Source organism: Cyprinus carpio, chromosome B8 (assembly GCF_018340385.1).
Source record: "Cyprinus carpio isolate SPL01 chromosome B8, ASM1834038v1, whole genome shotgun sequence".
Classification (NCBI taxonomy): domain Eukaryota; kingdom Metazoa; phylum Chordata; class Actinopteri; order Cypriniformes; family Cyprinidae; genus Cyprinus; species Cyprinus carpio.
The window spans coordinates 27,030,936-27,175,114 of NC_056604.1; the positions used below are offsets into that span (position 1 = coordinate 27,030,936).

The 144,179-nt window shown below is 36.4% G+C and overlaps 6 protein-coding genes across 14 annotated transcripts; 4 read left to right on the top strand and 2 right to left on the bottom strand.

Moving 5' to 3' along the window:
• Positions 1-940: 940 nt before the first annotated feature.
• On the top strand, positions 941-2,263 carry LOC122138190 (transcription factor HES-2-like). The gene is given in 5 exon segments (XM_042729138.1): positions 941-1,258; positions 1,367-1,462; positions 1,571-1,658; positions 1,767-1,880; positions 1,883-2,263. Coding segments are annotated over 5 exon segments (591 nt in total). The 5' UTR covers positions 941-1,165; the 3' UTR covers positions 2,083-2,263.
• Positions 2,264-13,938: 11,675 nt separating this feature from the next.
• hes2.2 (hes family bHLH transcription factor 2, tandem duplicate 2) lies at positions 13,939-15,915 on the top strand. The gene is made up of 3 exons (XM_042730341.1): positions 13,939-14,189; positions 14,291-14,378; positions 14,483-15,915. The coding sequence occupies exons 1-3, from the start codon at positions 14,007-14,009 to the stop codon at positions 14,800-14,802; spliced, it is 591 nt and encodes a 196-aa protein (XP_042586275.1). The 5' UTR covers positions 13,939-14,006; the 3' UTR covers positions 14,803-15,915.
• A 190-nt stretch (positions 15,916-16,105) lies between these two features.
• On the top strand, positions 16,106-67,259 carry LOC109090561 (cytosolic acyl coenzyme A thioester hydrolase). 6 transcript variants are annotated; one of them, XM_042730337.1, is made up of 10 exons: positions 16,106-16,356; positions 20,989-21,106; positions 21,708-21,864; positions 31,611-31,702; positions 32,382-32,496; positions 32,919-32,933; positions 33,127-33,213; positions 49,439-49,555; positions 57,027-57,211; positions 66,879-67,259. In XM_042730337.1, the coding sequence occupies exons 1-10, from the start codon at positions 16,310-16,312 to the stop codon at positions 66,975-66,977; spliced, it is 1,032 nt and encodes a 343-aa protein (XP_042586271.1). In that variant the 5' UTR covers positions 16,106-16,309; the 3' UTR covers positions 66,978-67,259. The 6 variants fall into 6 exon arrangements, with proteins under 6 accessions (XP_042586271.1, XP_042586272.1, XP_042586270.1 ...); XM_042730334.1 differs by lacking the exon at positions 16,106-16,356 and adding an exon at positions 16,960-17,126; XM_042730339.1 differs by lacking the exon at positions 16,106-16,356 and adding an exon at positions 19,376-19,521.
• Positions 67,260-72,803: 5,544 nt separating this feature from the next.
• LOC109094700 (probable G-protein coupled receptor 153) lies at positions 72,804-108,401 on the top strand. 4 transcript variants are annotated; one of them, XM_042730346.1, is made up of 7 exons: positions 72,804-73,135; positions 87,873-88,454; positions 95,093-95,525; positions 99,588-99,777; positions 101,948-102,132; positions 105,545-105,564; positions 105,818-106,478. In XM_042730346.1, exons 2-7 carry the CDS (start codon positions 88,102-88,104, stop codon positions 106,098-106,100), a joined length of 1,464 nt encoding a protein of 487 aa, XP_042586280.1. In that variant the 5' UTR covers positions 72,804-73,135; positions 87,873-88,101; the 3' UTR covers positions 106,101-106,478. The 4 variants fall into 4 exon arrangements, with proteins under 4 accessions (XP_042586280.1, XP_042586277.1, XP_042586278.1 ...); XM_042730343.1 differs by lacking the exon at positions 101,948-102,132 and adding an exon at positions 101,451-101,480 and having other exon boundaries at positions 72,805-73,135; positions 105,818-108,401; XM_042730344.1 differs by lacking the exon at positions 101,948-102,132 and having other exon boundaries at positions 72,805-73,135; positions 105,818-108,401.
• A 10,804-nt stretch (positions 108,402-119,205) lies between these two features.
• On the bottom strand, positions 119,206-120,743 carry LOC109094736 (transcription factor HES-5-like). Its single transcript, XM_019108445.2, has 4 exons — positions 120,588-120,743; positions 120,356-120,451; positions 120,184-120,265; positions 119,206-120,080 (listed from the first exon to the last, which is right to left on the bottom strand). The coding sequence occupies exons 1-4, from the start codon at positions 120,639-120,641 to the stop codon at positions 119,617-119,619; spliced, it is 696 nt and encodes a 231-aa protein (XP_018963990.1). The 5' UTR covers positions 120,642-120,743; the 3' UTR covers positions 119,206-119,616.
• Positions 120,744-134,879: 14,136 nt separating this feature from the next.
• On the bottom strand, positions 134,880-139,046 carry LOC109094526 (taste receptor type 1 member 1-like). Its single transcript, XM_042729139.1, has 6 exons — positions 138,865-139,046; positions 138,455-138,749; positions 137,607-138,350; positions 137,271-137,483; positions 137,067-137,187; positions 134,880-136,194 (listed from the first exon to the last, which is right to left on the bottom strand). The coding sequence occupies exons 1-6, from the start codon at positions 139,044-139,046 to the stop codon at positions 135,260-135,262; spliced, it is 2,490 nt and encodes an 829-aa protein (XP_042585073.1). The 3' UTR covers positions 134,880-135,259.
• Between the last annotated feature and the right edge of the window lie 5,133 nt (positions 139,047-144,179).

The window sequence follows — 144,179 nt, forward strand, 5'->3', positions numbered from 1 at the left end:
ATGGCTCAGACACAGACGCCAGTAGTTTGGAAAGGCACGCTATAAACGAAAGCAACGTGATAGGATGATAATATAGCAAACAGGTTACTGAAGAGTTTGCAGTCTTGACTTGAGGGGGTTGGGATTCAAATTAGTGGCGCGCTTTGGTGTGATTGGAAGAACAGACATCCATCTGTTACATTGTAACGGCGCGTGTCAGACGCGTGAGATCAGCGCTGATTTGAAACAAGGTGTTTCATAGAACCACAGGACAACTAAATGTCTGGTCACTGGAAAATACAAATAGAAAAGAAAAAAAAGTAAGAAATCTTTAGGGATAGAAACATGCAAAAGAGGTTTAATCTCCTTTCTATATAAATAAAACCTTATTTCTAAATCTATACAATTTATTTTAATCTAACCTTATCCTTTATATATTGTGGATTTGATTTTTAAATTGTGTTGTATTCCAAACCTTCATACTCTTAGTTAAAATGAACTAAAATACAGTCTACATAATTTTTCAAGGTATGGTTTTGCTATATTTTGGAGTAATAAGAACGTAGGCTATATATCGAACATGCTCCGAATGTATAGCGTGGCTTCGTTAATTATCGCGCGGTCATCATGCTCTGTATTATTTATTAGATGTCCAATATATGGCGGTTTTCCTTGTAAAATAAAATATCTTGAAGCACAAATTGTATAAGAAAAAGACAAGTTAAAGTAACCCATGACTTTAAATGCATTGTAGCATATGCATTAATGTCCTAGCAATAAACATTAAACCAAAAGGCGAAATGGAAAATGAACTTGCATTTTGTAAATGATCGTGCTTTAACTTCCACATTTTATTGTGTAGGCCTATATATTTTGTAAGACACATGTTGAGGTTTACGAGAAAATAAAAATAATCATCAGTCACATGCGCATACCAGTGGTTTTGGATGATGCTGACATCAATCAACAGATGGTAACTTCATTGGAACTTCACCACTGATGAGACAGATCAGATCAGATTTTCTCCCTTTGGCATCCCCCTCTGCGTCCGACCGAAGACACAATAGAATAGAAGCCCTGCCTCCACGCCAAAGGGCCCTATAAAAAACCCCTCTCACACACCCTGACCACAAAACTCTCTGCTCCTCTCTCAAGAGCACACCTAGAGACACCACCCGATCAAATCATGACTCCAAACATTATTATCGAAGCTCATTCCCACTCATTGGGTTCTCGAATGACTGTGGCTCAGAGAAAAGAGGCACATGAATTGAGAAAGGTGAGGACGATTTTGGGTTCATTTAAACACCCCTGGACCATTTTAACGGTTGTGCTTGTGGTATCTATAAACTCACACTCACATTAACCCATTTCTGTCTTTTTCCAGACTCTCAAGCCATTGATGGAAAAAAGAAGGCGGGCTCGCATTAACGAGAGCCTCAATCACTTAAAAACACTTATACTCCCTTTGGTCGGCAAAGACGTAAGTATCTTTGGTACTTGCATGGTCATACAGTACTTACATTCAAATAAAGCCTATTTCAGTGTCTGAACAATACCCTAATGTGTCCAATCACTTTAATTTTTTTAGGCTTCACGCTATTCAAAGCTGGAGAAAGCTGACATTCTAGAAATGACTGTGCGGTTCCTCAGAGATCTGCCTTCCACATCAGTTAAAGGTGAGTGATTTATTTATTTATTTATTTTACCATTTTCAGAGTCTAGTTGGCAACTGTATTTATTTTAACTGGTCCAAATTTATTTACTATTTTTCTGTCTCCCCAAAGGTCAAACAGGCAGCTATAAAGAAGGATATAAAGCCTGCTTGCAGCGCATCTCTGCGATTCTGCCGCAGTCTAACCTCGAAACAGAAACCCGTCAGCGCGTTAACGAGTTCATCCAGACTCGATGGTGTCTGCGACGTCCTCTTGCCAGAACTGCTGTGCTAAGAACTCCAGAATGATTTCACAAATGCACCAGAGACTTGTGAGCTTGAGGAACAGCAACTCTGCAACGGAGAACCACTCCATCAGTACCGCATCAGCTCCCAGTCAACCTCAGCCTGTGCCACAAGCAGCTGTGGACATGTGGAGACCCTGGTGACCAAACACGCAACAGAAGCCTTCGGGGAAATTGTTTATAATTAACTCTGCATAATATTTATTTGTCATAGTTGTTTTATAGTTGAAATGTTAAGCCTGTGATGGAGATTATATGTAAGGAATTTAAGGAAATGTCGCGGCTTTGTAAATGAAAGAAAGCCAGCGAGCACAGATCATGCTGTCTACATATGCAATCCTCGCTGGGGGTTTAAATACTATGGGTTGTAATCAACAAATTTGTAAACCCCAAGGGTTAAAATGTATTTCTGAGGTTTGCACAATTTACTTGATTTTATTTGGTCTGTGCAAAGAAATCGTAAACACTGTGTGTTAATTATTAATGCCAAAATGAATGTCCCTGAAGGAAGCATATTCACAAAATATTATTGTGAATCATCTGAAGAATAAAACCTTTTTGCTTTGAAATTCTTGAAATCTTGCTTGTTTGTTTATTTATTGGAAATGGTTTTTAAAATTTCTCACTGGAGGAATAAAGCAGCTGGAAGTTGTAGAAGTAATAAAATAAAATAAAAATATGACAAACAAAAAAGAACACCTGAATATAAAAGTATTTCCTTAAATAGGCACACACAAAAAAAACTGGGAAACAACAGCAACACTTTTCCATTTAGCATATGTTATTATAAGAGGTCTTCTAGTCTGAGAGACTATAGAAATGATCTTCACCTCAGCATCCCTTATACAGCTCCCAGCGCTCAGGTTTTTGCGCATGAAACAAGGGTCGCCAAATACACAACTTTAGTGATAAGTCTGTTTTATGAAACATTAAGTGGAATCGTAGTTTTTTTTTATAGAAGGAAGGTTAGCATCTCTTAACGGTCTAGGTCATCTTATTGACAGAGGCACGCGCAAAGCTCTCTAAGCTTGGTGTTTTGCGCGGGAAATAAGGGTCGCCAAAATATCGCTTGTTTATCTTCAAGTCTGTTTCATGAAAGCGGAATAGAAGCTATTTCTTTCAAATGAATCGCTATGTTGCCTATGTTTGACAAAACACATTTATAAATGTTTGACCATAAATCGCTGATCGGATCCGCTGAAAATCGTTTTTTTTTTTTTTAAATAAATAAAATAATTGTGTGCAGCCGCAGCAAAATCCATAGTTAACATTGTTCAATAAGACATAAGGTTCAGTAATCTATTTATAATGTTTATAACCATTGCTCTTTTGTTGATTGCTTCCATTGTCCTCATTTGTAAGTCGCTTTGGATAAAAACGTCTGCTAAATAACTGAATGTAGATGTAATGTAATTAATGTGTTTAACAATTCTTTGTGAAAACCACCCAACGCTGGTTATACAAAATTGGTTTGACTGTTTTAGATCGTTTTAGCTGGTCTCCCAAACCAACAAACCAGTTACAAGACCAATCTGGATGGCCAGCAAGCATCAGCAAACTTGTAGACTTGTTGATGCTCCCCCAAGCAGGGTGTTGGTGTTTTCTTTTATGTAAGTCTATGTGTTTTTTTCAGGTCTTTTGTTGTCCACATGGGAAAAATCTAACCATATCTAAAAGAAAGAAAGAAAACAAAATAGTCACGATGTACTTCTCCTCAATATTAAGCTGTATAATTTCAGCCATGTCTGTAATCCTACCAGCCCAAATGGTGTGGAACAAGGCAGTTTAATTCATAGTGTCAGGGGTTTGTTCAAATCATTAAATAATGACGAAGACCCTATCCACCAATTGTCACAGTTATGCACATCCGAGAATCAGTACTCACTTTCGTACTACTCAGACTCACTTTGTGTTCTAACAAGACCTCCAGCATATTGATTGCATGACTGTAATTAGAGCTTGGCCAAGCATCATAATTACTGTTGATTATACTTAGGGATTTGAATAACTGCCTAACTATTAAGCATATGGTGTATAACTCAACCCACTCTGCTCCCAATGCACAGGCGAGACTGATATCACAAATCATGCAGCTTGTTGAGGAGAGTTGTATTATTACTTTGGTCAGTGGTCTGGCTGATTTAGTAAAGTTTAATTAAGACTTAAGACTGATTCGTTTCACCTGCTGGACAATCAAATTGAGCAACCAATATTCCATAAATTTCCACAGCTTGGAGGGACCCAAGCCATATCTAAAGACCAGAAATTATAAGAGAAGTGGCCTCTCTTTGGCTTCACCTAACATCCACCCAGAACACCCAAATAATATAGCATAACACTAGCACCCCTGAAACTGCAAAACAAACACACTAAAACATATCAACATCTTAACAATCACACAGCAACACCCTGGTAACCATCAAAAAGACACTATCCAGTGACACTGCAGCATGCAGTACGTACATTTATATATATATATATATATATATATATATATATATATATATATATATATATATATATATATATATATATATATATAAAAGGTAAAAAAACTGATGAAAAAAAAAATCTTGTATTATTATGTTATACAACACATTACTTCAAATTGCTTATGGTTACTATAAGCTTCCGACAAATCACAGCTTCTATAAGTGAAACCGGTTAAGAAATTTTTTTCATGATAGTTAAAAAATAAAAAAAAAACAATGCAAAAAGAGATTCATGTCAGAATCTGTCCATAGTATTTCCATAGATTGTCTATGTTAAATATGTTAAAAAGGAAATAAAGACCTAGCTGTTTAGGGGATTTTATTGTTGCATATAGGTTTTGGTGAGTAGCTGATGATCCTCTTGAAGGCGGGGGTTCGGTTTGCTTATTGAAATGCTTGGGTGGAGTGAAGCTAAGAAAATAGAGAACAATGTGTTCAGATATTAGACAATTTTGGTAAGGGAGTTCTTGTCCCACACAGCATCATGGTAAAGCTAGGAGGGAGGTTGATTTTAATGCAAACTACCTGTACATCTCACAACCACCCAATACATGAACAGTTTGTATACTTCTGTATGAAATGCATGTCTGTAGAAGAAGAGTAAGCAACTGTGGTATTTTTTGTTTTTCAGAGTTAATATAATGAAACTTGAATTGATGTCAAATACAATGCTTACAAGTGACTACTGAAAACTTTACTTTGACTTACTGAAAAGAGAACACCCAGTGACCGTACAGTGAATGTAAAACACCACAATAACCATTGTCTTTTTTTTCAACTGCTTACACACAAAATCTTTACTTGTCACATAATTTATGAAAGCTGACAGTCAAACACCAGAAGCACACACCAAATCTGCAAAACCATACACTAATTCTCAGCCTTTGATTAAGTTTTCAGTTTCATAAAACACTTTTTTTTGCAAAACACAACACACAATTATCTATGTAACACACAAAAATCTAACTGGAATTAATATTATGGCAAAGAGGTGTTTGCAAATGTTTGCTTTTTAGATGTGTTTGTGATCTTTTGAATGCAGTGCTTCATTTAGCAAGAGATGTGAGGCATTTTGTATTTTATGTGTGCAATTCTTGGATTTGTGTGTAAAGTTTTTTTTTTTTTTTTTTTAAAAAGAGGCAAAGCTTCGAAAAACTGTGTATAAGCGGTTGAAAGAAAAAAAACTGTAATACATATGTCATAATATTATGACAATGAAACCACTGGTTCACACAGTTTCCAGGGTTTCTTTATACAGAAAAGTACAACAGGTACAGGTCCTTCTAAAAAAATTAGCATATTGTGAAAAAGTTCATTATTTTCCATAATGTAATGATAAAAATTTAACTTTCATATATTTTAGATTCATTGCACACCAACTGAAATATTTCAGGTCTTTTATTGTTTTAATACTGATGATTTTGGCATACAGCTCATGAAAACCCAAAATTCCTATCTCAAAAAATTAGCATATCATGAAAAGGTTCTCTAAAGGAGCTATTAACCTAATCATCTGAATCAACTAATTAACTCTAAACACCTGCAAAAGATTCCTGAGGCTTTTAAAAAACTCCCAGCCTGGTTCATTACTCAAAACCGCAATCATGGGTAAGACTGCCGACCTGACTGCTGTCCAGAAGGCCATCATTGACACCCTCAAGCGAGAGGGTAAGACACAGAAAGAAATTTCTGAACGAATAGGCTGTTCCCAGAGTGCTGTATCAAGGCACCTCAGTGGGAAGTCTGTGGGAAGGAAAAAGTGTGGCACAAAAAACGCTGCACAACGAGAAGAGGTGACCGGACCCTGAGGAAGATTGTGGAGAAGGACCGATTCCAGACCTTGGGGGACCTGCGGAAGGAGTGGACTGAGTCTGGAGAAGAAACATCCAGAGCCACCGTGCACAGGCGTGTGCTTTTGAACCAGAAACAGCGGCAGAAGCGCCTGACCTGGGCTACAGAGAAGCAGCACTGGACTGTTGCTCAGTGGTCCAAAGTACTTTTTTTCGGATGAAAGCAAATTTTGTATGTCATTCAGAAATCAAGGTGCCAGAGTCTGGAGGAAGACTGGGGAGAAGGAAATGCCAAAATGCCTGAAGTCCGGTGTCAAGTACCCACAGTCAGTGATGGTCTGGGGTACCATGTCAGCTGCTGGTGTTGGTCCACTGTGTTTTAACAAGGGCAGGGTCAATGCAGCTAGCTATCAGGAGATTTTGGAGCACTTCATGCTTCCATCTGCTGAAAAGCTTTATGGAGATGAAGATTTCGTTTTTCAGCACGACCTGGCACCTGCTCACAGTGCCAAAACCACTGGTAAATGGTTTACTGACCATGGTATTACTGTGCTCAATTGGCCTGCCAACTCTCCTGACCTGAACCCCATAGAGAATCTGTGGGATATTGTGAAGAGGAAGTTGAGAGACGCAAGACCCAACACTCTGGATGAGCTTAAGGCCGCTATCGAAGCATCCTGGGCCTTCATAACACCTCAGCCGTGCCACAGGCTGATTGCCTCCATGCCACGCCGCATTGAAGCAGTCATTTCTGCAAAAGGAATCCCGACCAAGTATTGAGTGCATAACTGAACATAATTATTTGAAGGTTGACTTTTTTTGTATTAAAAAACACTTTTCTTTTATTGGTCGGATGAAATATGCTAATTTTTTGAGATAGGAATTTTGGGTTTTCATGAGCTGTATGCCAAAATCATCAGTATTAAAACAATAAAAGACCTGAAATATTTCAGTTGGTGTGCAATGAATCTAAAATATATGAAAGTTTAATTTTATCATTACATTATGGAAAATAATGAACTTTTATCACAATATGCTAATTTTTTGAGAAGTACCTGTATATACAAGTGTTTTATTTGTGTAGAAAAGTACAACCTTTCATCAAAAATGATTCAAACTAATATGCAAGAGTATGTTAAGAGTTAACAGGGTTAAGACTGTAAAAAAGAATAAAAGCAGTAATTAATAATTTAGACAGATAATTCATCATCCCTTTATACATGAAGAAGTAACTGCATGATATGATGAACTAAATAAAGAAATACTAAATGTCATGACACTTTTGAAAATGAATATTCTGTCTCTTGGCAAATTGAGATGGTACCAAGAAGCAATTTCAGGCTTAGAAAAACAGAAACAAATCTTCAACATATGGCCAGCCCTTTCAAAAACATATACAAGCCATCTGGCATGCAGCGTGAGGGAATATAGAGATGCAAACAACATTCAACTCTGCCTTTTCATAGATTGGACTCCTTTTGGTTTCAATTTTACTATTTGAATGAATTCGGAAGAACTGGTGCTATATTTATTTCAAAATCTCACAACTCACTGTTATGAGAAACACATATTCAAAACAATTTATATCGGAAACTGTTTGGCATACACAGCATCAACAAGATGACAAAGGCTGAGTATGTTCACCATTTCATGCTCAGGCTGTAACCCATTATGACTCCTGATCATTTTTGGGCAGAAACGTGGACAAAGAAGCTAAATCCAAGCAAAAACTTGCTACTGTCAGATTAAAGATGCAGAACTCACTGTTGAAATATGGGTGAATTTATCTTCAGATTCAAATTATGGTATGATAAAACAGTCAAACTTTATTTTAAGGTCCAATTCTCTCTATTAAAAACCATTAACTACAACTTTTGCCTCAATAAAAACCCAAATTTCTGCTTATTAATAGTTAGTGAGGTAGTTGTTAAGTTTAGGTATTGGGTAAGATTAGGGATGTAGAATTTGGTCATGTAGAATAAATGCTTTAATACTAATAAACAGCCAAAATGTTAATAATAGACACTACCAGTTAAAGCTTTAAATGACATAAATAAAATTCTATAATATAAGTATGGGAAAATGTATTCTACATGTATGTGTTGTGAGGATTGAGAAGGGTTTGGATCCATGTGCAGCTTTATTATAGAGTAGTCAGACAATAGTCAAGTCAAGTCAAGTCACCTTTATTTATATAGCACTTTTTAACAATACAGATTGTGTCAAAGCAACTGTACAGCATTAATTAGGAAAACAGTGCAAAATGACAATAGTAAACACTAATTTGTCAGTTAAAGGCAGTTCATCATTGAATTCAGTGATGTCATCATCCAGCTCAGTTCAGTTTAAATAGTATGTGTGCAATCAAGTCGACAAAATCGCTGGATATTAAGTGTCCCCAAGTAAGCAAGCAACAGCGGCAAGGAACCAAAACTCCATCGGTGACAGAATGGAGAAAAAATCTTGGGAGAAAGCAGGCTCAGTCGGGGGGCCAGTTCTCCTCTGACCAGACGAAACCAGCAGTTCAATTCCAGACTGCAGCTAAGTCAGATTGTGGAGAGGACTCAACTGGTTCCTGTGGTTTTGCCTAGTTGTCCTGGTCTCCGCTGACATTCAGATCTGTCAAGGTCATCTCTAGGTGCTGATCTACCATTTGGGCTGGATGCGTACTGGATCCGGGTGACTGCAGTGACCATCTGATCTGGATACAGATTGGATCACGTGGCTATGGTGACTTTAGAATAAGAAAGAAACAGACTAATATTAGCATAGATGCCATTCTTCTAATGATGTAGCAAGTACATCAGGTGTTATGGGAAGTGTTCCTGGTTCTGGTTTACCTAATTAATGCAGCCTAAAAATCATTTAATGGATTTTAATATTAGAAGTGTGTTTTGTGTTAGCCAGTTTAAAGAGATGGGTCTTTAATCTAGATTTAAACTGCAAGAGTGTGTCTGCCTCCCGAACAATGTTAGGTAGGTTATTCCAGAGTTTTGGCACTAAATAGGAAAAGGATCTGCTGCCCGCAGTTGACTTTGATATTCTAGGTATTATCAAATTGCCAGAGTTTTGAGAACGCAGTGGACGTAGAGGACTATAATGTAACAAGAGCTCGTTCAAATACTGAGGTGCTAAACCATTCAGGGCTTTATAAGTAATAAGCAAGATTTTAAAATCTATACGATGTTTAGTAGGTAGCCAGTGCAGTGTTGAAAGAACCGGGCTAAAAGAAAGCTATAAGAAATACATCTAAAGCAGTGAAAATCCACATTTCCACCATCAGGGCAATAATTAATAAGTTCCAATATATGAAAGCTGTTTAAAAATCTTCCTGGAAGAGGACGTGTGTCTATATTGCCCTAATGCATGGTAAGGAGGAGTGTTTGAGTGGCTAAAGACTCTCCAAGGATCTCACAGATGGGTTCGGTATAAACAGGGATAAAAAAAAAAAAGTACCCCATGTCCACAGTTAAATATACTGCCCATCTTTAATGCTGTGGGCCTGTTTTTCTGCTTGAGGTCCTGGACATCTTGTTAAAATGCATGGCATTAAACATTAAAAAAAATAAAAAATCTAAACCCGGCTGTCTCTGCTAGAAATCATATAATGGGTTGGATCTTCCATCAGGACAATGATCCAAAACAAACATTAATATCAACACAAAAATGGGTCACTGAGCAAAAAATGAAGCTTCTGTCATGGCCGTCCCAGTCCTCTCACCTGAACCCTAGAAAATGAGTAGGGCGAACTAAAGAGAAGAAGCACCAACATGGAGCTGTGAATTTGAAGGATCTGGAGTGATTCTGGATGAAGGAATGGTCTCTTATCTCTTGTCAGGTGTTCTCCAAACTCATCAAGCATTAAAGTGACGTGACATACAGCCAAGTATGGTGACCCATACTCAGAATTTGTGCTCTGTGTTTAACCCATCCAAAGTGCACACACACAGCAGTGAACACACACACACCGTGAACACACACCCGGAGCAGTGGGCAGTTATTTATGCTGCGGTGCCCAGGGAGCAGTTGGGGGTTTGGTGCCTTGCTCAAGGGCACCTCAGTCGTGGTACTGAAGGTGGAGAGCACTGTACATTCACTCCCCCACCTACAATTCATGCCGGCCCGAGACTCAAACTTGCAACCCTTGGATTGCAAGTCCAACACTCTAACCATTAGGCAATGTGAACGAGAGAAAAAACATTTATTATGAGATTTCCTCCCCACTTTCTGTTGTTTTACTTCAATGATATGTTAGAATTTTGTGAATTTTTTTAATGAAAGATCAAAAGGATAAACAATGCAGATTTATTTGCTCATATTTACCAAGGGTGCCAATATTAGTGGAGGGCACTGTACATTAAGTATAATATAACCTACTATACGACATAAAGTCTTTCACTTATATAAACGCCTTCTTAAGATTCTCATTACTATGCTCTTTACTTATAGTATGGGGAACAAAAGGGGGAGCATCAGCTCAGCTGTTTGGTTAGCCACATTCTTCACAATGTCTTATTTTGTGTTCACCAGTACAAAGAAATTCATACAAGTTTGGAACAACTTGAGGGTGAGTAAATGATAACAGATTTTTCATTTTTGGGTGAACCATCCTTTAAATGGCATTTTAGTATTGTTATGATATATAATTATAATATATTCTTGAGATCTTTGCTGTTTTGTTATAGTGACCCAGTCAACTTCTGTCATTTAGTTTTGCTATTTGCAAATAATATTTAAATGTACATGTAACTCAAGGTTACACTTTTTATGTTTTGCAGCTGACATGGTGTCACCTTACTTTGAGTGGGAAACATTTCTGTCAAAAGGAGGAGAAAAGACAAAGTTAACTGCCCCACACTATTATCTGCATTTGGCATGGATTTTCAGTTTTTAGGAGAAAGCATTCAGTCACACAAAAAGAAGCTGTTGATCATCCAATAATAAGGTAAAACAAGAAATAAGTTAAATGGAGCATCATACCATGATGCTTTAGTAAGGTAAACAACAGAAATATAGCAAACATTTTTTCCAATATGATGCATGACCGTATAGTTGATATATCTGTAAAGTTTTTTTTATTTTATTTTTTATTTATTTATTTATTTATTTATTTTTTTACAATTTTTGTGGTAGCCAAAATAACACAGGCAGACAATAGGGGGACCTGAGAGGTGATAACGAGAATGTCTATGGGACTATTTTTCCTTAAGCATGGGGGGAAAAACAGTTTCTCAAACAAGCATTCATGCTGTATTTTGTTTTTCTTATTGTAGTGGAAAGGATGTGATTGGGTAATAAAAGGCAGATGCTGCATATCAGATTTCATGTGCTTCCTGATAATTATGGAAGGCATCTACTAGGCCTAACAAAGGTAAAGATATTTTTTTATTATTAAAAAAAAAAAAAAAAAAAAAAAGCAGATGTAAAAGTACAGCACATGTAAAGCAAGATACTTCTTTTAAATAGAAACATATCTGAAATATATATATATATATATATATATATATATATATATATATATATATATATATATATATATATATATATATATATATATATATACTGTCTCATTGGCTTCTTTTAATGCGACAATTTATATAATCTGCTTGTTTATGCTATGTAGTACTGTATTTAGTAGAGCACAACCACAGACCACAAACATAATTTACGATATAAAATCAGCAGTCAGTGTTAATGGAATAAGACCAGTGAGCAATTATCCATATGTGCCAGACAGTCTGATACACAAAGACCAAATAATATATAAGTGAGAATAAAGTCTTAAAATGCTAAATGTCGTTAACCGTCATTAGTTACCTCCCCCACTCCAATTCAAAGGGTTTTCGAGCAGGGATTTGTGCATCTAGCTATGGGCTCATCTTACTCGAATTTGCTCCTTGAAACTACCTTGTTCCCACGTACCGGAATGAGTTTAGACAAAAGGTCTCTGTGTGAGTGTATGCTAGATGAAGGCACAGATGGGGCACCCACGCTAAAATTCAAAAAGGAACAAAAAGAGTTGTAACTGAACGCATCTTAAATGAAACATTGGCTGACACGCTCCCTGAATAAAGGACCCATGGGGAAACGGGACGCGTGCAGGGCACGTACTGATTATCAAAACGCCATCGCACTCTGACGCTCCCTTGTGTTCAGTTTATCATTCGCGCAAAGCGCATAAAACAATAGAGAACATAAACTACAAAAAGCATACACAACGGAAACTGCATTTTAATAGTTTCGAAAAAGTATACATTTTAAATATGTTGACATGTTTTTCATTCCCAGTCTTTGGTTTATTTTGCACACGTTCTGCATTAATTTACATAATATTGCTACATCTGTTATAAATTCTGCTGCAAGACGCGTCTCAAACAACAGGATATTAATGGTGCTTTTATATTCACCAAAGATGTTCAATAATATATGGAAGCGACAGTGACACGTCTGCGCGTAAAATAACTGAAAACCTTTTGTCTGACTATTTGTAATTCAAAACCATTGACGTGGCGCATGCAGATGGGTCAATGACGCCCAAAAAATGCTTTTAAGAAACAACGAAAGACTAGGAACTTAAGGAAAGATGAGGGGCACAAGTTACAGCATCATTAAAAGGGGGTTGGTATAGAGGCCATCTGGAGACCTCTCCATGACGCGTGCTGGACGCGTGGATCCCATGGGGCTCCGAGGACCCCTAGCTGAAAATATTTGACAACCTATCAATGCTCAAACGTCCTTTTGTGTTTTCATGCAGTTATACAAAAGTTCAACACAAAGTAGAACATACAACAGACATGCGTACGCGAACGTAGATGTTTCTTTTTTTTTTTTTTTTTTTTTTGCATAGTTCGCGTCCCATGATGCCATCATGTAAAGCAAACAAATTCATGTGGATTATATGTGTATACCAAACGCTATACATCCAAAAAGTGTTTGTTGAATGCAGTGCTCACATATTGTTTTGCATGGCAGCTTGTCGGTCTGCTGGGGGACGCGTGCACTCCACCCCTCCCCATAAACGCCCGTGGTACAGGTGTAAAACCCACGTCATCATAAGGGGAAAAAACTATTGTTTATCACAATTTACAGACAGATGTTACGTTAAAACGGCGTGGCTTGGGAATCTGTCAGTTTAATTTTAAATTATAAATGCTTATCCCGCCCTAAACTGGATCCCAATGCCGTGTCCTTAATGCGTCACAAGCATCCCTCTTCTTTTCATTAACATGCTTTCTTCTCCAGCATTTATTTGAAAGAATAATAGAAAAGTATTGACGTTATGGTATAACATTAAATAATAGATGCAAATTGTTCCAACACAGTTTTTTTTTCTTCTTGTATTCTGTGTTAAGTGGTGAAAAGTACATGTGGAGAATGGCTATTAAGTATGCATTAATATATGTTAAGTTTGGCCAAATTATAAATATAATACATATATAAATAAACTACAGTAGGCTAGTGTAAAAATCATTTAATTGATAAACTATAGTAGTGCATAAAATGACTGTCAAAATGTATCTAACCATCAGGGAGGAAGGAAAGAGCAAAATAAATATGCATATATCGGATATAAACCAATATATGCTGGTTTATAAAAAACTGATTTACAGAGGAGTATAATTTATACACGCTACAGACGCGTCCTTTTGTTCTTCAGTCTAAAGTTATTTGAGCAGAGGAGTTGTCTGAGGCGTGGGGGCGTTTCCATGACGCGCCGGAGAGGAATATAAACCCTGCGCGGAACCTCAGTCCTTCACAGACGACCTCTACTCACAGCAAGCGCAACATGACTCCTAACGCCACTGATGTATCTGCTCTGACTTATGCGCCCCGCACCGTGGCCATGAGAAAAGAAGCAAACGAACTGAGAAGAACTTTAAAACCCTTACTGGAAAAGAAACGACGAGCGCGCATCAACGAGAGCCTCAACCGATTAAAAGCGCTCATTCTCCCTCTCACAGGCAAAGATGTAAGTTCTTTTCATAGAATAAACACGCTTTTTTGGATAGTCTGTATGAAGTGCTCGTGCGTTTTACGTTTGTTCTTAACATTGCCTGTTTTTCATTTCAGAATTGCCGTTACTCTAAACTGGAGAAAGCTGATATTTTGGAGATGACCGTCACATTCCTGACTGATATTCAATCCATTCCGTCTAAAGGTACGTTTTCTTCGGACACCTTTTCCATTTAATCTCATATTATGGTCGTCTGATGTAAAATAGCTTCAAAGCAAACTAAGTTGTATATATACTTCTGTTTACAGATAGCGCCGATAGCTTTAAAGAGGGGTACACAGCTTGCCTCCAGCGCGTTTCAGCGCGCCTACCGCAAACCGGCCTCGACACAGAGACCCGCCATCGCGTCAACGAGTTCATACAGCATTCAGCGATGCCCAAGACCCCATCCTGCCAGAACTGCTGTGCACAGAGCTCCAAAATGATGACACAAATCCAACAAAAACTCCTGAATTTGAAATCTAGCAGCTCAAGAATCGTAACCCCGGAAAAAAGCAACGCTGCGATTCCCAGTCGACCTCAGCCTGTGGCGCTGATCACCGATGCCACAGTATGGAGGCCTTGGTAGACCAACCGTAAAATTGACTGTTGTTATAATCTTTTAATGCAAGCCTTTTAGAATTGTAGCTATATATTTACAAACTACATAGTCTCTTGCAATTTTTTACATTTGATGAATAGATGTCATCAAATCGCATGTGAGTATTGTATACTTGGTTTTCCAGTCCAGTGTAAAGTAATGGAACAGACCCGTTCAAATCGTTTAGTTTTCATAAAGATCCTGCGCGTAACCTGTACATAACGTGGTTAGATTTATGCCCTACTGCGGGTTAAATCGTCGGTGGCTCTTGAAAACGCCTAAGTAAAACCCAAAGGGTTGATAATTGTAAGATATTTGCACTTCATACTTTAGTATCCTGGGTTGGTGCAGATGGTTAAATGTAAGCACTCTGTGTTGTTGTTCACTGAAATCTCTATTTTAGGAGAGGTGCTGTTTATTTCCCTGTTTATACATTTATGTGTTGTGCTACATTTTTGTTGATACTCTTATGTGTTATGCTACTTTTTATAATAAAAGTTGTAGGCTACCCAGCTGGTTTCCTTGCATTATTCTCTCTGAACAAATTAAAATAACAGAGCTAGTGCACATATACACAATGGAGAAACGCGGACTTGCTATCAAACATAACAATGACATGGATTTGGGCGCGCAAATGAATACAGATGTGTGGTGGTGGCGTGGTGATGCTCTATAGGCGTATAATCACAAGGCTTGTAGGTGAATATACCCTTAAGAAAATGAACCATGGTTTTATTGTAGTAAAAGTGTGGTAACCATGTTTTTTGGCGTATTGATTACCATTTGTATAACCACAATTTAACCACAAATACCATGCTTAAACAATGGTTAGTGCAGCAAAACCATGGTTAAGTTGTGGTTGCAATGGTATAATTGCAGTAACCTATACATTGAATGCAGCGTCAGGCAGGGGACAAAGCGTCTGCACAATAAATAAATGCAAACATAATCACTGACAGCGTCCTCTATTCATGTTAAAGGTGAACGCTTGCAGGAAAACCTGGTCTCTGCTGCCACCTTTCGGTGGTTTAGTTACAGCGTGAATTGAACAAGTGAAGTGTGTAGATAATTTGTAACCCATTTCAGCGATTGATTAACATGTTGGTAAATCTAACGAATAAAGTTTACAAAGTAGAAACGGCTTTTGGTCTTGTTTTATTATTATTATTTTTAATAAAGCGTTTCTTTGTTTTATAGAAAAGCAGTGAAGGGTCAGTTTATGACTATCGCCATGTGTGTATCCTCCTTCTGTTAATAAACGGAAGTGAACTATCTACACAGCTTATATGAAACGATAACCGATTCACGCCGGTACTTTTTCTTCAGTGCTCAACAGCAGAATCGGTGTAGGATTTTCACCACGTCTTTTACCACAGTTCTGGAAATAGTCTAGCCAATCGATTTACCCTCCAAACCTGCAGCTCCGCCTGACTCAGTCCATTTCATTACGACACGCGGATTCGAGGTTAAAGACGAGCCGCGACGCAAGATCACGATGTCTATTTCTAATGCACAAGCGACACCTTCCATCCAGATATGCAGGTAAGTCTCTCTTATGTACGTTAGCGCTAACCTTTTTAACGTCTCAATGAATGGATCTCAGTTTACACCCGGTATGATGCGGCCCTATAATCCGAAGCCTGCTCCACAAATAGAATAAGATCCTTTCCGGACAAAACTAATACGTTTCACAAAGAACGAAATGCATGGAGATGTTACTTTTGGTCATTTAAAATGACTTGAAATGAGGTTGGGATGCTGGTGCATTTTTGTTTTACACCCGGTCACATCGCATGTCGTATGTGATGACCTCAACAGTGATGCTGATGCAGAGCACTGACAGGAACGCAAGGTTATACAGTAGGTCGTCAGGACTTAAATAGCGTATATTAGATTCGGTTATGATAGTTTAGAGAAGCGGATCCTGTAGCTAATAACGGGGTGAATAAAAAATATAAAATAAAACCGAAATGGCTGTCGTGTATGATATTTTCTTAGCATGAGTTTTTGCGCTCATTTGTTAATCGCTTTGTTTCAGGATTAAACGTTGGTTAAAACAGGCTGGCTAGCGCAAACTGCTCTTGTTTCTCGTTGCTCAAGCGACTGCCCTCTTGTGCTTGTAAGTGGCAAAACCCGCATTGGCGCACGAGAAAATTTCGTTAGACTTTTGTCTGTTTGTTCTCTGTGTGTTTGCGAAATCTGCAGATCTAACTTCCATGTTACTAGCTAATAATGGCGCTGAGACAGAACCAGCTCCTCCTCCATCTGTGGAAACAAAACTGTGTGGCCGGAGCGCGGAATGCTACATCGGGGTGTGTGAAACTGTCTGATGCTAAACAGTCGTTTAATTGCGAAACTGGTACCTGATTTACAAATGAAAATCCGCTATGGTAATATCTACAACATAACTTGAGCTGCTGCTAATACCAAGCGGCTGTGATTGGTCCATCCTGATCAGCGCTGAGAAAATAAACAGGTTTCACGTGACAACACTAACTTTGTGCTTCAGCATGGGTATGGGCATTAACAATAACGAGGAGTTTTTTATTTTTTTTTTTTTTGTGGTTTTTGTGTTATAGAGATTTTTAGTATAGGATTTTTTTTTTATTTTTTAAAAAAGTGTGCTTTTTTAACGTTTCATGACACCACCACATCCAGCTCTAATAGCTGTCTGTTTGCATTCTTGTAAACTGACAGGCGTCAGCTCTCTTAAATCACTAAATCTACCACAACACTTTTTCCATATGCTTATGTGTTGAAAGAAAGTCTTTCGACTCAAGAGTATTTATTTATTTATTTATTGCATTAGCATTCTTGGATGTTGAATGTAATGGCTCCATCTCAACAAGTTTTGACCCCTCACTATAAGCAAGAGTAAATAGTTCTTGCCTTGTCTCAATGGCAAGAACATGCCTCACAAAAAAAGTTTTTTTTTTTTTTATGTAATAAGCTTAGATTCAGCCATATGAGAACATTTCTGTTTTTTTTTCCTGACTTGTACAAAGAAATGAATATTTCAATATACTGGTGCATTAACACATTTTACTGCATTTTCATCTGACCAGGACATTGAGACATGCTGATTTGGCATGAATGTTCTTATAAAGCCTTCAGATTATTTATTTATTTATTTTTTAATTATGTTCGTAAAGAAAACACATTTTCAACAATAAACACATATTATTATAGGTTTACATAATAAAACTTCATCATCGTGTGTGGCATTTATTTTAATGTTTTATATGGTTCAGTATTGCATTTTCCCTCATTATACTCAACATCAAATGTAGCCAGAGCATAGTCAATGTAACACACACATTATATTCACATGCTATTGTTGCGCAGATACCAAATTTACTCAGAGGTAACTAAATTTGCTGGGTTACTCGGCAGGCAGGGTGAATCATTTACGGGGTGAGATCCATTTTCTTGGTGCTTAACAAATTGAGTCACTTTGTTACCTTCTTGTTGCAAACAGGGCAATATGCTACATTATTTTATTGAGACTGGCATTTTGTTTCTAAGAGCGGTTAGATGTATCCGTCATCCTCATATTCTCAGGTAGGATTGTTGTTGTTGTGTTTTTTGTTTTATTTTTTTTTTGGTTTGTTTTTTATTTTATTTGTTATTGATGAAATTGTTTGTAATTACTTCTAATATTGTATATACTGTATCCCTCTTTAGCTATTTTGGTTAACTAAAGCAAAAACTGAATACAAACCACTTTTTGATGCAATGTGTTGAATGTAGTTAACAGTACGTCACAGAGACACAACATCAATAATAACTCAATCTTTGATGCCTTGGTACTTTTTAAACTTTTCATTACGTTCATACAAGTAAGAATTTCTCAATATTCAAAAGTGCAATGTCCTAGCCACCATCTTTACTGCCATTGAAATGTATTAAAATGAAAAAGGGAAGGTAGAGAGAGATCTTGTTTTTCCTGTTAATGATAAACGGCTGATAATGATAAACGGTTTGTTGCAATCAGACAACAGAAATCTGACAGTTATCTTTCTCACTCTTGTGGTAACTTTGAAAATTAAAAACCTGTATATTGGACGTTATGATGTTGATTTTCAAATAAATACAATAAATATAAGCACAGCTCAGCTGTTTATCGCTTGACTGATTGGAAGTGATCTTTAAATCAAAGTGGGTCTTTTGTGCTCCATGTCTGTTCTGTTTTTGAGTGAATAAAGAATATATTGGGACAGCCTACATCTAACCCCAAAATTAAAACTTAATGTTACTTTACCTAAAGAAATTGAAGCCAGATTGTGTATTTCTCCTTCCTTTGAACTGTGACTTTATTTTCAAGACCGTTAGTTACAAAATTGTAACTATTTTATGAAAGCTGAACACATTTGAGTAACAGGTTTTAGACTTTTAGTTCTGTTCATTATAGTGTGTGTTCTAGAGCCTTACGTACTCAGGGCAAAACTGTGAATCATGTCATTGCTAGCTCTGTGAGTCGACTGAAGGACTGCGAAATTTGAATGAAAGTGGGTGGAGTCTGGGTCAGTGAAACACTCACACTAGTGGTGAAGAGGATGATGTCATAAGTGATGCGTGTGCAGTGATGGAGGAAATGAATGAAAGACTGTCACTGTCGCGTATGCACTCACTGTTGAGTTGGGAACTTCTCAAGTCTCTGTCGTCTAACTTTTAAGGAATCATGGCGTCTCCTTTTGAGCTCAGCAGGTAGAGTTGTCTAACAAACAAATGTCATCGTACTCTTTTAGACGGACTCTTAATTTCATACTTTTCATTCATAGACACACATCCTCATATTGTTCCAAACTTTTAGATTTGTGTGTTTGTAACATTGTGTTTGACATTGATTTGTATGTTTAAGAAAATAATTCAGTGAATTAGCCTAGTAGTTTGTTGTTTCATGGTGTGGTTTTTCAGAGAAGTTTGTTATGACTTGGCTGTTCAGAATTTCTCACAAAAAAACTGGTTGTGTATGTAATCATGTCTGATAACTAATGTTGTGTCATCATGTCTATTTGTTGTTGTTTTCAATTATGATAACATTAGACAAAAAAGGTAAGTGATACAAACAGCAAAAAATTCCAGTACTGTTAAATTAAGTATCAGCACTCTGGAAATGCTGTTTAAGGATATAAACTAATAAAAATAAAATTACTGGCTAAAGTAATTCTTATGGTCAACTGACATTATATGGATCTTGTGTCAGTGTGACCTATGTATATGAAATTAACGAGATAGTATAGTTTGGTCCCACTTTATATTAGATGGCCTTAATGACTATGTGTACTTACATTAAAAAAATATATTGTGTTCATATTGTATAGAAAAACATGGTAATGCTTTATTTTACACTTATTATTATAATTATTTATTTTACACACTTTTTACCCATTTAATACTGTAAAGCTGATTTGACACAATCTGCATTGTAAAAAGTGCTATATAAATAATGGTGACTTGACTATTTAGGGTGTCTTTGTTACACATGACATGTACTTACTATTATAATAACAATAAATTAAAAGTAAAAAGTATACGTAACCTTAAGCCAAACACTAATCCTAACCCTAACCAAGTATTAAGTGCATGTAGTTAATTAATATTGCTCAGTAGTTAAAAGTGCTATTACATTGTAACAAAGACACCTTTAACTAAAGTGTAACCCAAAACACATTTGCTGCTATTGAGGTGGGATACGGGTGGTTAGGAACAGGTTTGGTGGTATGGATCGGTTTAAGGGGGGGTTAAGGTGTAAGGGATGGGTCAACAGTGTAATTACAAATGCAATTACAGAAATTAATTACAGATGTAAACATGCAAGTATTTTTTTATCATTTTAAAGAAGTACAATGTAAAAACATTTATGTACACAATAAGTGCATTGTATCAATTTAAATGTGCGTACATAGTAGTTAAGGCCACCTAATATAAAGTGGGACCTATATAGTTTAATATCATTGTCAGATTTTTTTGTATGATTTGTGAGCACTTGATTTGTTAGTCATTTAACATAGGTGAGAAAGATAAGTTAAAAACGTATACCTAGGGATTTAAAAGATATAAAATTGTGGTCTTTATGGCCAATATAGAATATGGTTATAAATACACTATATCATGCATCCTTATAAAACTGGTGATTATATGCAAAGTTTTTTTTTTTCTTTAATATTTCAGGATCATGCGTCCTGATGATGCCAATATTGTTGGCAATGTTCATGGTGGGACTATCCTGAAGATGATTGAGGAAGCGGGATGCATCATTGGCACTCGCCATTGCAATAGTCAAACTGGGGTGAGTTTTAGTCTTACGGTCTGGAAGCCAAAGCTTTTAACACTGGAACCACCAAGGTTTTTTTTTATATGTAAAGTGTGTTGTGTTTTTTCTTGAACAGATGAACATGATAAAGATGTAACTGAACATTCTGATTGATTTGATAAGTGATAGATGAAACTCACCTAACCTCTCAAACACCGAACTGTTATATTTTACTGCTAAATCTGAAGGAAAAAAATTTACATGGGCATTTTTAAGACCATTTTCATTTGCTTTTTTTTTTTTTTACACAGATTCTCATTACATTCATTCAAAACAATATCTTTCTCATTACTGTAATGTGAAAAAAAAATATTTAAATCGTACAGTATTTATGTCACAGTAGTATAAAAATACTTAAACCTTTAAAATATTGTGTATATTTTGTCTTTGACGCTGATTCATGCCTTCTGCTTAAAAATGTCCATTGTCCTGTGTAGCCAGTAGAGGGCTCTGCAAAATCATAAATGTAGCACAATGTACACACAGTACAAATATATATACAGCTATTGAGCTGTAGTATCCTGGTATACTAGTAATGCATAAAGTGCAATTAAATACAATTTATTTTGGTAAATAGGACCGCTGTGTAGCTGCTCTGGCCCGGGTGGAGCGCACAGACTTCCTGCACCCAATGTTCATCGGTGAAGTAGCCCACGTCAGTGCTGAGATTACCTACACCTCCAAAAACTCAGTGGAGGTGCAGGTCAATGTTCTCTCAGAGAACATAGTCACAGGTCAGTGAACGGTCATAAAGGATTGTTTAATGGAATAGTTTATCCAAAAAAGCTTTGTTTTCATGTTCATGCTGCAGTTTTCCATACAAGGAAAGCCTATAGTGAAGGAGGGAATAAAGAGCCTCAAACAATCAAAAAGTATCATTACAGTAGTCCATATAATAAATGCACTGTATTTCAAGTCTTTAGAAGTCATGTTAGCAATTAAGTAACAACACAAAGTTGTTGTCCATTAAAAATATTCATCTCAGCCACAGCTCTCATGCCTCATTCTCAGTTTTTGCATAATCCAAATTGGCGAGCCATGAGATGTGTGAGGACCAATGGCAGTCAGTGTGATTTACATAAAACCTGACATGATGCATCTCACCTCTACTCATTCAATCATTAAGAAAAGTGTAAACACTGTTGCCCTGAAGCCTTATGAAAATATCGTTCTTGTTGTTTGTTTTGTACATAATAATAAATATGTAATCCACAATTACTGTGTTACATAAATCACAATAGATTCAATTATAAAAAAAAGAACATGAGTTTCTAAATGTAAAACTTAAAAAAACATACTGACACAAAATGCAAGGACTTTTGTTTATAGTGGTAACTAAATACAATAACTTCTTCATGAATTGTACATGAACTGAATTCATCAAAAGATTGCATCAGACATCAGACTGCATGAATAATTGAGATTCCACTGAAGCTGATTAATACAGGTGTAGATGGATGTCATTGTGTACGTTCATTTTTCTGTGTTAAAGGTCGGCGTTTATTTTTCAGGAGTTCTGTGTCAAAGTTCACTGTGGTTCGCTGCCAAATGCATGAATGGCAACATCTTGTGGCCTCTTACATTATCAAAGTAAAATGAGCTTCAATTACTGTTTCGCGTTGACTTCAGAAGTAAAAATGTATCATTTAATTTAAAAACTGGCCAAACACCCTACTGCATAATTGTCCTGTTTAATACTGTAAAGCTAATTTGAAGCAATCTGCATTGTGTAAAGCGCTATATAAATAAAAGTGACTACACTGAAAACATTAGGCGCTTTGCCATATTCATATGAGTTAGGCAGTTTATCAGCACCTATAATTATTTTAAAAGCTGATGCTGCATTATCCCTCTGTCTCTGATGTCACCTCAAAATGGAGCTATAGCTCAATAAAACTAATCTGAATATAATGTGATTCTAACTTTAGACTCATATGGTGTTTTATCCTAAAAAACAGACATGATCTCCTTGAGATTTGATTATTTCAGGGATTGTGTGGCAAAGACAAAAAAGCAATACAAGAGAGGAAGCTAAAACAAAAGCACTATCCCCAAGGCACATGTTGTTACCACAGCAACAGGGCTGTCATGTGGTAAAAAGTGATCCAGCTCGGCGTGGGCGAAGTATCCAGTCAGTAGTAGTGAAGGAAGTGACTGCGGAAGTCGTTACAAAGAAAGACACCTCTGGACTCGCTCCGCTTCGGAGAGGCCACATTTAAAAGCTTGTAATGAATCAAATACCAGTAAAAGAACATTTGTGGGTCATACTTCACTCCAAAATCAAAAGAAAGAAATAATATAACATTAAAACATTTCAGTGAATCTTAATTACAAAAAAAAAAAAAAAAACAGGTTTCCCAATACTTTGACAATACTTGTTTTATTTTAATTTATTTATCATCAGCTTACTACATAAAAAAACAAACAAACAAAAAAAAAAAAAAAAACCCTGCAACCCTTTAATGATTAATTAAGCTAATTCTCATTACCATAATGATATTTTATTATTTTAAATAGTATCAGATTTTTTATACTTTAATACATCTTTTTTTTTTTTTCAAATTATATTTAAAGGTATTGCAACAATTATTAAACAGATTTTAGTAATGTACTTTTTTTCAGTTTTCAAAGCTTTACAGAAAATCATGATATTAATGTTTATAATTTTTCAATATCTTCACACCTTGTTGTATTTAGCATATTAGAACCGGACAATAGTAAATTTTTTATTTATTTATTTATTTTTTTTCATTTTGCGACAATACATGCAATCAAGCAGATGAGATATGCTATATAATATTGGTAACACTTTACAATTAGGTTGCATTTGTTAAGTTTATTTAATGCACTAACAAACATTAACTAACAATGTGCAATATATGTGTTACAGTATTTATTAATCTTTGTTTACGTTAGTTAATAAAACTACAGCTGTTAATTTTTAGTCTGTGTATTTCAGGTCCATAAAATAACATTAAAATACAACTTTAGATGTTAATAATGTTTTAGTAAATGTTGGAATCAACATTAACTAAGATAAATAAATGCTTTAGAAGTATTTTTCATTGTTAGTTTATGTTAACTACTGTATTTAACTAATGTTAACAAATAGAAACTTATTGTAAAGTGTTACCTTATTTATTGCCCTGTATATGAGTAAATAATTTTCTCACTTTATATAGGAATCTGTGTGATAATAGAGTTTACATTTATGCAAGGATATAACCAGTCGTACATTCAAGATTTGCTATATGGTATATTGTCTTAAATGTGAGTATACTGTATACGCAGGTAAAGTATAATGTATTATATATATATGTATATATATATATATATATACATATATATATAACACACACACACACTATAACACACACACACAACTTTTAATATATAACTGGGCGATAACATAGGTTGCATTTTTTGATGATATAACAATCAAACAGTTGAGATTTGCTATATAGTACACATCATTTAATCTAAGTATGCTGTATGTATCCAGGCAAGGTTGAATATAATAGTAACACATCACTGAATGTGCAGAACACCTTAATTTATTATACATTTCCACATTGTAATACATTATATATTTTAATAAATTATTGTAATGACAGTTATAATACATTGTATTACTAACCTAGTAAAGATTACATCTTTATAGTGTATTATAACATATTAAAATGTGTCTTAGGGCCTTATACTAGTACAAAGTATAACTTTGGTATCTGTGGAAGAACTGATTATTATTTGCATTATAAATGGATTATATTGCATTAAGGCCTATACACAAGGCTTAAAGGGATACTGTTAGAGTCACTCTTAAACAACTGTTACATTAAAGCTTTTTTAAAATTATTCCTTGACAAGCAAAACCTTTTTTCCATAATTCATTCTTTGTAAGCATCAGTCCACGTGATCAGGGTTTCATTCCGCCACACAGCACATTAACCGGTCCTTGTGCTGTTTTAAGGCAGCTCTGTCGAGAGGTCTCAGGCTGTCTCAGCGCTGCCCCTTTAAAGGCTCGTGCTGAGCCGCGGGGAACCACGCGGAATGGGGGCAGACTTTATGTGCTTCTGTCATGTTAACTTAACGTCACGGGTCACCAACACAGGCAGCAGTTGCAGCGCGATACCTGCATAGGAAAGCAGTCTACTCTGCAAACGCAGTGTCTTCCTCCAGAGTTTAAACAGAACATGGAGCAAAACCTTTGCTGTGCCAAAAAAGCCAAACCTACATGTATAAACAAACAAAAACATATGCAAGTACATTGCTTGTCAAGAAATAAATGCAACCATGCATCCAAGAATGCAAATGAAGCATGGCCTGGAAATCACTCTATTAAGATGCCCTCATTCATACACACTTTGGGCTATTATTGGCTGGCTCCATTAAACTAGTTAATAATAAGTGCATAATAGCAACAGTAACTATTCCCATAGCAGATTAGTTAGCTGTCAGGGTAATATCCTGGTCTCTTTTTCCGAAATATACTTTTTACCCCCCGTATACAGTATGATACATAGTCTTCAGCTTTACGTAGCATCAACATACAGCAAATAAGCAGGGTTCTGGAAAAAAAAAAAAAAAAACTTTTGATAAAGCTTTGTTTCCTGGTCTGACACACATTTAAAGGATGCATTTGTGGTGGTTTATATACATGTGTGAACTCAGGCTAGGCCATCACATGACTCTTCTCTTGGGTTATACACACACACACACAGACAGTCGAGGCCAATCTTGTCAGCCTGCTCTCGCTCGCACTCCTCAGGGGTCTCCTACCTCTGAATGCAGGGGCCGTGATGACTGCATCGGCAGGGCTGCCATCTACACACACACACATTATACAGATGCAAATTCACATTAGAATGAATGCATTTTCTGTCATTCTAGCACTCTTTCTATTAAACTCACTTACCTAGCTGTCTAAATGAGGATGTACATTAGACTTGATATGTTTTCAGACACCTTATTACGTTATTTGCAACAGCAATTTAATAAATTTTATTCGTGCATAAATACAATATCGTATTTACATACAATTTAATGACAATCAAGGACTTTACATATGCTTTAGTACGTTAGTCGACATGAAAATAAGTGAACTTCTTTAAAGCATGTCAAAAGATTATCAAAATATAATTTAAAATGTACTTTAAAGTAAAACTTTACTGAAGTGTGTCATTAAAGTGTTGTGTTGGAAATGCGCAATGGTATTTTATCATCAGCACTTGTGGCAATACAGAAATTCACTTTCAAAAATATTATATCTGGACAGCCCTTCAAAGTTTGGGATCAGTAACATTGTTTATGTTTTTTAATGGAGACTTTTATGCTCTTCAAGGTTGTATTTATTTGATTAAAAATACAGAAAAAAAATACAGAGAAAATTTTATTGCAATTTTTAAAAATTGGTTTCCTATTTTAATATACTTCAAATATAGTTTATTTCTGTGATGCAGCACTGAATTTTCATCAGGCAGTACCCCAGTCTTCATTGTCACATGAACCTTCAGAAATCATTCTAATATGCTGATTTATTTTTATTTTTATTTTTTAATTTAATTTTATTTTTGGAAACAGTGATACTTTTTAGAAATCTTTTCTAACAATATACAGTAAGTCACCTTTTACTATCTTTTTATCTATGTCTTTACTATATTTTTATCCATTTAACACATACTTGCTGAATAAAAGTATAATTTCTTTAAAAAAAAAAAATTAAAGAAAAAATTACTGACCTCAAACATTTGAATAGTACTGTAGATTGTAACACAACATTTCTATTTTGAATAAACACTGTTCTTTTGAACTTTTTTATTCATCAAAGAAAGTAAAAAAGTATCACAGGTTCCAAAATATATTAAGCAGCACTTTCCAACACTGATAATAAATCATCATATTAGAATGATTTCTGAAGGATCATGTGACACTGAAGACTGGAGTAATGATGCTGAAAATTTTTAATTTGCATTACAGGAATAAATTATATTTTAAAGTATATTCAAATAGAAAACTGTTATTTTAAATTGCAAAAATATTTCACAGTTATTTTCTCTCTTTTTTTGATCAAATAGATACAGCATTAATGAGCACAAGAATCTTCTTTATAAATCATTGAAATCTTACTGACCCTATAAAGTTTATACCTCATTTTATCAAATGTACAGTTCACATAAACCACTGTCCTGTTTACTTCATGTAGTTTAAAATCCATATTAAACATGAGACAAGTTCATAGGGTGAGTGAGGGTTGGCAGAGCCTTTAAAGGCAAGTCCATCTCTAAACAAAGTGTGCAGCACACCTGCAATCACTCATGTTTCTGTACACAGCTGTACTGCACAACATCGTTCCTCCTCGTATCTGACCAGTGGGTTCATACCGAAAGCAGTAATTAAAGTGTTGGCTGGCAGTAATGGAAAATCTGAGTTTGTAATCAAGCGCAATCTACTCTGGTAGACGTACGTCACTGAAAAAACATTTAGATTATTTGCTCCAGACTCTGATATAGTAGTTAACATCTAAAGTTAGCACAGGATTAAAGTGTCTGTGTATTTACAATGAAAATAGACATTTTAATCATTATATGAAAGATCCTTAGCAGTGTACCAAATCAACATATAAAACCACCATGATTCAAAAACTTGTTAGCAACAGAGATGTTTGTTGCTAAGAGACACATTTGTCAGATATATATAGGATCAGAGTGTGACTAGTTCCGTCTACAAAAACTGAAAATGTGCAGTAGTTTCTTTAAAAAGCTATACCTTAAAACTCACCCTTGTTGGTGTAACCTAATCACTGTTGGGTAATGTTAGGTTATATTATATACACTACCAGTCAAAGGTTTACACAGCTGTTTTGAACATAGGCCTTGATAATAATCAGAAATGCGTCATGAGCAGCAAATCAACATATTAGAATGATTTCTGAAGATCATGTGACACTCAAGACTGAAGTAATGATGCTGAATATTCAGCTTTGATCACAGGAATAAATTGCATTTTACAATATATTCAAACATAAAACAGTTATTTTGATCCGTAAAAATATTTAACAATATTGCTGTTTTTCTTGTAATTTGGATAAAATAAATGCAGCCTTTGTGCGCAGAAGATATTCTTTTAAAAACATAAAAAAAATTGTACTGCTCTATTATATTATATTATATTATATTATATTATATTATATTATATTATATTATATTATATTATATTATATTATATTATATTATATTATATTATATTATATTATATTATATTATATTATTCTCTGCTCTGTCATACACTAGACCTAGATTTTACCCTCTACTAAGCAGTTGAAACTCATGAGGGGAAAAATTTAAAATCCTTTTACAATTAAAGTTTTAGATTCTATATTGTATATTAGATACATTTTCATAGATACTAGATTAATTTTCATCTACTTCAAAGCATTTCTGAGTGTAAAGCTGTTGAATGGCTGATAGTAAGTCTGCATTTTACTGTAAGACAATATTATTCAAAACTGAAAATGATATATATGATATCTTTGCGTGTCCAATGAGGAGTTTTTTTTTTTTTTGCCCATGAGTCTTTGCTAGTGGAAAACATGTAAATATCCTGCTGTGTAGAACCATTAGACAAGCTGCTGTGGAAACCAATTAGAGAAGCCATTCTCTCGCCATGGTAGCGGCAGAATCCCTGCATGGTTGTCATAGCAACCAGCTTGTCTGGATGGCTTCAACAGAGTGTAAAATGCAAATGCTTTTCCCAAACGCAGTCTGTCAGAATTAATCCTCCTCTTTCTGCTGAATTGGTACAGTTCAGTCTTGAATTATTTGTTATGTGTTCATAAAATGTAGGAGAAACAGCTCTCATTTGTTGGGCATATTAATCTTTGTATTGCAGCCTTGTAACAAATGTCAAAATTGGGTATCAAAATAGGCAGTGTCTGCGGCACCATAACACTAACTGTCTAAGATTATACAGTGTTTTGTAGCGTAGGCATTACAGAGAATTCAACATTATTACTATCATTTGGAAAATTTTAAGCTTGTTAAACATCAGGATTTCCTGTGTTTAAAGGAGACATATTATGTCCTTTTTTACAATATGTATGTACAGTCTCAGGTGTCCCCAGAATGTGTCTGTGAAACGTTAGCTCAAAATACCCCACAGATAATTTATTATATCATTTTGAAAATGCCTATTTTGAGTGGAAGTAGAAACGCACTGTTTTCGTGCATGTCTCTTTAAATGCAAATGAGCTGCTGCTCCCTGCTCCCTTTTCCAGAATAGGGCAGTGCCTTTACAGCTCATGCATCAGATACTCTGCTAAAAAAAACATCTGTTTGGTTTTAATTACCATGTCTATCTTGCTTAAATTATGCGTTTTAAACCATATGAATTTAAACTTCTAATAAAGGGTTTTCTGAGCTCACACAGAAACAGCTGTCACACAGCATGTGAATAAGCTCTCTTTTGTGTCTTATTGCGCTTAAACTGTCAAATACACACAAGTTTATGTTAAAACATGCTTACAGGGCCGCGTTATCCTGTTAGTTGTAAGGAGGCTATGGAATAACCTTCCTTTATCTGTAAAAAAGCTTAAAATTTTGTCTATGAGTTTAAAACTAAATTGAAATCTTATTTTCTTACTTTGGCTTTTTAAACTTTGCATGTTAAATAAACTTTTGAATTTACTGATGTTATTCTTTTTACTGTTTTTTTTTTTATTTTATTTGTACATCACAATGGTCAACTGCTGTTGTGTTTATCAGTGTTAAATAATAAATGAGTAAAGTTGCTATTTTTGTTTTCTTTTCGCACAAAATTTTTTCACATAGCTCAACTGATGTCACATGGACTGTTTTACCAAAGTCCTTACTATGTTTCTGGGCCTGGCAACATTTCGGTTACACTGCTGTCTATGTAGGGTCAGAAAGCTCTAGGAGTTTAGCAAAAATATCTTAATTTGTGTTCTGAAATGAACGAAGGTCTTACGGGTTTAGAACGGCATGAGGGTGAGTAATTAATGACAGAATTTTAATTTTTGGGGGAACTATTCCTTTAAGGGGCAGTAATATTATAATAAGATCCCCTTACCACATCACAGTGGGAGCGAAATCTGAGCGGCTCATTTTTTCACAAGCTTGCAGAGAAAGGCTTACCAAAAAATTTACTGGGTTGTTCTTTTTCAAATTTTTGGGGTTGGTAGATGCACTGGGGACAAAATAACCAATTCTCACTATTAACTTTTAATTACAACTTTTGCCTCAATAAACTCCTAATTTGCTGCTTATTAATAGTTAGTAATGTAGCTATTAAGTTTAGGTATTGGTAGCACTAAATGATCTTAAATGGTCACGCAGAGTAAGCCATTATTATGAGCTTTATAAGAACTAGCCAATATGCTAGTGATATCCATGCTAATAAGCACCTAGTTCATAGTGAGAACTGGTCCTTAAAATAGTCTTACCAAATATTTTAACACTCTATGTGTGTGCAAACACTATGAAATGATTTAAAAATCCTCATCTTGTTTATGATTGGAAAAGTCAAGTGATCAAGATGAGTAGGAGCCTCTTCTTCCAGCTCTTCTACTTAATGTAAAAAGTCACCATAAATCTATCATAATGCATAGAGAACATTCTGTTCTCCTGTAATTTAATCTGTTATTATGTTTCAAGTGTGTGAGGATTATGTGAGGGAAATTAAATCTTCACGTCTCGCAAGAAATTCGATTTTAGAACACAGGATTTCCTTTTTTGGTGTGTCATTATCACACAAATTGATAGTTTCATTAATTCAAGCTTTGTCGTTCTCTTGTGACAGCCTTAATTGTGTACTTATCCGCTCAAACACATGGTTTTCCTCTCTGAAATTTCTCTTGTGTCTAATAAACACAGCCTACCCAAAATAGCCTCACTTGCTCTTCAGAGAGCAAACCATCTTCACTATGAGATGCGATGAGAAGTCTCCATGACAACACCTGAAACTTAGCGGCAACGCATCACTTCCCTTAGAGTTCGTCAGAAGATATGGTCTTTTCCCATGATTGGAAATATTGAACAAATTCATTAATTAATCAATAAACTCATGTTTAGTGGCACCTGAGATATGAAGATGGATACGATCTGGTGTTAATATCATTATAACCTTTTATAATTGAAGTCTTGTTCTAGTGGATGCGTGATAACATAAATGTGGCCTTGAACTGGGTCTCAAAAATGTAAAGTGTTTGTTCAGGTATAAAAGCCTGGATTTTTTTCAGTAAGTTTTTGTGGCTGTATATTTTTTATGACCCTTTTGAAAAATTCTCAGCTGCTCCTGTGCTTTTTGAGTACCTTGGATGTAACACACGTTACAATTATTCAGGCAGTTACTTTAGTTTTTTTGTACTTTTTAAACCTTTCATTACTCTTTATGTATTCAATGCACTGCATTTGAAAAGATTCACATTCTTTCTGATTATGCTGATATTAGTTATGCATTTTTGTAGGTGCCAAAAAATTGACCAACAAGGCAACACTATGGTATGTCCCACTGTCCCTTCAAAACGTGGCCAAAATCATTGAAGTTCCTCCTATTGAGGTAAGAGTCTGTACGTCAGTGAACACATTGTCTTTTCTCTAAAGATTGACATTTGAACATGCAGTTTGTATCAGTTCAAATTTCAATATCTATTTGTTTTTTATTACTGTCACTATATTTCATCTCCCCAATGATTTTTCAAGGTGCATAATGCACCTTAGCTTCATTTCCATTACTTACATTTTACCAGAACCTCTTTATAGACAAGTACTCTGGTAGTTTACTTCAAAAAGTACATTCATCTGTGGTCTTAACTTAAGTGACATGATTTTTCAAATGTCAAGAGGTGCGTCCCAATTCGTGTTTACTTATGGACTATTCTATGCTGTTTTGTAGTAGTATGATTAGTGTGTATTAGAAAATTCCAAAAAGAAATGCCCAGATGATGCACTTAAATGTTGGAGACCTCATGCAATCAACTGTTGCAGCTTTAATTACGACGTGGAGGGGGAGGGGCTCTTAGACTTTGATGATGAATGACAAAATAACTCATTTATAATTCATACACTACACGATTTAGTACATTGTGCCTGAGTACACAGTGTATAGTGCATCATTTGGGAAACAGCTTGTGTATTGCCAAATTATTTTGGTAAGATTTTCCAACATTTCTCAATCTTTTTTCTTTTTACAAACAAGTTGCTTGTTGTTTACCAGAGTGTGTTTTTGTCCATTGCAGTATTCCAGCCCAGAACAAGAGGAAGCTGGTAAAAAGAGATATGAGGCTCAGAAATTAGAGCGAATAGAGACCAAAGAGAGGAATGGTGAGATCATCATGTCCATCTCTCTTCCAGGTAACACTTCCTCCTTTGTGTCCTTAAAACATGCTTATCAATATAAAGCAGATGTAAAACACCTTGCAAAAAGTACATACATGGCAATACCATGGTGCAGTAATAGTATCAGATGGTAATACAGTGGTTCTCTGAAACCATAGTGCTGAATGATGAACATACACATTTACCATCATCTTTAAATGTACTGAGAAGTAAAATGTACCAGAAATAATGTACTGTAAAGTATAACATAGTCTTTGTCCAAAAGCATAGTATTACCATAGTACGTCCAGCAAACATCATAGTCCCTTGGCCATTTATAATATTTCTGTTAGTGATTGCTCTGCTTGTTGGACATTTTATCTTTCACCAGTAAGAGTTTTATGAATGGAGTCTCACCTTGATTTAATTTTATGTTATTTTGCTTTGATGCTGCACAGATAGACAAACAAAAGGTATGTATATAAGTTCATTGTCAAATATTAGAACATGAAAAATAAATTGTCTTTTGTGCGTAACATGGGGAAAATGTGTCTTTTTTGCTCAGATAAGTTTTGATTTTTGCTTTTATTTGCAGATCTTAAAATTTCATTATATGTATAAGTGCGTTTTTATTATGTTTTTCTCTCTTTTCTTTTTCTTTCTTAGAGCCCTACACTGTTGCATTTAGCCAGTCGAGTCTGATCCACCTCGTCGGCCCATCTGACTGCACTCTGTATGGCTTTGTACATGGAGGTAATAATTTGGACTTTTTTATGATTATTACATTAGATTAATACTATTCACACAGTCTGATTCACATTTAGCTCACTTTCATCAGAAATCAGCTGCTTTTTGACAATGTTATCATTGCCTGGAGCACACTAATCTGTCTTAGACATCCAACCAGTTAAACACATGTGTGGTCACAAAACAATGAACTCACTCTCTGAGAGAACTTCTTAATGCTGAGTCATATAAAAGAGTCGGTTAAAAAGCACAAAACGTCATTAGCGACCCATCACTAACGCTCAGTAAGACTGTTCTCGGTCATACACAGTGAAAATATATCTGCTCTAAAAGTATTCTTAGCCTCTAACTCAGTCACTGGCGAGTGAAAGCAATTTATTAGCTAATGGCTTGTGGACAGACTTTATTTAGTTGCCCTGCGCAGAATTTAGTTCTGTTAACTTGCGATGTAGAGGGTTGGCTGTAGCTACAGTACCACAGCCCCATTTATACATGCATGACAAGTAGTCGACTCACTGACCTGAATGAGTTACATAAACACAAGAACATCAGCAGCACAGTCCGTGTAGAAACCGAAACAGGGAACGTTTGACACATACAACTGAATCTAAACCTTAATTTTTCGATCTGGAACTAAGTAAAATCTAAGTAAAAATCAGTGTTTGTTTTTATTGAGGTTCTAAAACTGGTCTGTCATTTACACACACACATAATCATTTACAATCCATTAATCACATGTATGTAAGAAGGAAGAGAGGCTAAAAGTCAAATGAGTAGTGGTGCATCAGTAATGTGAGATAGGGGAATGAGAAATGGGAGGACTCTGACGTCAGTAAAAGAGAGAACCATTTCATATCTTGTCAGTTATTCATATAATCACTTGCATGAATGTTGTTTTTCCGTAGAGCTGCATTCAAGCCAAAGCATGTCTGGTGATCACTCAAATTCATGTTACATTTCCATTTGACGTTTACACAGTAATGGAACACATTTACACTATTTACAAGCAACCAATACCATTGCATCTTTATAGTTACAGAATTTATTTGTACAGTGTCACATACAATCTCATTTTTATTTTGCTATCTAATGCAGCAAAATTCATATTGTGTGCTTTAACCAAACTGAGTGCTCACAAAAAAAAAACTACATCAATCACAGATCAGTAAATTCAAGTTTATTTGATTCAGATGTGATTGAAAGTAATTGGTTGAAGTGTTTACTTTGTAATTAGTCTGTTTCTGCCAGTTTGACTCGTTGAAGTTGATTTGTGGACTGACTGTGAGCAGAAAGGCATTATTGCATTGTCAGGATGAGCAGCCAGTTTTAGTGCTACAAAGACTATTGACTGTGGCCTGTATCTAGCAGTTCCCCCTCAAATTCATGCTTGAAGAGTTTAATGAGAACACAATGATCTCCAGGGAGGCAAAAGAGACACTTTCTTCCTCTGAAACTTCATTTGCTGGTGTAGCTTGTTGGACAGTGTTATTTTAGATGTGTTTTACTATTTTTCCCGTATTTCATAATACTTGTTTTATTTTATCACTGTTTGATTTTCTCATCTAACTGACTCTTGCATCCTTGGAGAAAACACCTTTGCTAGTGACATGAACATCATACAGACCAGTATAAAACTAGCCATCACATCCTAGCATCTGCACAGCAATGCACCAGCAACCACTCGAGAACACGTTATAATAGCAACTGTACAACACCCATCTACAACTCCTTTTTTATTGAATTGAGGCCAAAAAACACAAAGGGCTCTATCCATCATATATGCCCTTTGATTGACTTCAAAGCTTTTTTTTCAAGTTTTTTCTTTTAAGTTTTTGTGCAAAAAGTCATAAAAAAAGCTTTCTTTTAAGAAACTTATGCAAAGAATCATCATGAGTAATAATCAGTTGACTTAGAAATTCCAGTTCATTCAGTTCTTTCAAGTTCATATATTGATCACCCATCACTGTGGCATTAATCCACCTTCTTTTCCATTGTAGTTAACAATCCTCTATTGCTCTATAGCACTTAATATAATTCACATCGTTCCAAAGCTTCTTCAATAAGCAGGAAAATAACAGGTGCAAACTTCTTAAAATATAAGAAAAAAAAGTCTAATTATGCTAAAAAAACAAATGATGTCATTATTCAGCTCAAGTCAGTTCAGAGTTGATTTAGTTGAGTTTAGTATCTATTTAAAATTAATCAATTATGAAACAAGCTCAATTCAGCTATAAGCAGATCTACAGAAGGCAATGATGTATGTAATGTTGTAACTATATGCATGAACACAATAAGTATATTGCATTATAATTTTAATGTAAGTTCATAGTAGTTATAGACACCTAATATAAAGCAGGACCTACATAGAGGACAAAAAAATGGTTTAAATACACTTAATTTTCAGTAATTATTGGCAAAAATATGAGCCCTAATGCTTTCTCCAGTAAAAAAAAAATACATAAATAAATAAATAAAATAAATAAACGTTGTTTCATCTGAATCAGGAGAGAAATATGCACAGATCAAGCTCTGTGAAAACAGTACAAAACATTTCTAAACAATGAATGGCCTGAGAGTGAGTACATTTTCAGAAAATTTCTTCTGGACAGATTTTTAAAAAGTGCCATTACCTACAACAGAAGCTTAAAACAATGAGAAGTAGCTATTTGGTCATTGTTATTTTCTTACAGCTAATAATATATGAACAAGACATAGATGAAACTGAAAATGGAAGTTGTTTCAGAAGTGAAGCAAGAAAGTTAAATTACATTACGTGTTTTTTCTTCTTGATTCACCAGTGCATGTTCTAAGTAATGTGCACTGGTGAATCAGACATAATAGGGTTGTAAATGAAATAGAAAAAAAAAATTAATAAAAAAAAAGTTCATTGATTTGATGTTGACGTCAAAGGCAAAAAAAAACAAAAAAACATTAGATCTACCACTAGTCTTCTTCCTCTTCTGTACTAGGCTTGTAGCATCTTAAACCTCGACACATCCTCAAAGTGGCTGTGTCTGTGTGTGTGTGTGTGTGTGTGTGTGTGTGTGTGTGTGTGTGTGTGTGTGTGTGTGTGTGTGTGTGTGTGTGTGTGTGTGTGTGTGTGTGTGTGCAAGTTTGTGCACCAGTAAAAACATCAGGGATAATGAATGGCTCAATTACACTAACTTATTATTCTGCTAACAAGGAACGTTCATGATAGAAAACAGTGAAAAGCCTCCTGGCTGAGCTGGATCCATCAACAGCAAATGTTTATTCTTATCGTCTCCCGCACTCATCTTTCCCCCACTGTTTCTGGCTAATGATGTTCTTGAGGATGGAATGATGGCGGCTGAAATTGATCTAATTCATTTGCCCTTGCTGAATACAGAAGATTGGTTCAAGACAAATTGAGCCATACTGAGGTAATTCTGTTAATGGTTAGTTGAAAAAGACAGGAGAGGTGACTCCAGGGGTCGCAGTTTAATTTTTATGTAAGATGATAAAGTGAGATAATAAAGTGATTTGAGTCATAAAGTGAGAGTTGAATGAAGGTCAGGGAATAAGCAAGTGAAACCTGTCTCGGTGTGTAAATGTGTTTAAATGTTCTTTGCATGTTAACAGTGCTATTAAAATGATTATGATTTAGTGTCGGATGGGCTTTTGTGTCACTCAACACACTTAGCTAGTCTTCTTAAAGGAGACGCATGTAGTTTTTCAGTGTTAAGATACTTAAAGGAATACTCCACCCCAAAATGATAATTTTGTCCCTATTTACTCACCCTCATGCCAGTATATGACTTTCTTTCTTCAGATGAACATGTATGAAGATTTATAGAAAAATAATTAATTAATATAATGCAAATGTAAATGAACCCCAACGCTGATGTTTCAAAAAACAAAGCAAACACACAACATTAATCCATGTTGCATCAATTGACAAATCAATTACAATGTTTTTAGAAAAATGCTAATATTTTAAGTTTTTTAAGCTATAAACCATAATTTTCAAAGAATATTTTATTTTATCTTTTTCCAGTGTCTGTTTCACTTCAGGAGGTATGACTGATAAAATGTCTAATACTTAAACTTGTACAATAATGAGAATAGAGGGCTGCAGTGATGACCTTTTTTTTTTTTGGTAGGTCAAAACCTGTAAATGAGGCAGCATTTTAGTACTTCTAATTCATTTTTACAGTGTGAAGAGAAAATATGCTGAAGTATCAATTTACAGTGCAAAATTATGGTACAACAATAGGATTAATTTTCTGCTTTTCTTTTCTTTACTGTATGTAAAACTGCAGTAAAAAATATAATTAAAGATGGGGGGGGGGTATTCTGCTCTCCCTGCTCCTATACATGCTAGGCTGCGTGGATGGGCAGGGAGTGTTTGCCCTGAACAGAACCATTCCCATAACCTAAAATATATGCTAATCATAAGTTATATTGACGATAGTGGTCCTGACAGAGCTACTTTTAAGTGAACTTAAAACAATCTTCACATAAACTATAAATTGTGTATGCATAAATTTAATATTGATACATCTTTATTCAACAAAGTTTAACAAAAGTTCATCAGCGAGCAAAGCAGTGAATGCATTCTCTCCTTTGTTTTTTTAATTTTTTTATTTACATTAATGACAGACTGCAGCAGGTTTTACTTTAAAAGTAGCGCTGTCTCTTTAAAATTTGATGGTCATGATGCAGATCTGACACACATCACTTTTTCTCCCAACTCTACTGTTATCTAGGTTTTTTTTCAACTCATTTAAGACAGTTTTTGAGGTCACTTGCCAAAAATGTGCATTTTGACATAATTTTGTGTGTTTTGTGTAAGTTTGCGTCTTATCGTGCTTGATAGTGTGTACATATAGTCTACTGTAACGCTACAAAGGATGCCAGGAAAAGGTGGATGCTGCATTAAGTGTGTTAAATATTTAGTCACACTTAATTTTATAGTCCAATTTTTGCTATTAATAAACCATTAACTATGACTTTTGCCTCAGTAAACTCCTAATTTGCTGCTTATTAATAGTTAGTAAGGTAGTTATTAAGTTTCGGTATTGGATATTGGGATTAGGGATGTAGAATATGGTCATGGAGAATATGTGCTTTATAAGCACTAATAAACAGCCAATATGTTAATAATAGGCATGCTAATAAGCAACTATTTAATAGTGAAAATTGGTCTAAAGTGTTACCAAATATTTGTAATGTGTTAAACTGCAAATAATAATAATAATAATACAAAAAAAAAAAAATCACACAGTTAACACTTTAATTGTGGCAGCCAAAAAAAAAATATATTACTCACGCATATACTGTTGATACATATAGGTCAGAATTTTGTTGGTTTAGGTGCTTTTTTTTTTTTAGATTGAAAGACAGTTCAATCAGTCCTATGAGCAGTGCAAGAAAAAATAAAATAACACATTTCCCCCCAAGCTCTATATCACAGCTGTGTCTGTATGCAAGGACGTTTGGCTTACACACATCCACGCACACTCATCCTCTGCCTTCACCGTCTGTTTCCACGTCTGCTTTTCCCCATTGCGCATGATGAAAGCTGACCGAAGCTACTGAATATCCTGAATGGATTTCTAAAGGATCAGAGCCAGGCTGTTTATCAGAGGGAAGAGGGAGGTCCTTGGGTTTGTGCCTGACCCTTGGCAACCTCTGTTTCATGACACAAAGCAATATGACAGCTGTGATTTCCCTCTTTGATATGGAACTGTCCTTTCCCCTCCATCTCATTTGCTTCTTAATAGTATTTATCTCATTCATAACTTGTCTGGCATTCAAATTAATCATTTTACTTTGGTCCAAGATGCATTTTTCCCCTTTCCTGTGCTGTTAAAAGAACAGTTCATTTAGAAATAAAAAGTCAATTATCTAATCTTCATGTTGCTCCAAACCTGTATGCTGTTATATTTAAAAAAAAAAAAGAGGGGTAGGGTTGATAACACTTTAGTATAGGGACCAGTTCTCACTATTAACTAGTTGCTGATTAGCATGCCTATTATTAACATATGGACTGTGTATTAGTACATTTAAAGCACATATTCTGCACTTATTCTACATCCCTAATCCTACCCAATAACTCAGGCCCGGTGTCAAGGTGGGGCTTGGGGGGCTTAGTCCCCCCATGACGTTCTGAGTCCCCCTGGAATGATCTGAAGGGCACACCCCTCCACACCCAGAATATGATTTCAAATGTGGGAAGCAATCTAAATGGATGCTATTTAAACGATTCGCTACAGGAGGCCTTTATACACCCCCTGGAACTTCTCATTTGCTGTTTATTAGTAATTAGTAAGGTATTTGTTAAAGTATTGGGTAGGATTAGGGATGTAGAATATGGTCATCCAGAATAAGTACTAATAAACAGCCAATATGTTAATAATAGGCATGCCAATAAGCAACAAGTTAATAGTGAGAATTGGTCCCTATACTAAAATGTTATCCCAAAGAAAAATTGTTTAGTTAAACAGAAAAGAGTGGATGTTGCTTTAAACTAAACTTTTGAATTAAAAGGTAAGACAGTGGGATGTGCTTGGGTTCCTGCGAGTGAAATGTGGGGGCTGAGAGAAGATTTTAAAAATTCAGAGCTCATATGACTGCTATGTGACAGGTTGCTATGAATAGCTGATGAATAGCTGTCTTGTGTAGGCATTGCGTGTGGGATCATGTTTTCTCATCTTTTAAAGGTTTGGTAGAATCTGAATCTGTCATCCTACATGGCCACAGTGCACAGATCAGAGTCTTCAGCGCTTTACAGTCACATGTTACATGTAGAGGGGTTGCCTGACAAAAAAAAAGGTTTGGGGATGCCTAGTCTAAATGATGGAAAGATTGAAAATTTTATTTAGTGTATTTATAGACTTTATTCTATTTAAAGCACAATTAAAGTGAAATTGGAAAGAACTCATGAAGCATAGCTTAACATTAAATAAATATTTTTACCAGTCTAAATGTTGGTTATTAGTAACTCAAACCCCTTTATCCTCTCTACTTAACCGTCAGTCATGCGCATCCACCATGTTCGTAGTTTTTTTTAACACATTTGATTCATGTTTGTAGTTCTCAACCGAATCATTTGTCAAAGTGCAATGGATTGTGGGTAATATTAGCCATTAGAGTGTGCACAGATCCACACTTCAAAAATCGACCTGAAATAGTAGACCATCCGGGGACTTTTGGCATAGTCTTTTCAACATATTATGCTTTGGGACACACTTATTCTAATCTCACATACTATTTAGGATGAACATTGGGATGCAGGGAATAACTTTATATGCGGTGTACTTTATTTAAAACTTTGCAGGATGTTTTAATTCACTTAGAGCTGTGCTACTCACTGCATAAAAGGTCATTTTCAAAAATCCATAATCCTTTATTAAATGTTTTTCACCTTTTAAAAAAAAAAGGTATAAAGCGAGATGAAGACTTAACATTAGTTCATAAGCCAGATCTTTTGATCCTCGAAAATGCCATAAGAGTTGAAGTTGTGGTCTAGTGGCAGTTTAGGATCTGAGTTCACATGGGAGACCATATGAGATGGATTGGGGCCTGAGCGATGTGTCTTTTGGGAGAGTGTGTATTTGGGGACGAGAGAGTATGTGTGTTAATGGACGGAGATGGAGTGTGTGCATTTGAGGAGAGGAGGCATCGATAAAACTAACTGATGGGTGCATGAATGCATCTGGATTTCCTCCAGCCGAGCTCCAGCAGGAATGATTATAGAGTGCAGACAGGTTACATCCATAACAGATCAAGTGTGAGAGTGTTTATATCTGTGTGTGTTACTCAGAAAGAAAGGCTGTGTGCCAATATTGCACTGTTGTATCTGTAGTAAGGCAGTGGGAGTTTTGTGCGAGTAAACCCAGCTGAGTCTTTACCAGATATTAAACTACTAAATATGTTAAAGGGATATTCTGGGTTAAGTACAGCTGTGGACAGCAACCATTGTATGAATGGAAAATGCCTGAACAGTGATGCGCTTATGCTTAGTGAACAAGAATGCAGCGGTGCAAATTATTGTTTAAAATACAAAAAGTGTTTGCAAGACCACAAACATTAAAAGACTGATGCAAATAGATTACTAAAAAATATTTTTTTGCAGTCATCCACCCAGTCAACTTTACAACTCAAAAAACAACATATGCTTCACATCATAAGCTTAACCCTTTGGTCTTCTATTGTATGTATATTACTGTGCATGGTTTGAGGTTGGTTTAGATGTTCATGCATTTAGCATTGATTTGTGGAACAAACACACATAGTTCAGACATCATTTGTTCACCCTCATGTCATTCCAATCCCAATTCTCTAATGTTTTTGTGGGACACAAAAGGAAAAACTTCAAAGAATGTTTTCACTGCTCTTTTCCCATGCCAATTTATAGTCTGTCAAACTCAAACTCAAACAAAGGGCAAAAAAGGGGCATTTTTCACCAGACCTTTATGGTGTTATATCTTTTTGTATCTTGACAGAAGTGGTTATAATGAACACTGTATGCAAAGAGGTGAGTCTGTGAAGATGCATAAAAAAATTCTGCCTTTGTGTTTAATAGAAGAAAAATCAGAGCATATGGGTTTGAAATGACAAAGTAATAGACTAATAGGTCAACTAATGAATCTTTGTGTCCAGGTAACACTTTATTTGATAGTCTCCTTTAGACATTCTGTTGACTAAAAGTAAATTTGCAACTACATGTCAACTAGCAGTCATTAGTATTATTAGACTGTCTGTTTAATATCTGTTAACACTTTATTTTGATGATCCTCCAATAGACATTATGACTATAAGTAACTTTGCAAGACGTTATCTTATTCAGCAGCACTTTCCATTTGTTAACATTTGTTAACTACATTAGTTAACATTAACAATGAAAAATACTTCCTGAAGTGTTTATTAATCTTACTTAATGTTGATTCCAATAATTATAATCAAAAGTTGGGTAACACTTTATTATAGGGACTAATTCTTACTATAAATAAGTTGATTATTAGCATGTATTAATAACATTTTGGCTGTTTATTAGTACTTATAAAGCACATATTCTGCATGACTATATTCTACATCCCTAATCCCAATACCCAATACCTAAACTTAACAACTACCCTACTAACTATTAATAAGCAGAAATCTAGTACAAACCCGATTCCAAAAAAGTTGGGACACTGTACAAATTGTGAATAAAAACAGAATGCAGTGATGTGGAAGTTTCAAATTTCAATATTTTATTCAGAATACAACATAGATGATATATCACGTTTAAACTGAGAAAATGTATCATTTAAGGGAAAATTTTGTTTTTTTAAATTTCATGTCATCAACGCATCTCAAAAAAAGTTGGAACAAGGCCATGTTTACCACTGTGTGGCATCCCCTCTTCTTTTTATAACAGTCTGCAAACGTCTGTGGACTGAGGAGACAAGTTGCTCAAGTTTAGGAATAGGAATGTTGTCCCATTCTTGTCTAATACAGGCTTCTAGTTGCTCAACTGTCTTAGGTCTTCTTTGTTGCATCTTCCTGTTTATGATGCACCAAATGTTTTCTATGGGTGAAAGATCTGGACTGCAGGCTGGCCATTTCAGTACCCGGATCCTTCTTCTATGCAGCCATGATGTTGTAATTGATGCAGTATGTGGTCTGGCATTGTCATGTTGGAAAATGGAAAAAGTTCTTCCCTGAAAGAGACGACGTCTGGATGGGAGCATATGTTGTTCTGGAACTTGGATATACCTTTCAGCATTGATGGTGCCTTTCCAGATGTGTAAGCTGCCCATGCCACACGCACTCATGCAACCCCATACCATCAGAGATGCAGGCTTCTGAACTGAGCGCTGATAACAACTTGGGTTGTCCTTGTCCTCTTTAGACCGGATGACATGGTGTCCCAGTTTTCCAAAAAGAACCTTAAATTTTGATTCGTCTGACCACAGAACAGTTTTCCACTTTGCCACAGTCCATTTTAAATGAGCCTTGGCCCAGAGAAAACGCCTGTGCTTCTGGATCATGTTTAGATATGGCTTCTTTTTTGACCTATAGAGTTTTTAGCTGTCAACGGCGAATGGCACGGTGGATTGTGTTCACCGACAATGTTTTCTGGAAGTATTCCTGAGCCCATGTTGTGATTTCAATTACAGTAGCATTCCTGTATGTGATGCAGTGCCATCTAAGGGCCCGAAGATCAAGGGCATCCAGTATGGTTTTCCGGCCTTGACCCTTAAGCCCAGAGATTGTTCCAGATTCTCTGAATCTTTGGATGATAATATGCACTGTAGATGATGATAACTTCAAACTCTTTGCAATTTTTCTCTGAGAAACTCCTTTCTGATATTGCTCCACTATTTTTCGCCGCAGCATTGGGGGAATTGGTGATCCTCTGCCCATCTTGACTTCAGAGAGACACTGCCACTCTGAGAGGCTCTTTTTATACTCAATCATGTTGCCAAGTGACCTAATAAGTTGCAAATTGGTCCTCCAGCTGTTCCTTATATGTACATTTAACTTTTCCGGCCTCTTATTGCTAACTGTCCCAACTTTTTTGGAATGTGTAGCTCTCATGAAATCCAAAATGAGCCAATATTTGGCATGACATTTCAAAATGTCTCACATTGTAAAATTGTTACCGCTTATTCCACTAATCTTAATCAAACAGTCTACTAATGCTGTACTAAGACTCTAGTGAGTCAGCTGACATGTAAATGAAATGGTCAATCAAAATAAAGTGTGACCGTCTCCCATTTAAAGGAGTCATTTTTTGCTGGGTATTACAGGAGGTATTCAACATCCACAAGTGAATCACTATGACTCATGAAGGATTTAAATTAAGTAAAGCTGTTGATGCAAGCTGCTGTGCTAACTAGCATCTGGAAATAATCACAGGGTACAAATATACAGGAAATATTTTTCTCTTTTAAGCATGTGCGAAGATATCCCACAAACTGTTTCTATGGTAACACGTCATTGCAAAGCCATTTTTTTTTTTGTTTATTTATTTATTTATTTTTATTTTACCATTATGATTAAAAGAAGAAGAGAGACTGTGCTATACTTTGAAATAAAGAGATAGTTGATTTTGCTGTTGGTACAGTTGTTTTTGTAAGTAGACCTAAAATTGTTTGAAATGTAGTGGAGAGAAAGACAAAAGCAGAGCATCTTGAGTACTAAACTGATGAGGGATATTTCATCATCTATCATGGTGGCTCTAGGCTCAGCCTGTTCAGAGAAAAATTTTGGGTAATCGTCACAAGAAATCTAATCATTGAAGCACTCGCTAGCAGCAAAGGCTCCGCTGGGATTGGCTTTCTAATTGCCGTTTTTCCATTGAGCGCACAGTTCTCCTTCTCAGATCTGGAGCCCAAGAAACTTACATTATTCTTTGACTGCACAGTTAAAGCACCCTTAGGTTTGCTTGCCATTATGGTCATTTGCATACAGGCAAATATTCAGTTTTGCCAGCATATTTCTGACTGAAAATAGTGCAGAGTTGCAAACCATTGTCAAGTTTCTTTCTTTGTTTTAAAAAAAGGCAGCAAACTACATAATTATGTGTAGTTAGGATATCAAATTAAAAAGACACATTGTCTCTTAAAAAGAAGGAAAAAAGGTTAATTGTTAGTTGTTAATTGTAAAGGTTTTTAGCCAGGCAATATTAATTGACATATGTTAGTAATTTAGCAGATTGTAAACCATGGGCCAGATTTACTATCAGCTTGCGCCTACTGTCAGGATTTACAAAAGACAGTTATTTTTGCGACTCACCTTATTGAATATGCATTTGTAGGAGTTTCCCTTTGGATAGATAAATTTGTGGGAGGAGAGTATTCAAATGAATCACGCAACGTGATTTACTAAGATTTGCGCTCGTCAATTCACTGGTATTTGTGGCATTATTTAACGCCCAAAAAAGCATGTCTTAAAGCAGGCAGTAGATTGCGCTGGTCATTATGGAAATGAGATGTTGTGTCTGTGTTCTTTAGTGTGTGCATTGTCAGTAAATCACCCGCAGAATTTTCCCCTCCCATCGGTGCTTTTATGGAATTGCGCTCTAACGCTAATTTGCCCTGTTAAGTAAAACTGTTCCTATTTAATTACTGATAATATTAATAAATGGCAGTGTTCTCTTTATTTATTAGCATGCAGTAGATGTGTGTTGTGTTGGCACTTATTGTCCAATGTAAAATCTGGATCCTGTTGCGAAACCGGTGGTTCAGAAATTCTGAATTACTCAATTTCAGTCTGAAGACTGACATACTAAGACATTTGCCGTATTATTGACTGTGCCACCAGGCTTAGATGCATTTTTCTATGCAAATCAGCCGATAGAAATCATTCTGACTGACAATTATGGAGGCATATAAATAACTCCAGGAAAAAAGAAAAGCAGGTTTCAAATGTCGCTTCCATAATTCAACTGCAGTGGCGAAAACTCTCTGCCCATCATGAGAGTGAGTCAGCTTGACTTTCATTTCACCTTACCAAAGGCAGATGGAGACGAATAGAGAGAGCTTCCATGAATTTAAATAACTGTAATGCACAGTCGCACTGTTCTTAATACAGAGTTATTATCCTTATGACACAGAAAAAAAAAATGAAATGAAATGCTTGTATTTATGATTATTCCTGGATTTTTTTTCCCCTTGTTTTTTGCTTTTCTTGCATTTATTTTTGCCTGATGTACTAGACTGTACGAAAACAACAGAATCGAGCAAAGCTAATTGTTGAAAGAAAAAAAACCCACTTATGACACAAGTTCATTCTTTGCCCTGCAGTTATTATCCTATTCAATCGTTAGCGTTCATGTTCACTCATAAGCCATGTATCATGGTTTTGCACTATCAAATGTCTCTGTGCGCGGCACAGAAAGTGCATCTTAATACCAGGCCCTAAGGTGATTTGAGCCAACCTGCATATATTGTGGAGTGGATGCTGATAGCTCAGAATGTTTTGCCAGTGGGCTGACATCCCCAGCAGGCTTTTTAACTAGCTTAGCAAGACCAGGTTCACTACAAAGACCATGCTTGTTCACTAGAAAGTTTTGGTGGTCAAGAGCAGGGATCTCCAACCCTGCTCCTGGAGAGCTACCATCCAGCAGACTTCAGTTCCAACCCTGCTCCAACACACCTGTCTGTAATTATCAAGTAGCCCTGAACACCTTGATTAGCTGGTTCAGGTGTGTTTGATTGGGGTTGGACCTGAAATCTGCAGGACAGTAGCTCTCCAGGAGCAGGGTTGGAGACCCCTGGTCAAGAGCATATACTGTACCAGTAAACCATCTAGACCAGTTTGAACCAGTGAATGATCATACAGTGGACCACACACCTGTTAAAACTGAACCTTTTTAAGATGAAAATGAATTATACTTGGATAAACTGTTTACATCTGATAAAAGTTGCAATTTTAATAGGGGTGTTGTAGACGTTTTATATCCACTATAGATTTGTGTCAGATGAAAAGAACATACATGAATACTTTGTAACTCAGGGTGGACAAGGTTGGCAGTGTTAAACCACAATTGGATCAGGTGTGAACGCTTGCAAAAGGAGACTCTTGCCTGACAAAATTCATATCCTTAAGTTCAAAATGGCCCCTTTTATGACACTCGTGCAAAACCTCAGCAGCCATTTCATGCTTCTCCCATATTTTTACACCACTGCACATCCAGAGATGACGCTTTCTCACTAGCTGAGATTTGTGAAGAAGCTTTGCCACAAATTGTCAAGAGAGAGTTTTTGAGGGTGGAGTGCGCTTTTAGTGCCATGTGTAAATTGAGGGAATCTCACTTGGAGATGAGAGTCCCTAGGGTCCATCGCTAAAATCAGCTCATACTGTGATCCAGAGTAGTCAAGTCTCTGCCTGTTTGGTGTCAAGGGAGCTTACAAAACATGCACTGGCGCTGTGAATTGCACGTCATCTAGGCATAGAAATATTCCAAGGAGTGTCACTCTGTTCTATATCTGTGCAATCTGCTGACCCTCTCACTAAATTAATCATCTGTTCTGAGGGTTTTTCTTGCTTAACACTGCGTTTACAATACTAAACTCTCTCACAGTTTTCTACTGTATAGGGTTATAATGCTTTGATGAAAATATTTTTTTACAACAATATTAGTTATGTCAACAAATTTTCCCTGATCTGATTGATTGTTATTGATCTAAGGTCCTTACAATGATCTAAGGGTCATTACAAAGGAAACATTGATGTGCTGTGTTCCCATGATATATGACTGACTTACATAAGATACTTACTGTAAGTCACATTATTTGATACATTTTATGTTTGGCATTAAATAAAATTAAATAAATAAAAAGTCCACATAGCACACTGAACTCTTTATTTCAAAAAAGCAATGGAAATCATGTTTTCCATGAAATGACCCCTTTATCCCTCAGGTCCAGGAACAATGGAAATGGTCATTAAAGGCCTTTATATCACATACAGTCTGCTTCCTTTCATCTCTGTTCAGATGATTTACCTCAGGCCAGACATTTTTCAAAGCTTGGCGGCATATCTTTCATATATTTTCTGAGTTAGTGGCTGTATTTAGCAATCTTACACCTAGTGACTTCCATTAGCGGACTGTTTATACCATAAGTGCTTCTCAACAGTTAGTAAAATATTAGCTCAGCTATTTATTAGGCATGTTGATTGATACATTATAGAATTTAGCAAAATTCTAAGGCAGCACTGCATGAATTGTGAGATTTATTTATTGTATTATGTTCTTTAGCATGTTTGAACATTTGGTGTGAATAACTATGCAATACTTGAATAAACATACAAAACTGGTGTAACTCGAATCATCATATATTTTGTTGAAAACTATGGCTACCACGGTATGTATTTTCAAGAGGAACCAGAATTTTATTGGCTCACAGTAGCATGAGCATCCCGAAATTCAAGTTTTGTTATTACACAGTGTGTACAGTCCTTTGGACTTGGAGTTTCATGAATGTTAGGAATTACAGATTAAATTTTTAATTATCTTTTAGGTTGGCACATTTAAATGTGTATTGATCAGAACTATTCGTACAAAGACCTTATTGCTGCATTTCAAAAACATGATGTAACGGTTCAGAATTCTTTAAAAAACATGTTAAAACATATTATATTGTATATTTAGTGCAAGATTCATCATCGACTTTAAAGCAACAGTTCACCCAAAAATTTAAATTCGGGCATTATTTGCTCTCATCTAGAAATTCTGTAGAATCTTAACACGAAGGGAAGAAATTATAGAATTTTTTATTCAACACAATCCACATTCAGACTTGCATGTCGCATTCCTGTACAGCACTTGGAAGAAGTGTTGTGAAGTGTTGAATCTGAATGCAAACTAGATGACATTTTAGAGCTTACGAAAGAATTATGAAATAATAACAATTTATCAACTTATCTATTTCTCACACAAACCTATTGCAATGGGTTTGGACAGTGAAATAGTGAAATTTCAAGGTCATACAGATATTGTGATTCAGAACAAGTGGTCTGATTCTCCTGAGACTGATGGTGACCTGTTCTGTCCAGAGAGATGTATAATTCATAAAGCACTGAACTTTGTCCCAGCCGTGTGCTGTGCGATTGATATGATTATAGTTACAGTGCATACTAAACAGTAATCATGCTGCATCGTTTGAGCTAATGTAATTTTCTGTCATATAACATCAGGTTTTGCATTTCACTGCCGAATGGGTATTTATTTGTGAAAATAGCAATGCCATATCAGCCAAAACAGCACTGATAATGCAGGATGGTAATGAAATGGGCTCTCAGCTATTAGCTTGCATTAGCTTTTATTTCCCTGCTGCTATGTGCAGATATTATGCTGTTAGGTTTTTTGGCTTTAAATTATAGAATTTCACACATTTAATATCACTGAAACACTGTCATAGCAGTGAGCCACTGAGCTCTTGTTATGACAACAGGGCTATTTAAGGGTCAAAGCAGTAATTTAAGTGGGAAAAAAAAAATAGTGTTGTTCCTGTTGAACATTAAAGTAATTTGCCTCTTTATTGTGAAGTCAGAGGATGTTTACTGCACATATGTATGAAGTGGATTCTAGTTATATATGCACCGTCAGCATGAGATCACGACTCCTTTTATCACAAGTGCCTTTGCATTTTCTTTCAGCAGAACAAACAGTTTATGACTTCTGAATGGTTTTTACTCTGATGCTTCAGTGTAAATTTGACTGATATACATATTCTCAGTCTGATTGTAAGTCACTGATATCTGTCATCCTCAGGTGTGACCATGAAGCTGATGGATGAGGTGGCAGGGATTGTTGCTGCTCGTCATTGCAAGACCAACATTGTGACCGCATCTGTGGACGCCATTAACTTCCATCGCAAGATCAAGAAAGGTAATTAAAAAATACATGTGTTGCCTCTTCTCATTGTAGCGTAGAGAATATTGTTGGTACGTGGTTTCTGATTCTCACAGAAATCTCACAGACATCTGATTTCCTTTATGACTGGAAAGCTAAACTTAGTTCATGTCATTTCCAAAAAATGGAGTTCAGTTGTCAAGTTAAAGATAGACTGTGGACAGCCTTTAAGTAGCTTGGGTTGTAAATAGGTTAGTGGAAAATTGCATAATGCATGATGTATTGCTCAATACTAGTGTAGTTTGCCAAACATAAGGTCTGAATTGTCATCTGATAATTGACTGGAGCACAAAGAAAATCTAGTGATTTATGCTCAGTTCTTGTTTTGTAAAAGATAAGCAGTTGAAAGATATAAGGCACATTACTCTGTTAGAACTTGTTGCATCCGAGATTGGATCTGGGATATACAGTACACACACACACACACACACACACACACACACAGAGAGAGAGAGAGAGAGAAAGAGAGAAAGAGAGAGATGATTGAGATCAGTTACCATTTTTTAAAAAGATGTCTTCACAAACCTTTTAAACATATACAGAGCAAACTTTGATGCAGTGTATATTATTTGCTAATGCACTGTTTTTTATTATAAGAAGTTATTTTTTCATTATTAGTCATTATTTCAACCAAAAATGATCTGTTTTTCATATATTGCATCTTTCAAAACCCAAGCTCTTCTCTGGAGCACAAGAGTACACTTGGTGCACTTTCCGAGAAGTCAGAAATTCTGTTCTTCTGAACGTAGCATTAAAACAGTCTGCATACAGCAGCCAGGATTCTTAGTTGTTGAATATGATTTAGAAGACATTTTTAGAAGAACATTTATCATCCTGTAAATACAATGTTTGTATTGTACTTTATCTAACAAAGAATGGAAGAAATCAACAGCCTCATTGATATTCAGTGTATATACTGAATGGATGACACTGTGACTGTGCATAATTTCACCGAAGCGGAGACTTTTCATCCTTCCACTAAAATAAACTGAGAGCTTGACCCAGCCTCCATCAGAGTGCACGAAGCCTTGAGGTCTACTATTCTTTCATATTAAATGACTGAGCAAAAATGAATTATTCATTCCGTTAATTATTATGCTTGTTACTTTCTCCATTCATTCATTACTCATCTGACTCATTCATGTTTGCATACTCTAAAACATTTTTATGTGCTGATACTATGGGACTTGACAAACAAACCCATGCTCTTTTATAGAGGTGTGTAAATATACAAAAGGCACGTTCTTTTTAGTGTGTTCTAAAACCTTACTCGTAATCAGTCTACGTTCAAAGCCATTTGTGTCTTTCTGACATGAACTTGGTTAAGCTTTCAGGATTTTAAATTATTCAGTTTTCTCGGGCTTATTTCAGGGACAGTGACTTTGGTTGGGTCTTAACTTTTCAGCGTTCATTTCTACATCAGTAGCATCACCAAACAGAGTTGCAACAACAAAAAAAAAAAAAAAAAAAAAAAAGAAAAAAACGTCTGCAGTTGGCAGGGCAGACAAATAGACCCAAAGTAAACTCTGCCTGGCTAGTCAAATGTACAGACCAATGATCTGATGCCACACAGTCTGCTTAGTGCTCTGAAAGAGGGAATGGTTGTGTGATGAACCCCAGATGACGGATCCCCAGTGAAGATCTTGTCTCCTAGACGGACAAGACCACAGAACCAGATGAGTCTGCCTCACAGTCTAACTGTGCTGCAGCATGGATCAACCTGCTGGTTCGTCTGTCCAGAGGAGAAGTGGCCCCCCGACTGAGCCTGGTTTCTCTCAAGGTTTTTTCTCCATTCTGTCACCGATGGAGTTTTGGTTCCTTGCCGCTGTCGCCTCTGGCTTGCTTAAGTTGGGGACACTTAATTCACCATTAACTGAGAGTTTTCCCTCAATAAACACCTAATTTGCTGTTTATTAATAGTAGGGTAGTTGTTAAATTTATGGGATTGGATTAAGGGATCTAAAATATGGTCATGCAGAATAAAGCATTAATATGTGCTTTATAAGTGCTAATAACCAGCCAATATGCTAGTAATTTGCATGCTAATAAGCAACTATTTATTAGTGAGAATTGGACCTTAAAATAAAGTTTTACCAACAATTTAACTTCTCATTTATTTTATTTCTTATTTATTTATTTATTTTCACTTGAGTTTTTCCTCTTTTGTTTTCTGGCTGGATGGAAGGGAAGGGTGGTTTGTGTGACTAGGATAAAGACGTTCCGTTTCTGCTGTGTAAGGAATAAGCGTATTGACTGTCTATGTAATGCACAGGGTTGATTCTCTCTAGATGTCCTCGTTGCTGTATTTTAAACATAAGCATCCCTTCCTGAACTCAAGTTAGGTCAAACTTTAATGGTTTAATGGCTATAATTGCTGTCATGGCTAGGTCAACTTTAGCTCATGCTTTAAACTAGTCTTTTGCTGTTTCCGGCACCCAACTTCATAAGTGGGATTATGCATAAACTACGCAGCCACTCAGTACTGAGACAACCATATGCAAGCATTTTACATTCTCTGGTAAAAACAATCCCAGATTTTCCCTCTGTTATCTGACATTACGAACTCCACTATATATACTGATTTAAAAATAACAGTTCACTAAGGGAGCTGCACAGTGATGTGGTAAACAATTGTTTTACATCATAGCATTGTGGATTTTATCACATCTATATGCTCTGTAGGTTATATCCATTGATGTGGATGTCAGAACACACTTCTGTTTATCAGGAGGTTAATCAGCTACAGTTATTATCGCTGATGCTGATAATCAGTATTTTGGTATTTAATATCATTACACTGACTACAAAACAAGCAAACAAAAAGTAATTGCACTCAGTTTTATTTTGTTATACTTTTGGCAAAGAATTCCTGTAAATTATGAGAATTTTATATTCACTGTACCTCCTTCTTGATTTCCTCTTTTATTGCATCTTTTTCTCTCTCTGTGGTTTTATATGATCATATAAATTATTTTATAATGGGAAAGGACTAATGAGCAATGACTGCTAGTGAAAAGGCCCCAATGAAAAAGTAATTTGTTTTGAAAGTAAGAAATCAACATACTTTGGTTGGTTATTTAAGAGACTAAACACAGACCAGCTTTTCGATTGCCACACTACACCTAGATGTATATGTACTTATTTATTTATTTGTTTGTTTGTTTGTTTATTCAAGGTGACATGTTTCTATGTCAAATACTAAGAAAGAACCAAATAAATAATAAAATAATAATATCATTTTAAATACTCAGTTTCCCTCTGTTCAGTATTTATTATTTATTTATTTGCTTGCTTGCTTTCTTGCTTGCAACTATTTAGTGGTATGCCCTCAATCGAGATTTAAAGGAACACACAAAATTTCTGGAATATTTCCAAAATTTACTGGAAATTTTCCATGTTTTTGCAACCCTATTCAAGTTACAGTTATATAATGAATATGATCTTAAAGTGCACACTCTGAGCTTTAATTTGAGGGTATTCCCATCAAAATTGGAGGAAAGGTTTAGGAATTACAGCTCTTTAATATGTACCTCAACCTTTTCTTAGGAGACCATAAGTAATTGGACAGTTGACTCAAAAGCTGTTTCATGGACACATGTGGGCTATTCCTTCATTATTTCTACAACAGTTAAGCAGGTAAAAGTTCACACTAATTCTAAGCGTGCCATTTGCATTTGGAAGCTGTTGCTGTAAACCCGCATCATGCAGTCAAATGAGATCTCCATACAAGTGAAACAGACAGTTGTTAGGTTTCAAAATCAAACAAATCCATCAGAGAGATAGCAGGAACATAAGAAGTGGCCAAATCAACAGTTTGGTACAATCTGAGAAAAAAGAATGCACTGGTGAGCTCAGCAACACAAAAAGGCCTGGACGTCCACGAAGGACAACAGTGGGGGATGATCGGAGGATCTTCTCCATGACAAAGAAAAACCCTTTCACAACATCCAGCCAAGAAAAGAACACTCTCCAGGAGAAGAATATAGAGAGCAAATACAGAAGCTTTACCACAAGGTGCAAACAAGGCCAGATTAGACTTTGCCAAAAAACATTGAAACAAGCCAGAGCACTTCCGGAAAAGCATTGTTTGGACAGCTGAAATTAAGATCAACCTGTACCAGAATGATGGGAAGAAAGAAGTATGGATAAGGCTTGAAACAACTCATAATCCAAAGCATACAACATCATCTGTGAAACATGGAGGAGCAGTGTGATGCATGAGCATGCATGGCTTCCAGTGGCACTGGGTAACTGGTGTTTAGTGATGATGAGACAAAAGAATTCTGAAGTATATAGGGATATACTCTCTGCCCAGATTCAGTCAAATGCAGCAGCAAGTTGATTGGGCGGCACTTAATATTACAAATGGACAATGACCCAAAACAAACAGCAAAAGCAACCCAGGAGTTTTTAAAGGTAAAAAAGTGGAATGTTCTGCAATCGCCAAGTCAGTCTCCTTATTTCAACCGACTGAGCATGCATTTCACTCGCTGAAGACAAAACTAAAGGCAGAAAGACCCACAAACAAACAACAACTGAAGTCAGCTGCAGTACAGGCCTGGCAAAGCATCAAAAAGGAGGAAATCCAGTTTCTGGTGATGTCCATGAGCTCCAGACTAAGGCAGTCATTGCCAGCGAAGGATTCTCAACAAAATATTAAAAATGAACATTTATTTATGATTATGTTTATTTGTCCAATTACATTTGAGCCCCTGAAAATGGGGGAACTGTGTATAAAAATGGTTGTAATTCCTAAACATTTTATATTTATTTTACATTTTTGTCCAACCCCTTGAATTAAAGCTTAAAGTTTGCACTTCGATTTCATTTTAATTGTTTCATTTTTAATTCTGTTCCAGTGGCATACAGAGCTGAAATTATGAAAACTGTGTTTCCAAATATATATGGACCTGGGTGTATATGTCTGGTATTCTATAGGCAAACTGTTAATTTTACCCTAAGAGACCAGATGCATTGACCGGAAAGACAGTGACGAAACGATAGAACAAAATAATATATCTGCCCTCAGGAATCTGTTTCCATGGAAATAAAGATTAGATGTATATATCAAAGAGGGCAGGAAATGGACCTAACAATTTCAACCATCTTTTTTTTCTCAGCCTTGTTCTAAACGACAAATTGCCATGAATGCTTTTAAATGGGCAAGATCCACTTTTCTACACTGTAACTAGCAATTCAGAGTCCCAAGGTCTTATTAAGCCATTCTGCATCTACCTGAGAGCGCCATTAAATGCGTAAAGGTACATTTAAGCATTAGTTTTTCCCAGAATCCATTAAGAGTATGTGCTATATAAAGGGATAATGAGGTCCGTTCATTCCTGGGCTGTGTTTAATAGATTCTGGTGTCAAAACCGCATCACTGACAGTGCCAGTGAAATGAAAAAAAAAAAAAAAAAAAATGAAAGTAAGTAAGTGATGCTCTGAAAAACCTTTACGGATCAGATCAAAGTCATCAGATATAGGAAGCTGCAAGCAATAATTGTTAGTTTGGAGGGGGCTACAAGGAACACATGGTCACGCCCACCCACAACAACCTTCACGCAGCCTCATTAATTCTCTCATTCTCCATGCAGACTGGAAACGTTTTCTCTTTTTGTGTGTGTGTTAGTTATGAGCTTTACATATAGTTACAATTAAAGTGTGTAAGTTGCACAATACATTACACCAGTGGTTGCCAACTGGTGAGCTACAACCCGAGAGCTCATTCTGATCTGATCAGAACTAGTCTGATTCAGAGAAACATCAGAGAAAAATCACATTCTCCATTACTGAGGTCGATGCAATATGCATCTCGATGCATAGCCAACGATACAATAAATTACAGCTACATATGAAGCAGCTGCTGATGCGATACGATTTAACCCTATTACCTAGTGCGATGTGATTTGGAAAAAGTTGAAACAGTTTAGAAATGAGAAATCAATGATATAAAATATTGGTAACAAATTATTTGTCACTTTCTAAATAATAAAAGTATAGTGCATCTACTAATAATTATATATAAATAAATTGGGTTATACCAAATATGTTAGAAATGATGCAATGTTATACAAATGCCAACTTTCTCAATATAGCTTAATGACGCATTTGTAACTGAAGATCAGCGCAGACAAAGGCTGCAGACAGCACTCCTTGTTTGTTATCTTTATTTTATAAGTGTACAAAGTTTTTGTTGTTATTATGTCTGTATACAAAAAAAAAGTAGACCCTTTACAGATTCGATTGATGTATTGCTCTTATCTGTACGATCAAAACTGAAAGTGTAATTTAAGTTCTTTTCGGGGTTATCAGGAGAAAATACCCCAAAACGCGTATACACGTTAATTGACTCCAGAGGGTTAAACAGAAAGGAGAGAAAGCAGTTTGTTATTTTGATGCAAAATCATCTTTCACTTGGTAGATTCTAGTCGAAGTAGACAGGGGCCAACATGGACAGGTTGCATGACATGCACTCATCCTCAAAAACCATTAGGCTACTATAAAAGTTAAAGAAAAATATGGACGAATCTAGATAAATCTGGAGCTATTGGACCTATGCAGACAATCTAAAAAGAGATATTAGGCAGCCATTTCCACACCCAAATTTGGTTAAAATACAACATAAATCAGCCTGTACCAAGGAAGTGTGTAATGGCTGTGCCACTAGAAACACAAAATAAATTCACAAAAATAATGACTATTTTCAAACTGGTTTCCTAAGAAAACTTTCTACTCATCTCTGGTAAAATAACACTGAGCTAATGCCTATAATGCTAGTTAAAGCAAAATTAATGACATAGCTAGTCTTACTAGGGTTCAAATAACTCAACTGGTAGAACACACATAGAGTAATGATCAAATGTATACATGTATATTGTACCATGAACAAGTCTCTTTTAATAAAAGTGTTGACCAGATAAATGAAAATGTATTTATTAAACATTATTAAACATCATTAAACGTACATACATTAAACATGGGCAGCATCACATTAGGCAGAGGTCTCTGAAATGCTTGTGACTACAGTTATTTTATTTGATTATTTAGATGACACGTCAGACCACAAAAAAAAAAAAAAACATTTATAATCACTGGGGAAAAAAACAGACAGTGTTTTAAAAAATAGCTTATTTTTAGTTGAGTCTCCACATTGAACACAATTATTCAATTGTGGTTAGAACCCACTGTTTATGTACTCATTAATTAATCATAATAATAAGGTTGCCACATTAAATCTGTAACTGTATTGTTATCATATATTTATTAGATTAGTGTGCACATACTACATAAACTTTTCTCCTTACTGTAACACTTAGTGTCCCACCAGAAAAGCTTGATATCAGCAGGCTGTTTAATTCTGTGGACACATATATACCTTTGTCTTACAATAAATACGGCATCATGTAATATCAGTACATGTAATACCTGACATTATGTGTCCCTGCAGGCTGTGTCATTACTGTTTCCGGCCGAATGACCTTCACCAGTAATAAATCAATGGAGATTGAGGTTTTCGTTGATGCTGACCCACTGGTGGAGGCTGAGAAGGGAAAATATAGGGCTGTCACAGCCTTCTTCACCTACATTTCCCTGGACAAAGAAAACAAGCCCCTTCCAGTGCCACCGCTGAAGGTGAGTAATGCAGAGTTTATGTACTGTGATATAGGAATACTGATGAATATAATGTGAATGTAACACTTTTGAGACAAAAAAAAAAAACCTTAAATTAAGTTTTAGTGTAAAAAGCGCTGTCTAGTATGTATTCTGACTCTGAGTCATGTGCATGAGACAGGACTTGGTGACCTACATTTCAAGATTGTTTTCTAACATGAGGCAGCACAAAAGACTATGGATGATTATTTGAAATTGTCTTCTTGAGGGTGATGCTTCCAGTCCTTGGTCTTTCCATTCATCATGGCAGAACAGGGCAGATTAAAGGGCAAAAAAGAACACTGCACTGGTTGTAGAGCACCCAATAAAGGAATGCAAAATGTGTTTTTAAGAATGCAAAATTTAGAATGCCTACTGCAAAATGTGTAGTGAAAAATAAGTAATAAGGATATAGTATAATTTAGGTGTGAACTGAATATAATATTTTTAGGCACTTTTAAGTTTACATTTATTTAAAATGCAGTTACTGCAGAGTGTGTTTTGATGCACTTAAGTGGGACTACACCTTCAGTGAAAGTCTATGGGATTCTTTCCTCTTATTTTATCATTCCACAGGTGAAAATCATGAGTCTCATCACAGTCTACCCCACAAAGACAAAAAAAGACCATGCAATTACTTTTTTAGAGTAACTAACCCAACACTTGTCATAAGCATAGCAATGAAAGATAAAACCATGTCAATTAGTCATGTGACCTAATGGAAGCGTATAAGTGATAAAAAGTAAAGAACCAAGCACAGAACCCTGAGGAACACCATGAGTGAAAGAGGTAGTAGTGGACTTAGTCTGATGGATAGATATATAATGTTGATGCCAGACAGATACGGAATTAACCAGGAGAGAGCAGTTCCAAAAATGACAAGAGCAGAAAGATGTGAGATGAGAATGCTATGAGAGATGGTGTCAAAAGCAGAGCAGAGGTCTAAGAGCATTAGGATACTGATGGAGCCAGAGTCAGTGGTCATGAGGAGATCTTTGAGATCTCTACAAGTGCCGTTTCAGTGCTGTGAAGGGAGTCTGATTAGAGACATTCAAAGATGATCACAGTCTACCCCACAAAGACCAAAAAGACCATGTGTTGAAGTTTAGGGAAACCCTAATGAGTAGTTATTTGGTTTGTAATTTGGTTGTGAGAAAACACCTGAATCAGTCATTATATTATAAATATTTTGGGTCATGTAATGAACTGCAAATGATATGCTAAAACATGTGCCCCAAGACCCTCATGAGCACATGACTTATGCAGCAAATATAGGATTTACATAAGATTGGCCTCAGGCAGATATTCATCCTTGAACAGAAGGCCAATCAATCATCATTTTGGCTGTAAGCAGGCATGCAGAGACGCCACCGTTATGGTAGTGACAGAAGGTAAGCTCCATAGGTGCTTGGATTCTCAGCTCCCTACTGAAAACACATAATAGCCACACTGTGCAACATCAATACACAACTTACTCTCAGTTGTTTTTGCACACTGAGTCCAGAAGCAGCTGGGTGATTCTATAATTTGGGGTAAAATTAATGCTTATTCCCAAAAATGATCACCATTTTTTTATTGTATTCAGTTTATATTATATAAATGATCTTGCTTTTCAAAATGTCAGATTTCAAAAGGAACATAAAATGTTAATAAACTTGTATTAGCATTAGAAGAATGTTATCTGTGGTATATTTTTATTGCAAAACAATAAGAAATGCAGCAAATATCACCACAAATTTTGAGAAAAGCCGCAGCAAAGTCAGTCATTTTAGGCCACAAAAATCAGAAAAAAGTACCGCAAAATACTAGGGGGAACTGATAAGTGTTGAAAAGTAAAGAACCAAGCACAGAACCCTGAGGAACACCATGAGTGAAAGAGGTAGTAGTTGACTTAGACTGACAAATAGAGATATAATGTTGATGTCAGAAAGATATGAAATTAACCAGGAGAGAGATGTTCCAAAAATGGCAAGAGCAGAAAGAATTGAGAGGACAATGCTATGAGAGATGGTGTCAAAGGCAGAGCAGAGATCTAAGAGAATTAGGATACTGATGAAACCAGAGTCAGTGGTCATGAGGAGATCTTTGAGAACTCAACAAGTGCTGTTTCAGTGCTGTGAAGGGAGCCCGATTAGAGACACTCAGAGAGGGGGTACATATAATAAAATATAACAATAGTATATAACAAAACACCAGTACATATAAAACACACCTGTCACAGGAATCTGTCACATTTTCCATTTTTCTTAGACCATAGACATTCAAAGATAAAACACATAACACTAAAACATTAGCAGAAAGAAAAAAAAAAGAAAAGAAATTTAAATATGATATGTAAATTGTTTAAAATGCCATAGTGGTCCATATAATCCCTAATGCTTATATTGCATGCCCCCAAAAAACTAAATAAATAAATAAAATAATAATAATAAATAAACATTTCAGCAGCGTTATCTGTAAACTTTTACTCATAGTGTCAGGCTAAAGTATTAGTCATATACACAGATCAGTATTTTAGGTTTATTTTACAATTAAACTATAACGTTTTAAATATAACTGTATTTTATGAAATAAAGGACTATATCACAGTATATCAAAACTTTTTCATTATTAATCTCAGATGTACAGTATGTAAATAATCTATTGCAGATTTATAATACATCGTGCTACTGTCTTTAATGATCATACAGAAAATATCATACATACTGTACACCTGCAAAGAACACTTTTAAAAGAGTGTTTTTTGAAATGCATCACTTCAAATGTAACAGACAATCTAGTGACTATAATATAAAAAAAAATGCTGTTTAAGTTTTGCAATTATATACAGTACACTGAAGGCACTAACATGTTTTGTTAAGAAAGTTAATTTAATTTTTTGACTTTGGTTGATGTCAGATGTATCCCTAAATATAGAATCGTCCAGCTACTTGATTTAGAAATAACTTGATTGCTTTTCAGCCCTATTTGTTTGAGGTCTCCTTTCCATAAATGTGAATGCAAATGAAAGCTGCATGAGCTTCAGACATATTGTGGCTCTTCGCTCTTATGTTTCAGAATAGAAATAGTATATTGACAGACTATTCCTGCAATTTCAGACTTCAGGTGTTTTTTCTTCCTTCAGTGAAAGATCTTTCATTCTATTTTTAGGATTTCCAGTTTTAGCTCTTGGTGGAGGGGAGTTATGGGCTGGGGGAGGGGTGAACGGAGCTGGCGGAGTGAAAGCGCAGAGAAGTGGGGGATCATGGGATGGGTGGGACTACTGAATGGCATGCTGAACACAATGAAAGCTGCAAGGATCACCCAGACGTTCAGAGGTTTGCCGTTTCGGAGTGAGCATAATGACAGGGTCTTCTCAAGAAACATTTCAGAGAAATGAGAAGGAAAGCATCATGTTCTAACAAGAAAAAATGCAGAAAGTATTTTTGTCTTTTTTTTCAGTAACAATATATAAAGACTTTTAAAATGAGGTAAATTTACTTGGGGAGCAAAATGGTTTAAAATAAAGACACGTTTTAAGAGAATGTATCATGAAATTAGTTTTCCTAACAAAAAATGCACTTAAATAACAAGATATTTTCTCTTAAGACAAGTCCTAATAGCTTGTATTACAAAATGTTGCATCTTTAGTGAATGCATCTTGTTTTAAATGTTTAGATTTTATTTTATTTTATTATTAATTTATTTATTTTTTTACTAAAAAAAAAAAAAAAAAAAAAAAAAAAAAAAGACTGATTACAATAATTATTTTGCAGTGTAGTCACAGACTTTCTGGACCCATTAATGAATGCATTTGACAAACACTCAGCTGGTCCATGCCACACAAAACAAGTTGAGTTACCCTAGCAACCACTGGGTTTGCAGCATGATAACTGTGTTTATTTTTAGACACAGCGTGTGATGAGTGTGCAATAAGAGGTTAAAAGCGTGATATCACACATCAAACAAGAATACAAACAGAAAAACAAGATCATTCATTACTTGGTAATGAAATTTCCAGTGCTTTTCATGTGAAAACATACTAATAAGATTTCCTGAATCATTAATTTCTGTATGTAAGCATTGCATTTGTGGCAATAGGCTTAGGTAAGGACCCAATAAAAATGCATGTTCTGTCAGACAGACTTATAACACTTGGACTGAATATAGATAGAGTTTGGGTTACATACCAATGAAATAGCTGGAAATTTCTAACAGGCCTCTTGTTGTTCCAAAAATATATAACATTTTTTCTTCTGTGGAACTCAAAAAGAGATGTTTGGAAATGTGTTCACAATGTCCATTTTCATATAAGTAAGCATATGAAGACTAGAGGTGATTGAAAAAGGTATCATAACAGTAGTTCATACTGATTGTACTTTATACTCCAAGTCTTTTGAAGCCATAGCCTTGTGTAGCAAACTGTCCACAGTTTGTGCTTCCATTAAACTTTGATTTGAAGATTTTGTAAAGGGGAAGTTTTTCTGCAAATAACAGAGCTGGCCTGGGGCTCATGTTCAAGCTTCCTTATAGTGCATTTATGTTCTATTTGAAGCTTTATTTCGTCTGGTCATTATATTCTTTCGTACTATGGAAAAGAGCAGCATGAACAATCTGCATGAATATGATTAAAGGGCAGCCTAATCATTTCTATTTTTAGGTGAGTTAAATATTAGCAGCTGGCGAGGCCAAGATGTCATGGGTGTTCTGGCATATATCCTGAACTCCGAAAGCCTTAAAGTCAATGAATGTATTAATCAGAGCACCTTTACAAAGTGTGATATTTTAAAACTGGCTCACCCCTGATATAACATACAGTGGATTCCTAAAGAAATGCTTCCAAAGAAGATACCTATGTAGTGTTTAACTAACATGGAGAGGCATTCTGGGAGCAGCTGCAAAGGTCACTGAATGAAAGGTTAATTGAGACATTGTGGATCAGAGAGCTAGTTAAAGCACTTCTCTACTCTATAGCTGGATTATCAGCAAAGTATAGTAAAATGCCACTTGTAAAATAAGAATAGTGATTTGATACTAGATTATTCATCAATAGGATAATGTTCAAATTTTAGGTAAGTTTGGTTCTAGGCTGAATCAGAGCCATTTTGCCATTGTTATAAATGCTACAAATGTCTTGGGTTTTGTTGGTTGTGTATGAGAATTAATGTAAAGATGTTTGTAGATGTAAGAAATATAGATTTTGAATGGCAAGATCTAAAACAGGAAGCACACTACAATTTGGCTGAAAGCATCTACAAAATAAAGTGTAAATGGAGCCTGGACGTTAATTGGCTTAGGTAATTACGGAAATGTGCAAATATTACATTTATTGTAAAACTGTACTATTGTTTTACCAGTGAAAATTTTTGCAGTGTTCATAATAGCATAAATAGACTGCTGTTCCTTCACTCAGTTCACCTTTAACCAACAGTATAGTTGTTCTTGTTGTGCCATCAGCCAGTCTGCATTATTATGACATAATTTTCTTGTCTTTCATAATCAGTTACATGATGCTTAAAGCAGAGATAGCAGCCTTCATGTCGCATACTTCTGATTTTGCATGAGCCAGCCAAGCAACTGCCATTGAAATAAAAGCTAACCAATAGCATTCTCCTGGTGTATTGGCTATACTTGGGAAGTGCTTATGTAAATACACAAACAGTAAATAGTACGCCTCTGAATTACTGCAAATGTTAAAAGATTCCAAGCAAAACTTTAAAACAAAGAATTACTGAAAGCACATGTCACTATTTTGCCTTTAACATCAGGTTGCTCTATTTGCAATTGGAGTACTGTTTGGAGAAATGTTCTCTTCATGAAAAGAAGCTACTTTGCAGCAACTTAAAAAAAAAAAAAAGATGATGTTTTAGCATTGGTTTTCACCACTGTTTAATCTCCACAAGGTGTGGTCCATTAGATAAATGTAAATATAGTAAATGTCTGTGTGAAAGTCCCAAATGTCTATTTTGACTTGTTCCTGTTTATTCTGTAAAGCCCTATAAACATATGTATTTAAATATTACAGTTTTGTATCAGACTGCTCTAATAGTTGATAATATTAGTGTGAAGTTTGAATAATTAGGGGTGTTTTCGTTATTTTTTACTGTATGTAAACGTTAGATGGATGTCTTTGACCATTGCTCTTACACCTCACACTTAACATGACATTCCAAAGATACGATAATAAAAGTAAAATAAGTTTTATATCTAAAAAAAATGCATCTCAGATCCTTGCCTTTATTTCTCGTTCTACTGCTCATCTTCCATTTTTCCATTTGCATCTTTTGCATTTTCCATTTTTGAAAATGTGTCCTGTATCGGCCCCTTGATTGGCATGGATCTTTAAACTAAAACAGTAGGTTTTGCAAAAAGCTACTTGCACTCTGTCATTTCCCAATATTCTGTATCATGATCTAATTTAATTTCTAATTTAAAATTGCAAATTTAAGTAAAGTACAAATGGTGAGGAAGCAGCAATGCCATTTCAAGTGTCTAATCACAATTGCTTGCTGACAAAACAGCACAAATGTGAATCTGGAGCACAAAACCATTCTTAAGTCGCTGGGGTATATTTGTAGCAATAGCCAACAATACACTGTATGGATCAAAATTATTGACTTTTCTTTTATGCAAAAAATCATTAGGACATTAAGTAAAGATCATGTTCCATGAAGATATTTTGTACATGTCCTACCGTAAATATATCAAAACTTCATTTTTGATTAGTAATATGCATTGCTAAGAACTTAATTTGGACAAAAGGCAATTTTCTCAATATTTTGATTTTTTTGCACCCCAATAGTTGTATCTCTGCCAAATATTGTCGTATTATCTTAACAAACCATACATCAATGGAAAGATTATTTATTCAGCTTTCAGATGATGTATACATTTAAATATTCATATAAATTATGTATAAATCAATTTCCAAAAACTGACCCTTATGACTGGTTTTGTGGTCCAGGATCACAAATGTGGTATCATATCATCTGTTTCCAAAGCTGGTATATTAGCAGCTGATTATTTTTTCATGTTGTATAACAATGGCACTTTACTGCAGTTGTTTCAGCCAAAATGCTTTAAGTGTAACTTGTCTAATTTAAGTTAAAGTAAAAAAGGGCTTAGGCACTGCTGCACAAGAGAGACTCTGTCCCAAACCACATTTGTTTCCCTCATTAATAGACAGACTCTTCAGCTCAAGTTTTCTACAGCTTGTGTGTTTTGATGGACATTGTTAAAGGAATAGATCACCCCCACACAAAATTCTTCTCAAAATTCAATTTCAGCATTGACTGTCTGCTGAGAAATTGTTTGCAGTGACAGTTAAGAGAATGACAGATGCTATTCAGATAATCCACTTATTAGAAATGCAAGTCTTGATCGCAGACATTGCTCAGTCAATGTAAAGAAAGTATATTGCTCTATCTGCTGAGAGCTTCACTGAGGAGGCAGATCTGATGTAATTGTCTGACGTTGCTGTACTTTTGTGGGCCATTGCAAATTAAATGTTTGCCAGAAGTTTGGTCATGTCAGCCGTGAGTGAGATCCACAAATTCATCCCATATTCAGATTTCTCTACGATGTCCTGTCTGTATAAGCTACAATATTGTTGTTGTTTTTTTTAATTCTACTTTTTTTTCATTATTACGCTTAAATTTACATGGAGCCCTTTTCCTCATGGAGGCCTGACCAATTATACTTCTAATTTTAATTTGGTAATCCCATTGCCAGTGTGCGGTCCATGTAAATACTGTATGTCATGTCACTTTATATCAAATCATGCCAACTTTCTTCAGCATCCATATTGGCTATTTCCATTTGCAACTACTGCTGTTTTTTCCTTAACACTAAATTGTATAATGTTTCACACTCTGGTGCTTTCTGCTGGAGCAATCACTGTGTTCTTCTGCCAGTCAGTCTCTCTGTGACTGAGGCACTGAGCTTCCCTCCAGCTTAATTTAATTTGTTCAAGACAAGCACTGCTGCCAAGGCCCCGTGTCTTTTCCTGGCCTCATCATGAGCCCTGAGCAACAGGACAGTCACTGACCCAGCCAGGACTTCCTTCAAGGTCACATGATGTTGTTTTCAGATAGAAATTACAGGGAGAGCTGTTTGTTTTGCCTTTGTTGCAAGAAACATCTGTTCACATACAAGTTTCATTAGTAAAACCAGGTTATTACAGAGTTTTATGGAATATTTCATTCTTCTTCGCCAGTGAACAGTCAAATATGTTTCTTTAATGACAGCCAGAACTGCCACATAAATTAAATAAAAATAAGTGCAACAGTTCATATGCTCTCCGTTAAACTGGGTCACCTCAGAAGCATAAAATGAACCTCAACATCAGCAGCTCTGTGAAGTTTAGTGTATCTGCTTGAGCTTATGTAACCTTGCTGTGGATATGCATCCTATATCTGTGATCCTCATTTGTGCACATGCCCTCATCAGCCAGGCTGCTTCAGTTGTCACTGCACAGTTTGTTCCCTAAGGTTGGCCGCCATCTGCCACTGACTAGCTGGTGACCTATAGCCAATGATAAGAATAGCCATGGTTTAGTGTGCAGCTGCAAGATGAAGCCTAACGTCAACTGACATCCTGCTCTCTCACGCAGTATTGTTGTTTGTCCGTGATGAAGCTGTGCTCCCAAAGCAAACATCATTTGTCTTGTTTTAGATCTCCAAGAAATGTTTTGCAACTGGTAAATTCGCTCTTGACCTTACTTAATGAACACATAATTTGTCCACGAATTAGTTTAAAACAAAAAAATTGTTAAAAATCAAAAAACCAAGAATTTGCAGTCATACACAACAGAATGTGCATTCGCAGTCTCCTGAGTTTGCATGCGTGTGAATGAAAGTCAGTTTAGTGGAAAGTCACAGAGCACAGTAACCTTAAAGGGTTACATTTTTTATAAGGGCTACTTATAATGTCAGTGGTGTTTTTTTTTTTTTTTATGCCAAAATAATTCTCATAATTTTATGCCAAAATAACTGTCATAATCCTAATTTTTTAACATGACCCTCTGACCCACCTGTAGGTGTAGAAGTCATTTTCAATCAAGAATTCCTAGTAAATTTCACAAAGAATTACAAAGAAACAGCAAGTAACAGAAATTAAAGACTGAAATAATATTTTCTTGTAAAATATAATCTAATAAACTTTTATTTTTCTACTTAGTTTAAAAAACAACAACAATGCACTCTCTTTACTTGTGAAATGAGAAACAGGATTTTATTGCATAAACTTTTAATGCATGTTGAAATTCACACATTTAAACTAAATTATGGTTTTTGAACAGATGGACATGGCATGTGAAAATGACAGATTCCATAGTGATGTTTTTACAGACACCCGGTATCAATTAGACATCGATACAGTCCAGCCAGACTGACCGTGTTGTGAAGACAAAATGTTAAGATGTTTCCACCAGTAAAGTTCTCTTGTGGTTACTTTTGCATTATTTATTGTGAAGTGCAGCAAGATAAACACAACTACAAACTTTTGGCTCGGATGGGAGAACATAAAATGAGGAAGTTCATATTCTGATAATGTTCTTAACACTTCAGTGGTTTTCCATGATATCTGTATGACCTTCAAAAGTGCAGGGTTTCCAGGACACCACGATATCCAGCTTCACTGTGCTTAAAATGTGTCTTTTATCTTCTTGCAGCTGGAAGGTGAAGAGGAGCAGAAGCGGTTTGAAGAAGGGAAAGCACGCTACCTCCAGAACAAGGCGAAGAGACTCACAGATAAGGAGCGTCAACAATGACTTTTACCATGCAAACGCCATATTGTGTTCTTGAATAATAGAGCCTCAGTGGACAACATACTGTATTAAGAACCTCTGCTTTATCCTACATGTAGCTCACTGAATAGAAAGAAAAAAATATATACTGTAGGTTTAATTGACTTGTCTGAGTGTACCAAAGCACTTTGTGTCTATATGTATCTCAAGTGAAACAACAAAGGGAAAAATATATTTATGTTTTATTGTAACGACTTGTGCAGAACTGTATTATGCACTAATAAAAGTCTGCTAATGCAGCTACAACTGGTTTGCAGTGACATATTTGTTCAGTGTACCGTAATGCTGGATCGACAATGTTACAAACGAATCACTTTTGTGACACACAGACTGATAGATAAGCAGACAGACATCTGTGCAACAGTTCACTATTACTGCCAGAGAGATAAAAGATCATAAGTTAGCTTGGGATGCTATACTTACTTCTCCTTATGCCAGATTTATATCGAGTGGGAGTTTTTTCTACTATCAAGTGAATTATCCTGAGCTTGGAAGACTTATAAAAGGCTTGTTAGTTTTTTCTTGCTTTGATGTACAGGCAAAACTTTGGTAAATCTTTTCAAAAGTGACTTAAACAAACAATAGCACTCATCTCCTCAAAAAGCCACATGAGATATAATTCATGAAGGTGATACAAGTATTTATGCTGAAATTTATACTAAAGTTATTTGCTAATAAATAACTCCAAAATAGCATATTTCTGGGCAGTTGTACATTCCCTTTTATGCTGTGTGTGTGATCCCTGCATGAATAGCTCAGTAAAGAAACTTAAACAGTCTTTCATTTGACTTTTCAAAATGCTGATTATAGATATAGTTTTTTTTTTCTTTAATATGACACATGATACTATTATTTTGTAAAAAAAAAAAAAAAAAAAAAAAAAAAAAAAAAAACCCACTAAAGTTACATTTTGTTTTAAGGTGATGTTGTTACAATATAATTAAAGTAAGTATGTAATTAGTAATTAAGTAAGTTATATTACTGAGTAATATTAAGTAACTACATGTACTTACTGTAGGGTTAATGTTAGGGGTTTGGTTTGGGGTTAGTTGCTTTTAAATATCTACTGTTATTACTACAGAAAATACTAAAATGCTCAAACTGGAGTTAGGCTGATATAAAAGTAAACCTCAAATTATTATTGATAGAAAATAAAGAATGTTCACGCTATATAAAACATGTAGTTTACAAACAATGTTCAATCTAAATTTTGTAGGCTAAATGGTAAATGTCCTTTATCATGGCCTCTGTGTTCTGCCATAAGCAAACGATTTACTGTTGTAAATGTGAAGGGGGCATCTTCTGTCATTAATGGAATGTACTCCATAGAATAGTTCAAAATAGTTCTGCAAGCAACCAAAGTAAACAACTAGAACTTATCCATCTAAGAAATGGAAGCCTGTTATCATAATTTGTGCAGTGTATCTGGTCATGCCAAATTTAGTCCAAAGTAGGGAAAGTGGTGTTTATACTGGGTTGAACTCTGTTCTCATGGGAGTACGTGGAAAGACAGGGATGAGGGGATTTATTTTAGCTGGGAAACTGCACCGTGTGACAGAGGGTAGTGGAGTGACATTATTTCAATTGTTTGTAATATTGTCTTATTTTAAGACAATGTATTGGGAGTACTATTCGTGTATTAATACATTTTTAGTGTTAATCAGTGATTTGTTTGATTAGAGAAAGGTTCAGTCATTAAAAGCTTCTAATTCATGTTTGCTAAACTGAATGATTCAGGATGATCTTAAATTGGTAATTTGTTTAAATTGGTATGCTTCCCTCTGTTCTTGTTAGTTTGCAGTTTTGCTGATGTTACAAATGTTAAGCTTTTTTCACAAAATTAAAATGATCCTATCAAAAATTACAGTTAAAGTCAACTGATAATGTTTACATTTTCTAAACAGAATGTGAGTGGTACTTGCCATTGCTAATATTTACAGCAATATGCCAGTGTGTTGTAAAAGTATATTTGTAGTGTATGTTACTACTTATGTTATTGAGATGAATGAAATATGTGTCCCTGGACCACAAAACCAGTCATGGGGTCAATCTATTTATATAAATAAACTTTCCATTGATGTATGGTTTGTTAAGATAGGACAATATTTGGATATCGGTAATCTGAGGGTGCAAAAGAATCAAAATATTGAGAAAATCAACTTTAAAGTTGTCCAAATGAAGTTATTAGCAATGCATATTACTAATCAAAAATTATGTTTGAATATATTTACAGTAGGAAATTTACAAAATATCTTCATGGAACATGATCTTTACTTAATATCCTAATGATTCTGGCATAAAAGAAAAATCAATAATTTCGACCCATACAATGTATGGCTATTGCTACAAATATACCCCAGCGACTTAAGACTGGTTTTGTGGTCCAGGGTCACATATGACTGTAATGTGATGTCAGACAAAGACATTTAACACAACTAAATCACAGACATCATTTTAGTTCAGTGTATAGACTAGGCCATATCCATCTGTTCTTGTTTTTTTTGAGAAATGTGCCAAAGATGCCAGCATTAGAGAGGGAAGGAGTCATGCTGGGTTTCACGGCATGTAGATAAGCAGGTAGGAGATGTCCCTAGAGCTCCATGAAGCAGAGCAGAAGAGGAGCGGCTGTGCCTGAGGCCGGGGTGAATGAGTAGGCTGGATGTTTGCTGTCATATTTTACTTCCAGGTCACCTGACTCAATGCAGAAAAGAGGGTGGCGTTGTAATCATTTCCTGTTATTCCTTATATATTACTGCTTCTTTCACTATTGATATTCTGTGCAATGTCAGGCTCCTGCCTTTTATTTCCCTGGAATCAAATGAATATTTCATGTGTTGTAAGAAACAGCTTCTTTATGTAAAAGCTGTGCAGCTGAACTAGAATCAAGCTGTGTAGAAAATACTAATGTTTGCAAATGGGAGTCAGGCTAATATAGCTTTAGTAAACTGCAAATGAAACTTGGTTTGTTCACTCATATACAATGTACAACTAATGTTAATCTGGGGCCAATTCTGTAAATGGTAAGTGTCCTTTATCACGGCCACTGTGTTCTGCTCTATGATTTAAAATCATAGAGCAATGTGGAGAAGACAAAGGAGGTTGTGATGGACTTCAGGAGAAACTTTGTTGACCACCCCCCACTGACCATCGAAAGCTCAACTGTGGAGAGAGTCAGCAGCACTAAATTCCTGGGGGTGCACATCACAGAGGATCTCACCTGGACCACCAACACCATGTCACTCTCCAAAAAAGGCACAGCAGTGGCTACACTTTCTCCATCGGCTGAAAAGAGCAAGTCTCCCTCCACCCATCCTCACCACATTCTACAGAGGATCCATAGAGAGCGTGCTGACCAGCTGCATCACCAAAACCAACAGTATCGTGAAGGACCCCACCCATCCCCCCCAGAACTCAAATTACCCCGCCCTCCTCTGAAACCCCACACAAACCCCCTACCTCCTGAAACATGGACCATCCCCCCACCCCACCAAACTTACCACATCACAGAAAAACTGACTGAAACATGCTTTTTTGTGCAATTCTCCTCTATGCGCACTAGACCCTTTTCACACACTGCTGAAAAGACTCAAATATGTGTGTTTACATGCTTGTGCACTACAAATCATCTTGCACTGTTCCCCAGCCTGCTGCTTGACTTGTTTCTCTTTGCACATGTACAGTATTATGTGATGCATTCGTATAGTCTATATATTTTTCTTTTTCAGTCTATGTATAGGTAAACATTTATATATAGTATATTGATATTCAAAATCTGTCAGTAGGTTAGTTGTGTATATGTTTATACTGTTTTACTTCATTGTTGTATGTCTGTATTTATGTAGCACCATGGTACTGTGAGGCACGACATTTCATTCCATTTCATTTGAACTTGATTTTGAAAATGTAGAATATGTGTCTTCAGTCATTAATGAATCTTTTCTATTAACAGGATAGTTCAACAAGCAACCCAGGTTAACAGCTATATGACGTATTTATATAAAAATGAAATGTCTGATGATGCAATACTGAATTCTAATTTATATAATGTAATATGTATGTCTTTAAATGTGCATTGTAATTGCATCTGTTTATATGAATGATACAACTGATACTACATGCCCCACAGAATGTTATAAGGGGAACAGGGTTATATAGCGACTCGCACTGCCATGTACATGTGTTTATGCAAAAGTATGCGCTGTATTTTCAATTCAAAATGATTTCCTCCATGTGATTCCTGGGGAAGAATGTTATTATGTAATGAATGTGCAGTCAGGCTTCAAGAGATGTTTATTTCCATAGTACAGCATCCAATTCTTACACACTGTAGCCTGGGTCAACACTCTGACAAAGACAGAGCATCAAAAGCTTCCACTTCAAAGCAGTATCTTTCCACATCCTTGTAATCCTTACAACTTTCTTAACACATATAGTATTATATTTTCACAATGATCTCATTTACATTAAGAGCATAACAGTAGATTGGGGTCTTTTTAACTCAAATCCCTAATAAAGGCAATTTGAAGGATGAAAGAAAAAAATTGCCACAGATGGAAACCAAACAAAATGGCATAATCATTAAGCACATTAAGGCAAGGTACACTTAAAATCACATATCCATTAAAATGTTGAAATTTTTTCAGAACATGACAGAGAAACATGGAGTATTTTTTGACTATATGTACTGCTGTGTTTGACTGGCTATCTGTCCAAGGTGTTTCCCAGCCTATGGCTTGAGGTGAAAGACTCCAACACCCCCAACCCTATATGACAAGTGGTTTGGAGAATGAATAGATGCTTTTTATTTTTTGGGATTATGAGATAATGTATTTGTGTGAATTTCCATAATGACTGGGTCTAATTATGGTAAGCGTTTTTTATTTATTTTTTGGCCATGGTGAATCCATTGAAGTGGACAGTGGACAGTGAGCACTATAGTAGCCTTAAAGTAAGGTCTTTTCATACATTAAGCAACTCATGAAGAAAGAAATCTTCCCAAAGCGTGTTATGTAACTGTGTGATAATGTCAATGAAATAAAGACAACATGATAGCCACGGTTTGCTGTTCTCACAGGAGTAATGTAGGCTACTTCATTGTTTTACGGCTCTCTTGTTTGTGACTGGTCAATGGGGGTATTATGCAGGGGGACATTGCTTGCTTGTTTGCTTGATTGATTGATTGATTGTATGTATGTGTTTGTGTGTGTGTGTAATTATTTATTGATTTATTTATTTAGTTAGATATTTAGTGAGTATAATGATGATGCTATAAGTGTAGGCCATAATTAACAATTGTACCACACTATTTTTCTCACATAATAAAATAAATTTTCCAAAATGAATGTATATTTATTTATTTGCTGTGTTGGTTTTATTGATTTTCCAAAAAACACTAAAAACATCAGTGACATGTGAAAATCACCATTTCACAAATAATAAATAAACAAATAAATAAACAAAAATCCCGTGGTGCGTTTTTTTTTTTTTTTGTGTTATATATCCTAAGGCAATATAAATCCAATTATAATATATATATATATATATATATATATATATATATATATATATATATATATATATATATATATATATATATATAACCTGGGCGAGTTTTACCAAATTAAACTTGTTAAACCAAATTAAACAAAAAGTTGACTCATTGACCGTTCAGAAACCGTGTATGCGCTAAAAGTACAGATTTTCGAACCTCATCTGGTTACAGTCAGAGAGAGAGAGAGAGAGAGAGAGAGAGAGAGAGAGAGAGAGAGAGAGAGAGAGAGAGAGAGAGAGAGAGATCTGATCCCAGCCTCCCATCATCTGATGCTCATTCATCCTCCTCCTCTAGCAAGACCTCAATGAGACGCCGCGATAGCGGACAACCATTGTTGTTTCATCGCTCTCCTCCATGAATACATCTTCTGTTCAACTCTGGATGCGTAAATGGTGGTCTTTCTTCAACGGTTACTGTCACATTTAGCCATATTTTTTTTTCCCCCGTTTCTGAAGCGCTGTTCTCGTGTTTGGAATAAAACAACGCTCAAACCGAAACTGAAGAAATAAAGGTTGACAATGAAGCAGCAATACATTTGAATCTGGATATATCGACGGATATCTACTAAAAGGTGGGTTAGCAGGATAACATTTCCTTTCGCAAACCACTTAAACAGTCGATATAATCTGTGTGGAAATGTCTGTTTGTGATTTTTATGATGCATTTTTTGAGCATAACAATTGTGCATTTTGATTTAATGCTCAAGGATTAAAGACTGCTTTAATTGATGGGTTAAAAACATTTAACGCGATTTCGTTCTTTTGATAGCCTGTAAGAAGCTGGTAGGATCAAATGTGAGCTGAAGAGAGAAGATATAACTGAGGATTCATTTAATACAGTTCAACGTTATCACATGTGACATAATGCCCATAGAGCTCACATTACGAACAACATCAGACTATACTGAACACCTACGACTGCAGTCCACTGTTCATTACTGCAAATGTCGTTCTTTAAACTGCTTCATTTTAACGATCGGTGACTCGGTGACTTAAACTCTCGTTTCTACTACAGGGTACAAAAACACAAACACGTTATGTGTCACTCAAATAATTAACAGTTTGCTATTAAGACATCTTAAATGGCATTAGGATTATAAACGTCTAGTGTAAGCATATTGACATCAGCTCCCTCCATCAGCTGACTGTAAATGGATGCGTTTAGCCATCACCTGCGTGACAGTAAGTATTAATATATTACAGGTTGTATTACATATTACTTGTCACATTTTTGGAAAGTCAGCTGCTTTAATATTGCAAGCAAGATAAATCAGTCCATTCATTTAATTTATTTGTTTTGTCATGAATACTATTTTTGGATAGCTGTTGTAGACTATTAGCATGCTTGCAATATAACAATGCAAACATTAATGATAGCACTTTACAATTAGGACTCATGCATTAAAACTAGTTAATGCATTACCATGCACTAACGATTAGCAATATACTGCATTTATGTAATGGTTCTTATTTATAAGCAACAACATTCCTACAAGGTGACCATTAAAATAATGTGCTACCTGCAATTGTGAAAAAGAAGAGTGCTCAATCATATTGATATGCATTTGTGGAGTACTTCAGATTTTGAACTGTATTTGCAGATAATATAATTTTAATGACAAAATTGAAGACAACTTAAGTGTACTTAAAGAGAGGGCACTTTCATGACTGTTTCTTGAGTCTTGAGTCTTCTTTAGTACATTTTTAAAAAGTGCACTTTATAATAATTAAAGATTAAAACTTTTACTTTAAAGTATTCTTTAAATCATTGTTTTCATATCTTTTGACATGCTTTAAAGAAGTACACTTACTTTTTTCTCTTTGGCTAACATAATCAAACATGTACTGTGTTATTCAGTATTACATTTAAAGTTATATTTTAATTGTACTTAAACTGCAACTTCAGCATATTATCAAATGTGTAATTATTAATGTATTTAACTACACTGTAAAAAATAAGTGTCATTTTAACTGTACAATTTTGTAAAAATGCTACAAAAAAAAAGTGTTAATAGGTTAACAGTAAGTTCCTGTACTATATACAGGGAAAAACTGTAAAAGATCTAACCAGACATTTCATGTAATTTTACAGTAAAATGCTGTTAATTTTACAGTTTTTTTAAAGTAAAAAAAGAACAAATCAATGTATAATTTACAGTCAAAAACTGTAAAACTGATATTCCCAGAATTCCCTGTGTGACGCTCCACATTTGAAAGTATTTTGTTTAAATAATCATGTTTTTTAATAGTTTTTTGTTATCAGTTGTACATTTGGGCTTTATGTTACATCTTCTGCTGTTTAATGAAAGTTTATTGAATTGTTTAAGTATCGTGTGTCACCATGATGGTGTTTTGTGTTTGCATGAATGACTTTGTGCACCTTCTATATATTAATATAAACTTCTGCTTGTGGCGAAGCTACTTGTGATGAACTTCGATTCTTCATGTGGCTTTCTCTTTTACCACCTGCATTATTATGGTGGTTGTCAGTATGTTAAAGGTACAAAACAGATTTTAATAGCAGTGTGCGTTGTTGAATTTACTGGTTTACATTCAAATTTTCTTGTTTGTAAATAACAGTTTTATACTGTAAAATTTACAGTTTTTTGGCCGTAATTGTGTTTACAGTTTTTCTGTATTTTTTTACAAAAGTATTCTGGCAACCACAGCTGCCAAAATTATTTTGTAAAAACTACAGACTTGCTTTTTTTTTTACAGTGTACTGTAAAATTTACAGTTTTTGGCCGTAATTGTGTTTACAGTTTTTTCTGTATTTTTTACAAAAGTATTCTGGCAACCACAGCTGCCAAAATTATTTTGTAAAAACTACAGACTTTTTTTTACAGTGTACATGAAGTTTCAATAGACATGATAATGATGTGTATTTTAGTTTTCCAAAAAAGTTTGTCAGTACAACTAGTAAAACAAACTAGTCCAAAAAGCACACTGTCGTGTGATGCCAATATCATGAGGATATACTCATCTGAATTAAGGAAGTATTGCTGGCCATTGAATGTTGAACATTTAGTTTACTTTTTGGTTCCCAGAAAAGTCTTGATTAAGCAGAGCAAAATTAAAGAAATTCTGTTTCTGATGGAATATTGCTATTTTGAATAATGCAACTGTACAGCCTGTGCTCTGTAGATGATAGCTCAGTCAGAAATGGAAATATTTACTTTCGTTAATGCTTATTTTTTATTTATTGATTATGTTTATATATTCAAAAGGATATTATTAATTTTTTTATAATCTTGCCACAAAATGAATAAGCAATTGGATATTTAGTCATTGGCACCAGTATAAAACATTGTTAAAGTAATTTAATGCAATTGACTTTAGTAGTATGAAACTAAAATGTTCACACAATGACTGTGAGGAGTGATTGTCCAAACAGGTCGAAAGTTGTTTGGTGGAGTCAGTTGCTAGAGGAGGATCTATAAGTTCAAGGTTTCACTTATTTTCTCCACCCTGCACTTTGAGCGATTACTCAATGTATCAATAAAATGAAAAGTATGATGGTTTGCGTGTTATGATTTCCGACTTTGTATAATTTTGAGGGAAATTAAGATCAGATGACATTTTATGTGTAAGCAATAGAAAAATACAGATTTGCAGAGATCCAGATTTTCCAAACTTATTCTTAACACTTTATGTGGCTTGCAGTCTGGAGTTAAGCAAGCAGCATTACACTAAACTGAATGACTCACCAACAATTCAACTTTCAACTGTCTTTTAACATCATAAGCAGTGCTCTACTGTTCCTCTAAATTTATGCCTAAAAAAAATATAAAATATGGAAAGGTCGCTGAGGGAGTGTTCAGACAAAAGTATAAACACTTTAGGCTGTGCAGAATAGTTTTTTGCGAATTAATGTACAAAACTCTCCCACAATATCTGTTATAGAGCAAAGCACTTGTGTGAGTAAGTGATGCCTGGTGTACCCTCGGCTCTGCTCACAGGCCTGCTCATTGTCAGACATTCTCTCTTTAATTATGTTTTGGAAACTTGTTTAACACTGCTATTATGTGTGAAGTGTTTCCACTGCAGACCGTTTATACTGCAGCAGAATTGTTCTGTTGCTCCTCTAAACAAGAGCTATATGACATGCCATTGTCGGCAAAAAGTCTCCTATCTAATGAGCATATAATAATGGAAACAATAATAAAATTAATGCTACCATACTGACATGTGCAAATGCATTGTGCCTACAGTTTAACAGCAAACATCATTCTTGTGTCACATGACCCGTCTAGTTTAATACATGCATCTGCAAAATGAGATTTGTGATTCTTCAATATATAAAGCCAACATTCCAGGAGACAAGTCATTATAATGCTTTGGTGCATTTTAGTCCATTTTGGAACTTGGTTTGAATAACTATCCATTTTACTCTAAGGTTAGCATTAGGAAAAAAAAAACAGTTTGGACATTCTGTTTCATGTCCTTTTGTGTTTTAATAATGAGTGTCAGTTTTTTATTATTTTATTTAAGTAAAGAATTCCTTGCAACTGAAATAGCCACAAATACTAACATGATCGTCACAATCTTGGAAAACTGTGCTTTATGAAAAAACTAAGAGATCCTACTAATCAGCACATTTCTATGTACAGTAAGTCAGCATCTCTCTTTACACAGAAATATAAACATATGGACATTATTCTTGATCATTAGGTCAGATCAGTCCCAGCAGTAAATTCATTGAAAACAACTGTCATGTTTGAAATATGTATGTATAAATGTTTATGTATATAGAAAACCAATAAACAGTATACAAAGACTTCTAGAGCCAACTCGATGTTGCTCGGATTTCATGAGTGCAAGTGTGTTTTACTCGATAGTACACTCGATAATCATTTTGCTGCTTGTTCAGTTTACTTTATAAAAAGATCTTTGCATCACAGTCCTTGAATATTTGTCAGATTAGTTTCATTAAATGCATTAAATTTAGCATTGTAAATGATAAGTTCAATGATCTGTTGATGAACAAATGATTTTTTGTGAAGTTACCCACTCCCGGTCATTCCTTCTGGTTATAGTAGTCAATTATTAAACATCAGATACATTTTGGATGAAGGACATGCAGCACAGTCCTCAATCATTTTAATGTCTTAATCAGCAAACAGCTGGAATTTATTTTTCCTAAAAACAGTGTCAAAAGCTAGCATGAATTATTAACAAAAACTGCAGCTGCTATTCGTTTCTAAGCTTTATAAAAGTTCATTGAACTTTTATAAAGATGTTTTTTTTTTTTTTTTTTGCCAAGTCATTCTGGAGGGTTTCTTTCTTTGATGAAAAAGGTTTGCATTCTTATAGAGATCTTATTGAAACTGTTGATTGCATATAGTGGTATCTTGTTAAATCTGAGCTCAATGAGCTAAGGTCTTTTTTCTAAAACTGAAGAAAAAAAAATATTCTCAGGGGTCTTTTTTTTCCAGAGGAAATATCTAAGAACAGCTAAAGTCTGTCTACACTGGAAACGACAAAGCGACCGTTGAAAATCATTTGAAATTTGTGTCAATACATCATAAATAGAAAGCAGCAGCAGTTTTCTGTTGGGAATTTGTTGTATCGCGCTGTGCTGCATCCAGTGTAGACAGCATCACTGATTATAATGAAATCTATAGTGTTTTGTCACACCGCACCATGCTGCGGTGTAGACACGGTGTTATGGCTGTTTAGGAGAAACTATAAACAGACTCCATTTTAGCATCTGTACGGTTGATAAATCTCATCTTGAATTCCCCTTTGACAGTGGTGAATTCTTCCATCGTAACCTCACATGTAGGGTGAAGCTGTGTGGTCTCTTTTTGATAGCTGACTCATGCACTTTAACATTGACTGAGACTGGGCTTCTTAGAGTTTTGTTACAACATCTTTATTTCTATGCTCATGGGCAAAATGTAGTGGTCCTGAATAGATTGCCAGTGATTTAAAATGTTCTTCATTTTTTGATGCTTTCAAACAGTGGTGTGAATGGAGAAAGAGTGGAGCTTCTGTCATTCAGCGAAGTGCTCTGTGTATGTATACCTTATTTAATGGTGATTACGGTTGTGGCGTTTGCAAATGGTTTTGGTGGAGGGAATGGAGTCCCTTTCTTCTCCCTCGGCCACCGGATAGCTCTCTGGCTCATGGGGCTGCTGGACAGCCGTGTGGCCGCTCCTCATACAGAGAGGTGCAGAAAGTTTGTACACCCCTACGTCAATGGGGATCGCAAGGGGAGTGACACACAATCGAAGGCTTCGAAGCCGAAGGCCAATCTGAGGACCGTCCTGGCTAATAAGTCTTCGGCCAAGAAGCCCTGATGTTTGTGTCCCAGAGCTTCTGAGGGCAGCCCCCACTGGGGAAGAGCAGTGTACACCACATTATACAGTTCCCGTCTCTCCTCAGTGCCCTCAGGAGGCCGAGCTGTTAACCCTGCCACCGCCGGTGCTTCAGAGCACAGCGGCCTCCAGCAAGCGCACATCTCAGTGTCCGCCATAAAACATTGTGGATCTTGGAAGCTCGCTACCTCTGAGGAAGTCTCCTATTACACCGGAGGTCAGTCTCGAGACATTGATTCCCTTAGTAGATTTTCTGGCAGTTTGGAAGCTTCTGCTTCCAGTTTGGTTCTCCTCCACCTCGTTTCAATGGGATCGTTTCCACTGTGGTGGATCCTGAGCAGGCTCTGGTGTTAGAACAAGAAGTAAATACTCTTCTGAGGAATTAGGCCATCAAGGTGGTCCCTCCTCTCGACAAAGAATCCGGGTTCTACAGCTGGTACTTCATTGTTCTGGAGAAGGATGGGGGGTTGCACCCGATTTTAGATCTGCATCAGTTTAAATGCACAGTCATACGACTGAAGTTCAAGATTCTTACAATCAAACAGGTCGTGTCTCAGATCAGGTCCAAGGACTGGTTTGCCACAATAGAGCTAAAAGACACGTACTTCAAAGTCTCCATCCTTATTCAACACAGGAAGTTCCTGTGGTTTGCTTTCGGGGGGCGAAGCTTACCAATATCGGGTTCTTCTGTTCGGCCTTGCACTCTCACCCTGAACTTTCACGAAGAGTGTGGATGCTACTCTGGCTCCACTGCGACTCCAGGGCATCCGCATACTAAATTATATAGACGACTGGTTGATTCTAGGTCAGAACAGATGGTGGTTCGACATCGAGATATCATTCTTGGGCAGCTCTCGACATCGAGATATCATTCATGGGCAGCTGTGGCCTAATGGTTAGAGATTTGGACTTGTAACCAGAAGGTCGCAGGTTCGAGTCTCGGTGCTGGCAGGAGTTGTAGGTGGGAGGGAGTGAATGAACAGCGCTTTCTTCCACCCTCAATACCCATGGCTGAAGTGCCCTTGAGCAAGGCACTGAACCCCCAGTTCCTCCCCGGGCGCTGGATATAGCTGCCCACTGCTCCGGGTGTGTGTTCACGGTGTGTTCACTTCTCACTGCTGTGTTTGTGCACTTGGATGGGTTAAATGCAGAGCACCAATTTCGAGTATGGGTTACCATACTTGACAAATGTCACAACTTTCACTTTTCATTCTCACCCATATGAAAGTGCACAGAAATGCACAGAAAAGTGTGCTTTCCTCGATCACAGAGCACAACTTATCTAGGCATGGTGTGGGATTCGACCACGATGCAGGCACAGCTGTCTCCTGCTCAGAGCGTCTCGATCCTCACTGCAGTCTCGAGAGTCAAAGAGGGCCGGTCACTCACTGTCAAGCAGTTTAAAAAATTGCCTGGTCTGATAGCAGCTGCGTCCAACATGTAAAACATACCTTTTAGCCTGCTGTACATGAGACACCTACAGTGGTAGCTCAAGACCAAGGGGTTTTCCTTGAGAGGAAATATGCTTTGCATGATAAAGGTCACGCGGCGATGCTTTCGTGCCTTAGATGTGTGGAGGAAACCTTGGTTTTTGTCACAGGGGCCGGTGCTTGGTGCTGTGTGTGTGCACTTGGATGGGTTAAATGCAGAGCACCAATTTCGAGTATGGGTTACCATACTTGACAAATGTCACAACTTTCACTTTTCATTCTCACCCATATGAAAGTGCACAGAAATGCACAGAAAAGTGTGCTTTCTCCATCACAGAGCACAACTTATCTAGGCATGGTGTGGGATTCGACCACGATGCAGGCACAGCTGTCTCCTGCTCAGAGCGTCTCGATCCTCACTGCAGTCTCGAGAGTCAAAGAGGGCCGGTCACTCACTGTCAAGCAGTTTAAAAAAATTGCCTGGTCTGATAGCAGCTGCGTCCAACATGTAAAACATACCTTTTAGCCTGCTGTACATGAGACACCTACAGTGGTAGCTCAAGACCAAGGGGTTTTCCTTGAGAGGAAATATGCTTTGCATGATCAAGGTCACGCGGCGATGCTTTCGTGCCTTAGATGTGTGGAGGAAACCTTGGTTTTTGTCACAGGGGCCGGTGCTTGGAGTTTCTTGTCGTCGCGTAAAGTTAACGACAGATGCGTCCCTCATCGGTTGGGGTGCGGTCATGGGTGGCCACCCTGCCCGCGGTCTGTGGAGCGAACGCCATCTCACATGGCACATCAACTGCCTGGAAATGCTGGCCGTATTTCGAGCATTGAAGCACTTTTTCCCAGACCTAAGAGATTGCCATGTGTTGGTGCGTCCCGACAACTCATCGGTGGTCTCATACATCAACCCCCAGGGAGTTCTGCGTTCGCGCCCCTTGTACAAGCTGGCACACCAGATTCTTGTGTGGGCCCAGGGGAAACTCCTTTCACTAAGAGCAGTTCCCATCCCTGGGCATCTCAATCAGGGAGCAGACAACCTTTCGAAACAGGATCCGAGGCCTGGGGAATGTAGGCTCCACCTAGAGGTGGTGTGTCAGATTTGGAGAATGTTTGGCCAGGCTCAGGGGGACTTGTTTGCGACTCAGGAGACATCGCACTATCCCCTCTGTTTCTCTCTGACTCATCCAGCTCCACTGTATGCTTTTTCCTCCGATTGCTCTGCTCCCGGGAGTTCTGGAGAGAGTGCACCAGGACAGGGTCCGTCTGCTGCTAGTAGCCCCGCTCTGGCCAGGCTGAGTATGGTTCTCAGACTTGATTTCCCTTCTCACATGGGAGATTCCCCTCAGGAGGGATCTCCTCTCACAGGCGGAGGGTACAATCTTTCACCCCCACCCGGAACTGTGGAAGCTGTGGGTGTGGCCTCTGAGGGGCTCTTCACTTCCTGGTGTAGAGATTGCCAGCTTGTGCAGTAAACTACCCGGTCGGTTCAGTGCTGGAGTTCTTGCAGGCATGATTCTCTGCATGATTGACACACTTCACCCTGAAGGTGTACGTGGTGGCTATAACTGCTCACCACGCCCCTCCCGGTGGTCAGTCTGTGGGAAGACACCCCCTGGTTACACGTTTCCTCTGCTGTGTGTTGAGGCTGAGGCCTCCTGTACGACCTTGTGTTCCACCATGGGACCTGGCCGTGGTCCTGGAGGCTCTTTGTAAACCTCCGTTTGAACCATTAGAGGAGGTTTCAGATCGTGTTCTGACACTTAAGTCTCCTTATTAGCCATCACTTCTCTGAAAAGAGTTGGAGATTTGCAGGCGTTGCCAGTGGCCCCCTCCTTCCAAGACTTTGCACCCGGCTTGGCCAAAGCTTCTCTGTATCCTTGGCCAGAGTACGTACCTAAAGTGTCATGACCCATTGTACTTCCGGCTTTCTGTCCTTCTCCCTCGGGAGCCTGACAAGCAGAAGCTAAATTGCACTGGACACATATGTCCAAAGAGCTGCCATATGTAGAAAGTCTGACCAATTATTTGTCTGTCATGGTCCTTTCAAGAGGGGTCTGCCTACCACTAATCAGACCCTCAGTTGGTGGATTGTTGATGCCATTGCTATGTCTTACGAGTCCTCTGGTCTTCCCTCACCCTTGGGGGTCAAGGCTCACTCCACCTGAAGTGTGGTGGCCTCCAAGGCCTTCCTGTCGGGTGTGGCAATGCAGGATATATGTAAAGCGTTACATATATCCTGCAGTGTTGGCGGGTTGGTCTACGCCACTCACGTTCATCAGGTTCTATGACCTCGATATTCATACTGCTCCTGGTTCCTCCGTCCTCTTGTTGTAGTTGTGTTAAAGTTCATACACAGTATGCAGGGACTTGAAAGTCTGGTGACGTGGGCATTCTCATTCCCAAAACATTAAAAGCAGCTCGAGTTCTTGAAGGGAACGTCTCAATGTTATGTATGTAACTGTAGTTCCCCAAGGGAACGAGACGCTGCGTCCCCTGCCATACTTCCGGCATCCATGCGACTGCTTCCTTCATTCTACAAGCTACCTCCACCGCACATGCTTTTATAGCTTCCTGGTCACACATCATCCCATCCGTGACTTCACATCCATCCACAGGGTCTGATTACACACATGATTCAGAGCATGGTCACACAGAAGGCATTCCCAAAATGTTCAACGCATCGTCTTGTTCCCTCTGGGACCTAGGGTTACATACGAACCTTGATTGAAAAAGAAATTAAACATTGAGCTATTTTTAATTCAAATCTGAATTCACAGATGCCCAACGTTCTGCTATGTGTTACACACCAATCTAAGAAAAATGGTCTACAGTAGCAAGCCTTTAATGACAAAGACTTGAAAAAGACACAAAACAGCATTTGGTTTACCATATACCCTTCATAATAAATAAACATTGGCATGATATTGGTTTTGTCAGGAGTCTTTGGCAAAAACAAACAGCAAAAAAATCTGCTCAGATGTTTGTCATTAATGCTCTCTGCTTCTGTGTTAACACACACACACACACACACACACACACACACACGCAACAAGCACTGGTGCTTATCAGATTTGTTTGAATGGACAAATCTATGAATAACACAAAAGCGCTATGTTATCCTTTTTTATTGTCTTATTCAAATGAAGGGTCTATCCATGAGAATCTGACAGTGTGATTGATTAGTATTATGGCTTGGTTTTCTGTAATTTGCATATCAATTCTTGTGGTTTCTTACAATTTGAAACAGATGATTGCAGGATAAATGAGATCATATGTTAATTTTATTATCTTACAACATAAAAGGAGTGGTCATTGTTTCTTTATGTCATTATTGCTCTTTTGTATACCACAATGCATAGCAAGGTTTTGGTTTTGGAGATTTAGAAATGACATAACTCCACCACATAACAAATGATAAATATTTGGCACATGTCAGAGATGTGATAAGGTGAATACTGGCCATTCTTCAGTGGAGCAGGCTAACTAAGTTTGCATCCAAACTTGTGTAATTTAAATGGTTTAAGGTGATGTTTTTGTTATAAATTACAACAGTTTTAATCCGTAATGAAATGACTCACCACATGTAGAATAAAGCAGCTTTTATTACACCACTGATATGATTGGAATCTTCTTCTTTTCCTGTTTGTGGAGATCCACATTTCAACAAAATTCAGCTAAAACCCTTATCGAATACACCAGAATTAGCTATCCTGCATTGTTAAAAATTTCAGTGTAAAATAACTGTATATTTCTGGTTACTTTCACATTTATTTCACAGTGGGACTTCTCTTGTATCTAACTGTACACTCAAAAATTGCTTGTAAACAAACAGCATCATTCTGTGTTTTTACAGTGCATCTGTACTATGAAGACACCCAGCATGCAGTGCAGCATGAATATGAGGTTTTTTAATTTTTATTTATTTTTTTATTTTTTATTCTTGTTGTTTTTAATTAAACTTTTTATTAAGCTGATATTATATTTTAGCTTATGCTCATTTTGACAAAGGTTTTTTTTTTTTTTTTTAGGTCACACTTCTGACGTGACTAGATCAGAAATTTGAATATGAATATACAATAAATATACAGCATGAATTGATTTCACAGTGCATTTCTGAGTACAGTAATTTATTGCATAACAATGCTCTATAATCCTGTAAATTCTGTGTGGCCTTCTTAGAGTGGCTTACAACATCTTCATGTCTATACTCAGTGGTCCTGGATAGATTGCCAGTGGTTTGAATTGTTCGTCATTTGCTGCTGATTTCAAACAGTGCTGTGATTCACTACAAATTGCTTGGAAATTATTTTGAACTGTTCTCACTCCCTTAGACATCAGAAACATTTCATCAGAGAGTCTTTTTTTCTTTACCTAATGAAGCACACCCTTAATGTTTTTTATTTATTTGTTTGTTTGATTGATTGATTGCACGATCTGCATAATTTTGACCTGATCCTAATTTAAGTGTAAGCAATAAAAAAGGTAGTAATAAAGGTCTAATTATTATGCACAAAGCAATCTTATATAGACGGGTATCCTATTACAGTTTTTTTTGTTTGTTTGTTTGTTTGTTTGTTTGTTTTTAAATGCTCATACACATTTTCACAACTTTGCCTCTATTTTTCAAAACTTTACACACAAATCCAAGAATTGCACACACAAAATGCAAAATGCCTCACATCTCTTGCAAAAAGCACTGCATTCAAAAGATCACAAACATATCTCAAAAGCAAACATTTGCAAGCACCTCTTTGCCATAATATTAATTCCTGTTAGATTTTTTGTGTTATACTGTATAGAGAATTGTGTGTTGTGTTTAGCAAAAAGTGTTTTATGAAATTGAAAATTGAGTCAAAGGCAGATAATTAGTGTATGGTTATGCATATTTGTTGTGTGGTTTCATTAGCTATCATTTTAAACCTCAATTGCAAATGTGGCAAAAGAGTTGGTAAATAGTGCCCATGCTTCAATGGAGCAGGAGATCTACCTTCTACCAGCTCAAACCCTAATCAAAAACACCTGAACTGGCTAATCAGGATTTTCAGGAACTCCTGATCATTACAAAGATGTGTGTTAGAAGAAAGGTTAGAACTGCACTTCAGGATGCTAGATCTCCAGGAACAGGATTTGGCTTAATGATGCACACCATTTAGACATATTTGTCAGAAATACTATTTAATGAAGTTTTAGCACTAAGCCCATCTAATCTTATAATAAACCATCAAAGCATAAAAGTGTTTAGGAATAGTGTCCCTCCATTGACACTCACCCCCATGTAGCAGACCTATAGGGGGGATTATTAGAGCTTGAGTTGTGTCTCCTTCTTAAGCCATTGAGGAATGCATGCAAACTAAACTTTTATGATTTTATGGCGATGTGAACCTGTGAACGTCATGTATAAAACACGGCTCATAAAATTGTCACTGCCCCAAGTGCATAAAATTGGAAAACTTCGTCCCACTTATCTATTATCCCACATTATCTTTCTATCAGGTTGTATCGGGGGTCCTAATTGTCTGGCCTAAATATGTGCTGGAGACTGTACCCCCACCCTGAGTCTCGCTGAGCCATCAATTCTAGATGCCCTGATCAACCTGACCATCATCCCATTCCCTCGACCCTTTCATCCTCTTTCTACTCTTCCCCAACTCCCTGTTCAACTAACAGTTTCATAGCTTGTTTGCGGCGTGGTCCTAGCTAGTGAAATATAATTAATTACAGATGTAATTACATGCAGGTATTTTTAATTTATTTAAGTACAACGTAAAAACATGAATGTAAATTATTGTAAATTATATGTAAATTATTATTTTAAATGTAAGTTCATAGTAGTTAAAGCCACCTAATATAAAGCAGGACCAAAAAAAAAAACTACAGTATTTTGTCAGTATTCAGAATGCTTTTGTTTTATTTGAGTTCATTCTGAGAGTATGTCTCTCTAATCTGACACACTCAGTTCAGTCCATGGAGCTCTGTACTAAAGTGCTGATGATCTGAATCAGGTGTGTTAGATAAGAGAGACATACAAAATGTGCAGAGCTGTGGGGTGCCAGGTGTATTGAGAACCACTGGGTTACTGAAATACAAATGGAAATCCAGCCCAGCAACCTGTATATGAAGGAAAATAACTGGAAAAGACATGAAATTCCAGTGGAAATAGGTGTAGGAAGTGTAGTTTTAAGTGTAGTTTGTGTTTGGTTTTGGCCAAACACAAACACCAGCTACCTGCCATTTTTAAAAAGCCATGTAAAAATATTTACTCCATGAACATGGAAAACAGCTGTAATAATGGCATTTACTGTACATGTAGTCTGCAGCAGTGTTCTTTTCTCAGCCTTGATGATTTACAAGATGTCATAGGAGATTTAGTCTTTAGATTTAGTCAAGAGATTTAGATTTTCATGCTCTTTCAGTCGTGTTAACTGTGCATTTACATTCCATCTCCATTATCATGAAACCCATGACACAAATCAAAAACAGCTCTGAACGCAGCATCCTCCATTCACCGTTGTTGATGGACCTTTTTCACATTTCAACAGCGGAAGTTGTCATAGTTGGGATAACTTCAAGAGCAGTGAATGGGAGAGTACCACAAATATATATTTTTTGCATTCCCATTTGCTCAAATTGCAGAAGAAGATCTCCATGATAGTGACTTTTAAAAAAAGGAAAAATTGAGAGAGACTGATATAACGGCAGTCAGAAGAGACAAATTTTTGCGTCCCTGCCATAGACACTGCATTAGAAACACCCTTGCATTAGCGTTAACAAGGCTTTTTTTTGTAATTTGATTCAAAAGCGATATAATACAAAGTATAGTGTTATAAATAAAAAAAAAACTTTTGAGGATTTATGATGCTGATGACTGTTGTTACAGTTATTACGCTATTACAGTCTTGTGAAAAGGGTCCATATTTGTAAATCCTGTGAATAAAGATGCGCTGTCAGCAACTTCAGAGTTCCTGTTGCGAATAAGGGTGGCCATATGCACCGTTCATACGGGACACGTCCCGGCCAGGATTTTAATACTGCATAAAATATCCAGGTTTAGGCTGTTTGCACTGTGCAGGTCTATTTTTGTGTAACATTCATGAGCGCTATAGAGAGCAGAGCAGACTGCTACTTATGCTATCAAATTGCTCTCGCACCTACTTTGGTGTATTTTTTTTATCGGTGCGCAGTGACGCTTCAAGTCAAACGTACGAACAAACACGTGCGCATATTTGCATCGCCTTGGTCGTTTCCTGTAGATCTCACCTTCTCAGGCACAGCCCCATGACTGGTCGATTATGTACAATACCTGCATGTTATTGGTCAAACTGCTTTGGATGTTTTAGGCAATATTAAAATCCTGGCCAGGACGTGTCCCGTATGAACGGCACATATGGCCACGCTAGTGCGAATGCAGCCAGGAAAACGGCCCAAGAGGGAAATTGGTTCTCTAGGAACAACCCTGCTGGCTAGTTCCTAGAATGACAAGCACTTTTTGTCTTCCAGTGTCTCTTCTTGTCGTATCTGTCTTTTCAAGATCTGTCATTTTCTTTCTGTTTCAGTATCACTACGGCAATGGACTGGCTGTCAGTGCATGTGCTTCTCTTCTGCCCGAGTCCACTGCCCCCTCATGCTGCTGTGCCCTTTGCCCTGTCCTCTCAGCACATCCGGAGGAAGGACTGTCCGTCCCTGTAGGAATGCCTGTTTGGGCCTGGCACCTGCCTTTGCCCGCGGCTAATCCCACACCTTTTGCCATTCCACCCCCCTCCAGCTCTCGCAGGCTGCTCCATCATGAACGATGAGGTCATCAGCACTAACGCTCTGGCCTGGCTGGTCTGCTCGGGAGTGTCCATCCTGGCCAACGCCTGGGGAATCCTGAGCGTGAGCGCCAAGCAGAAGAAGTGGAAACCTCTGGAATTCCTCATCTGCACCCTGGCTGGCACGCACATCCTCAACATGGGTATCCCTATCACCATGTATTGCGTCATTCAGCTGCGACGACAGCACTCCAACTATGAGTGGAACGAAGGACTCTGCAAGGTGTTTGTCTCCACCTTCTACACCCTTACCCTGGTCACCTGCTTCTCCATCACCTCCCTGTCCTACCACCGCATGTGGATGGTCCGCTGGCCTGTCAACTATAGGTAAGACAAATTTATAGTGGAAAATTTCCCAATTAGTTATTTCTCAATTACACATAAAAGCTCTTTGGAGTTTTCAAACAGGTCAGCAAATGCAAATCTAGTAAACAGTATAATAACTAGTTGGGATGTGCATCTCCATAACTGAGGTCGATGCTACACATCTTGATGCATAGCCAACGATACTTTACATTACAGATATTAAGCAGCTACTGTTGCAATGCGATATGATTCGCCCCTATTATGATGTAGTGCGATCTGATTTCCATTCGATTTAACACAATGCGATTAAATGCAAACTGATGCAATTGAAAAAAAAATATGATGTTATGCAGTTCATTATGGAGCAGATAGTTGGCTTTTATTTCTTTGGTTCAGACAGACAGGAAATCATAAATTAATTTAAGTGCCTTCTGACTCCTAACACCTAACACCTTCTGACACTAACTCCGTAGTGTTGTAATACGCCATATTCATGTAGCAAGAGAAACAGTTTAGAATCAAAATCAATCTACGTATAAAATATTGGTCACAAAATAATTAATAAAATATTATATCAGTGCTGGAAAATGATTAATCGAGATTAATTGCATCCAAAATAAAAGTTTTTGTGTACATAATATATGTACTGTGTATATATATTATGTATATAAAAAGACACACACATACAGTATACTGTATATTTTGAAAAAATACGTGATTATTATTTATGTCTATGCTCTTCACAAAATTAATGCTTTTCTAGAGTGTAATTGCAAACAATGAGAAGAAGCGCTAAAATCGATGTTAGGCATCATACTGTAGAGGTGGAAAATATAAATTATAAATTATAAAGATAGATTTAAAATGCTCATTCTCCAAAAGTAAATTTGAACTGTACAGTCATTTAAGCACATTCTTAATGTTTACTTAGTGGTTGCACTGTTTCTTGAACTGAGCCACACTTGCTCACAGGAAATTGGCAGTACATCATTACAATGGCCTAGAGACAGGAAAAAGTCTAGATCACTTTTTGATTTCATACTGAGTTGCAAAGGAAATGTCATTGTATGAAAAACAATTACGTGAACAATATTTGAAGGATTTAGATTCAGTCTTCTTTATTCTTTAAGATAACCTTATATCCTTTATTTACACCAGTAAACATTACAACTTTCCAGTCATGACAACTGGATATCGTCAGTAGTTTTAGCATATTAATGGATATGAAAATGTCAATGTATTTGGTCTTTGCAGACTAGCTCTGCTAAGTATGCAGCTGCAGAGCAAGGATACAGAAATGATACTGCTAATACATACACAAACATGCTGCTGTGAATATATAAGTTACCCTGCTGCTATACAACACATTGTTCATTTTTGGCGTCTCCTTCATTTAACACACCTGATTCAACTCATTAGCTCATAGTGACTGCAAAACGTTGGCTGGATCCAAATTCTCTAAAATGCTGCCTTGGGAGGCAGCATTCCGAGGCAGGAAGGCATCAAGGCACGTTCGAATACAAATTCTGCTTTACTTACTGTCTCCGGAGGTACCTTCTTCTGATCGAATTTTGAAGGCAGCATAGATATATCCTTCGCTGCCTTTGATATCCCACAATCCTCTGCGTTCCATTGCGTGATGGTTGAGCTAAAAAATAAAGATGGCGTATGAAAGTTGCATTTGATGGTCAGTTTGTGTGTAAATGTATATTTCTGACAAACTGTTTGCACTTTTGATGTTAGTTCTAGTGCGAAATCAATATTATAGTAATTAAATATTCATTTAGTTATCACAAAAACTCATTCTATTTTGCTTAAACTGCATTAAACTGTTACGCTGCCTCAGAAGTCTGTCCAAAATCAGTTTCATGAGGTGCCTTCATGCAAAAATGCTGCCTGCAAAGTCATTGCCTCATACGGTAGCGAGGCAGCAAGTCAGTTGCCTACGTTTTCGGATTTAGCCGTTATGTGTGTGACTGATGAGGAAGACCCCATGGGGTACATCTGCATTTTAATTCAGAACTTTGGATCTATAAGGACTAAACTCTTTTTTTTTTCCTCTTAATCCTTGAGTCCACCATTACAAAGACATTTATGTCTACATTTATATCTTATAAATTTATATTTTATTGGACCCAGTTTTTCTTTTCAATTCCTCCTAGACTGTTAGTCCAATTCAAACAAAACTTGATGCTTATTATCTAGAGACCATCATGACAAATATTATCAAACTAACTTTGATACATCAAAGCATATATAAATAGAAATAAGCAAAAAGTGGTCAGGCACCACCCATTTTTATGAAGTTGCCTGTCAAACAACATCTGCCGAATGTCCAAACGTAATGAAACTTCATATACGTAGACAACAGGACATTCTCAAATTCTCAAATACAAAGAAATACAAACACGAATAAAAAGCGTTTGCAATGTATGAGCGTAAAAGAAAAAAAAACTAGGTGGATGTGCCATACCGATGTTTAAGTAGAGAAGTTTAGATTTGGGTGACTAATAATCAACATTTAACCTGATCATAATAATAATAATAATAATAATAATAATAATAATAATGTTATCCGTGTTTCTGTATTTTCCGTATCTGTATTTCATCTTTAACAATAATGTGGACTTTTATAAAGATCCGACTTTTAAATGCATCTTTATACAAAAATATTAGCAGAGTTCTCCACATAAAGACCCAGGGCTGGAAGATCAAGGTGCTTCATCTTTTCTCTCTGTTATGGTAGGAAATTAAATTAGATGAAATGTGGAGGTTGTTAACTGTGACAAGATGATTTACAGGCCAGCTTACCGTGACAGGATGCGCGTTAAAGACGTCCGTTAAAGCCACAGTGTTACGATGTGATAGTATGTCCCAAAGCTTGTCTACTCTTTTGCTACACTCAAGAGTATGGACTTTTTATTCACAAAAAGAGTACATACTTTAAGGACGTACTATAAGTGGGTGAACTGGGATGCAGCAAAGATGTGGCTGTGTACCAAATTGTGTGAGAATTGCCATTCAAGTGAAATAACTGAACACAAACATAGGAGCCTGAGAAAAATGCTAATTTTAGAAGAAAATTTCAGACAGCACTTTTGCGTCTGAACTTTGAATCTGAATCGCACTACTGTTAACTCCAAATTGCATGATGCATCATTTCCAACAGACAACATTAAATTGACAAGCCAGTCACCCTCACATCACAATGAGTCCCATACTGCTCGTTCAGATAGGTTTGTGCTTGCAAATTTTCTGCCTTGCTGTGATCTTCTGACAGCTGGACAAAATTTAATTATAGTCCAGAGAACTATTGGGCTTGGAAGTCTCCTGTAATTGAAGGACTGGTAAATATCTTGACCTTTTTATAAGGTGGCTTGTCCCAGATTCAACTAAAAATGCAAGGTGCATTAATTCAGCTCACATCAGATATCCAGACACTGGCTTCAGCATGGTCTGGAAATGACAAGAGGTTTGCTGTAACAGACCTCACAAACCTTCATCACTTCATGTTTTTAAAACACATTTTGGAAAATGGGCATTCTAGCCACATTAGTCCATGTCCAAACATGGAAGAGAAAGCCATTAAGCTTTCCACTATGGTAATGTTGGCTCTGTTCAATCTGCATCTTCATAAGATCGCCAATCATTGAAAAGATCATCAATAAGATGAAAGTCATGAAGGAATTTCCTGCAGAGTCTACTGACTTCCCACCGTTTTAGAGAAGCTTAGGGGAGAGCTGTGACATGTCTATAGATATGTTCAAGTGCTTTCCCTACAAACAAGCCTGCAGTGGCCCTTTATGGGCCCCCAGTGCAGGGTCATTGAGAATTTGCTCATTGGCAAAACATTGGTTCCTTAGTGCTGGCCCTGCATGGACAGCCCTCACTTAGACCCAAGGCATCCCTCACTAGGCCCGCACTGTTAAACCACAACCAGGGTTCCTAACCCTGATCTACCTTCCTGCAGAATTCAGTTCCAATCCTGATCAAACACCTGTCTCTAATTATCAAGTGCTCCTTTAGACCCTGTCCACACGGAGATGCGTTTCGCTGTATATGCATACATTTTGTATCGTATAGGTGTTTCCGGCATTTTGGGAGAGTGAAACCGATATTTTTTGAAACGGGGTCCTAGAGTGGATAAATTTTAAAATTAATTTAGCATTTTCGTGAATCCATATATTTTCTGAAGGCTTATGCATAGTCCAAGTCTTCTTCTCTGTTTTTAGTGTATCTCTGTGGCAGAATTACAGTGCCACATGCTGGTCTGGCATGTATACTACATCGTTTTGTGGTTTCGTGTGGAGACAGATTATTTCATGAGACAAGAAAAGAAAGAAAAAAGGATTGGACAGGGAAAGCTCTGACTTCGTGTGGACGTAGCCTTAGATCCTAATTAGTTGGTTCAGTTGTGTTTGATCAGGGTTGGAGCTGAACTCTGCAGGAAGGTAGATCTCCAGAAACAGGGTTGGGCACCCGTATCTACAGCAATACATCTGTTTCACTATCAATACTTTCCAGTTACTATAACTACAACTATACTATATGCCTTTGGGAAAAGCAGTTAGTATACATCTGAAATGGATGCAGTCACCACAAAACTAATGTCTGTATTGTCAAAAATGTTAAGTAGTCAAAGAGATTTAAAATCAATTTATTAAATGGTCCTACATTGAAAAGAACTTTAAATCCATATTCAAACTGGACCATGATGTGGTAACCTCACCAATAAAGAATCCTTCTAAAATGCATACAAATAAACTGTCTTAAACTCTTAGCATCAGTCCAAACATAGGCCATACTTACATGTAATATCTCTGCAAAAAACATCAACTCGGCTTGATATGACATATGTCCCAACCAGGACACAGCATAATGTGTTCAGCAGGTGACCCATGCTGGCTACTGCTGCTTGTTACTGCTAACTCCCTCTACCACAGCGGTTCTCAATTCCAGTCCTCGCGACCCCCTGCTAGTCCACTGTGCCTGCAAAAAGCCAGCATATTTGCAGTGTTGTTAGGATATGCAAAGAAGATCAGTGACAGGTATAGAGTAACAATGGATGTTTTTGGGAGTTCAAGCCTGATTTCTCAACTTACGTAAGTTGTGAGTGTATGATTGGAGTTTCAAGGTGGATACTTAAATCTATGCTACATGGACTTGGTTCTGCAGAGTTGTTCCATTAAGTTTATATCAGCTTCATGGCAGAGGTCACAGCCATAGTCAGTGCTCGCCCCTGGAACCTGTGTCAACAGATCCAGACACTCCAATTATTCTGACATCAACAATTCTGCTTACTCAAAAGAGGTTTCTGCAGTTCTTCCCCTGCCAAACTAATTCAGTGAAAAGCACCACTTCAGTCATCAGTGGAGGCAAGTTTGGTCAATAAATTCTGGCATAGCTGGAGAAAGGAATACCTCTCAATATTACAAAGCTGCTGAAAATGGCAGAATGAGAGCTCAGAATGAGAGATATACTGTATCTAGTCAAGCCAATAGAAATGACTGTACTGTTTAAAACACCAATAATAATAGAGTCAAATAACTGGCAGCAACAGCTGCCAAACAAAAACCATAAAAAATTAAAGTAATATATCCCAATTTAAATAAAATGCAAAATAATTAAAAAAACTTTTTACTGGTAAGTATTTCCTAAATTTCCTGATGAGAAAAAATGGTCAAATGATTGGCAGTAACAGTTGCCAAACAAAAACTGTAAAATTAAAGTAAATTTTATTTCAAATGATTGGCAGTAACAGTTTTACACTAACCAAGGTGCTGTATATAAAACAATGATAAAATACAGTAAAATATAAAATAAAACAAAATTTGAATAAAAATGAAAATATCCAAAAATATATAAAAAAGAAAATATTAATTAAAATATTTAAAAAAAAGAAAATATTAATTAAACTAGTTGACATATACTGACATTTGTATTCACTATTAAAAAAAATGTTAATAATGACTGGAACTTCAGTGTTCTATGGGTAAAATCATTATTCCTCTTTGCTGACAGAACACTATGAAAAATGAAATGATTTAGGAATGAACTGTACTTCAGATAGCACTCCACCTTTAACCATAAATCATATTTAAATGTTTTTTTGTTAGTTTTTTTTTTTTTGTTTTTTATTTTTTTGTTATTTTTTAGTATTATGTTTATTATGTGTGTTGTATTTCTAATCAGTGCTGTGCTCTAAGCATAAAGTTAGCTTAAAGTCAACATAAAACATGATCTACAACCTATTTTACTTCTGTAATGTGACATTCCTGAGATAAAAAACAAAATAAAAAATACAGTTGAACTTGATTCTATCAATCAGGATTTGACTGTGTGTAAATTTTTTTTTTTATGTGTTGTGACATTGGTGAGGGTGAAGTTAAATACGATTAGAAAAGTGTGGCACAGTGGTGGTGGATATGGTTTGATGTTTATTTCATCCTTGTAAATGGTTTCCATCAGTATAACAATGGTTATACAGTTCACCCTGTTGTTACAACCATCCTCAGTCAAATTAACTGGAGTATTGATGTGGCAAGAACACAGTTAGAAATGTCTTTTTTATGGTTTATCGATGTGGTAATAACATAGTTAATATACTCATACTAGTATTATTAGCATTATAATTATTAATCCCTTTTATCTTCTAACAGGTTGAGTAACACCAAAAAGCAGGCTGTCCATACGGTCATGGGCATCTGGATGGTGTCGTTCATTCTGTCCACCTTGCCCGCTGTGGGCTGGCATGATACCACAGAGCGATTTTACACCCACGATAACTGTCGCTTCATTGTGACCGAGATCGGCTTGGGCTTCGGCGTCTGCTTCCTGCTGCTGATCAGTGGGAGTGTGGTGATGGGCATCATCTGTATTGGAATTGCCCTCTTCCAGACCTTTTCCATCCAGATGGGTCAAAATGTAGACAAGAACAAATTTAACGTGCCCACCATTGTAGTGGAGGATGCCCAGGGCAAGAGGCGTTCATCCATCGATGGCTCAGAGCCCGTAAAGACATCGCTGCAGATCACCTATCTGATCAGTGGAATAGTCTTCATATACGACTTTCTAACTGGATTCCCCATATTGGTGAGTGCTCGCTTTCATTTAAGAAAACATGATTTTATAAAAAGGGCTACAGTCTTTAGTTGGGTTTCAGTGGATTTTGGAGAAGTGGTGTTTAACTTTGCATTGGAATATGACTTGTGTAGTTGCCTTGATTGACCTACGAAGGATATTGACTTTTTGAGTACTATCGATGAAGAGAGTGCTTTTGATTATAATGATCCGACATCATATGCATCATTTAGAAAACTCACTGCAATCTGTTACAAACTTAGTCATAAAAGCCCTTTTTTTTTTTGAAGAAGAAGAAAGCTCTACTAGGCCTGGGCGATAAAACGGTATTGATATTTATAGAGCGGTTTCAATATTTATCTTACACCTTCTTTGATAATGATATAAAAAATGTTGGATCTTCTTCGATATATATGTAAATGATTTTTGTGACATAGCCAGCACACACAAACACAAACATGAGTGCTGTACCTGCCTGTGATGAGGAGATTGTGAATTAAAAAATGAATATTAGTCGAATTTAAAATATATATTTGCATCTGAATGCAAAAATATTACAATCGAATGTTAGGTGTGCGTCAGGGAGTGTCACCAGTGGAGCATGAGAGGCGCCGATGATGATGTAAGTGACGTTGTAGTTTAAAGGGGTTATATGACGTTGCTAAAAATAACATTATTTTGTGTATTTGGTGTAATGCAATGTGTCTATGTGGTTTAAGGTTCAAAAAACATTATTTTCCACATAATGTCCCGCCTTTCTGAAACACGTTGATTTTTACAAAGCTCATCGTTCTGAAAAGCAAGGTGTATGCTAATTGGACAGCTATCCAGTGCATTGTGATTGGCTGAATACCTCAAGCCTGTAATGCCGTGTGTCCTGGTGCGGTGAGACAAAACCCATTACAAACGAGGCATTTGTTGCATCCAGTGGGGACATAATAACTGATTATAATGACTTATACTGTCTTTTTACGCATTGCGTTGCGTATCGTGCTGTGTTTATATTGAACTATGGTGTGTTTTTACGCATTGTGTACGACAAACAACAAGCTCTACTCTACACTGCTCAAAACTCACATTTGAATCATCAGTGGCAAATCCTTTACATATGAAAACATACTTACAGACTGTGTCGGAAGTGCCAGACTGTCTTTGCAAAGTTGGAATTGCCCCACTTTATAGAAACAGATACCGACATGGTAGGCTACTCTCTCAGGAAACAGTCCTTGTCCCCTGCAAAATGCGCTGCACACATCTGAATATTTGGGTTGAACTGTTCTGGAACAGTGTTGTAAATACAACTTATCCACTGATTTCTAGTTGTGTCCTTTTGGAAGGCCAAACAAAGTAGTTTCGCTTTCACAACGAAACACACAGCAGCTCCACATGTTCAGTGCATTTTCTAGATAGACAAATATGACTGCTGCACTCGCAAAAGCCATGCAAAGTTAAAACAGTTTAAACTTTTAGAAAACACGTCATGAATTTGTGGAGGTTTATTCCTTTTCACTGCATCTCATATGTTTTTAAAGGCAATCTGTGTGATGGGCGATCGGCTCTTTGTATTAAGCATAAATGATGCTGTTTTGTTCATAATTGTTTATGCAATTTATGAAATTATATTTGATTTATATGAGTTAATTTAGACGTAAGTTTTTTTTTTTGTTTGTTTGTTTTATAGACAGTTATTTCCTTGAGTTGACAATTTAATGTGCTGCATTATTTCGGGATACAAGCCAAAAGTTTAACCTATTTAATCTGCATATAAAACATTATAAATTTGATATTTGTTTAATTTTTATTTTGTGTTTGACTGTTAAATCAAAAACAAACAAAAAAAATATTTGTTGTCTCAATAAATTGAGTTAATTTAAAAATACAGTGGTTAAAATGTAAATACTTTTTTCTATTCCTTTTTGTTTTAAAAAAAAAGGTTCTAAAAAATGACAATAATTATCGATACCGAACTATCGTTCAAGTGGTCATTATATCGTTGATACATTGTTTAGCTATATCGCCCAGCCCTACTCTACCCCCATATTCTGCACTTATTCACTTTATGAAACATTTCCATATATACGTTTTACAGGTTTTCAAATGGTTTTGCAGACTTAGGTAAACTGACACAGAACATATATACAACAGCAAAAGTGTGGTTTCCTTTTTGATAGTTTGTTGTGGTGTTTTCGGATTTTGCTTAAAAGCACACAGACTTGTGTTTGGTATCTAAATGTCTCTAGGTTTTCAATGGTTTAATGCTCATGCCAGCCAGTAATTGTACTGAAGAGTCTGATTGGATAGACAATTTTAGAAGACCTAGTTTTCTCCTCTCTTCATATTTTGCTTTCTTAAATTTTATTTGCATTTAGCATTGTTTTCCTCCGATGTCCAAGTCTATCGGTAGGTGATGCTATGGTTATCCTCCATGTGTGACAATTGCCTGAAGCCTTCTTAGGGACCCAGGGTTACAGACATAACTGATATACCACATTGCCATACTTTGTGACTTCCAGTTCATCAGGAAGTGAACACATACACAGATTTATAGAGGAACATGAATTGACACATGTTCAAACAGATAAAACCCAAGAAGCAGAGTCATATCAGTGTCCAGATTATAAAATCTGATAAAAATGTGGGAAGGAACATCCTGCCATCACACAAATGCCCTCAAAAAGATGTAACCTTGGGTAAATGCCTGAGAAGAAGCAACCTTCCTTTTGACCAAAACTTTCATAAGACAGAAAACAAAATCCATACAGCATAGGCTCACTGATAGCCTGTAAACCCACAATCCTTTTAAGGGATGTAAACGTCAACAACAAGACTGACTTGAGAGTCAGAATGATATCTGAAGCTGACTGAAGTGGTTCCAAAGGAGGCTTGGTAAACCTTCTAGCACTATAGATACGTCACAAGAATGAACACAAGCAGGTCAGAATGTTCTCAGGCATCTCATCCCACACATGAAACAAGAAACAAGTGAATGAGTTTGTATGTTCTTCTTGTGTTGGAATGGGTTTGCTATGCTATTCATCCATATGGTCTTTTTAAATGACTGTAGTAATTTTCATGCATGCAATCCAGCCATTTCACCAGCAGGTGTCGCCCTCACCCGCATTACAATTCGGATTTTTCGAATCTGTAAATAACCACCTGAATATTAGCATGTAATGTGCATTTCCTGTAGGTGAAACAGTTTTTCTTGGACGATACTAGTAATGTGGTTACTTTAAAATGATACTTTAAAATACTTTAATGTGGTTACTTGCTGATAGACATGAACTGGTGACAAGATACATCTTACTGAAAGCTTTTACCTCGCTTCTTTTTGCAAAGAAGACGCTTTAGTATGTTTTAAAGTGCAATGGGGAAAGCTCAATATGTCCTTCTGCATAGTTGATATTGGCAGAAAAGCCAGTCGTGAACTAATGGTGGAAGAATATGTGGAGAGCCATTCAAAGTAGGAGAAGTTCTGTGGAGACGTCTCTAAACTGTGCCATACAGTATCGTGGTTATTAAACAGGGGTGTATTGATATATCGTGCCTTGCACAAAAATGTGACTCTATACATAATACATGTGAAAAATTAATTGTGATATAGAATTGATCATGATGTAGAGTTTTATCCATGACTCAACTTACTGTATTTATAGTTAATGTCTGAGAATAGTGTATAGTTAATATTTAAAACTGTGATTAATCAAAACTGATCTTCAGAACGTCATACTGTATGTGCCGGAGTGCCATTTCTTCAGTCTGATTAATTAGTGAAAGCACAAGCATCAATACATCACCATATTGCTTTTTTAGATACATCAGTTGTGCATCCTTCATATATATCAAACTTAAGAGGTTGATTTATAATGGTTGAGCAAATTTAGCTTTTTTAAATTTAAACTGTTAAGAATAAACTAGGGCACATTTTAGAAATAACTGACTTTAAACCATGTTTAGCTGGTGAAAATGCTAGTGTTCTAATCATTTTGGCCACCACTGTATATTATCAGAGGAAATGTGTTTCCATTTGAATTTGCTTTTTAACATGTAAATAATTGCAGTGCTTCATTGTAGGTGGTGAGCTTTGCCAGCCTGAAATTTGACCGCTCCTACAGTTGGATGGTCCTGTGTGTCCTCTGGTGCTCCATAGCTCAATCAATCCTGCTCCCCATGTTCCTGTGGGCTTGTGACCGCTACAGGGCAGATGTCAAGATGGTCTGGGAGAAATGTGTGGCCATCATGTCCAATGATGAAGTGGACGAAGGTAAGGACCTCTAAGCTTCCTTTAGTGTTCCAAGGAGAAAGCAATGCTATGTTCAAAATAACATAGTATTGTATTACTTACATCCTGCTACATCAGTGTTTATTTTAAAAGAATATATAAGGACAATACACAGTATACAGCAATAAATGTTTGTAAATTCTAGTATTAAATTGTTATATGTCACATAACTTCACTGAGCAAGATATCGGGAGATTACTAGTTTGGAATAACATGTAAAATTACAGAGAAGGTGCATTGCAACAACTGAGCTTTAATTTTGGTGACAATAGTAGATCATCCTGCTGCCACGTGCATAGGGTAAAGATTCACAGATACAAAATGTCTTTCAAGTAGTATTTATAATGTGCAGTATTTGTTCAGTGGTATTCATACACAGCCTCAGATTTTAGAGAGTGAGTGGAAATAGGAAGTAAAAAAAAAGTTTTTTTATTTTATTTTATTGGTAACACTTTACAATCAGTTTCCATTTGTTAACATTAGTTTACTACATTAGTTAACATAAGCTTACAATGAACAATACTATAAAACATTTATTAATCTTACTTAATGTTGATTACAGGATTTACTAATACATTATTAAAATCAAAAGTTGTATCTGTTAATGGTAATGTAATGGAGCTGTGCTAACATGGACAAACAATGAACAGCTGTAACTAGCACAAACAAAGATTAATAAATACTGTAACAAATGTATTACTTGTTGAACATAAACATAGTTAAACATAGTTAACAAATGGAACCCTATTGTAAAGTGTTATCATTTATTTTTATTATATTTATTTATTATAAAATAGTATATTATAATATTTATTTATTTATTACATTCATTACTGCTGTGTTTGGGGGAAAAACTTGAATCTACTACAGTAGGTCAACCAATGATGATTACAGTCATTGGATTTATCATGTGACCTTCATTTTGAGATGGACTGATATTATTTTCATTAGTGTCTCAATATATTTTGACTTACACTTAAATATATATGCAAAGTTGATCTACTCAAGTAAAGTGTCACAGAGTTGCATGATGTCACTACTCCTTGGACATGTGACCAACGCCCCCCTGTGGCTTTGCAGGACCACTGGCCAAAATACCAACGTTACAACAGGCATTGTTACTACAAAAAAAAAAAACTTGTTACTTTGTATTAGACACTGCTACCATCAGTAAATAAAATTATTAGTTAAAATTACATAAAAAAGCTTCATGCACCCTTTCAAGAAGATTCCATATTACATTACTATGATTTTACAGCAATAACAACAGTACTTTGGCAGAAACAATGGTATTTTGGTTGCAATATATAGTAACATTGCAATTTTTTATACTGTATGTACTATTAAAACGTAAAAACCAATGTAAAAATATAAAAACAAGGGGATGAAATATATTTCTGGATAAAAATAACTAGAGGTCACATGATAATTATATAATTAATATGCTTCATCACAGACTACTAGTGAACTGAGGCTGTCAGTATGTATTGATGAATGTACAGTAGGTGTTAAGTGTGTGACTTTGCTGTTAGCTGTATTTCATTGCCCTTCCTGCTATTTGGCACGTTCCCATTTCTAAGTTTGCAATCATAAGGAATATGTGCAAGAAATGGATTCTGTGATCTTAATTTTACCAGTGCTCTGCTTCTTTCCAGACGGTTTGCCTTGTGTAACTCAACTCAGTTGTATGTATAAGGGTTGCTTCTTGTACTTGCGTCTCACTCAAATGCATGCAAAGCTGCCTGTGCTAATAGCTAATCTCATCTATCATCCCGCTGTGTGCCCCCATGTTGCCTTAAAATCAGCATTTCACATTGCCCTACAACTGATTTTATAGTAAAAAAAAAATTATAATAATAATTTTTGTACCCCTCAAACAATCTTTTGCCCCAAAACATATTTTTGGGAATATGTTTAAATACAGTTTGCTCTAACTGCAATCTATAAGCAAACAGTGACAGTCAGTCGAGACACTTCAGTGGATTCAATGATTTTTTTTAGAGCCTCAAATTCTAATGCAGCCACCGAAAATCTTTAAAAGGGAATTGTTTTTCCTCTTCTTTTTTTATCTATTCGTGTGTATGTCTGTCTGTGTATTTTGAGCACACTGATTTTTAATCCTGATACATATATATGCTTTCTGCATTTGCAGAAAACAGCCAGGATGGAGGCATTCATCCGGACTTAATATTTGACAGACCATTTGACTATAGCTCTGCTGCTGATATCATGACGGTAGACCGTATTGCCAAGTACGAATTCTCAACCTTAGAAAGGGGGGGCTCCCAGGGTTATCCATTGAGGGAGCTTCAGGAAGATAAAATGCACTATTTGCAGGTATATTTCCATTAATTTTGTTTTCAAATTGATCTTTTTGTTCATTTCTAACTAAAATGTGCATGCTGCAATGGCCCTCCACCTCAGTATTTACAAAAACATTATAGTCACTATATTACTGTCAGCACTTCTACTGGAATCATTTTACATTCCTGTTGTGTGACCTATTAGATATTGAAATTGGAGACTTTTGTTTTGTGTGGAATTTTTTTGGAAAATATGATCTAACAAGCACTTTTGTTTCTTCACCCCAGTGGTATCTTGGTATTTTTTATGCAGTTTTTTCTACTGTTGCAGGGCTCATGTGACGAGTGCCACTGATGCCTTTTCAGTTTATATTTTAAAGTTAAAAGCTTGAAGTCATTGCGAATTTAAATGAATAAAAAACACTAGTCTGAATGAAAAACACACTCAGTATGTCTGACTAATCATGTTGTAAAAATTCCCTTGATATTGATATTATGACATTAGTTTTGTTAGTTGTATATTAGTTGTAGAGGCACAGCTGATGTGTGATCTGTGTAGGAGTTTTTACTTTCATGGCACAATCCAAATGTAGATTGATCTTTTGAATGTAAAAAGAATAAAGAAAATAAAAATCAATCAGATTACTTGAACCACTTCCATAGGGAAACAGTGCTATAAAGGCTTACAAGTTGATTAAGAATTCATAGAACAGGCTGCCAGTAGGTTTTAGAGCTGTGCAATGCTTCACTTCAAACTTTTAACCTTTTTACATTCAACTGATTACTTCACATACTGCCCATAAGCACTCACATGTAACCTCCACATGTAACTTTCATTGACCTTTTACATATCATCCCTTTTTTCTCTGTGTGTAAATAATTGACCAGCTATTAAAAACAAGCCTGTCTGGAATGAAAATTTGGACTTGGAGGTTAAATGTGGAGAATATGCCATAAATGTGTACGCCGAACACTTCCCAATGCTCTGTTAGGTGATCTGCAGTGCTTGACTGCTTTCCATTGCTGATTTTATTGCTATATACATTGCACGAAACAACTTTTGAAGTTCTCTTCAAAGTTTATTGAACTACCATTAACATTGTGTGTGTTAGATTTGTTTCAAAGACGTTCGGCAAAAAAACAAAAACACTGATGCGTATTGATAAAGAACTCAAAGCTGATGTGTCTGCTATGGAAGATTATTCACTTATTTCTGTAGAAACAATGTTCTTTTTCAGTTTCACCAGTGTTTTGCATCATCATCATCGAGTATTGGAATGCGGTAATAATTGGGAAGTACAAGCTAATATTGTTTTGGCTGTCAAGCCATTCAGGCTTATAGAACATTAAATGCTGCCAATCAATAATATTTAAGACCATCTAACAATTGTGATGTAAGTCCATCTTTATCTTTATATGGCAAAAAACTTTTTTTTTTTTTTTTTAAATCAATGGGCAGTACAGGTCCTTCTCAAAAAATTTGCATATTGTGAAAAAGTTCATTATTTTCCATAATGTAATGATAAAAATTAAACTTTCATATATTTTAGATTCATTGCACACCAACTGAAATATTTCAGGTCTTTTATTGTTTTAATACTGATGATTTTGGCATACAGCTCATGAAAACCCAAAATTCCTATCTCAAAAAATTAGCATATCATGAAAAGGTTCTCTAAACGAGCTATTAACCTAATCATCTGACTCAACTAATTAACCTCTAAACACCTGCAAAAGATTCCTGAGGCTTTTAAAATCTCCCAGCCTGGTTCATTACTCAAAACTGCAATCATGGGTAAGACTGCCGACCTGACTGCTGTCCAGAAGGCCATCATTGACACCCTCAAGCCAGAGGGTAAGACACAGAAAGAAATTTCTGAACGAATAGGCTGTTCCCAGAGTGCTGTATCAAGGCACCTCAGTGGGAAGTCTGTGGGAAGGAAAAAGTGTGGGAAAAGAATGCTGCACAACGAGAAGAAGAGGTGACTGGACCCTGAGGAAGATTGTGGAGAAGGACCGATTCCAGACCTTGGGGGACCTGCGGAAGCAGTGGACTGAGTCTGGAGTAGAAACATCCAGAGCCACCGTGCACAGGCGTGTGCTTTTGATGAGGAAGCAGCAGCAGAAGCGCCTGACCTGGGCTACAGAGAAGCAGCCCTGGACTGTTGCTCAGTGGTCCAAAGTACTTTTTTTGGATGAAAGCAAATTTTTGCATGTCATTCGGAAATCAAGGTGCCAGAGTCTGGAGGAAGACTGGGGAGAAGGAAATGCCAAAATGCCTGAAGTCCAGTGTCAAGTACCCACAGTCAGTGATGGTCTGGGGTGCCATGTCAGCTGCTGGTGTTGGTCCACTGTGTGTTTTATCAAGGGCAGGGTCAATGCAGCTAGCTATCAGGAGATTTTGGAGCACTTCATGCTTCCATCTGCTGAAAAGCTTTATGGAGATGAAGATTTCGTTTTTCAGCACGACCTGGCACCTGCTCACAGTGCCAAAACCACTGGTAAATGGTTTACTGACCATGGTATTACTGTGCTCAATTGGCCTGCCAACTCTCCTGACCTGAACCCCATAGAGAATCTGTGGGATATTGTGAAGAGAAAGTTGAGAGACCCAAGACCCAACACTCTGGATGAGCTTAAGGCCGCTATCGAAGCATCCTGGGCCTCCATAACACCTCAGCAGTGCCACAGGCTGATTGCCTCCATGCCACGCCGCATTGAAGCAGTCATTTCTGCAAAAGGATTCCCGACCAAGTATTGAGTGCATAACTGAACATAAATTATTTGAAGGTTGACTTTTTTTTGTATTAAAAAACACTTTTCTTTTATTGGTCGGATGAAATATGCTAATTTTTTGAGATAGGAATTTTGGGTTTTCATGAGCTGTATGCCAAAATCATCAGTATTAAAACAATAAAAGACCTGAAATATTTCAGTTGGTGTGCAATGAATCTAAAATATATGAAAGTTTAATTTTTATCATTACATTATGGAAAATAATGAACTTTTTCACAATATGCTAATTTTTTGAGAAGGACCTGTATATTTAAAGCAAAATGGCATGCTTTATAAAATAGACATATAATTTAAATCAGTTGAGTAACAAGGCTTAAATGAGGCCAAATAGTAAAAATGTTTAACTAAATATTTAAAAATAGTAAAAATGTTTAACTAAATGCTTAATTAAATTGTGTATTAGTTGATCTAGGGTTACAAAAACGGAATGCCATTGCTTTAATGATGCTTTGCTTCCCTCTACTGGCCAGAGTATAGTACACCTATCAATCAGTCCTCATAATGCATATAGGGCTTCTTTGTAAAGGCTGTCTCATTCCTGCATTAACCAATACAGTTGCTTTCATGCAAGGCTTGTGCTGTATGCTTTGGATAGTGTACTTAAAGTTCTTTTAAATACTAAAAACTCATTTTATGTCTTTCCTGTGTAGTTCTCAGAACAATGTGGAATGTGAGTATCTGTTTGTAGAATGAGTGATTTTAAACTAAGCAAAATAATATTAACTTCATTTTATCCCTATTAAAAAGGAGATATATGAATATTTAGTACTTTTAAGTGAAAACAGGCCTGTGTTGCCATTATAGTTCACAAGATTCCATTGATTCTGGCATTATAAGAGATGCAAAAGCTTTGAGGTCCTTAATTTGAGCCGGAATTTTGCTTTTAAAAATGTCCTGGTTCACTCGTCTGTGTGTTACTCCAGGTGCCCCCTACAAGAAGATACTCCCACGACGAAACCGACATGTGGACCACCGGTCAGATCCCGTCTTACCTGCATCGCTGGGGCTCCACAGAGGACATCATTGGCATCCCCCAATACAGCTCGCCACGCCACGAGAGACGTCGGAGCAGCCCGGCACCCTACCACGAGGAGAGCCACCCACACCGCAAAAGGAGACGATCCGAGGACATGCATTCGCTCAAGCAGATTCCACGAGTCGAGCGTTATGAGGACGATTTCAAGTGCTTTAGCCGCGACGAAGTGATTAACTTCATTGACGAGACGCCACTGGCTAGTCCAATGAGAAGCCCGCGGCGAGCCTCTGCGATCTCTCTGGTTCCAGAGACCTTTGAGCAGCACGTTGTTTTGTTGCCGCATTTCCCGCTCACGCACTTTGACCGTGAGCCTCAAGTGCTTAGACGCTGCTCTGAGCACGGCAAAGCAGCCACGCCAGGCGTGAGCCCCCAGGATCTGCAGAGAAAGGCGAGGGATGGTATCGTTGGCGAAGGCTCGGGCATCAAGGCATGCCCTGAGCACAAACGTGCATCAGAGCTTGTTTCATTGGGAACAGGTGCACGGACAGGGGAGCAGTCTTCTTTAAGTATTAGGAAAGGACAGGTAGATGCATCTGTGTGGGTGGACCAGAAGCACCTGCCAAAAGAGGAAAGCAAAGGAAGCACTAATAGTTTTATAAGCTCACAATCTGCATCGTCAGGCTATATGACATCCATAGGATCAACGAACTAAGCGACAGTTTTATGAGTATTTTCAAGTAGTCCATGATATGCTTATAAGTGTTAAAGCTTTGACTAAGTGGAATGTTTTTGTTGACTAGGAACTGGGATTTTTGAAGTGTGATGGATTCGGAATGGCATAAGGACACCATTGTTCCTTTTTTATATGTTGCTGATACCAGGATGGATTTTCGAGTTAGTGGGCCTCCCAGGCGAGTGAAGTTGAGCAGCAAATAAGTGTCCTGAGCTCAACACTTTTGGTTTGAAATGAGCACTAAGCATTCTGCTCATACACATGAGCTTTTTACTGAGGCCCATGACAGTTTTCAGCTTTTACGTTTCAGTGAGAATTTAGTATTCTCGTCAAAATACTGCCTTTCTTGAGTAAGGAATTAGGGGCCATTCAATTACTTTGTGTGTGTGTGTGTGTGTGTGTGTGTGTGTGTGTGTGTACAGTATAGTGCTGGGAGTTCAAAAATACTTTTACAATTTCCAACATACTTTTATGTTTAAATATGTCTTTGATGTTCAATAATAGCCAAACAAATTATTTTGTCCTTATTTTTTGTCCAAATTGCCCTTGTCTTATAGCATAGAGGAAGAGGTGAAATTTGACAAAACAGCTTAATTTCTCAGTTATTTTATTCCCTTAATTTAATAAAAACCACAAAGGTCAACTTGGTTGTGGAAAAGGTTAGCAGCAAGATTGAAGTAAATTATATAGCATTTCTTTACAACATTTTAGCTCACAGAGCTTTTAACTCTTTAAATGTGTTTTTGTTGTTTCTGGTGGTGTGGCATGTTTTTGATATTTTTTTAAGTAAACTGAAAGTATATTTTGTTATATCATTTGAATTCATATTTTTGAAGCACAAGGTTCTCTTTGTAGATCCAGACATGTTTGCCAATAGGCTAAAATGTTTTTTTTCACAGATATATTTTAAATGAGTTTGTGTTAAGTGCTTTGTGATGATTGAAATGTATATCTGATGCATTGTTATTCTCATGATTACAGTCTTATTTGTCTGGTAGCCCGTAACAAAGTATGATATGAAAAGTAACACTATTTAAAAACACCCATAGCCTGCAGTGAAATGATCTTTATCATGTGGAGAATAGGACCTTTTGAAAGCTGGTGCAATTTGATTTGTTACAGTAGACATAACCACTGAATGGGAATTGGATATTTGTTGTATTATTTTATGTTGTATTATGTTGTATATGACCAGATTTTATACATGTATCCCAAGACATCAGCTTTTTAAATGATTTGTTCTTGTTCATTTATACATGTATATATATATATAAAAAAAAAAATCTGTGCTTGCTGCCAGAATGCACTTTTGTACATTTTATACAGCCAGATATTGGTGTTGAAATATCAAATGGTGCTTGATACCTAGGCAGCTTCACATGGGATCCACTCGGACATTCTTCATATTCTGTGTGGGAACCTGCAGATTGCCCTTTTAGTCTAATATACAGTAAGGGCATCAACAAGAGTCTTCCTTCTATACTCTAGATGGTTGTACAAGCTTTTTCCCCCTTAAATTGTTTCTCATTAGCTTTTGAAGACAGTCATCGTAGTTAAGATGGCTTTAAAATGAATGTGAATAAAAAAAAAAATTGGTACCTGACAGAATATACATTAACTAAGATCAACTTGAAATGGCCTAAACCTTGTTTTATATGACCACTTACATATGATATATTTCACAATTGTCAAGAATGATATGTAGCACTGAAACATAAGCCACTTTGATACATAAATTTGAGCCTATACATTCATGGTGAGAACATGCTGATCCCTGTTGCAGTAGCACAGTGGGTATTGTGAATCATTTAATTATGAATGCAACAAGACCTGTTTGGTTTCATACAGGCTTATATGTTAAAATGTAATTTAATGAAGCTTTAAAATTAATTCTGAGGTTACAAGGACTGTGTTGTGTCGATGCACTCATGAAAATGAGTGTGTTGAAATCTCCTAAGTGAACAAATTTAAACATTTTTATCTCTGCCTATAACAAAGTCTTTTGATTACTGATGTTTTGTTGTTCAGATATAACGTTCTCTTTCAGTTCAATGCAATTCAGTTCAAATGAGCATGACTCTGCTTAATGGTATGAATCTGTAGAGTAGCAAAGTTTTGCAAAACATTAAGCAATAAATATATTACACTCTGTAATGAAGAGTCAGTGACATGGGATTACGTTTGGAGTTTTTTTGATGCTTTGTTAGTGTAAGGAAGGATAAGTTAGGTAAAGTTAGTTCAGGTGAATTGTAGGAACGTAGGAAAGGCAGAATCAGAACCTGAGTGGTTGAGGCAGGCGGCAGACAGAGTATAATAAATCCAGTAAATGGTAATCAAATGGTATAAATGCTCAGAAATGTCAGCAGTAGCAAAACAAGACTTCACACATAGGTAAGGAATGGCACGGATTAAATAGGATAGTTATAGGCATATGTTAGGGTAATCAGTCTCAGGCACAGAGTTATGGGAAATTAAGTCTGCAAGGAGAGTTAGTACTCTGGTGATGGTTCCCTCTGGTGGTGATCGGAGGGAGCCACAGAGGCTTGATTTGTGACAGAGCCCCCTCCCTGTGAGCGACTCCTGACGTGAGAAGGCACACGACGCCGAGGTCTTCCACGGGGTCTCGGGGCTGGTTTATTCAGATGGGTCCTACTGTATGAAAGTCAGTGGTAAGAGAGGGATCTAGAATGTCTTCTGCGTTGACCCAGGACTGCTCCTCCGGACCATACCCCTCCCAATCCCCTAGATACTGGAGTAACCTGCCCCGGCGATAAGAATTCAGGATCTTGTGAACTCTATACGCCTCCTCACCTTCCACGATGATGGGAGGGGTTCTCTGGTCACCAGCTTCCTCCTGGTCCTCTGCTCCTCTCGAACCACGAGCAGGCTTAAAGGGATACTTCATCCCAAAATGAAAACTTTGTCATTAATCACTTACCCCCATGTCGTTCCAAACCCGTAAAAGCCCCATTTGTCTTCAGAACACAATTTAAGATATTTTGGATGAAAACCTGGCGGCTTGAGACTGTCTCATAGACTGCCAAATAAATAGCAGTTTCAGTGTCCATAAAAGGTGCTGTTTCTATGTGTATTTAGCTTTGATTTGAAATAAAACAGGATTGTAAGCACTGTGAAGATCATGTTTGGTGAAATACTTGGCTGTCCGCAGCTGTTCCAAGGCTGCTGGAACTAGTGGTAGGGGGTAATTGAACTTGACAATGAGTTCGTTGAGACCACGGTAGTCAATGCACGGACAAAGTCCTCCATCCATCTTTTTCACAAAGAAGAATCCGGCTGAAGCAGGTGAGGGTGATGGTCGAATGAAGCCCTTTGTTAATTCCTCCTTGGTGTATGTTTTCATGGCTTCAGACTCGGGTTGTGACAGGGGAAAAACTCTGCCTTTGGGAGGATGAGAACCGGGTAGAAGGTCAATTTAGTGTCTTGTTGTTACGGTGGTGAAAGTGGTTGTTTTGGTTTATTTTTGCTGGGTGGATGGATTAAATCATGGTACTCCCCAGGGATTCTGGGTGCAGTGATGGATTCAGTCTCTGTCTGGTGAGAGATCAGGTTCAGACAATGTTTGCGCCAGGATTCAGACCACAGAGTTATCTGTTTATTGGGCCAGGAAATACACAGGTTATGCTTCTCAAGCCAGGGAAAGTCCCAGGATGATGGGAGTTTGAGGGGATTGGAACACAAATAGACGGATGGTCTCAGTGTGAAGTGCTCCTGTACGCAGTGATAAATCCTTTGTGACGAATTGAATCCAGCCAGATCCCAGAGGACGTCCGTCTAGCGCTGCCACTGCCAAACGAGATTCACATGGAACAAGGGGAATATTATGAGTCTTGGAGAATTCAGAGTCAATGAAATTTCCTGCTGCCCCAGAATCAATCAGAGCTGTGGTGTCAATAAGCTCCCCATTAACCCTTAAGGTAACTGGTATCTGTGTTACTGTATTTAGATTTTTATTGTTTTTTGTAGTAAAAAAATTACGTGATGGACGAGTGGGGCATGAAGCTCTCATATGTCCAGAAAGACTGCAGTATAGACAGAGGTTCTGACGAACACGTCTCTCTCTCCTCCATGCCGAGATGAGTAAAGCCGATCTGCATTGCTTCAGTCTCCTTTGGTAGAGATGTCATAACTGCAGGAGTCGATGAGAGTCAAGGTTGACGTCGAGAACAGATGAGATTATCAATGCGGATCGCCTGATCCATGAATTGTTCCAGAGATTTACCCTAATCATGGCAGGCCAATTCAGACTGTAGGTCAGCGTTGAGACCTTTGCGGAAAAGGAGCTTGAGAGGATCATCTGACCACCCTGTCTGTGCAGTAAGTGTGCGGAAGGATAGTGCATAGTCAGCAGCTGAACTTCTTCCTTGACAGAGAGATAACTGCTCGCCCACTTCCTTGCCACCCTCGGGGTGCTCGAATACCTCCCTTAAGTGTTGAATAAAACTGGTAAATGAGGGGGGAAATAGTGCTTATTGAGGGGAAATGGTTGTGTTCTTAATTCTGAGGGGGTGGTGGTTTGGAGCGCCCTTCCAGTGCTACTGTCCGTGGGTATAGTATGGTCTGTTGGTTTACAAACATCTTACACCTTGCAGGTGATCCATCAAACTTTTCTGGAAATGCCAAGCGAGGGCTGGCGGTGACAGAAGCTGTTGTCGGAGCGTGAGGATGTGGATTAACCATATGAGTGCTCTCCTCGGGTGGTGGTATCCGTAAACCCTGCAGAGTCTTTACCAGCTCCTCCGTGAGTGAGGTAAGATGATTCAGCTGTTGTTGTTGAGAAGCCAGTACTGAAAGTTGAGCTGATACTCCCGTGGATTAGTGATAGAAAGCTGCTGGATCGATTTGTGGTGAAGTCTTCTGTTATTGTTAGTAGGTTAAGTGGGGATAGATGTGATGATTTGTTAGTGACGTTGGTGTGTATGTGAGGCTTTATTAATAAACAGACGAATCAGACCAATGTAGGAAAGGCAGAATCAGTACGAGTCCGTGCAAAGGGTCGAGGCAGGTGGCAGACAGGGAGTAGAACAAATCCAGTAAACAGGCAGGGTCAGAGAGGCAGGCAGAGAACAATCAGATGGGTATAAACAATCCAGGTAGGCAACAGGTAATCAAACAGGGTACAATTGCTCAGAAATGTCAGCAGTAGCAAAACAAGACTTCACACATAGGTAAGGAATGGCACGGATTAAATAGGCAGGATAATGATTACCTGTGCAGGTAATCAGTCTCAGGCACGGGGTGATGGGAAATGAAGTCCGCAAGAAGAGTTAGTACTCCGGTGATGGTTCCCTCTGGTGGTGATCGGAGGGAGTCACAGAGGCTTGATTTGTGACACACACACACACACACACACACACATATGATGTTGTTAGGACTCACACATATATATATATATATATATATATATATATATCTAGGAAATATTAGGTTCAGCTTCTGGCCCTCATGGCAGGAGGACATATATTGCGCTGTGAGCTAAACACATTCTGGTTGCACTTTATTTTACAATACATGTGCCTTCATGTATTACAATGTACCAAAGAAAGTTCTGGTTATACCTGGTAACATGGGGTTGGGTTAGGTTTAGGTTTAGAGGTAGGTTCTTCATCAGCAGATTTTTTTTTTTTTAGATTGAATAATTGAGATTATTTGATCTTTAAAATTGATTAGGTGCCCTTTTATGATTAACAATGATTTTCTTATGCTATAAGCACTACGTGCCTTGTCCATCAGCTCTTCAATTGCTTAATCAAATTGTCCATAGGCTGAACTCGTTAGACCCAAATATCCCCCAAGTATAAAAACATTTTTTTCAAAACAGTTCACTTTCAAGTAGCATGTTTATTTTATTTTATATATGCGATCATGGCTGGTTCACACTTTACTCCAGTAAATATTTTTTTTATGGTAGATTCATATTTTAAGGCATTTACAATATATAATGTATTACAATATATTATTCTAAATAGTATAATATATTATACTGTAAACTAATGAATGGTTCAAACAGGTTCATCCTCCAGTATGGTCTTGCTTAAGGCTGGGATGCTGTCATGCGAGATGAAATAAACTGAATCATTTCAGTGATGAAAGGTGAGTCACTTTATTATTTTAAAATGGATTTCTTTGCTACAACATTACATGTGTGAACAAATGGTTTTTTGATCATTATTTGTTGTATCTTTCTGTTTTTATAGTTGGATCTTTTGTGTATTTGTGTTGACTGAGCGGGTGATACATAAACTGCAAATACTTCTGTGAAAATCTCCATTCCAAGTCCTGAATAATTTTTCTGATTTTGTCTTTTGTTCCCTGTCTCTCTTTAATTTTCTGTTGGAAACAATTGTTTAGCCCTACCACAAATAATGATAACCTACACTCTATGGCCAATGTCAACAGCCCTTTCTTGACAACAGGCTTGGTTTTTCCATTACATTAGTGAAAAGTAATCTTAAAACCTCTTAAGCTCTGCGGTGTATTTTGGATATTTTTTACAGACGTTGGCATACCTGGATTTAAAAGAGCACCCTACTCACATACATTGGAGTAAATTGATAAAAATGGACTCATTCTCATAAAAATGGTCTCATCCTAAATTTTAACACATGGGTGGAATAATTAATATTGGTATTTTATTTTTTCATAATTTTATGATAAAGAAATAAAAAATAACATTTTTTTTTTAATTAATTTAAAAAAAAATGGAATGTCTTTCATTTAAGATCTGTTTGGTCCATATTTATGCAGAAAGTTTCTTTTGGTTCCACTAGGTGCCAGTAAACAAGGGGGAAAATATTTTTCTTTATCATTTATATTAAAGGGTTAGTTCACCCAAAAAATGAAAATTAGGCCGAGTTTTCCTCCCCCCGGGCAGTGTTGGGAAGGTTACTTTGGAAATGTAATAGGTTACAGATTACAAGTTACCCTATTTAAAATGTAATATTAGTGTAACTTTTTTTTTTTTTTTTTTTTTGTAACACATTCACCACAAAGTCATTTTTTAGTGCTTTTTTTTTTTTTGTTGATCTGAAGTTCAATGCAGATTTAAAATCATAAGAAATAGTTTACTGATACTGTTTTTGAAACCAAATCTTTGCATAATTACAGGAAACACTGCATCTAACAATGGTTTGGGGGAAAAAAAATTGATTAAAAAATAATAATAAATAAAAGCATATACATCAACTCAAACAGGATTATCTAATAAGCATGTGTGCTATTCTGTGTACTAAACTCCTGAAACATTGGTGTCTTTTTGAAACATTTCTGTCTCTTTGTATATGATATGATGATAGTATTCTCATAATAAGTAAAATGCTCATTATGTGTTCATATACTCATATATTGAGGCAGCAGAGGTTGAAAACACTGCTAGCATCAGTAGGCCTATTTGAAACCGCCAGTCTGCGCCATTAATTTCTACAAGGGGCGGACTGGGAAAAAAAAACATTAGGCCGAGAAATCTCTCACTCATACAACCCACAACACATTCTGAAACATGGACAACCCTATTTTTTGTATGGACTTCACATAAGAAAATGTGGGCAAATGAATTACCATTTGTATTTATTTTTACTACAAATTCCATGGTGAAACTATGGTTAGTGTAGCAAAAACATGGTTAATTTGTGGTAACCATGCCATACCATACATTAATTTTCGTAAGGGTTGTGTTGTTGTCTGCTCTAGCTCCCCTTAAACCTATTATAAAATATGATTACTTGTCAAGTCAAGTCACCTTTATTTATATAGCGCTTTAAACAAAAAAGATTGCGTCAAAGCAACTGAACAACATTAATTAGGAAAACAGTGTGTCAATAATGCAAAATGACAGTTAAAGGCAGTTCATCATTGAATTCAGTGATGTCATCATGCAGCTCAGTTCAGTTTAAATAGTATCTGTGCAATAATTTGCAATCAAGTCAACGATATCGCTGTAAATGAAGTGTCCCCAACTAAGCAAGCCAGAGGCGACAGCGGCAAGGAACCAAAACTCCATCGATGACAGAATGGAGAAAAAACCTTGGGAGAAACCAGGCTCAGTCGGGGGGCCAGTTCTCCTCTGACCAGACGAAACCAGCAGTTCAATTCCAGGCTGCAGCAAAGTCAGATTGTGCAGAAGAATCATCTGTTTCCTGTGGTCTTGTCCCATTGGTCGTCTGAAACAAGGTCTTTACAGGAGATCTGTCTCTGGGGCTCTAGTTGTCCTGGTCTCCGCTGCCTTCCGGGGCTGTAGAGGTCCTTTCTAGGTGCTGATCCACCATCTGGGCTGGATACATATTGGATCCGGGTGACTGCAGTGACCCTCTGACTTGGATACAGACTGGATCTGGTGGCTACGATGACCTCGGAATAAGAGAGAAACAGACTAATATAAGCGTAGATGCCATTCTTCTAATGATGTAGCAAGTACATCGGGTGTTATGGGAAGTGTTCCCGGTTCCGGTTTACCTAATTAATGCAGCCTAAAAATCCTTTAACGGATTTGGATATTAGAAGTGTATTAGTATGTTATGTGTAAGCCAGGTTAAAGAGATGGGTCTTTAATCTAGATTTAAACTGCAAGATTGTGTCTGCCTCACGAACAATGTTAGGTAGGTTATTCCAGAGTTTGGGCGCTAAATAGGAGAAGGATCTGCCGCCCGCAGTTGACTTTGATATTCTAGGTATTATCAAATTGCCAGAGTTTTGAGAACGCAGCGGACATGGAGGACTATAATGTAACAAGAGTTTTTTCAAATACTGAGGTGCTAAACCATTCAGGGCTTTATAAGTAATAAGCAAGATTTTAAAATCTATACGATGTTTGATAGGGAGCCAGTGCAGTGTTGACAGGACTGGGCTAATATGATTATACTTCCTGGTTCTAGTAAGAACTCTAGCTGCTGCATTTTGGACTAACTGGAGTTTGTTTACTAAGCATGCAGAACAACCACCCAATAGAGCATTACAATAGTCTAACCTTGAGATCATAAACGCATGGCTAAACATTTCTGCATTTGACATTGAGAGCATAGGCCGTAATTTAGATGTATTTTTGAGATGGAAAAATTCAGTTTTACTAATGCTAGAAACGTGGCTTTCTAAGGAAAGGTTGCTATCAAATAGCACACCTAGGTTACTAACTGATGACGAAGAATTGACAAAGCACCCATCAAATCTTAGACAGCGTTCTATGTCATTACATGCAGAGCTTTTAGGTTCTATAATTAACACCTCTGTTTTTTTTTTTTGTTTTTTTTAGAATTTAGCAGTAAGAAATTACTCGTCATCCAGTTTTTTATATCGACTATGCATTCCGTTAGTTTTTCAAATTGGTTTGTTTCGCCGGGCCGTGAAGAAATATAGAGCTGAGTATCATCAGCATAACAGTGAAAGCTAACACCGTGTTTCCTGATGATATTTCCCAAGGGTAACATGTAAAGGGTGAAGAGTAACGGCCCTAGTACTGAGTCTTGAGGTACTCCATACTGCACTTGTGAACGATATGATACCGCTTCCTTCACTGCTACGAATTGATGGCGGTCATATAAGTACGATTTAAACCATGCTAATGCACTTCCATTAATGCCAACAAAGTGTTCTAGCCTATGCAAAAGAATAGTGTGGTCAATAGTGTCGAACGCAGCACTATTTGTCTGCTAAATTACTACTGTAACGTTACAATAGATATTAATGATGTCCTTTATACAGTATTTTGAGTGATGATGAGCAATGGGCTGCTGCTGCTTAACTAAGTGAAAACAAAGACAAAACTACAATAGCATATTTACATATTAAACTGACCTGCACTTGAAACCCTGAACAGTAGTTTTGCTTCTCTGCTCCACCTGTGCGCTTCCACAGTCCACTCATTCTCTCTCTCTCATTGATTACTCTGATCCTAACCGTTTGCTGGAGGCGCGGAGAGCGCGCGAGCCGAGGCATTGCAGTCACGACTAACCGATTTATGATTTATTAGAGATTTAATTATCGAATGGCGGACTCGGAAATAATCGCTTTAGTACCTTCGGCATGCAATTATACAACAACATTATTAAAATTGGCTGCCAGGCCACCGGGAATTGTCCCGTTTCTCCCGATGGCCAGTCCGCGCCTGATTTCCACAGACACGCAGAACGTGCAGGATTCATATAGGTATTGTCTTTTTGCGGCTTAATATTCACAGATACTAGTCCATATCACGTTTTTATTCAAGTGTACTGACCTACTTTTGATTTATTCGTCCAAAATGTGGCATATTCCGTCCGCGTTACTAGGTTATAGGAATTCCGTTTTTATGACTGGATTCTACGAACAAGGGCTGAGCTGAGTTTCCCAAAAGCTTCGTAAGCCTAAGAAGTTCGTAAAAACGATCGTACGACTGATCTTAATATTACGGTCTGTTTCCCAAAAGCATCGTAACTTAAGTAGCACTTGAAAATCATCGTAGATCTACGGGTGCTCTGGAGTAATCGTAAAGCCCTAATTGCATCGTAAAACAGATTTATGCGGTCACCTGCAGGACAATCGGCAGATTACACCTTAACTTTATTCAAGTGCTTTATTCATGTGATTATAGTTAAATTTGAATTTATAAATGAAATAATTAAAAAGGGCAGAAAAATACACACTAAATTAAATGACTGAACAAAAAAATGAATAAAATAACAATGAAGGAAACATGCTTCAAAGACTGGGAAAAATAGGGATAAACTTAAAAAAATAAAATAAATAAATAAATAAATAAATAAACTGTCAATGACTTACTGACTTGCAGTCACCTTGGGCCTGGAAATAAAGTCTCTACAAATATACTTTCTTATATTATATTATATTATATATATATTATATTATATTATATTATATTATATTATATTATATTATATTCGCGTTTTCTAGAACACAGCATTAGGTTTACATTTAAATAAACGAGCGTGTACTACAATTACGAGCCATTCTATAAGGTGACATTTCAGCACTTGACAAACGGATAGCGACTCCTAAGTAGCATTTAAAGCACAGCTTCGTGCAACTGTTTTAAGTGCATTTTTGGGAAACGCACATGAAACAACTACCGTTCGTAAAATTAGGCTACTCGTAGAAAACGCTCTTAAGCGCTAAGATCAATCGTTATCAGGAAACCCGGCCCGGGTGCGTTTCCCAAAAGCTTCGTAAGCCTAAGAAGTTCGTAAAAACGATCGTACGACTGATCTTAATATTACGGTCTGTTTCCCAAAAGCATCGTAACTTAAGTAGCACTTGAAAATCATCGTAGATCTACGGGTGCTCTGGAGTAATCGTAAAGCCCTAATTGCATCGTAAGAAGACAGATTCATGCGGTCACCTGCAGGACAATCGGCAGATTACACCTTTAACTTGATTCAAGTGCAATGTGATTATAATATGACTTGAAGTGCACGAAAACCGGCTATGTATCAGACCCGGAAATAACGTCTCTCTCTCTCTCTCTCTCTCTCTCTCTCTCTCTCTCTCTCTCTCTCTCTCTCTCTCTCTAATGTATATAAAGTACATTATATATTATTATGTAATGTATAATATTATACACTACAATATAATATAATATTGTATTTGTATTATAGTTATTAGCCTATATCCAAGTTGTCTGTCTGGAACGCAGCATTAGGTTAACGTCAATAAAGAGCGTGTACTACAATTACGAGCCATTCTATAAGGTCACATTTCAGCACTTGACAAAACGGATAGGGACTCCTAAGTACTTAAAGCACAGCTACGTGCGATTGCTTTACGTGCATTGTTGGGAAACGTGAAACAATAACGAACGATCGTAAAATTACTCGTAGAAAACGCTCTTAAGCGCTAAGATCAATCGTTATCGGGAAACCCGGCCCAGTCTGTGGCCGTATGTCTCAGTACAATTTGGGAAAGAAATCAATTAAATCTGTATGTGGAAGTGTGTAAATATTCAAATGTAATCCCCTTTGTAATCGTTAAAATTTTCATAAGTAACTGTAATTTATTTTTAAAAAAAAATTTTAGTAACTGTAACTGATTACAGTTACATATATTTTGTAATTAAACGCCGTTACATGTAACTAGTTACTCCCCAACACTGGCTATGCAATGGGTAGGAATAGGGTTGTGGGGTAGATGCGTATCATTTGTACGCGAAAACTGCGTATCATATGCACGCCAACAAATTTCGCATCATATGTATGCGGAAATTACGTAGGCCTATTATTTGCACGCCAAACACGTAAGTATCATATCCACGCCAAAGTCACTTTTTGTCTATCAATACCACGAGTTTTTGTTTTTATTTGGCGTACTATTTATGCATTTTTTTTCTATGTGTACACCTCCCACCACTCACCATAACGTCTTCAAACCTCAAACGCAAGCGAAAAAGTTATTTGGCTGTTGGACTTTATCAGCCAATAGGCCTACTGATTTTTCACTTTAATTTGACTAAGTAAAAATTTAATATGTTCAGAAAATATTTATTATTATTATTATTATTATTATTAATTGTATTTTTTAACTGAATATCCTAAGCTATGCTTACCAAAATGCATATTTTTGCTTGGGAAAGTTTTTTCTTTTTCTTTTCTTTTTCTTTTTTTTTTTTTTTACAGTGAGATCGAGGTGTTGGATTTTGTAGAGTATGGTGGCCAGAATTCAGCCTTTTACATGTTAAGTCAACAGCATAAATTTGAGGTAAGCCTGTTTCAAACAGAGATTACTTTTCATAAAGAATGATATGACGTATAACATTACCAATGCAGTGCATTCTAAATATTTAATTCCATTTCAAAGTAAAAGTCATTCATTCGATCTCAGCAGCAGTTGACGTCTACATCTAGTCATACATTTTGTCCGTTTGCATAATAAGCCATTCCAATCCAATGGTGTAGTCTTTTATTATTAAAATAAACATTTGTCATCATTTATCAAAAAATATGATCTACATTTACAGTGCATATGAAGCCTAAAGTCTAAAGTGTTAAAACAGTGACATTTGAAATTCTTCAGATTTACCAAGGCCGCCAATAATTCTGTTTCAAGGCTTCAGAAAAATTGCAGCACTCGTCAGCCTTGGTATTTTTAAGACTGAAGTGTGTGGTTTTGAGCTTCTTGGATCCATGGGTTCCAGCCTGTGCGTTAAATGATATTTTGTCCGTATCACAAATCTCAATCCTATTCGGCATAGAGCAGAAATATCTGTCTGAGGTTTGCTGCAAGTTGGGATAAGGAGCGTCTGTTTTAAGCGGAGCTTTGTGTGATCGAAGAAGTGTACAATTTGAGGCAGGGATCCGAGCAGTGTCGCTTTCCGCGGTACTGAAATCAGGAACGACGTTAGAACCGCTCCTAAGATGTGCCAGCATGATGGAGCGGGAATCTCTGCCTGCGTCCGAAGCGAGAAGATAATGACTGACAGTGGCCAGACAACTTCTGTAGCCAGCGTGATATTCAACAGAGTCACAAACTGTGGGCGCTCCTGCATTTAGAGAAATCAATATTTATTGTTTTCCAATAATACACTTAAATTATGTTAAAAATGTAACGAATAATAATTATTTACATGCTAAAGGAACACAAACCTCTTTTGGTGTTTTGCAGATGCATCAGATGTTTAACCGTCAGCTCCAAAATGTCAGCCTTTTCCAGTTTTCTCTTGCGGATCTGAATAATATAAAACATACCAGTTGGTTTTTGAGACAGAGATCTGATGCAAGAATTGGAATAAATTTTACATCCATTTAATTTTCTTACATTGTTCGAACAGACACTCTCCAGGAGACTTTTCAGCTGATTCAAACATTTATTAATACGTGCTCTTCTTTTCTTCTCCATTAGTGGTTTGGACACCTGAAAGACAAAACCGTTTATTTTATTTAAAATGCAATCAAAACACGCTGATAAAGAAGTTCTAGATTTTTTTACATTTTATTTATTGATTTATTTATTGTAAAAATAAAATCGTTTCACTTATAACTTTAATCACCTTTTTAACGCTCTGAGTTTTCGCCGTTACCACTCTCTCAGATGCTGCAGCCATTGTCCTCAAATGCTCGTTGCGCTTAGATACCCAGATGAATTATCCAACTTCCTTGTGTCAGAGTGAAGGAATTTTCCCCAGTATCCTGCTTTATAAAGAGAGACTCACTTAACATCTCAATGCACTGCTCACATCATTGGTGCACAAAAAGAGCATCCATTTAGTTTCTGCTGGACACCCAATCAGCATGAAGTTTCTTTCCCGGCTGTGCTTTTGTTCTCAAAAAGGAGTTTAGGGTTGCCTTTGGTGCTACTCTCTTTTATAACTATGAGACTTCTAATTCACATAATCTGAAGAAAAATACAAAATAAAATAATAATAATAAAGGTATTACTTGGTCGTATATTGGGCGTAATACGTAACTGTCTTTTCCCCACATCTCTTGCATGTCTAATTTATTTTATTTGAAATAACAAACTGTGGCTTTTCTAAACATGGGCTAACCCTTATAATCATATGATCTAATATTTTATCTTATATATTAGCCTATCTTATATTTCATTTGCATTAGTTTACATAGAAATGAACGAACAAGATCGTCGTGTGGGGTGAAAATGTAGCCTATAGAGAGTTCCATAGAAAAACCGTAAAATGGAAAATGTTACAAATAACCAGTCAAGATGTAGAGGAATTAGCTCTGACTATTCATCCCTTTCTCCTCAAGTTTCACGCCATGTTGAGACAGGCAGCACCGTGGAAATCTTTTCCGTGTCTTCACAACGTGGCAATTTTCTGCCAATAAGGAAGGGGAATCACCTTTACTGAATTAAAACGTCAGATTCTACGAACCAAAGCTACATTTTCTAAAACCGCCAAAACGCTCTAGGATTCTTTGGTTGTCTGTAGAATACAGACGGTCATGCTACCAGTAAAGCTCTAAGTTTTAAGCTTGAAAACATACATGTTCTCAAAGAGAAGTAGAATTCACACAGATGTTCCCTTCAAAGAGCGAAGCGAGGAGAATCAGAGGAACGCCTCCTGTCCGAGGGCCCTATCCGCCTGATTTTCCACACTTCTCCATCAATAGCCTGTCCCTGGGAATGTCATACAGGGATTTTCCACAAAAAAAAAAAAAAGAACCTTTTCAAGTAAAGGCCCTACAGTTTCCACCATGGAAAACTAAGGGAAACCTATAGTTTCAACACAGACTCGCGTCACATTATGCCACAGCATAGTTCATTTCTGGATACTTTTATTCCGGCTAACTTTATTTTGTTCAAATATTGATCATTTGAACAAAAAATGTATGCACATTGCTGCGGCAATGCCGTTTTGGTTTTTATTTTTTTCTTTGATTAAAATGATAATGTCCTGTTGCACATGCGCAGTAAAAAAGGGGGAATGACTTCAAAAGCGTGACACGCGACAGGACGAATGAATGTCCATTGATAGCTTTAAGACTTTTTTTTTTTCGCTCGAGACGGCCTCACTATACAATAGCTTTATTTATACAGAGGGAACAAATGCCGTGACACCGGGATGGACTCACATTACCATTTCAGCAGCTTCGGTCAAGAGCCTTTAGAAAGCAATGAAAAACACTGCAGTTTATATATGTATTGCGAAGCGATTGATCTTTCAGGTCTATTGTATGTCTTCTAAAATAAGTTCTCTTTCAAGGAAGCAGTTCCTTTTTACGAAACAATAATATTGCACCCAAACCACAACTGCAAAATGTGAACAGTGTTTACAGGATTACGTTAAGTACATTGAGAGGGAAAAAGTTTTGGTATTTTAAGGAGCCTAGTCTGTTTATAGCAATTTCTGGTAGGCCTACTGTCCGTCAGAAAAAGTTTGTAAGGCAATGGTGTCGCTTGTGATTAATATGTAGGCTAGACATCATAATTTTACAAAATAAATAATAGCTTTTCTGTTGTTCCGTATTTTAAGTTTTTCTTAACACGTTCGGCTAAAAGACATGCCGGGTCACAGATGCATATTTGCTAAAGCATTTAAAATTCAATCGTTTGTAATGGCAAAAAAAAATAAATAAATAAATAAATAAAAATTAAAACGCCGCAGTTGTTTCTCTTTTCAAAGCATAAAATGGCACAAATCAGTATGAAATCGGAGCAAATCAGCTCTCTTTTGTGAAGCTGATTTACACGTCAGTCTCACGCACAGAAGCAGCACCATTGTATTAGCAGTTAATTTTCAACATCAAACCAATTCACTTAGTTAACTGTGCCATAGGCTACAGTTTAAATCAGATGAAATATATAGTAAACGCACAAAGCTTAGATGGAAAAATCACTTTATTGTCATGTTAAAACATTTCACTGTTTCCTCCACCTTGTCAGAAACAAGACGAGAACAATTTGTGCGCGAAATTGGCATAATAACAGACTGCGATAAAGGTTAAGCGCATGTTTATCAAAAGCTTGGAAGTGCTTTCACTTTTCTCCATCTGTAACTGATTAACCCTATAACTGCCCTTTATCATGCCTAGTTAGAAGATCCTGTAGTGACTGAAGTATTCAATGGCTTGTTAACAACAATTAGTGAAGTAATTATACAATTACTGCAATAAACGTTCCATTTCCAAAGCACTTTCATTCATTAAAATGTAAATACAAAAAGCATGGTGACAAAAGAGAGACACCTGATGTTCTCAAAATGACAGAGTTACCAACAATATAAACAAGTAAAACAAAACTGTCATCACAATTCAAAGACATCTCAGATAAACGTCTTTATATCGTCAGTATAACAGAGGTAAAGCCGCAGCATCATGTTTCTGATGCTGAGGGTTGGTTTTGTATTCTGATTGTTTTAGTGTTTCCTTTAATGTTAAATTTTTACAGTGAAAAATTACTTGCAATGGGTCCTGCAGGTGATGTACTACATGTAATCAGAGCAAATTTTCTAAACATCAACTTTTCCGAATATTAAAAAATAATAATAATAATTCAGCAAAGTATATTTCACAAGCCTTGGATTTAACGTTTATTCTGTAAAATGTCGATGATCCACGTACTGTATACTGTATTGATTATTAAATAATAATAATTAGGCTATCACAAATAGATAAATGCTATGCACATTTTTTTATTTTTTATTTTTTTGGTCTGATCAAACATTGTATGTCATGAATTTCTATAGACTAGAGCGCAGCTCTTTGAGAAGTCTTTACTTTGAATTAGACGTGCACGGTCTTGTGTTTGGCTGTGTGCACTAAGATTACTCGCTAAGGAAAGAAAACAGAAGGGCACATTTACATTGCTTTGGGTATTCTTAGGGGCTGAAATAAATTAGTGGATAATAACTTAAAACCCGGCGAATGATGGAAGCTGTGTGAAGCCATTCAATCAGAAACGAAAGACAAAAGACCCCTCACATTGTTAAGCACCACATCTTGTCTATTGGGGTTCTTTGAGTTGCAAAGCATCTGTCATTTAGCCTCCAGGAAAAACAACAAATCTGTATAAGAACGAAGACTTGTGAACACTGCTTTTAGTACAAATTTATCAGCGAATATTGACTATCGCGGTAAATTAGGCCTATTGATGAAAGTTCTTATCGCAAATTCCGTATTCTTTCAAAATACGGGCCTATTCTCATTTTCAAACAAAATAACATTTCTTCTATATATATTAGTGAAATATTGTTTCATCTGTCACAAATAATTAAAATATTTAAAATAATCCAAACGTATTTTTATTTGTTCTTTGTTCGGTTCATGGCAGAGTAGAATCGTTAAGGCTTCTCAAAAATGCAGATATGCGCTTGCGCAAACGAATCTATTTAACCCACAAGTGAGCAAAATTTGATAATATCACTAAAAAAAAAAAAAAAAAAAAAAAAAAAAAAAAAACCTTCTTTTGAATAAAGTTCTTCGTTAGGGTGCGGGTTAAAAGTTAGGTTAGAATATTTCTAAACAGCTGTATATAAATTAGGACTCGACGTATATGCAATGTCCCCAAATATTTAGTAAACAAAAATGTTCTCACTAGTGAACCTTGTTGAACCCCGACTATCAAAATAATTTCTTTAATGTAAATCTATGTTTAATCATAAATTCGTTTTATTTAGTCTTATTTTGATCACTTTGCTTTTTTGTAAATACATTTCTATGTAGCTTTAGAATGCTAGCCAACACTGAACAACAAGACAACGCAAAAAGCCACACAGATGAGTCGCGTGGGTGGCATGGAATTTCCCTCCAGAGAAAATTAGTATGAAATCTGCAATCTGTTGGTGTCAGCGTTCGGTGTGCTTGCAGCACCATATGCTATGCTGCTACTTATTGCAACTATTCCTCCCTGGTTTCACGGCTCATCAATGGGGGAACAAAGTGACAATTTACCTCTTTAATAAGCATATCGTCATGGTGACTGATATCCCACTGAGGTCATTCTCGATCTTCTTCAATAAACTACTTTTGCAAACTGCATCATTTGTGGGTCCATGTAAAAACTGGATTTCAACGTCATATAGCCACTTTTGGTAAGACTGGAATTATTATTATTATTATTTATTTATTTATTTATTTATTTTTTCCTTATTAATCAGCTTCACTACTCGCGCACAACTTCATAAAACATACATACCTTAGTAAACTGCGTTATTTTTATACTGTGTAATGTAAATGTATATTTATGTTTATGTATATATTATCATTGTAAGATTGTAGAATGATTGCCCCAAAATTACGAGCAACGAGCAGCTCTCATTGCTTTTGAGAAACGCAGCCCAGCGCTATACCGCTTGTGATGTCGTTGTCCAAGGTACCGAAATCAGGTATAAGCTACTTTTGAGCAAGACAAGATATATACAACTAGTCCTTCAACAACTCATTTGATTGATATGTATTCAGACTCCAATGTATGTGTGTGTGTGTGTGTGTGTGTGTGTGTGTGTGTGTGTGTGTGTGTGTGTGTGTGTGTGTGTGTGTGTGTGTGTGTGTGTGTGTGTGTGTGTGTGTGTGTGTGTTTAATATAGGATAATTGCTATCTTGTTAGTTGCCCGGCTATTTATTAGGTATTTAATGTTGTAATGTTTTTATTAAGAAGACCGAAATGGTCAAAACGTTGTCTGTCCTATAGTTTGGCAGCATGTGGCAGTGTGCTGTTCTTTTTTGTTATTTTTTTTTTTATTTCTTTGAATGCTGTATAAAGTTTGCTTTGAAATAAAGAGACAATCTTATGTGGAGTGAAACTGTTAAAAACTGCTATTAACTGGTAAATGTCTTAAACTGTCACCCGGTGTGTGGGAGAACCTGTAAGCTTCCTATCCATTAATATAGGCTACTTAAATTTGTATACGCCATAGCACAAGAAAGTACCGTGGGAATTAAGCAATAGGTTAATAATTCGTGGTTATGAGATCACGTTTTTCATAAGATGATCTTTTGTGTATGTGTGTTTACTAGAACCAGAAACCGAAAAGTGTAGGATATCTCTTGTTTTTCTTTTTTTTTTTGCAGTTTGGATCAAAAAAAAAAGAAAAAAAAGAAGAAGAATTCTCACAGAATTCTCACAGATGTTTTCTTCAAATAGCAGAGCGAGGAGAATCAGAGGAACGCCTCCTCGAGGGCCCTATCCGCCTGATTTTCCACACTTCCCCATCAATAGAGCGGGTCCTTGAGAAAGTCTTTGACTTAGCGTTAGGATAACTGTGAGCAACATGCATTCACTGTAGGACATAGTCTTTTACTACACTTTGTACTTGCACTTTTTTATAACTTAGCATTTAGGCTATGCATAATAAAGTTAATCATTTAATATAGCATATGTCGTATAATTTAACGTCTGCCTTTATCTCGCCAGGTCTAAAAAAATGTGCATAAAAAAAACAACAACAACAACAACAAAAAAACAAACAAAACAGAATCCCACTTTAAAATTATATTAGACCTGTCTGTGAATATAGACTATACGACACATTTCGTGCAATTATAGAAAATGAGAAAGATTGTGACGTTGACTCAGGACACGCAACCGGATAAATGGCATAGAGAGTTATAGGACTCTTCTTCTTCTTCTTCTTTCTAAATCTAATTGATTATTAAATTATAGTCTAATATTAGAGATAATCCTACATTTTTAGAAATAAAATATACGGTAGGCCTACTGATTTGTTGATTATGTTGCTACAGGAAATCACTTTAGCAAGTAGGCCTAAATTGCGTGTAATGCGCCGAATAATTGTTTCAAAACGCAGCAGGGCTGTCCTGCAAAGTAGCGCGAAATCGGTATGAAATTGGAGCACAGCAGTTAGGTACATGGTGGATGGCTTCACTCCTTTGTGCTTCGTCGATGCTGTTTATCACGCTGTTTTCACGCTTAAATTTAACATGTTGCACCACATTAGCCCTTTAATTTAGCCACCACATTCTGAAGAAAAGCTGTTTTCTCTGCTCACATTTATGTCCTTTATGTTAAATTGAAGCCAGACACACACAATTCAAAGATTTACAATTTAAAAAAAATAAGAAGAATATATAAGCAGGTGTAGACATATGGGTCATATATTTATTTATGTAAATATATGGACACTGTCTGTGCAACTTAAATTAGAATATTTAGCCTACATTACACCTTCTAGTCATCTTTACTATTTCTTTCTTTCTTTACTCTATTTTGAAAATATGATATAGGCGTACTGAACTAATTTAGTTTATGCAAAAGATAACGGCCTGTCTTCGTAATTCTGAATGTCACGGAACGGGTCAACCAAGAGCGAAACAAATCGGAGAACCGCCTTTACTATTCAGAGGTTAAAAAAAAAGAGAAGAAAAAACTAAAAATGAAACAAATGGCTTCCCGCAAAATTCAACAAAACACCCAACTTGATATCAACTATATTTAACAACTACTAGGCTACAACCCACAATTTGACATATTTAATTTGTATCACTGTAAAATGCCACGCGTCCGTCCTATTTGTATTGGGCTAATGGAACATGCTCTATAATGAATTTCTATAGACTGCAAGTTATGCAGAAGGCTTTGGTTCAGGTGCACAATGCCCTGTGTTTGGTTGTGTGGACTGAGATCTCGGTCTCAATGGAACAGAGAGGGACATTAACATTGCTTTAGGTTTTCTCATGGGCTGAAATTAACTAGTGGAAAGTAACTTTAAAACTCCATGAAGGATGAACCCTTTGTAAAGCTTTTCAATGAGAAACACAAGAGCTTAACAAAAGACGAGCCCCCTCAATGTGAAGCACTAAATCCTGTCTATGGATGCACCTTGAATTGCAAAACATCTGCCATTTGCTCGTCAGAACTTGCGACTCATTTGTATAAGAATAAACGACTTGTGTACACTGCTTTTTGAACGCAAAATAAGACAAGGAATCAAACATGGTTTCTTGCCATTACATACATGGACAAAACGTGTCCATGTTTCTCTGTGTTGTTACTTATCTTTCATTTCAAATATGAAAATCTCTCTTTTGTAAGACCAACAAACTGACCGTATTTCTCCAATGGCTACTGCTCTATTTTCGTCTGGATATTTTTAGTAGTCCAATAATATGTAAAATCACGTCTTAAATCAATGTCTTAAATAAGGGAATTATAGTTTTGAACGCTAACAACAAATCAAAACACTTTTCAAAATGCCCTATTAGCGGCTAATACGATAGAGGATTGTTATGGTTATGCTACTGTGTTATAGCCTAATCGTAAGTTTCCCAGATAACTTTCTTTGTAACTCTAAAATGTGGAAAATCGGCACCAGCTTCTGAAAAGGTGGGGGCGTCCCGTTAATTTTCCTCGCTTCGTATTTTTGGCGCACAAAATATGCCTTCTGTTAAATTAATGAATGGGTTCGCTGATGCAAAAAAATCTAGAGAGAGAGAGAGAGAGAGAGATGGAGAGAGAGAGAGAGAGAGTTGGATGAGTGTGCGTTTCATTAAAAAAAAAAAAGTATCAGCCAGCTGATTTCACCAGCTGATTGTGAGGTCAGTGCTGTACAGTGAGTAACTATTAGCTGTTTTTACATGATAAGCTGGCCTGATTACATTCAAAACAAAATTCTTCCCCTATTATTATATATATATATATATATATATATATATATATATATATATATATTAATTTAAATTGATAAATTTTTTTTTTTTTTTTTGCCAGTTCAGTAATAGCTGAACATCAGTCAATAAACAAAAGAAAAACAGCCCTTCATGACGTTAATTCAAATGATTTATAAGCAGAAAGTATAAGCTCATCTGCTACTTCAAGGTTTGATTCAGTAATACACAGATGTTCGCTATGAAAGAATATTGCAATTGCTTAGAAGTAAATTACTAAAAGGCCCAACAGCCCAACTTAATGTAAACACTGGCCACAATTATGGTGGCAACGTGTTATTTTTTATTTTATTTTATTTTTTTCCAGTTGATTTCATCCAAGGCTGTGGCTGAAGTCAGTTGTAGTTCTTCTGTTTCTCTTTTTTACAATGATGCTGCTTGTTAACAGCAGCAGGTGTTCATCACTAATACACAATCATCATTTAATTAGTCACTTAATAATCTCATTAACTTTAACTCTTTGAAGACTTAGGATTTGACTTGAGACTTGAAAGGAATGGCTTGGTTCCACCTCTGGTGAAATCAGCTGGCTGATCGTTCATGAGTGGAATAAACATATGGCAGGACTTTTACTTTCTGACCCCTGGACTTTCCACCTCTGTCTGTAAGCAGGCAGCACCACATACCAGGTCTAATTTGATTTCAAGATTCATCCTCTGACTGGGTTCCGCAAAATGTATAGACCAATATAGAAACTGAAATGATGAGATTAACCAAAGAGAAGGAAAAGCAATAAAGGCCACTTAAGTAAATACTATTTAAAAATCATCCAAGGTTTTTTTTCCCCCTGTTTTTTTTTTTTTTTTTTTTTTTTTTTTTTTTTTTTGTGGCAATTCGAAGTGTGCTACAGACTGGGCACACTTCTACAGACCTGAAGTAACACACTCTATGCGCACTTAACAATTTTCACACACACTGCTGTGTGTACATAATCCTACAAAAGACTCAAAATGCTCATACACTACAAATCATCTTACACTGTTCCCCAGCCAGCTGGTTTACTTATGATTTTTCTCTTTGCACATGTAGCCTACAGTATTATGTGTGAAGCATTCGTATAGTTTGTATTTTTTTTTTAGTTTATGTATAGGTAAACATTTATACATAGTATATTTATAGTTAAAATCTGTCAGTAGGTTTGTTGTGTATAGGTACAGTATTTATGTGAAGCATTTGTATAGTTTGTATTTTTTAGTTTATGTATAGGTAAACATTTATATATAGTATACTTATAATCAAAATCTGTCATTAGGTTAGTGTATATGTTTATACTGTTTTACTTCATCGTTGTATGTCTGTATTTATGTAGCACCATGATCCTGTGAGGCACGACATTTCGTTCCACTGTATGTCCCCACATGTATCGGAATGACAATAAAGCTCAACTTGAGGAACTTGAAATTGTGTGTGTTTTACCGTAAGGTCTCTTAAGATGACTGAATGACATTTGATACCTGCTTTTTGAACAGCTCATGTGCCTTTGGAAGCTAATGTGTGAGTTAATGAAACTGCTGAGCTATTATGTTTAGTGATTGTGATATTTTAGATTCTGTGGTTGTTTTTTAGATTTTGTAATTCTATTGTAGCACTTTGAGATTATGTGAATTAAAAGTGTGTTACAAATAAAATCTATTTTTATTATTATTATTATTATTAGTTAAGTTTTGGAGCGAATTTATATTTGACTGTAATTTAATATACTCAAAATTATTATGTAGTGGCAATATCCTGTGCCAAATGATAGTTTAAAATGGTTAAAACAGTCTGTTTATATTTTGATACCATGCCATTGTCTTTAACACGTTCAACTTGCCAAGTTGTTGGAAACTGCACCTTTGTTGCCTTAGCCAGGAAGATTATAGAAAAGAAAATTAACATATTTTCCCTGGAATAGTCTGACTTTGAAAGATATATCTAATTAAGCCACCAAGTGGCCAAATGGAGCACAGGCGGGAAACTATGCTGGGCTCTTCAGCTCCACTCCTGAAGGTCCAGTGTCCAGCAGACTTTAGTACCAGTTCTAAATATCCTATTTCCAAATAATTCTGAACACTTTAATGTTCAGGTATGTTTGGTTAGCATTCAAGCTAAGTAGATATGTACTGGGTTCATTAATAATATTAATCTACAACAGATATCACTGAATATATTATATGATCCTACATTTTCTATACAATAGAAGAACTGTGTGTATTAAAGTACAAATATACATTGGTCTGTAATGTTAATTGACCATGAATCAAATAAATATTTCTACTACTAATCTGTGGTTAAAAATATGAAATATGAATCCTCATCTACAGTATCAGTATACCTGGTGAATCACTGTTAATAGAATGTTTAGAAGGATCTTCTTTTGTCTTTAACAGAAGAAAGAATTGTGTGTTTGTAATGGATATGAAACAATTTTATGGAAATTTTTAAAAAGGATATCTAAATAAAAGGATGCATGTGTTCATTGAATGCTAGCATGTAATCATCTGCTTTATGTATATATAACTATTTAAGTGGTTTTAAATCAATATCTTAATCCACACTGAACCCCCGACACTCTTTTACAAAGGTAACATACAGTAACTACTCTAACCTCTCTCTCGCTCTCTCTCTCTCTGTCGCTCACACACACACACACACACACACACACACACACACACACACACACACACACACACACACACACACACACACACACACACACACACACACACACTTTTTGAAACATATGAAAAAAAAAAAAAAAAAAAAAAATATATATATATATATATATATATATATATATATATATATATATATATATATATATATATATATACATATATACATATATAGAGTTCTTAGCAGCTAGAGTTCTTACTAGAACCAGGAAGTATGATCATATTAGCCCGGTCCTGTCAACACTGCACTGGCTCCCTATCAAAAATCGTATAGATTTTTAAAATCTTGCTTATTACTTATAAAGCCCTGAATGGTTTAGCACCTCAGTATTTGAACAAGCTCTTGTTACATTATAGTCCTCCACGTCCGCTCCGTTCTCAAAACTCTGGCAATTTGATAATACCTAGAATATCAAAGTCAACTGCGGGCGGCAGATCCTTTTCCTATTTAGCGCCCAAACTCTGGAATAACCTACTTAACATTGTTCAGGAGGCAGAGACATTCTTGCAGTTTAAATCTAGATTAAAGACCCATCTCTTTAACCTGGCTTAGACATAACACACTAAAACGCTTCTAATATCCAAATCCGTTAAAGGATTTTTAGGCTGCAATAATTAGGTAAACCGGAAACGGGAACACTTCCCATAACACCCGATGTACTTGCTACATTGTTAGAAGAATGGCATCTACGCTCATATTAGTCTGTTTCTCTCTTATTCCGAGGTCACCGTAGCCACCAGATCCAGTCTGTATCCAAGTCAGAGGGTCACTGCAGTCACCCGGATCCAGTATGTATCCAGCCCAGATGGTGGATCAGCACCTAGAAAGGACCTCTACAGCCCTGAAAGACAGCGGAGACCAGGACTAGAGCCCCAGAGACTGATCCCCTGTAAAGACCTTGTCTCAGACGACTACCGGGACAAGACCACAGGAAACAGATGATTCTTCTGCACAATCTGACTTTGCTGCAGCCTGGAATTGAACTGCTGGTTTCGTCTGGTCAGAGGAGAACTGGCCCCCTGACTGAGCCTGGTTTCTCCCAAGGTTTTTTCTCCATTCTGTCATCGATGGTGTTTTGGTTCCTTGCCGCTGTCGCCTCTGGCTTGCTTAGTTGGGGACACTTCATTTACAGCGATATCGTTGACTTGATTGCAAATTATTGCACAGGTACTATTTAAACTTAACTGAGCTGCATGATGACATCACTGAATTCAATGATGAACTGCCTTTAACTGTCATTTCGCATTATTGACACACTGTTTTCCTAATTAATGTTGTTCAGTTGCTTTGACGCAATCTTTTTTGTTTAAAGCGCTATATAAATAAATAAAGGTGACTTGACTTGACTTGACTTGACATGTATATATATATACATATATACATATATATACATATACACATATATATACATATACACATATATATATACATATATATACATATATATACATATATATATATATATATATATATATATATATATATATATATATATATATATATATATATATATATATATATATATATATATATATATATATATATATTTTTTTTTTTTTTTTTTTTTTTGTAAATTATGAAACTAAGTTAAAAAAAAAATGTGTCCCACATTTTTCATGTCACTACCCGAAACAGTGTATGTTTTAGTTCATTGGCCAACACTTATTTTAACTAAACCCATAAATTCATAATCAGGAAATATTCCTGTGTACTGAGTTATTCCATAACATTTAGTTTTTATATGTATACCACTGTTCAGAACTGTGCAACCTAACCATGTGCTGATTAGCATCTTTGAGCTAGGTTCAAAATATCTAAAAAAAAATCTAAAAAAGGAACACATGATCCTCATATTTGGGTGAAATAAACAAAATTTTAGTACAGTTATGCATTTTTTTGGTTTGTGTGTATTTTAGTATGTTTTAATATGCAAATTAAAATTCTGTAATGTAATGTGGTTGCTACCAAAGCATTACTGTCACTAACAACATGGGAAGTTTTGTCAGAAAAAAAAAAAAAAAAAGTATACTGAATTATCAACCAAGATGTTTTGATAGTTTTTGGTTCAATGTACAGTCATGGCCAAACGTTTTGGCAGTGGACCCTTGTTCTTCATAACCTCTGCAATTCACTCTCTGGCATGCTGAATATTAGCTTCTGGGCCAAATTCTGACTGATGGCAAGCCATTCTTGCCTTATTAGTTGATCGCAATTTGTGGGCTTCTGCTTGTCCACTCACCTTTTGAGGACTGACCACAGGTTCTCTATGGAATTGAGATCCGGGGAGTTGCCTGTCCAAGGATCCAAAATTTCAATTTAATGATCTTCGAGCCACTTCTTTATCACTCTTGCTTTGTGAAATGGTGCTCCATCATGCTTTAAAAAATGCATGGATCACCAAATTGCTCATGGATCATTGGAAAAAGTTGCTCTAACTGGACATTTTGAGACCATTCTTTATTCATGGCAGTGTTTTTAGGGAGAATTATGAGAGAGAGCCCACACCCTTGGTTGTAAAGCAACACATGGCATTGTTTTTGTGAGGATTTTTGAATGTTGTAAATGGAAGTGTTTTATGGTAGCGTTCACCTTATCTTCTCTGAACAATCGATTTTCCAGATGTCCCAAACAGTCAGAAGGGAGCTTCATCAAATAAATAAATAAATAAATAAAAATAATAATAATAACTTTGCACCAGTCTTCTGCTGTTCAATCCTTGTACTTCCTGTAGAATTTCAGTCTGTCCTTGACGTTTTTCTTGGAGAGAAGTGGTTTCTTTGCTGTCCTTTTTGGTCCTGTAGCTTGCTGAATACTCTGGGACGTCCTGAACACTTCTTCACTGCAGTGAACCCTCTCTTCTTGAAGTTCTTGATGATCCGGTAAATGGTTCTTTCAGATGCAATATTCTTTTTTAGCAATTTCCTTGCATGTGAGGCCATTTTGATGCAAAGCAATGATGGCTGCACATGTTTCTTTGGAGGTAAGCATTGCTAACAAGAACACAATGATTGGAAGTGCTTATTCCCTCCTTCTATAGCAATCAGTCTGCTCTTACAATCTAATTAGTATGATAGTGATTTAACCTGACTAGTATTCTTTCACATTTTCACGTGTGCTGCTGATATGATTAGTCAATCAATGTTAGCTGGTCATTTAGTGTCAGGATCAAAAAACAGTTAAATTATTTTGTTTTATTTATTTATTTTTGTGTAAAGTTCATTTTTTGGCCCATGAAGCTTTTAGCAATTATTTTAAATGCATCTGATCAATCTACACAATAATCTAGAAACAATGTGAATGAACGACACAACAGCTTAAACAGCTTTGTTTAAATACAAACACAAAATTTGTCACTGCCAAAACTTTTGGCCATGACTCTATATTCAAACTAATTAATCCTTCACTTCGAAATCAGTATGATCAACGTTTTGCCTTTTACAAAGAAGAATTAGATTCAAAATACAACAAACCTCATAAACTACACTTTAAATATTGTTAAAATTTTATTATAGATTCACCTCATTACATTTTTCATCGCCTCTATTACAAACAATATGTAATAAAATAGCAAAAAATATATATTTACAATCTACATGTAAGCAAAATTTTAATAGGTCAATATAACCCTTCTAATTTAATTATTATTAATGTGTTTTGGTGGTGTCAAATTTGGGGAGAGGACAAATATTCTAAAATTTTCTGAAAATACAACATGAGCATTAACTGCAAAATTACTAGAAATGTGTACATTGGACATTATACAATTTGCATACATAATTTTTTTTTTTCTAAAATATACACTTTTTTTTTTTAAAGACGTTTCCAACTCCGACTTTGGACCAATTCTGTAGAATGGCCCATTTATATAGAAATATTTAAAGAAGGCCCATTTTTTCAGTTCACTCACCACCTAAATGAATCTGTGCTAAGTCCTACTAACGGTTTGGGTGTAATTCTGAATAGATGTTTGAAAGTATGCAGCAGTGTTCTTTTGTGGATGGAATATTATAATGTAAGATTTTGGTATGAAATAACTGAAGAGAATTCCATATATACTAGATAGCTGTGTAATTGCATTAACAAGCTGTATGTATTTGCTTTTGAGAATGAGGTATGCTGTGAAATAAACAATCCAGCTCACATTGTACAAAATGAGACTGAAAGTTATTGATTTGGCCTCATTGTAATTTTTTGGCAGATCTCTTCCCATGTAAGAAAATAAGAGACAGAGGAATCCAAGGAACCAACCTATAAACACAACTACGCTAACAGTTGCAGTGTTCCCTATTTCACAGCTGACTATAGTCAGGTCTTTAAAAGTTGATGAGTCCCTGGAGGGTTTGGGAGTTGAGACAGTCATCCATAGTATACAAGAAATTAAATGAATGACAGAAAAAAATCCAACAAAGAGCCACTGTCCATTGTGCTTTACCCAAAGGTTGTGGATGTTTGGGAACTTGGCAGCCATTTTGAAGATACAAACAATTTGAAAGGAACGGACAGCCATACAGGAGAGAAAAACAGTGAAGAAAAATGCAAATGCAACATTTCTCAGGATGCAAAATACAGTTGAGGGCTTTCCAAAGAAAAAGAACACACTTATTGTAGACATTATCAAACATGTCAACATGAGGAAACACATGCTGCCACCAGCAGACTTTACCACTGGTGTGTTGTAATTGTGAGCAAAAAGGCAAAACATGGCAATAAGGAGAATAATTAGGCATGTGGCAGAAGCCATGACAATGATGGATTGGATTTCTGTGACCTCAAGATAGACAACAGAACGGTTCTTACATGTTGTACTGCCCTCATCAGACCATTCACTCTCTGCACACGGAGAACAGGTATAGGGGTCCCCTGAAAAACAGCAAAATAATATGAGAATGTAATACAGCCAAAATCAGACATTGAGGATCATGAAGTTTAAAAAGTACAAAAGGTTCAACAGATTATATCTGCATAACAACATATAATGCTGTGTAATACTGTATAATGGGAGACAGCACAAAAGAAGACAATGGTGTAAAATATCCCTTCATTATTTTTCCTTCTTGAGCTTGGCACCAAATACCAACACATTTGGCAGCTATCCATTCTGACATTTCATCTTTGTGATATCTATTCCAATCTGAACTGCTTTGAAGTTATCCATTTATTTGCTGTTTGTTTGTCTATTGTCATTTTCATATATGAATTTACTTTATGCTGGTTATTAAAAGTTTTCATAAAATGTACAGTATACAGTATGCATTAATGGTAGATTTGTAGACACAGTAATTCATTTAATTTTGTAAGGTAAAAAAAATATACCAACATTTAAAGTTAGATCAAAATACAGTGATACAGTTTTTTTAGTAATTATGAAAATTATTCTAATTGTAAATAATTGTTTTATTAATTCCATTAATAATATTGTAAAAATTGTACAAAAATGCACATTTACATTTAATGTAAAGTATATTGACACCATATTTAAAAACAGATTATGCAAAGTACATCTCGGATATCGTTTTAATTATTCAAATAATTTGGGGTTGGGGTTTATATATACACAACTACTATTGTTTACTATAAGAACTAAACTATTAAATATTTAAATTTATTCCCTAAATTATTCCCCACCCCGTACATGCAAAACTTGATGTTATCTTCCTTTATTTTTCCCTCGTGTAGTGGAAACATGGACTGATAAAATGCCTGTTTTGTCATCTATTGCTTAAAATACTCACAAGAATAATTCACATAGCTGTTACGTGGACACTTTTTACACAGAAAACAGCAACTATGATATCCATCAGGTTCCCTCGAAAATCCCTCTTTACACTCAACAGAGCAGTTTGAGAATGGAACCTTTGTGGAATGGGAAAATGTTATTAAAATTAATCAAAGTTAGGTGAATGTTTAGATAAATACTCAGCAAAAAGATAACTTACAGAACCACTATTATGCCAGGGCAAGCGAGAGTTGTTGATAGTAAAAGTAATTTCTGGATATGTATCATACGTGCCCACCATCTCAAAACGTGGAGGATTTGTTTCAGTATTCCAAAGTACGACCGCAAAACTGATGGTTGGATCACCATTATCATCGTATTTCACCTGACGGCCATTAAGTGGGAAATCCAACTTCTTCATTTGTTGCAGAAGCTGTTGTAATGTGTGGTGAAAATGCCCCCCCAAAAAAGGAAAAACAGTATTATTAAGAATTAATATCAGAATACATGCTCTTCATGAGAAATATCATAATCATCTTATGATGCATTCACTCACCATGTATGGCTTAACTGTTATGTTTTTGTAGCATTCATTCATGTCACACTGCAGAACATTATGTAATGCACGAGCTATGGTATATATGGCAGCATAAATGGCGAAAGAGAACGTGGGATTTTCATTTATAATCTCCTCTGCGGTCAACGATGTGCAGTAATCACAATCTTGATTGCATGTCTTACTCTCACTCTGGACGTCACTGTCAGTGCTATAAGCTTTAAGTATTCCCCTTTCTTTATAGATGAATTCATCAAATCCAGGTAATGTCAACAATCTCTCTGTAATGCCAATGACTTTTCCAATTTTTCCAATTCCTGGCTCTCTTGGAAGCTGCTGATTCATAGCCCAGGTTTCACTCGCAATCCATACTTTGTCTCGGATGTTGTTCGCTATGGCTGCTTTGATAATTTTGCTTGCATATTGTGGTACAGCAAAAACAACAATCACATTGATGTTGAGCATATCAATCTTTTTAAATGTTAGACTGTAGTTTGCCCTTTGGCTAAAAGCCTCTTGATAGGCCAAACAAATGCCATTTTTGCTGATATACTTGTTAAATATTTTTAGACCGTCTTCACTGTAATCGTCTTGGCTACCAAGAAAGGCGACCCAGTTCCATCCAAACCACCGTATGATGTGAATAATCATCTCTATCAGATTTTTGTTGCTAGGGATTGTTCTTATAAAGGAAGGATACTGAAGTTTATTGCTTAATGCATAGCTAGAAGCTCCATAATTCACCTAGAGAAGAGTAGAAAACATTCCATTTGATTAGCATTATATAATAAGTTGGTAGTCCTGAACAAAAGGAAGTAAACTGTTTGAAGAATAATAAATAAATTTACCAATGGTATAACGTCCATTGTTATTAATGGTGCAATAGCAATTGTGCTTGTGCTTCCATATGGCCCTGTTAAGGCAATCACTTTAGGCTGATAGTTGAGTTTTTCTTTAGGTTTTATTGAGCCATTCTTCGAGATAAAATTGAAGACCGAAGGGAAATCTTTTGTGTCAGTACATTGGTCAAAAATCTCATATCCCAGAGAAACGTTGGGCAGAAGAGTTGTGGAGTTATTAACCTCCTCAATAGCAAACCTCATCACTTGGAACATCTGATAGCCAGATATTGAGACAGCGTTTCTAAAAAAATATCAGTGAAGAAGTGAACAGAGCTCAATCAAATCTTTGTTTTAGGAATGTGACTAGAAACAAAATACTGAGGAAATGCTGCTGCAGCGAAAAGATGCTTTCTTACCTTAAACATTGACTGGCTTCTGGGGAGGACAAAGGAGTTGCATGTTGAACTTCGTGTAAAGCAAAAAGGCCACCCAATAAGTAATCTCCCTTCAAGCTGAACTCAGATTCTAAGCAAAACACATTGAAAAAGAAACAATTAATAAAGGCTGAAAGGAAAGAGCAAATGCTACTCAAATGCATGGTTTATGGTAGACCGTTGGTTGTGAAACTGGAGTCCGTAGTGGCAAAAATTATACAAATCAGGCATATAAAACTACTCAATTTGCTTAAAGCACAATTCAATTTGCTTAAACCACTTTATTCACTGATACAAAGGGCAATTTCCATGTCTAAACTAAAACAAAAATATTAATAATAATACATCAATCAGTTGTTAAGTAGAGCATTACACCACATCAAAATCAACAGATGCAAACTATCTCTGTAAATACAGAGAGTGACTTTCTAAGATTTCTAAAACTGAGGAAGATTCATTTTACAGGAAAATACTATTTCAGTCTTTCTACTTTGAAAATTCAGAATTGATGCCTGGCATTTCTTTGTAATTCTTTGTAAAACTACTACTTTACTAGCAATTTTTGAAGAGAACAGAGCTCACAATACAATGAGGAGTCAAGACTGACTACATCAGTGGTTTTCAAACTTGTCCCTGGGAACCCACAGCTCTGCGCATTTTGCATGTCTCCCTAATTTACACACCTGATTCGGATCATCAGCTCATTAGGAAATAGCTCCATGAACTCAAATGAGCGTGTCAGATAAGGGAGACATGCAAAATGTGCAGAACAGTGGGTCCCGAGGAACAGGACTGAGAACCACTAGACTACATCAAACAGGCAAATATAAATAAGGCAAATCAGGGATGATACAAATCTGCTTAATATTCAACATGATCAGTGTATTACCAGAGGATAGCACCACCTGGTGGCCAACAGAGTCATTTACATTACAGTATAGATGAAAGGATCAAGTACCAAAGTGGCTGATATTTCTGAAACGTTTGAGGGATCACACCTAATCAAATTTATGCGTAAGTATTTTCAGATGAATACACCATGACTCAAGGCTTCAACCAGAGGTGGAAAGTCCAGGGGTCAGAAAGTAGAAAGTCTCAAGTCAAATCCCAAGTCCTCAAAGAGTTAAAGTTAATGAGATAATTAAGTGACTGATTAAATGATGATTGTGTAGTAGTGATGAACACCTGCTGTTAACAAACAGCATCATTGAAGAAAAGAGAAACCCAAGAACTACAACTGACTTCAGCCACAGCCTTGGATGAAATCAACTAAAATAAATAAATAAATAAATAAAACACATTGCCACCTTATTTGTGGTCATTTGTGTTTGTTTTAAGTCAAGTCACCTTTATTTATATAGCGCTTTAAACAAAAAAGATTGCGTCAAAGCAACTGAACAACATTAATTAGGAAAACAGTGTGTCAAATTTTAGTAATTTGCTTCTAAGCAACTGCAATATTGTTTCACAACATTTATGTGTTGATAAATCAACTCTTGAAGTAGCAGATGCGTTTACACTTCTGGGGGGTATTCCAGAAAGCAGGTTATGTGACATACCCGGGTGTGTTTAAGAGTAAGTAAGTGGATAACCTCAACTTTCGGTTCCAAAAATGGAGGTAACTTTCAGGGTATGTTAGTATTCATAGCAACTCACTCTCTGAACTTAACCTGCTCCGGAGCAGGTTATGTTCCAGGGTTAGTTCACTTCAGCGAGCCTTCAGTGGGCGTGACAGATAGCGCACAGCATTATATAATATTACAATATGTAATATAGCTTATTATATATATATATATATATATATATATATATATATATATATATTTTTATATATTTATATTTTTTTATATTTTTTTTTTTTGTTATGTTAATGAGGGAAGCACTAATATAAGTAATAAATAAGGTAACATTATTCTAATATGATTATTTCTTTTATTGCCATATATAAGAGTTATCTGTATAAATTATAAAACACTATGACAAGGTAATGTTTAACTTATAAATATTTATTTATTTTATTTATTACGTTATATTATCTCACACATGGATTTTTTATAATGTCTAAATTCTAAATCAAAATACATATCTGATATGACTTAATATATAATTAGCATAAAACAAAAAATATAATTCACATTCTCAAGGATTAAAGATTACATGGAAAAAAAAAAATCACGCTCATCAATTAGGTGGCGATATGCACTAAGCATGTAAACAACTAATGAACAAAAGAAGAAGAAAGAAACAGCTTGGCGCGCTTTTTCTTAGCGTCCGTTTCCATAGTGACTCGTCGATTCGTCGATCTGTTGAGAATGTCTTGAGTCTTAACCAGGGAACATACTCTGAGTTGAATGAATTTACTCCCGGACGTGTTTTTGGAACCACATGCCTCGGGTAAGCAAGGTTTGGGGTTAATCAACCGAGAGTTCAGGGTTTAGTTCACGGTAAGTTAACCCTGCTTTCTGGAATACACCCCAGCTTATAACTCATTTGAATAAACATCATTTGACTGACATCCAGCTATTCCACTGTAATACTTCAATATTGAGGAGAAAAAAAAAACGTATGAACTCAGGCTTTTAGACATCAACACATCATACAATCCTCAACAGTGGTCACAATAATTATTCATACAGCATTGCATGATGGGAGTTTTTACTATGGTGTTACCCAGCATGCATTGCAGCATGAAGCATTTTGTTGATAGTCACCATTGTTGAGATTCATATGCTGGTTCTTGATGTCTGTGTGTCTAAATAGTAAAGGAGTTTAAATTTTAATATGCTTTACAGAGAATTAAAATTAATTTATAATAGTCATACTATTAGAGCAATACTTGCATGCTGTGGTTTCATAGGCTTGATTATGCAAAACCAAAACATATAAATGAAAAAAAGCAAAAAATAAGAAGGTATTTTGAGTGTAATCAGGCCAGCTCACGATGATTAACTCATCATATAAAAACAGCTATTAGCTGTGCACTGTACAGCGCTGAACTCACTGCTTTACAACACCACATACTACAGAGAAAAATCTAACACAGGAAGTCAAGGGTCAAGAGCCCAACTAAAGCAAACATTGATCTACATGATGGTGGCACCATAAAACATCAGCATCTGGGCCCTGTTTCAGAAAGGAGGTTAAGTGAAAACTCTGAGTATGTTAACCCTGAAATGAGGAAAACTCTGGGTTTTCCGTTTCAGGTTTGTCAAACCCGAGAAAGCAGGGTAAGTCAAGCCCGAAAGCGTGGTAACTTATACTTAGAGTCAGTTACCATGGTAACTTACTCTATGAACCTAACATGGTCGTGAGCAGGGATGTATTCCAGAAAGCATGGTTAACTTACCATCTGTTAAACCCTGAACTCTCGGTTGATTAACCCCAAATCTTGCTTACTCGAGGTACGTGGTTCCAAAAACACATCCGGGAGTAAGTTCATTCAACACAGAGTATGTTCCTGATTAAGACTCAAGACATTCTCAACAGAGCAACGAATCGATGAGACGCTATGGAATCGGACGCTAAGAAAAAGTGTGCCATGCTGTTTGTTCTTCTTTTGTTCAGTGCTTAGTGCATATTGCCACCTAATTGATGGTTGTGCAATATTATTTTTTCCGTTTACTCTTTAGTCCTTGAGAATAAGAATTATATTGTTTGTTTGATGGTAATTATATATTAAGTCATATCAGATATGTATTTTTATTATATAAATACATTATAGAAAATGCCAAACCATGTGTGAGATGATAATATAAAATGTAATAAATATTTGAAAGTGACATGACATACAGCCAAGTATGGTGACACATACTCAGAATTTGTGCTCTGCATTTAACCTATCCAAAGTGCGCACGCACGCGCACAAGCACACACACACACACACACACACAGGAGCAGTGGGCAGCCATTTATGCTGTGGTGCCCAGGGGAGCAGTTGGGGGTTCGGTGCCTTGCTCAAGGGCACCTCAGTCGTTGTATTGAGGATGGAGAGAGCGCTGTACATTCACTCTCCCCACTTACAATTCCTACCTTTGGATTACAAGTCCAACTCTCTAACCATTAGGCCACGACTTCCCTCTTTTATAATTTATACAGATAACTGATATGCCAATAAAATATAATAACCATATTAGTTAGATACAATACAGTTATGTATATACATATATAGTAGGCTATATATGTACATAACTGTTTTGTACTAATATATAATATTGTGTGCTATCTGTGTACTATTGTGTATGCCCACTGAAGGCTCGTCAGTAGATCATGCACTGATCATGCATGCGCTGATAGTGCTGAAGTAAACTAACCCTGGAACCCTTATCTTTAGAGAGCAAGTTGCTATGGTTACTTACATACCCTGAAAGTTACCTCCGATTTCGGAACCGAAAGCTGAGGTTATCCGCTTGCTTATTCTCAAACATACCAGGGTATGTCACATAACCTGCCTTTTGGAATACCCCCCCCCCACCCAGGTTTTCTTCAGTAAACCCAGTTTCTTACGGTCTCCTCCCCCTTTTTAATTTGTAAGCAATGTTTAAATACCTCATTCATTCATTCACACTGCAAAAATGCTTTTCTTACTGAGTATTTCTGTCTTATTTACAAGAAATACAAATATCTAAAAATTCTTTAGATATTTTTTACCCATGGGATACCATGAAAATTAATATTAGTTAACCTACCATTCTACCAGTTTTCACCTCTGTTATTATAACAGTGATTAAGAATTAAACTTATGCATTGATTCAAAGCATGTGGACGTCTTTTTGTCTGTGCTGTTGCCATGGTGAAACATAATTTCGGAGCTCCATTGATCATGACTTCTCATAGTCATTGTGCACGAGCTAAACTCAGAGTCAACCTACTCAGAGTTGACTGAACTAACTCTATTTAGCTGTTCTGAAACCGAAAACTCAGAGTTTCCCATCTCAGGGTACTGTAAGTCAACTCAGAGTTCAAGTTTTAACTCAGAGTTGGTTGAACCTACTTATTGAAATGGGCCCCTGAGCCTTTGTAATTCTCAATAACTGCAGGTGTTCATCACTACTGCATAATCATCATTTAATTAGTCACTTAATTATCTAATTAAATTGAACTCTTTGGCTGATGATACACTGGGCAACTTTAGTTAATGTTGCCTTTAACAGGAAACCAGGGGTGTATTCCAGAAAGAGGGTTTTTTTTTTTTTTTTTTGTTTTTTGTTGGATGATAAGGGCTTGTTAATCAGTGTTTTGGGTTTATATGTTTTTATTTTCTGTTCCTATCGGTAAGTTACCATAGTAACTACTCCGTG

Bases quoted from the DNA above. Each gene is read 5' to 3' on its own strand.
- LOC109090561 (XM_042730334.1), top strand. From the start codon at position 17,047: ATGGCGCTGAGACAGAACCAGCTCCTCCTCCATCTGTGGAAACAAAAC. The intron at 21,865-31,610 runs GTCAGTGAACGG...GCATTTTTGTAG, and splicing joins CTCAGAGAACATAGTCACAG to GTGCCAAAAAATTGACCAAC. The intron at 57,212-66,878 runs GTGAGTAATGCA...ATCTTCTTGCAG, and splicing joins TTCCAGTGCCACCGCTGAAG to CTGGAAGGTGAAGAGGAGCA.
- LOC109094700 (XM_042730342.1), top strand. From the start codon at position 88,102: ATGAACGATGAGGTCATCAGCACTAACGCTCTGGCCTGGCTGGTCTGC. The intron at 88,455-95,092 runs GTAAGACAAATT...ATCTTCTAACAG, and splicing joins CGCTGGCCTGTCAACTATAG to GTTGAGTAACACCAAAAAGC. The intron at 99,778-101,947 runs GTAAGGACCTCT...CTGCATTTGCAG, and splicing joins CAATGATGAAGTGGACGAAG to AAAACAGCCAGGATGGAGGC.
- LOC109094736 (XM_019108445.2), bottom strand. From the start codon at position 120,641: ATGGCTGCAGCATCTGAGAGAGTGGTAACGGCGAAAACTCAGAGCGTT. The intron at 120,266-120,355 runs GTAAGAAAATTA...TATATTATTCAG, and splicing joins AGAGTGTCTGTTCGAACAAT to ATCCGCAAGAGAAAACTGGA. The intron at 120,081-120,183 runs GTTTGTGTTCCT...CTCTAAATGCAG, and splicing joins TCTGCAAAACACCAAAAGAG to GAGCGCCCACAGTTTGTGAC.
- hes2.2 (XM_042730341.1), top strand. From the start codon at position 14,007: ATGACTCCTAACGCCACTGATGTATCTGCTCTGACTTATGCGCCCCGC. The intron at 14,190-14,290 runs GTAAGTTCTTTT...TTTTCATTTCAG, and splicing joins TCCCTCTCACAGGCAAAGAT to AATTGCCGTTACTCTAAACT. The intron at 14,379-14,482 runs GTACGTTTTCTT...TTCTGTTTACAG, and splicing joins TCAATCCATTCCGTCTAAAG to ATAGCGCCGATAGCTTTAAA.
- LOC109094526 (XM_042729139.1), bottom strand. From the start codon at position 139,046: ATGCATTTGAGTAGCATTTGCTCTTTCCTTTCAGCCTTTATTAATTGT. The intron at 138,351-138,454 runs GTAAATTTATTT...ACTCTTCTCTAG, and splicing joins CAATGGACGTTATACCATTG to GTGAATTATGGAGCTTCTAG. The intron at 137,188-137,270 runs GTAAGTTATCTT...CATTCCACAAAG, and splicing joins CCTGGCATAATAGTGGTTCT to GTTCCATTCTCAAACTGCTC.